Genomic DNA, 138,840 nt, shown 5'->3' on the forward strand with positions numbered 1-138,840 from the left:
AGATCCCCTATTGACCACTGTGAGAGTGAGGAGATGATTTTCAGTTTTTCTCTCCTCTGTAGTTAGTTTAGAAGGTAGTGGAGTGGGGCCTGTTTGCAGAGGATATTTATTCCCACAAGCAGAAACATTTTAGTCAGGAATGTTATTCTTGTTCACAGTATTTTGGTCTAAAGAAGTACTAATTGTGGTGCATTATTTGTGAGCATTCCCAAATTGATACCATCTGCAGATTTCATATGAGGATGAGTTTCCTATCCTTAGATGTGCCCTGTCTTCCCAGTGGGATTGAGAAAGTGAGTGTCATCCACAGGTCGGTGTTCCCTTGTTTGGAATCACCAGCCCACATAGTCTGATCTGCTTAGAAGATCCTTCTCTGAACAGCTGATTGCAGTGACCGAAGGCTGTGTCCCTTCATTCTGATGCTCCTTTATATCAAGTATCACTTGAGTACAATTAGGCTGTAATCCAGATCGAAATTTCATGCCTACAGGTTTTTTTCTATAATAATGGGAACCTGTATCCTGTTTTACTCAACTTTCTGGAGAAGCTCCACTCAGATTTTAGTTGTGTACCATTTTTGTGGGTGTTCAGTATTAAACATGACATTTGACATGAAGTTGAAAATTAAATTCATACTCGAGCTCATAAAATAATTTATTGGTTTTACCGTAGCTATTTTTGTTGCATGTTTTAGTAACTAATTGTCCCAGTGAATGCTCATCTAATGAAGATGTGCAGGGTATTTGGCCAGTGTAAGTAATTAATTGCTGAAAACCCCCTGAAGATTGGTAGTAATTGGCTCTTCTTAATTAAACCAAATGAGGAGACTGATGATGGAACTGCTCTGTTCAAAGCAGGAGTTTTTTTTGGATGGTGTAAAGTTACAAACCACTAAAGGAAGATTGTTCTGCTGCAGGTACAAACCAGAATCATGCCCAGTGCTTGCAAAATGCCTTTTTTGCTCAAAGGACGTGGAACTAAAGAGAGGATTTAAGTCACTGGACCCTGAACCTACATCTTTAGCTGATGTTGAATTCCTCTACCATTTCCTGTTAAACCAAACAGCTTCATCTGTACTTCATCCTAAAATACCGTGTGGTAATTTTTGACAGGAATACGATGAGGAATGGGCTAAAAAAATCCAGACTGAGAAATTCCGATGGCACAACTCTCAGTGGCTGGAGATGGTGGAGAGTCGGCAGATGGATGACAGTGAGCAGTATCTGTATGGTGACGATCCTATCGAGCCCTACATCCATGAAGGGGATATTCTGGAAAGACCTGACCTCTATTATAATGCAGGTAAGGCAGCAGCTGGTGGTGTTCAGCCTCTTCTGTGTTTGGAGTAGGAGCTTGTCCTGGGGCTGACTGAAAGGACTCAGCCCAGCAGGACAGTTCCCTTTCGTGTCACTGGAGCAGTGCTGATGCCAGCCAGGGATGGGCTTGCCCTTGTTAGGATGTCAGTGATGGACTGAGGACTGTATATCCATGATCTTAAGAAATATGAGTAGCCCTGTCTCAGGGAGCTGGTGGACCATGATGATTGATTTGAGTAAAGGTGGCCCAGCCCTGTTCTTCACACCTATTTCTAGTGTCTGTGGCTTGTTTGCAAACACAACCTTCTCTCATCCCTGTTAAATTCACAGCCACGGGATTTATGCTGAATTTTGTTCTGCCTAATGTGTTAGTTCTGTAATGGAATTTTTATTACAGATACTGGTGAAAGACTTGAGTTAAACCACATCAGACTGGTAGACTCCTTAGCAGGTGGCATCATTCTGTGACTTTAATCTGTATGATTTTTGCTCTTGTATCTCTGGGATCTAGGGAAGGGTGTGAATCTCTTATGTAAATACCTGCATTTTGCTATTTTTTTTAGTTCCTTGTATGAAAAACTTTTATTACTTGACAATATAAAGAAGCTTTAAAAAATACCCAAGTTATTGTCAGGAAGAGTCATGTTTTTATTTGAGATGAACCCTAATAGGTTTTCTAAAGAAAAGAAAAAGACCTTTCTTACCATTTGGCTTAATCCTATTAGTAGTGCTCAGTGGCACAGTTCTGGGCACCTCAAGTGGAATCTGCTCTGTCTTCTTTCCTCATGTGAAGATTTTGTGGTTACTAAGAAAATAGAAATTGTCCCACTGGATTAAAATACTGCTTCATCTACTCCAGTGTTGCCAGCTGTTTCAGAGAAAGGTTTGAAAAACTTTGCAGGGGACAATCATGAAATAATTTACCCACTGGATAAATGCCTTCAAACCTTTTCATAACTAGGAGCTGGCTTATCCTCTCGAGCTTGTGGCTTTAGATCCTGTTTAGACTCCTGGATGACTGTGTGTGTGCATGGATTTTTTTTTTTTAACTGCTGGGTTTTGAGACTGTGTTTTTGTTTTTCACAGAAGTGTCCAGTCCTTTGCCATGAAGCATGAGTCACAAAAGTCACAAAGCTCTGTGACTCGGGATGATTTTGCAGGAAGAGTAATTAGAAAAACAAAACCACTAAACCCCATAATCTTCACTTGTCGCTGCTGCAAGAAAATAGTTGTGCAAGATCTCAGTAGCATCTCAAAAATTGTTCTCGAAGGATATGTCATCAAAAGTAGAACAGAAACCTTAAGTTCTGACATCCTTTTTTTACATCAAGTCTCCACTGGGCTTCCTAAGGCAGAGGTGTGCCAGCCTGCCAGTTGTAGTCTTCCCTTTACAGATCTTAATTGCTTATTTCATAGGGACTTTTCCCAATAGTGGGAGCTAGAAATGGAGTGGCACCAGTAACACTGAATTTACTGGCTTTTAATCATTTGTTACAGGTTTAATGTTATTTTTTTGTGTGTTGGAATTGGTATTTGACCGGGAAGGAGAGGCAGATTGCCAGTGATACGTTCTGCAGATGTTTGAAAAGTGCCTTGTTTTTAAAGATTGCCCTTTTTAAAAGAGTAGGTGATTATATTCAAAAATACAGGTTCACTTCTCAGATTCATTCCAGCAAGTGTCAGTAATGGTGTGCTTCTGAAATCTGCTGGACTTAGAGTTTTGAGATGTGGCATCTTGAAAGGGACCCAATGTTGCTGTGAAAAGGCTACGGATTATTCTACCGAAGTTAAAAAACCCAACAAAACTACAAATCTTCATACAGTAAGAAACGAAGTCCTTGCATTTCAATTTGATAATTTTAGAAGTGACCTGCACTGATGGCTGACACTCAGTTACAGTCCCACTCGAACCATGAGTAGTTTGGAGCTCAGTCGTGGCGAGCTGAGTTCCGTATTGCACCGACAGACCCATCGCTCTCCCGCACGGTAATTTAAACCTACAGGGAGAACGTGGCACAATCTCTGGAGCTGCCTTCTTGAGCTCAGTGTCTCTCTTGCTCTGAAAGTACATAACCTAATTTATGTTGAAATGTACATAACAACAGATGTCCTTTAACTGTGTAATCACATTATATGCAGCTGATGCTCTCCATGTGCTTTCGTTTTCCTATAAATTCATGTGAGCCATAACTCTGAGTGTTATGGTTTGACTGTTAACACTCTTGATTGAAGACACTTTAAGTAGTGGTAGCTCTAGCCTCAGAGTTAAAACGTACTGCTTGCTTTACCAATACAAAGACAGATGTTATTTTAAAGTCTCTCTGCTCTCAAATAAGTTTTAACTGAACCTGACTATTTAAAATTCATAGTCATTTAAATTGATTGGGTTTGATCTGAAGTGCTGCAGGTATAAAAGCCATAATGTTCCTCTTCATTTCTCAGTAAAAAATACAGAACAGGTGGTGAGATAGGCAAACTTGGTATGAGTAAAAGCCATGTCAACTGTCCTTTCTCTCGTTTGGACATGTTCTGTTTGTATGATAGCACAGAGCACCAGTGTCTCACTGACCATGCTGAGAGGCAGCAATATCAGTCTGTGCCAGATCACTGGCCTGTCAAGTAATACTCCTTGCCATACTATGTACACATGTCTGCAATTAGAACATAGCCCTGTACAGCAATCTTATGCTGCTCAAACGTGGTCTGATCATGGCTGGCAGTTTTCATTTGTGATCTGCTGTGTGGTGTTCACTCACTTTCCCATGAGGTATTATCTTCTAAATGAATCTCTGCAGCACCTCATCAAATGTCTGTTGGAAATCTAGATGTGTCAATTCGATTCCTTTTATCACTTGTCACTATATTATCTTCAAAAAAACATCAGGTGAATTCATAAAGCACAGGGAGATTTGTTTGATTGCCAGAGTCGTCATCTCTAAGCCCTCGTGTCTATAAGTAACTTTCCACCCCTTCCTGTGCAGGCAGTTTTAGGAGTTTCGAAACCACAGAGGTTAAGCTGAGTGGCCTGTGACTCCCTGGATCTTATCTCTCCTTCTTTAAAGTGGAATGGCATTTGTAACTTCCTAGTCATTAGAAATCTCTCTCTTCCCTCTTCTTAAACTGTTAATGTATCAGTCTGAATGTACCTGTTTCTGCCCTGTTTTTAGGGGGGTGCTTTCTGCAGTCCAGCTCTGGAGTTTCACACAGTAATGGAGACAAACTGATGTAGAGTCTGTTTTAATTAAATAGTTCGGTTTTTATCTGATTAGAGCCTAATACTAATTACCAAGTAAGAACTGTGCCCTTAATATTAACAAGGAATGTGTTTTGTGAATGGGAACAGGAAAGAGTTAAGCTGGGCTCTTATTCAGCTGGGGTCAGTTCACTGACTTTACTTCAAAGACACTCTGGATTTACACTGATGTAACAGAAGGAAGATGTTAGCTCCTGATTTTCTTCTTTTCCTCATAAAGCAAGCAGAGACTCAAGCCTTTAAGGAGCGCTGCTGGCTTTACAAGTGTCTGTATCTTCATATGCCCGTGTTATAATGTAAAGGAAGCACAAGGAAACTGTAACTTGTGTTTTGAGAGGATATGTGAAAAGCTTGCCCTTTTAAAAAAGAGCTCTGAGACATTAAAAGATGGGCAAGATAAAAGAAATAGGTTGGAAGTTGCTTTCCTGTTTTTCTTAACGAGCTTGAGGGGATACAGTGGTGCAGGACAGTCTGAACTGCTGCTGCTTTTTTACTTTCATGCTGGTGGCCCAGATTAATGTTTGGCTCTTTTAATTACTTTTTCTCTGGGCTTACTTTGATGATGGGGAAGACAAGATCTGTCTTGAAATAACTTTCACAGGCTTAAGGAAGAAGTGCTGAGGGAACATTTCTTTGGTATAGCATTTCTCAGGGCAGTAGTCTGAGCTCCTTGGAGTCCCAGTGAGGATTTCTGGTGCTTGAAGCTGCTGGTTTTCTGTATTATTGTTGATTGATGATCCTCACAGAAATACTGTAAGTTGCTAATGAATCCCTAAGACAAACCAGGACAGGTTGTGTTGCCCGCTTGCCCTGAAGTTGTGGCCCTTCCCACAGCCACTGTGTCTCTCCTCTTTTCACAGATGGCCTGATGGCCCCTGATGGGGCGGTGAGTCCGGATGTCTTTGGGGATTACCATCTCCAGAATGGAGACCTGGTCGGGCAGCATCCCTTCTCTGGCACGTAAGTTGCTCTTTGTGAAGAACGTGTATCGTCCAACAACCTCTGTTCAAGTTTCTTTATAGGGCTTCATTTGGGGTAGTCAGTAACTTTTGCCCTCGTAGCAGTAGGAATGGTTTACACTGAAAAACCAGTTCTACTCTGTTGTCTGGATCACATGTTTATTTTAATATATTAACATTTGTGTTGTAATGCATCATAGCTTTCCAAAAGCTGTAGAATAGAGCAGTAACACCAAAACACACAACTGACTGTCATAATGACCCGTTAGGACAATTAGTCAGATACTCTTCAGAAAGAACTGAGATGCCGAATATCTAGAAGGTGCTTGTTTCCAGTATTCCTAAATTTAAAATAAGTTTCTCAGCTGCCAAAACAACTTCTGTGGGTTTCAGTTTTTTTGGTTTTTCCCTTAACCTGTGTCTCCTGCTGAGGGCACTTGGAAAATTTGCTAGGAGAGCAAAAGACATTGGCTTGGCTTTCAGGAGATATTTCTCTGAATTCCCCCTCTGGCCAATGACTTCTCCTTCTCTGAATGTAGGCAAGCTGTTCCAGTTGGAATTTCTGAGCAGACTTCTCCCATGACTTCGAAATAGAAAAGACTCACTTCCACAAATGAAATCTTCATGGATCCTGTAACATTTAGGAAAAGCCTTTTGTAGAGCGTGAATTATGGGCATTCATTAGCAGCAAATATTTCAAACACTTGCTAGTCAAGATGCAGAATTCACTTTAACAGGATGGTCTCTGGGCACACCCAGCCCTGTGGCTGAAACTGTTCCTTTCCAAAGGAAGAATGTTATTTTCACCATTAACAACGTTAGTCACCGTTTGTAAAATGTAACTAATTTACGTGAGCAGCTGAAGCAAAAGAGATTTTTCTCCCTTACTTTGGCTTCTTGTAATTGTTCAAGGGCAATGGACAGTTACTGTTGTTGGTTTATTCTACCTGTGATGCACCAGAAAGCCGAACATAGAGCAAGGGTGGAATTAATTTTTAAGGACAAATTAAAATAAATAACATACTCAGGAAAAAAAGCAGGACTTGGGATGGATCCTCTAGAAAAAAGTAAGTATTTCTATTCAGTAAGCAGAAAGTTGAGACTAGTGTGCAACCCTTTGCATGGAACCTGTTTTTGGAAAGAGGATGCTGGCACTCACTGATTCCAAATACACAACCAGAGCATGCAGGTGACAGAGAAACTGAGGGAAGCATGAGCTGTGTGCTCCTCCTGCAGTCTCAGTATGTGACTTAACCATTTTCAACTTCAGAATAGACACCTAAACCAGGAGGTGACAGATTGTTGTTAACCAGAACATTGTGGGGTACCTGCTCCCAGCAGGCTTGATGCCCCTCTGTGAGTGTGGAGCTTGCAGACCCCTTTGTCTCCAGTAAACTTAGATAAAACCCCAGTCAAGATACTCTTGTTTTGCCAGAAAGCTTTCAGCTGGGTCAAAGAAAATCTTGAGTGTCCTTGGTTAAAAGTTAAGGTACATCACAGCCTCAAATTCCAGTCCCTTATCAGAGAGCTACATTAAAAAGCTGCTTTTAATTGGATTGTGTTCCAACTAAAACGAGTAACAAAATACATCTGGTATACCCAGTTACATTAAGTATTTGTAGAATTTTCTTGTGTGTTTTGAGGCATTTTGCAGGCTCACCTCAAGGAAACAGAAAAACTGCACTTTGGCTCAGAGCAGACTTAGTAATTGCCCATTGATGGTTGCCTCTGGAAATACTCGTATTTCTCACTAGAATTCTGTTTTCTAGGAAGGCTTCTTTCAATATGATTGCTCCGTGGATTTATCTGCAGTCCAGACACACAGTCTAATTGGAAACAGTGTGGACTGCTGCAAATGTTCTGTCCTATTTGTAGCAAAGCAGGAGTGAATTGTTTGATAGAATAGATACTGGCAGTTGAAGGGCGAATCCTCGTTTTCAGATGTGTGTCATTATCTTTCCCAACTGCTTGGCGCCAGAAGCCAGGATTTCCTGATGCTTAGACCTAATGTAAAATGCATTAGTGCTCCAAGGCATGAGCCTTTGGAATTGCCAGTCCCATGAGTTTGGAGAGTAAGACCCTCCCTTTTCCCAAATTTGAACTGGTGTTGGAAGGTAAAACCATACGTGCTGGAGAGCCTAATTAAAAATAATAGCAGCAAGTCAAGGCGCTTTTTATGTGTTATATAGTGTACATTTCAGCCATACCAAAACATAATTCTAGGGTATTTTTATGCTTACAGTTTAAAGCTAACAAGAACCTTATGTCAGGGATTTATTTTTAACCAGTTCCAGCTTTTAATAAATCAAGATTTTTGTTATAAAAATGGGCCATTTTTCTGTTATTAATATTTGAATATGTTTTCAGAAACTTGTCAAGGAAAGTGAGTTACAGTTTTCATAGACAATTAGCAAGTCAGTTAACAATTATGTGTTTGAGAGTTCAAAGAGAGATGGCCTAATAATGAGTAGATACAACTTTTGTTCTTTTCATTTGATGTACTTTTTTTATTTGTTATACATTTATTTGTTGTGCCTGTGTCTTCTGGTCTTTGCCTTTTATATTAGGCTTTTTAATTCTGTAACAGAAACAGTTGTTTGCTAAATTCTGAAATCTCTTTCTCATGTAAGACCACCCTGTGAATTTTGAGGTAGGTGACAACCGTGAGCTGAGTTCTTGCTACTCGACCTTGAATAATCTAATCCTTTCTTCTCCTTTCTGCATTCCTCTGAGGAAGAACAAGGATATGTTACCTCTTTAATTTTTCTGAGGCCGTTTCCTGTCCCTGCAATGTGCTCAGACTGGATCAGGACTTCCTCTTGCCTCCAGGAGAGCCGAACAAGTCAGCCAGGAAAGTCCCACCTTTTTAATGCTGAGAAGCTGAGTTAGTGTTGAGCTGGTGCCCCCAGTGCATTTCCAGGGCTTAACTGTGTGTGTTCTGATCACTGACTCCACTTCTTGGAGCCAAAGAAATGGTTCTATAAGAAGAGGTTGTCAAGGACCACAACCAAACTGCAGTTGTCCTGAAGGGTTTTCAGTGTAGGTGATGTTTGGTAACGCTGTGCGAGGAGCTCAGCCCACCCCACCTGCCCTCCATCCTATTGTTACTGTGCACTGACAGCCAGTGAGAACCACGGCCTTCCTTGGCTGGGGGTGCTGGTTGATCTTAGGTGGAGTACCTTAAAAACTGCTTTTCAAAGACACTGCCTTCCCTTCACAGGGTTTCTTGGACTTTGAAACCTGGAGTACTGTTACTCTCAGGAGTTGGGAATGCCACCTCACAGGATCAGTTCCTGCACTGTGAAGTACAGAACAGCTTCGAAGGGAATAATAAAAATATCTAGCTCTGAATTAATTTTGTAGATTTGCTGGCATGCTTGTTATTCTGGACATGTCCACATCCTGATAATTGTTGTTTCTGTTACTTGTCCTCATGAAGGAGAAGCAGCACATAAGTGAAGACCTGGAAAGTTGCCATTTTTTAATACTACCACCCTAATTTTAGCAACCCAAGGCACTGTCAGAAATAGAAATGCCTTGTTTCTGATAGTTTAGCTTGTGTGTTTTACGAAGGACTTTAGTTTACAGCTCTTATTTCTGACCTATATTCTTATTGTACTGTTATGTTCGATGCCTATAAATAGAATTATTTCAGAATCTTAACATCCACAGAAGCAGTGATAAAATCCATAAACAGCATCTCTTCTTTTCCTCAAAGGTTTGGAGCAGAATGCAAACAGATCGTAAGGTATGTTTTCCATTCAGCAGAAAATACGTGGCTGAGGAGGTTGTTTTGACAGCTTGTATCCAGGTTTTTTTCATTGGCTTGGAAAAGACTTTTGTGATTAGATTACCAGCTTTGAATCATCTTACTGTCTCTCAGAAGCAGATGGGCATTAGGCATATACTTGAAATTTTCATCTGTTATTAAAATCTGAATTCAAGGCTCCTGGTTCTGATAACTCTTAATATTGAGTGAAAGTTTTATGATTGTGGCAAACAAAAAGTCCCTCACCTTTGGCTGATGTGATGACAGCTTAGTGTCTGAGCTGGAGGGGATAAAGACCAGCTGAAAGAAGCCTTCAAGAATCCATGGTCATTTATCAAAGTTTAATCACCTTCTGGAGACTAATTACTCTCTAAAGACACAAACATAGTAGTGATGGCTAAATATCTTATAATAGAGATAACCACAGTATTTTTCATGCCCTTTGGGGAAGACACCACTATTTAACCTTTCCCATCTATAACTGGTACAAACTTTGAGTGCAAAACCCAGTTTTTGGTTAAGATCTTCATCAGAGTTCTCAAACGTTCTCAGTCTATAGCTTTGAAAAGGTTAATAGTTAGGAATGCTACAGCCAGCCAGAACTTTTTTTTCTTCCCCAGGAAGTTTTTCTCCAGTACAGGATCCTTTAACCTCGTTATAAAACGCAGCAGAGCTGCCATTGCACAATCCCAGTTTTCACTGAGACAAGGCATTTCTGTGTGTGCTCACATCTCTTCTCAACAGACATGTGACTGGAGCTTCTTCCCAGGAAGCAGTGAGGTTTGGCATGTCAAACACAACCAGTTTTATGGGGTGACTGTCTGTCTCTCTCCTTGGTGGAACATCTTTCCTTCTGCCTGGATTTACAGCCCGAAACTGTAACTGCATTTTTCTTTCTGCCATGGCAGGTCATTGTGATACTCTGTGAGCTCAGTGTCTGGAACCAGGCCCTTGCAGGCTGCTCTGCACTGGCTTCAGTGGAGCTGTGGCTGGTGTTGGCAAGTGCCAACGTGCACAGCCGAGCTGTGGTGTCTTGGGTTGATGGAAACCACAGTGATGTGGATGCAGTAACTTAATACCTGGCCTCAGGTCCTGGTGGGAGCACAGGGAAGATGTTACTGAGACTTAACTTGTCTCTAGCTGAGCTAACCACATGTAATGTCTGCATGTGCTAAAAGTCCACACTGAATGGCAGGAATGGTCATATCCACAGGCTTTTTTTTGTTTGGATACCCTGATGAAAATCAAATGGGAATAGTCATGGAGGAACAACTGAGGCCTGTAGCCTTCCATTCCTGTTGACTCCTGTGGTGTGGTGATAACTCTCAGTCGTGAGTCACAGCTGAACAGGTCAGGTACAGGAACTGCATCAGCTGCTGGCAAATGTGCACTTTGTGAATGATTAGCAGAATGTTTTTTAGTGGTGTTACATATAGCTTATGTCCTACAGTGACATTTATAGCTGTATTGCATATAGATCCTCATCTTCAATTAGATTTGCTGAAGGAAAGGACTGGAGGAGTTGGTGACCCTGCTAGGGAGTGTCTCATCCATCTTGTATTTTCAGTAACATTCAGCACAGTTTATTTAGAAGTTGGAACAATCCCTTCCCAGCCATTCAGGATGTGAGTGCCATCTTACAGGCTGTCTCTGAGGGTGAAAACTAGTCCATTAGCAGACAGTAGCAGTGAGCTGCCTCAGGCCACCCTTCACAGCCATCAGTGGCAGAAGAAACTGTTTCGTGGTCCTCAGGAAAGTCAGTGTAGATGTTCTCATGTGGAGTCCACGCTGCAGTAGGATTGAGACTACCCACATCTCTCTGTCCTCCTCATTTGAACAGAGGCAGTTGTACTTTCCTGTCTTAGAGGTGACATGTAGTGAGTATAAAATCTTTTAATGGACAGAAAAGCTAGTAGAGTGCACATTAATGTTACAATATGATTCTACTTTCGACTATTTTACCACAGTGATGTTTCTGCCAGCTCGGTGCATTGCTTTTTCTTTTCCATAATTAAACTTTATTTTAAAAACAATACCCAACTTGTTTGCCTTTGCAATATGTTTGGCAGGGTTGTACTCAGCTTCTGCCATTTGGACACTATTTAATTTGCATTTCCCAGGAGAATCGAATTAGGTTTTATTAGTAAATTGGGCCTATAACCTTGTAGGCAGGTTTTATTAGTTTATCACACATCAGTATTAGCAAATTGTAAATCCCACTGAAACGAATTCAAAAGGGCCTTAAAGAAAAGCTCAGAACCAATGAAGTTCCTGGACACAAATGAGGGAGTTTATTTTGGTTGTTTTGTGTCTTTTTTTATTTTTTCAATCCCACAAATCACCTTTCTTATCATACTCTTTTGTCCTAACTGCCTCCATGTTTAGTTTTATAGAAGTTAAACTGAACATGGTCAGGAAAGCGTCACTAATTGTATAGAAAGGATCTATATGGCTTGAAATAAAGCACCCTGGGAACCAGGAAGGGAAGCCTCCTGTTGTGGTACCTACACTGGAGTTGAGATCTTGCAACTAAAAGACAGTAATAAGAGAGTGGGAACTGCTGCCTTTTGGAGTGTTTTGGTCACAGTCTGGGGTGAGCTCATTCAAAGCCTTCACTTGAGTCCAGGTCCTGCCTGCGTCATGGCTTAAGTCAAAATTCACTGTGTAGTTGTTCTTCTTTATGCTTACATTTGGGAGAGGTGCTTCCAGAACAGGAGTACTTCATCAGTAAGAGCTTCTGCATGGGAGCTTAAATTTCTTTGTATCTTGCAATAATTTGTTTTTCTTTGCCCTTTTCCCATATTTTGGGGATAGTGGTCTTATTCCTTCTAGCTGCTAATTGATTAGTTTTTTCATACTGTCTTCTCAAAGCCTTGTTTATAGAAATACTGCAGCCTGGTCATACTGTAATCCAGTTTAGGTGTCTCTGGTGTGTATCTGACCCAATTCTGCTGTTACTGTGTGGAGTGTCACTGTAGCATTTTTGAAGACCAGGAGCCTGATTATTCCAGAGGGTGAAGATTTTGCTCTGTGCCCCTTATTGATCAATGAGTTCTGTGCACACTGCACCAGCGAAGGATTAGGGCCCAGCACTGTCCATAATTGGGGAGTATCCCTATGAGGAACATACTGTGCACATCCAATGTTCAATGTACAGCAACTTTTTAATCTGCTTGGGCACTTCTTTGTTGTCATTGTTCTTAGCCAGTATCAGGAGGAGCTCCCAAGCAGCTCTGTGTGTATGCCCCCCACAGTGCACCACACAGTCCTTGCCCCAAGGAGCTGATATCAAGGCAGGCAGGGATCCAAAGGTGGGGAGAAGGGAAGTTGCCCATCCCAAGTCAGGTGGCAGAGCAGAGCAGGGCTCTCCGAGTGCTCCCGCAGTGCCCCGGTGACCAGACCACACCACCTCACCAAGGTGTGTGGTCTGGAGTCAGGAAGGATCGTGTTGCACTTGTTTCATTTACTGTAAGAGTAGTTTAATTGCTCCCAACAATTGCACCAGTATGCTGAGAGATGAAATAGCTTGCTGGGGAATATTTTAAAGGTGCAGTTTTTTCAGTGAGCTGCAGATGCCGTTTGGGAAGAGAGTTAGCGTTGAGGTTTTAATGCACTTCAGCTCTTTTGGAATACAGGATACTTGGGCCTCTTTCACTTGCAGTCACTTCTTTTACATTTTTTTTTTAGTTGCTTTTTATTTTACTCTATTCCACCTGCAGTTGGCCTCATTTAACCGTCATGGTTTAGGTGACTATTAAGATCTTTAAAAGAATACCAAAATGCTGTGGCAGTTAGCTCAAGTCCTTTGGAATGTCTTACCAAAAAATCCCCCAAACCTGGCTCTGTCTCTTCTGAAATGTAACATTAATTAATTCCCACGTTCTGTCTGCTGCTCTTAGTCCCTCCAGATGTGCTACTAGGAATAGACTGGCTCCCTGGTTACAAGCCATCTGGGCTCTGTAAACTGATTTGCACTTATATTAAACAATAAGTGAACAGAATGCGGAAGAGTTATTAAAGCAAATGTACATTGCTTATAAATCTCAAAGTAAAATATTAAAATGTAGTAAAGGGGAATGGAATGTGCAAATGAAGACCTGCTTGTTTTTAATGAGTTTAGCTGTGACCTTCTCGATTTCAACCAAAAGAAAAGAATTTTATTTTTCTCTTTAAAAAAAATAAAAAAAAAAGAAAAGAAAAAGAAACTATAAAACTGCTTACAGAAGTATCTGAGACAAAAACAAGGAAATATAATGTTCTAAACTTGACTGGTCCAAACCACTCAAGCTGCTGTGACAGCTCATAAAACTGAGAGTAGTTTTTAACTGGACTCTGTTTTACATTGCCAGAGTGAATTTTCCTTGCAGGAAGTAGCCAGAAGGTTTATTTAGTTTCCAGACTGCTGCTTTGATCTTTCCATTCTGTCACTTCTCAGGTTACATAGCCCTTTTTCACTGCAGTAAATCTGCAACAGTTAATGAGAATAAAATTTCCTCCTTCTCACTGATCGCATGCTGTTAAATGCCAAACCGCAGCCAGCAGCATATTTGCAGAATTCGGCCACACTGTACAAAAACAGCACAATCAGTTTAATCTTGTTGGTTTTGTAATTCATTTTATTGAGCTTTTCTTTTTCAAGTGACCTATTTTATCAAGACAAGTGGTTGCAAGGCCAGATCTGGAAGAAAGATTTAAAACTGTAATAAAGCGAAGGGTGTTTTGTATGCTGGGTATAAGCATGGTCACAGGATTCAAAATTTAACCTACAGTGAGGAGTTTTAAAAAGTCCCATATATCAGTGGGATATTTCTTGTGGTCATTATCTGAACTGAACACGTGCTGCGAACAAGTCTCTAGCATAAAAATTAATATAGCAAATTAATTTCTTTGCCAAATACTTTAAATTGTTTTGGTTCTAAAATCTTATTCTGATTCTGCATTTATCAGTTTCAGCCATCCAGCTCCAGTGACCGAACCACCTTTTATCTTCCCTCTGGTAAACAAGGTGATGTTTTTATAATCATAAGATTTAATGAAAATAATAAATAAGTTTATAGAGTTTATTTCCTTATGGGCTTTGAGCTTTGTAAGTTTTGTTGGTTTTTTGTAAGTTTTGTAAGTTGTTTTGTTTTTTGTAAGTTTTGGTTTTTTGTTGTTGGGGATTTTTTTAAGACTCCCTGGCCAACCTTATCATCTTGAAACATTTTATTATTCATTTAATTAAAATTGATTTTTTTTTATAATAATGCCTACTCCAAGGTATAGATCTCCCCAAAAAATGTTCCTTCGCTGTATTTGTATCTGCCTTGTTTATCCAGCGTTATCCCTAAGAAAAAAAGCCAGTATGAGACAGGCATTTACTTCCATCTTTGCTTACACTAAAATCATTGCTGATTTGGGATAAATTTTGACCAAATTTCACTAGGGGCCCTGTGTTGATAAACAGAAGTGGTTGAAATCTGGATGATCATCCGTGGGGGTAAAAGCTATTTCAAGTTTATTCATCAGTAATAACGCTCTGACTGCGTTTGCCGTGCGCGCTCGAGCGAGCGCTGCAAATCCCCCAGCCATGTTAACTTCCAGAGAAGGCTTTGAAAGCTTTTATTGGCTGCAGCTGGAAGGCAGAGCAGAACAGATTTTTTGACTCTGCCTCCCTCCCTTCATTCCTCCCTCCAGCATCTGGATTATCATCCCCACTGAGTTGCCCAGTTCTTAGTGCTGAGCCCCACAGGCAGCGTGGCTGTTGCTGTGGCTTCTCTGGGCATTTGTGCACAAGAGGGAACTTTTGTCCCCATTTGTGTCGCAGCACAGAGCTGAGTGGCAGTGCTTGGGCTCGAGGAGTTTGTATAAATATTTAAAGGGATTCATTCTCCAACTAAGAGCCCTTCACTGCAGGGCACCAAAAAGTTGCGTTTTTGCTTCAACTGCTTTTCCCAGAGTACGTTTTCACAGTGACCTGCTCTGTAATGTGGCGCAGACACCAAGAAACACTTCCCATATGGAAATGGGAAGGATTGTGGAATGCATGGACCAGATCCCGAGCTCAGCTTGCCAGTGGCACCAGTCACCTCTAGGAAATTGCCACTTCAGGATCGTGTTCTGCTCAGGCTGTTGCCTGAAGCTTCTTAGTACCCAACCTAACACTGAGCTTGCTGGAGAGGCATCAAACCTTCCCAAGCCAGACCTATTGCTAGTTTAGATTAAGGCAGTGTACTCTTCAATTTATGGAGTTGACAGATATACTTTGGACCGTGCAAGGAGAGAGGGGGAGGAAAGGACATCTTACTTTTCATTGCCTGCTCCTCGGGGCTTTTTTAGTTGTTTTAGTTCTTAATTAATTTTTAAGAAATGGATGTATCTAATCAGTGGGTTTGGCCAGTTGTTGAGCCAAGAGCACAGAAGATGTTTCTGTCAGGTTTATAGTGGAAAGCCAGAGCCCTTGGTTTCTGTTCCAGCTCTGACTGTGCACTTGACCTTTTAACAAATGCTGTAGAGAATGGCTGATAAACTCACTGTCCGTGTGGCAGGGCTGTGAGCCTGGCTGAAGGGACGCTACAGGAGCTATCCCAATGCCCTGCAAAGAGACAAGATGGCTCTGTGAGCAACTGGAGTCTTTAAGCTGCTGTTTTGCCCCCAGCTGTATTGTGGATTGGTTGCTTTTCAAACAGAGCACAAATACCCTTTTTTTTTTCCTAAGGAGTTTTACAGAATAAGCAAAAGTCTTTTCTGTCTATGTCAGTCTAATTAGAGCCTTCTTGTTACTGTAGTTTGTCATTTGGCTGTCTTTAATGTCTGGGGTGTTTTCTCTTCCAATACTCCAATGGGAAGCTGAGGTCATGGAGAAAAGGCACAGCTTGTGCAGGATCACACAGCAGGTAACTGCCAGAGCAAGAGCCCCAGCCCAGGTCCCAGGCTGTGTTCAGAGAGCAGGGATGGCCAGGGCTGCAGCTCCCAAGCAAGGCTCCACTGCGTTTGGCTGAGCAAGGTCATTTGGCTTTGCTTCGGTGCTTTCTTACTATTCAGTTTGGAAACTTTTTTTTTTTTTTTTTTTTGTAATGTTTCCTTCCCCCAGTGGATTTTGGCGTGGTTGTTGCTTGGTGCATAGCTGGAGCCTGACACAGAAGGCACAGTGCTCATTTCTCCACCATTGTCAGCTTTGCATTTGTTTATAATTAAATGGGAAAAACAGCAGTATTGTGCTGAGCTACAACTGGGCACCAAGTCCAGAAGCAATTGGAAACTTTAAGTCATTAAGTGCACTGAAGAAAGCTGGATCACATGGAAGGAGAGACATGATCAAAGCTGTATCATGATGCACAAGGGAGCTAGAGTATTGCACAGGTTAATTTGGACACTTTCTGTCTTGCGAGCAATTACATCAGTAATGGTTAAGGAACATTAATTTCAATGCTAATGTAGAGATGGACTTAGTACTTGATGCAGTGTGCACAGACACTGTCCCTGCCTCAAAACTCCTCTCGTGCTTGAGGGCTAGAAAGCATGGAAAAAAGGCTTCACAGATATGGGAGAAAATGTTGGGGCCATAAGAGGCAGAATTTAAGAGACTTGTGGTTTATAGTTTAACGTCATTACCAGTAGTGGGAGAATCTACAGTTACAGGACATTATATAAAGAAACATTGTTTTTTTCCTAAGGCTTCCTCAGTTGTATGCTTTCTCCATAACCCATGGCTTGTGCTCTTACTCTGAAACACAGAAAATTTATGGTCAGTGAAGGAAAACCAGAGGTAGCTGGCACGTAGGAGTAAATAGGATCATCTTCTTAGCTGCTAGATTCTAAGGAAGGGAGAAAGCAATGGGCCTTGTGCCCCTTTGTGATGCCCTCTGCTCTTTCATGATGGGTGGTAGGAGAAGGGGGTCCCATCCCCAACTTAGCTGATGGGGAATATCAGCAGAAAGGCCACAGAGTCCGTGGGCTTCACAGGCTCTGAGCCTTGGCTTAGGTGTGGTGGTTCACTGGTAGCTGCAAAGGATTAACTAAATGTTTCTTACCTAAAGATAACAGTAGGAGCTGGAGGTGTGTGTGTGTTCTGTGGAATCCAAACCCATTTCCTGCCTCCTGTGCTTGGATGCACATTGAATCCTCACTGTCCCATGGGTCGAGGCCTGGATGCCCCCAGCTCCCCTGCTTCTCCATACCCTGGTCTCTGTGCAGAGGAAACCTGTGGATGGAGGGAGGGAGCTGCAGCCTTCACTACCCAGCTCATTGGGCTGGCAGGACTCTGTCACATCCCATCCATGATTACACTGCCCTGCACTGCAGTCCTTGTCTCAGACCTGCACTCCAGCACCTCTCATCAAGACTTCAAATGAACAAGCAAACAAAAACACCCACTGAGATGAGACAAAAAATATGGACTCTGCTGCTGGCAAACTCCTGTGTCTCTTGTTGACAAGTATTATAATCAGTAAACTGCATCTCATTTGTACAGATTATAATGCTATGCTTGTCTGGAGATCAGAGACTAGCCTGCCATTCCTATGGCTCAGGCACCTCCTGAGGGAAAAATACAGGCTTTGGTATTCATCTGGATAGAATGTGTTTTTGTGGAATAGGGGGGTTTATGGCATGGGAGTTTATAAGGGAGTGCAGGATGGTAACTGTGCTGTGTGGTACCAACAGTGCTGTCACACACGAGTAGATTCACAGACGGGAAACTTTAGGACTTCAAGGATGCACTGCATGGAGTTCTGAATGGCTGCCTGGGATGAGGGGAGGGATGACTTGAGAGTGAAGAAAGTGCTTTTTAGAAACAACAATAGGTGGTGTTGGGGAAGGTAGAGAGGAAACAGAGAGGTTGCTATGAACTGCACTTGTATCATGTTTCTGAAAGATGCTCAGAAACCTTCTGGTTCAACCCCCATTCTCTGATACTCAAGGAGGAGTTTTGAAAAGCTGCAGGTATGATCAGTGGCAGGAAGGAGAGTGCTATGTGTGTCAGCAGGGGCTGCCTGTTCACACCTGCACATAAACCCTCTCAGCACCTCATTGGAGCACAAGAACTTGGGGTGGGATTCCTTCATTTGGACTTGGTAGACTTGCTGAGGAGTCGAGAGCTGCAAGTAATGTTTGGTTGGTCTTGGCAAGGTCAGAAGATCTAGGGAATTATAAATTTACAGATAGTTTTAAAATTGTAATAGATTTTATTTTTACTAAAATTATAAAGCTTATATCACTGTTGAGTTGCTGAGAGCCTCTGAGCCATGAGTTATTGTTGATGCAGACTAAGGAGGGAGGATTGACAGGGTTTTATAACAGGTTTAAGATGAAAAAAATGTAGCTGGAAGCACTATATGTGTTTAGCTTGAAGTTCATTTTCAGTGGGCAGTGATTCCAGGGTGCTTTTATTTGGGGCAGAAACGGATGAAACTTTGGCCCTAAAGTGTGAGCTCCTAAATTGGTACTTCACCCTTGAAGGCTTTTCCTGGGCTGCCTTCACCTGCATGGGCAGTCCCAGCCTTTCACTGCACGCTCTGGTACAATCATTGCTGTGGTTGTTTGTGCCTCTGACTGTGCAGGCCTGTTTCCCAAACAGTGTTTTTTTTGCTGGGATCGCTCCAAGATCCACAGATCCTACTGGGGATGGGGGGGGGGGTGTGTGTGTGTGGTTTCAGTTGGACTTTAAGGGGTTACTCATGATCAAGAATTTCCTCAGTGGCGCTGGACTTGCCTTTGTGAGGCCCTGCTTGTGGCAGAGGAATTAGTACCTTGGAATTAGGATCCAGTTTTAGAGCACCCTGTCAGCAGCAGCCCAGGCACAGTGTGAACACTGGTGTGGACAGGCCCAGGTGTCTGTGGCTCGGGAGAGCTCACGGGGAGCCCTGCGGTCACTCTGCACCCGGGTGCTAATGACCCAGTGAGAGCTCTGGGGAGCAGCACAGGGACCTGCAGGGAAACCCCAGCACAGGATTCCTAGTGGAGTGCTCCCTGTCGGAGCCTGCCAGGTCTTCCAGACGTTCCACAAAGCCTGTCTTGTCCCTGGGGCTCTGGGGGCAGGAGGGAGTTAAGGAAAGGAAGGATGTTGTGTGTACAGTGGGACACTGGCTGGCATTTCCTGTGTGAAATGCGTGAGGGGCACACAATTGTTCCTTACATCTTAAATGATGTGCGAGCACCCAGGATCCTACATGGGCATGTTAATTTGGATGTTATGAATCAGAGCAAGCATCAATAAGCAGAGCTGTTAAGAAATCTCTCCTCACTCATGCACATCAGGAACATTTTCCTCTTAGGCATGTGTTCTTCAGTTCCCCAGCAGTACAAGCAAATTGGAAAGTTCAGCTGTCATTTGGGGAAGGTCATAGATCACACTAGCAGCCTGAGTAATCCAAGAGGTTTTAAGTATCATAGCATTTAGTTTAAAGTGAAATTTGCTCTGACAGGGGCTGGCAGACCAATAGGAAAAAGAAATATTTGTGCTTGGAGAAGTGCATGTGTAGAGACCTCGAGTATAACTGATGGCTGGAAGTGATTTCAGTCTAAAAAAAACAAATCATTAAGAGAGTGCATAGGGGTAAAATACACAGTTCATATTTTAAAGGGTCTCAAAATGAACCAGCAACTGAGGTTAGCAGTAATTAGCCGGGCTGTTCACTGTTTAACTCCATCAGCCCCAGGCGTGGGGTGAGGTTTGCACAAGCACAGGCTGGGCTGTGCCCGTGGGTTGCAGGCGCGGATCTCTGTGCGCAGGCGCGCGATGCTGCGAGACAGAACTGCCTGAAATCACTCGCAGAGTGAGCCATTTATCTGAGGGGTTTGGTGTGCTGTTGTATGATTCATATCCATTCTGCATGCACCCCTGCTAGGTACCTAAGTGAATACGGGTGAGTATTGGGAGGAAAAAATACCAGTTCTGGGATGAGTATTGTTGCCCTAAATGGCATAATTACATGTCCCTAGCTTTTTGGGAAGACAGGCTGATGCTTGCTCTGCTGAGCACCGAGTTTCCCGGTAGATGCTGTATCATAAGGCCAACAACACATTTTTTCTAGGAGCAAGTTTTAAACTTGATTGCTGGTATAAATCTGAGCACACATGGCACAAATCATGATCTCAGGCCAGTCGTTACCCAACAAGTGTTTACAGCCACACAACTACCATCTCTCCTGGCTCTCCCCTTCTGCTGTTCTTGGCAGAAGGGACAAGGATTCATCAGGACTTGGTTTTTAAACCCTTTCTCCACCTCGGTGGGTTGTGCCCTTGGCCTGCCAGCCTCCTGAGCCAGCCAGACTCTGCTCTCAGTCTCCAGGTGTGTGTTGGCTGTTTGGTTGTCCTTCCCCTCCGTTACCTCCTGGGCTTGGTAGCCTTCCCTTCAGCTGCCACAGGCTCTGTGCTGCAGGCTCTGCCAGGGCACTCAGTCCCACAGGCAGAGCTGGTGTGCTTCAAGGGCACTAACGTGTAAAAATAATGCCATTTTTTTTTCAAGCATGGCCAAGCCTTCATTTACTTAAGAGAAATATTTAGATAGGAGAGAGTAGTGATTTGATCAAGGTGTTTTAATGTGATTTTCTGTTCCTTTTTTTTTTTTTTTTTTTTTAGCTGTCCAAAGCAGTTATCAGCTGATCCATCTCTTCCAGTTTTCTTCAGGACACTAACACATGTCTGAACCATTTGGAAATAACTGATACTCCTCAAAGTTTAAACTCTAGGGATCTTTACCTAATTACTTACACGTTTATAAAAAAAAAAAAAAATTAAAAAATTATTTGCTGAGAATGTGATTGAAACCATATTTTCCCTGCTCTCGTTATCAATTTAAATACATTTAGAAGTTCTTTGAATAAGGATTACAGAGCTGGAAGTGGCTGGAAGAGCTCAGCCTGCAGGGATAGAGGCCCATTGCCACCACGTGGCTCAGGGCGTTATTACACCTCACCCGAGAAAGTCAGTGCTGGTTTAGTTTGGGGTGTATAATGGAGGGACTAAAAGAAGCTCAGGACGGGTCTCCATCTCCTGTGTTTGTTGTGTGCCTCTCTGCCACGGTAAACCCCAGGGTGGCTCCTTCTGTCTCTCCTGTGAGCCAAGGCATTGTCCCCTGTGAGCTTGACTTGCAGTCAGCAGCCTCAGGCACCCTCAGTCTCCTCACTCACTTAACTATTCCAGAATGACCTTTTCAGCAGGGAGCAGAAATGCAAAATGCCCCTATTCTACCACGCTAGCAATGAAAACAACTTACCACAACTAACGTTGTTATAGTCAAAAAAAACCCAACATTGAAAGATAAACCCAGAAAAACATTTAAGGATCTGTGGAAGACAACAATGGAGTTCCTGAGTTTGAAGGTAGCCTTAAAGGGTCCTGCTTCTCTACAGTGTTACACATGTAACTGGGCACTTGTAGAAACAGAACAGAACCCGACCCTGCACTTCCAGCTTAAGAAGAACTCTTAAAGAACTGATGTTTTATAGTAGTTCTTCAATTGGTTTGTTTTTTGAACTGCCAAACTGCAGTGCTTGTCCTTGATGGCTTGTTTGGAAGAGCTTTGGGGTCTGTGTTGACACACAGGCCCCCACGGGCAGCCCATGCCGGGTCTATCTTCCATCCTTTGCGTGCTGGAAATCAGGAACAGGGAGGAGCAGGGACCATTCTCTGGCTAAGGTGAGTGCACGGTTTGGGGTTTCTGTAGATGAGAGTTAAACACAAAGTAACAGGATTTCTCTTAATCCCCTCTTTCAAAGCTTCAAGCTTCATAATGAGAAAGCTGTTGTTTGCCAGGTACAAAGGAGGCAGCTGGGGAAGGTGCCTCAGAGGTCAGCAGCTCATTTCCTAATGAGCTTGAAAAAGAGTAACAGGACTTAAGAGTGGATACAAGAAAGAACTGGTGGCCAGAGGCAGGTGTGGAGCCAGAGGAGTGCATTCACAGAGCTTTGCACCATTACAGGATACACCACAGCCACTCTGCTGCTCTCTGCTCTGATGAAGGGCCTGCTCAGACTGATGGCTCTGTGAAGGAGTTGGGGAGAGGGGCATTGCCCATTCACAGAAACACAGGCAGACATGGAAATGCAAAGCACTTCCAGGACACAGCATTTCTCAAGATATTTTCAGGTAAACCAGAATGATTTTCTCTGCAGCTTGACTGTTGATTGTGTCCCTTCCCTCTTAGAGGACAAATCTCAGCCTCAGACTTTCCACCTTCACCTGACTATGAGAACATCCCATGAATGAACTGGTTTGCTGAGAAACCAGGCACCAAGGATCCTTTTCTAGGACCTCACTGAGACACAACCCAGGGAAAGTGCCTTTGTGAGGACAGTGATGGACGTGGTCCCCCACCACTGCAGCTGAGCCCTTTCAGTCCAACTGATTCAGCAGTGCCAGCTTCTTGCTGAGCCAGGGCCTGGGGCCCACCCATTGTACATCTTCTGGAGGGGTCATTCTTTCCCAGCCTTGACTGTTGCATAACCCATGTTCCATATGGATAATTGGCAGTAATGAGGTTCAGCTTTTCCCCACTCCAAAGGCACTTTGGTTCTTTGTGTTTTGACAGTCTTCAGAGGGGAAGTTCAGCTCCTTTCAATGCATCTTTAGTCAGAAAATAAATCAGGATCCTTTTTCATTTGTCCCTCTACTGAAGTGGAAGTTAAGAAGTGACATAACTATGAACAGGCAGAACTCCAGTGTCTTAAGCAATGTTCGTTTTTCCTCTACCTCCTCCATGAGAGTTATTGTGGAGCATGAAAAAATGTGCCACTTTTCCTTACGCAGTTCTTGTGTTTTAATATCTAATTCATGGCTGTGGTACTCTGTAGGTGTAAGGGATTTCTCTTAAGGGAGACTGTAGGTGCTATTTGATATGAAAAATTAATTATTCTGTCTCATTAGTACATAGCCTTTCAGTATATGATGAATGCTTTCTGCCCTTTGGCTGCCAACCTTGTATCCCACCTGAAACACCATCCTTGCTGAACTGTGTTGCTGTGCCAGATCTTCTCACTTTCTCCCTTCTCACTGGTGTTTTCCCAGGCACTTGAGAAATGTTCTGAGGGCAGGGACTGAGACTGTTCAGAGGTGCTGTGTAGGGCAGGGTTAGAGTGGGCTTTGCCAGAAGCCTTCACGAAGCCTTTTCTGGATGACATGTTAACTCCCATGCACAGAGGGAGAAATCCAGTCACAGGAGTGTTCTTGGCCAGTAAGTCCATACAAGGATGGAAGAGAAGATTCCCGTCTCTTCTAGGATCTCTCTTGGACCAGAAAGCCTTTCCTCACCAGGAGTTGTGTTGATTTCTCTCCAGCATTTCTTTTCCCACCGGGGAAGAGGAGACAGAGCAGTGCTGGCCAGAAGGGGAACATGAACATGGCTTGCAAAGTTGCCTCACAAAACTTTCTCTGGTAGGAGGAGTTGGAGACACCAGCCTTAGCGTGCCTTCTGTGCCATGCAAAACCTGCAGTTTCTCTCTCCTTGTTATTTTGTAGCATCGGAGTTGATGGATTCGGTCAGACCCCGGGGGTTCCGGGCCGCCCAGCCACTGCCTACGGATACCGCCCGGACGAACCCTATTACTACGGCTACGGAGCACGGTGAGCCCGCCCATCCTGGAGGAAGCGGGGCGTGCCTGGCCAGCACACGCCTGTCCCTTGGTAATGCATGACTGTACCTCGGTGGGGCCGTCACTCTGTATCCTTTGGCATGTGTAGCTCCAGATAAATGTAGCCTTTCTGGGTCCAGTGTGTTAGTGACAGTGTTTATTCTTCGGTTGCTCTTTGTTATTATTTTTGTACAGTATTCATTCGGTGACTTGAAAGCAGGAGTTGGAAACTACTGGACTGGAAAGTGTCACATTATGTATATCAAGCTACTAATTTAATTTCTATTAAACATAAAAACCTGTGTGGTCAGCAGTGGTGAATGTGTTTCTAAGCAATGTTTCGTGTGTTTTACAAGACATTTAAGACGAGTGCTCCATGTGCAGTGTGTTTAACATGGACTGTTTCCCTCTCACACTTCAGTCACAGGAACATTGTTAAGCCCCAGCATCTCCTGGCACTGCCCTGACACATAGTTTGGACCAAAGTCCAGCCCTGGGTCTGAACACTTCAATAATGGAAAGATGGCACAGATTCGTTCCCTGGAGCTTCAGACATTTACAATCTGGTTTAAGTGCTTGAGAACACTTAAAATTAGTAACTACACTACGACAGAATACCTTCACCATAGTGTTTAAGCAGAGCTCTGAGGGCTGAGAGAAGACAGGCACATCCTGAGGGCCAGCAAGAGAAAAACACTCTACCTTGGTTCAGAATGCAGAGCCTTTCCCCCAGCTTCCATCTCCGGAAATACAAATCCATCCTGTCCTGCTTGTTCACGGGGCTTAAACTGGATTTCAGCACGGATCACTGAGCAGCACAGACAGGCCAAGACATCTTCACGTTGGGCTCACGGATGAGGATTGCTTAAAGCCGGGTTTAAAATACACAACGTGCAAATGGAGTTTAGGCTGAAGCTGCTCTTTAGCTGTGAACCCCCAGCCAACAGACACAAGCGAGGGAAATGCCCTGTTCTGCCACAGCCATTGAGGCAGTTCAAATTCTCACTTTTTAAAAGAAAAGCTACCTCTACCTCATCTTTTTTTCTTTTGTTAATGGCTTTTGATTTGCAGAATTGTTCCTCTGCTCTTTTCTCCCTCATCTGTGGCTTAAACGGTGCTGGCTTGCACTTGGGGGCTGATCCTACTGAACCTGTTGCCATAATCCCGTAAGACTGGGGTCTGTGCTGGGAAGGTGATCTTCAAAGGCACGAGCTTGTTTAGGAAGCTGACAGACTATTAGTCATATACTTCAAAAATACCTTTGAAATCAAGAGTGTTTTGAAACCTTGTTTTATCTTTAAAAGGTGTGCAGATACTTTTGAAAGCAGCATTACTCCCTGTGTTTCATGCTGCATGACTGGAAACAAGGCTAAAATTAGCCATGGTATTTCTTACCAGTTTTCAGCCTCTTCCCTGTGCTGGCTTCGTGTTCATTGCTTCACTCACTGGAGGTAGGTGGAAGAGCATTGCCAAGATTAACTAGTATTTTTTTTTAATTATTTTCTCTACCATTTTAAAGTAATTTTTACGCAATTTGTTAGAACACTTAAGATCTCACTAGAAACATGGCAGAAAACTTGAATTAAACTAATGGGTTTCCAGTGCTGTACCTTTCTAGATCCTTTCCTTTGTTCTGAGGCCACACTGGATTTGCCCAGTGGTTGTGCCACATTTAGTCAAAAGCTTTCAGATACTTTTATGGTTATAGCTGTGAGAGAAATTCCCCAAACTGCACACTCAGACTCAGGCTTTTCTTCTGAGCCTGGCGCTCGCTCCTCGGGCTTTTCCAGAAAATCAGTGTGAAGTTATTTAAAGCAGTTGCCCTTCTCGTGGAATGTGTTTTGGGGGAAAAACAAAATGAAGTGGGTCCTTGGAGTATATGCAAACTATCAATGAAACTGAAGGAGCCTTTAATTGGAAGCTTCAGGTTAACGAGGAGCTGCAGTCGAGCTCCAGCGAAGGGGTGGGTGTCTGTAATTGTATTACAGTTGTGACCATGCTGAGAATAAATGGCAGTGGAAAAATCCCTGGCTGCATTTTTAGTATTCAGTGTTAGGAGTTTATGAGAAAAGAATAAAAGATCAAGTATTTGTAGCTTTGCCTGGCAGCAGCTAAGAGAAGAACATCATTTATCTGCAAGCAGAGCTTGGTAAAAATTACTCAGCACTTAGTAGCCTGAGGACAGAGCCTGCTAGCCAAGATGAAAAACAGCTGTGCCACTGCACTCTTAAGGCAGGAGAGAGGCTGATTTTTCCCTTTAATTACAGTTCCTGAGCCAGAAAGGGAGAAAAAAAGATAGGAGTACATAGACTTTTCAATCTATATCACATTTCCTGTGGGTGTTGGAGGGAGCCTGGAGAGTCTGACCTGTTTAATTATATGTATTTATGGATTCGGTCCCTGGGTACTGTATCCTGTATAAAATGGGGCGAGGAGGGATCTGCTTTCTTTTAGCAACTTCTACAACTTTTGTTCTTTCCTCTTTTTCCTGGTTTCTCTCCCTAACTTTGTAAGGCTCCTCTTTTCTTTCTCTACAGGAGCAATCCCGAACCATCCCAGGAGTATCCTCTTTCCCAGCCTGCTGCTAATTAATTAATGAGTTTGGTTAGGCAAGTGTTTTAGATATAATTAGGCTGTAAAGTTAAATAGCACAATGAAACAAGCATGGGCTGAGAAGCTCGAAGGTCTGGTAACGATTACAGAGGCTTTGTGCAGATGCACGGGCTCATTTCCGTGAGCAGCGGGCTCAAAGCAGCCGCCTCACATCGTGTGCTAAATTATTAGTTGTACTACACCAGTGTCTGGGAGCTTACCAGGGCAACAGGGTGGGGAAAGCAAAAGTAAACAAATATCCTCATCCCTGAGAGCTCATGGAGGACCTGATTCAAGGTCTTTTAAATATCCAGGGGGGTGTGGAGCCGTCTGCTGACAGTTTAACATGTGCATTTCATTCTGAAATCAGACTGCCGTGATTCTGTTTAGTTTAGTCCATTCTGGATTAAATGAAACAGGAACAAGATGTATCTTCTTCTGGAATAAGCAGGACCAGCTCTGTTTAGATACAACAGATTTCAGGCCTCTCTTGCAGGTTCTGTGGTGGAATTCCTGTAATAAGGGCCCTGGTAAGCTCAGATGTCCTGTTGTCATGCCAGGAGGCTGAGAACAGCAACAACCTCCATCCCTGCTGTGACCATCCTCAAAAAAACATGGAAAACTGAAGCTGACTTACTGGTGCAGCTCATGGGGCAGCTGTCAGCCCCTGAAGTTGTGATGTGCTCAGTTTTTCCTCAAGGTTAAGGTTTGGAGGTTTTCTCTTTAGGGAGGTCTGAGGCTCCTGGGTGGTTCTCTGGAGGAGCCCAGCATTGGCTGGCTTTAGGAAAGGCAAAGGCAGTTGGTGGACAAAGCCCAGCTGGGTGTTTGTGCAGTACCTGGTGTAGCAGGGTCCTAAATAGGACACACACCTTGGTGCCTTCAGTCTGTGTGGAACAATCGACTCGCACGGGAAAAGCAGGTAAAGGCAAGGACTGCTTCTCCACAGAGGCTGTCCAGCAAAGGAAATACACCATAAATGATGTAAAAGTTTGCCTTTTCTTCCCGACAGCCACATGAATCACACCACAGCCTGGGTGTGGAGCCAAGTGCTGGGAGTAGAAGTCAGATGTTGTTATTAATTTTTTATCTTTAAGTTGTTCAGATCTTCTGACCTTCTGCCTTTGCCCTGCCACAAACACACACACAGAGGACATACAAATCCTCACTTAGGCCTTGAATAAACTGTGGTGAGGAATGTCCAGAGTTTCCCCTTATTTTTCACTTTGGGTCCAGGGTCTTTTGGCATGACTGTCCCATTTGAGCCAAAGACTGGATCTTCCCTGCCTGTAAAGAGGGAGGTGATGTACCTGAATTTTACTTAGTTTCTGTTCCTGTATACATTATATTACCCCTTAACATGTGATGTATTGTACGTCATACTGTGTATGACCCATTTTACTTTCCTGCACCCTCCTCCACCCATCATCTTCCTGCTTTATTTAAAGACCCAGATCATCCATCTGCCAGCATATGCCTGTGCCAGAGAAGTGGACTCGTCCTAGCACTGTGTCCCCATGTTAACCTTGACATGCCAGCTTATAGCCCTCCCCATGCACAGGCATAGGAGAAATCCATCCTCCTCGCTCGTCTGGACAGATGGTGAGGCCCTACTGAGTGGAGTTTGGGTGGGGATCTGAGGGAATCCCTTTTCCTGTCCAGGTGCTGTGGCTTTGTTGTTGCTGAAGGGACTCTGGCATAGAGGAGCCACTGGGCAGCAGCCCCATGTCTTGGATCATCCAGGCTGTCCGTGGACAGGAAGGCTTCACCAGAAATGGTGAGTGGGGAAAATGTACTGCTGAAGAATACAGCCTAGAAAGTTCACGCTGGATTTGACAGCACAGAACTTAGTGCAGGTTAAACCGTGGAGTTGAGTTACTAAAGAAAGCCAAGGTGTTCCCTCAGCCCAGACCACCTGTGTTAAACACGCTGCCCTGGCCATTAACTGTGTGTCTAGACGAGGCCATGGGTATGGGCTGTGTCACCGCTGGTTCAGATTGACTGAGCAAACCACATCCTCGCGTCCTGGCGCTGCAGGAAACTGGAATAACACCAGCGATACGAAAATAGCGTGTGAAAAGCCCAGACCTCCCACCACTCTGGAGTAATTTCTTTCAACCTTCACTCCGCTGTCCAAAACACTCACGTGAAATCTCTCCCCGGAGTCACTTTACGCTCCAGTGCGGAGAGCAATTAGTTTTAATGGCATTAAATGGATCTCCTCATGCAGGAGGTGCATTGCCGACTGTGTCAGACAGACCACCTGCCTCGCTCCCGCCCTGCCGGCCCCGGTGCTTGGGCTGAAGGAGGGAGGCTCTGGGTGCCCTGTGGGAGCCACGTGGAGCTGTGGTGGGAGATCAGCCCAGGACACGGCCGGGCAGGGCACGGGGACATTTAAAACTGTCCTTTGAAAAGGACATTGTAGTGCTGCAGCGTGTCCAGCGAAGGGCAATAAGGCTCCTGAAAGTTCTAGAAAACACGTCTGGTAAGGAACATCCGAGGGAGCCGGGGATGTGTTAGTCTTATGGATCCTCAGTGCTCTCTACATGGAGAGAGGGGAGGGCCGGGCTCTTCTACTGGGCCTGCAGTGAGAGGACAAGAGGAAATGGCATTAAGCTGAGATTCGGATTAGATATTAGAAAAAGTTTTTTCCCTGCTCGGGTGGCCAGACACTGGAATGGGCTGCCCAAGGGGGGGTGGAGTCACCATCCCTGGCGCTGTTTAAGAGGCGTCTGGATCTAGCGCTGGGCGATGTGGTTCAGTGCTTTAGGGGCTACAGTGGCAGTGCCGGGTGAACGGCTGGACTGAGCGATCAGAAAGGCCCGTCCCAACCCGAGACCTCCATAATTCCGTAACTCCGGGACTCCAAGGTCTCCCGGGGCAGCCCCGCCCTCACCCCAAATGGCCGCCGCGGCTTCGCGGGCCCCGCCCCGCGCGGGCTGGCGGCGCTTGGCCCTCCGGCCGTGAGGGGGCGCGCGGGGGCCGCTGCCGGCAGGGACGGGCGGAGCGGCCGCGGCCCGGCGGTACCGGCACCGCGGGCCGGCCCGGCAGGTGCGGGGAGCGGGCACGGCGGGCATGGCGGGGCATGGCTGGGCTGCGGCGGGGCTGACGGGCCGGGGGCGGGGGGCGGGGGGGGGAGCGGGGCAGGGCCGGGCCCGGCCGGAGCGCTGTGCGAGCCGCGGGCAGGGCGGGCGGCGGGGCTGAAGGTCGCGGCGCTGGGAGGGAGCACATCCCGCGGTGGCGGCTCTGGCTGTTCCCGCACCGGCGGGACCCGATGTTCCCGGGTGTCTAACGCGTGCTCTTCCCGGTTCCTGGGTACAGCCGTCCTTCGGGAGGTGCGGTAAAGCCGGGCTCCCTCCCCGCGGGCTGCTGAGCGCCCGCCTGCCCGTGTTGGTGCTCTGCGTGTGCGGGGTCCGGGTGGGCACTGCCAGGTGTCACGTTGGGAAACCTCTGCCTCTGGGAGCAAAGCCCCCAGCACCTCCGAGAGCACTGCCGGGAGGCTCTGCTAGCCTGGGAGGCGGCGGAAAAGGCGTGTGGAAAACCAGGAACTGCCTCCCTCTGAAGGCTCCTGTGTGTTTCAGGTGAATACCCTGCACATCACCCCATGAAGAAGCTTTATTGCAAACCCATATGGTCCTTAACTCCCCAGCTTTCCCTGCTGGGCTCATCTCCGTTCCAGGGTGCGCTGTGTGCTACATCTAATGGTCCTGTTTACAATTTATTGAAGATAAGATGTGAAAGGGTTATCATGTGGGCAGTGCTCTTAACTCACACAGCAAATGTGGGTCCTTGCACAGTGTGGTTGTGTGAGTGATGTTTCACTTCAGCATTCAAGAGTTCAGTTTTAGCCACACCTGGGCATAGATCTTGGCAGATGTTTTTGCCTAATGGAGTTTCAGTAGCCAGAAAAACGCTAGGAAACACGGGTTGTGGTTCACCAGGCTGCTGTTGTCACTTGGCTGTGTGAAGGTGCTTGGTGTTTGATCCTGAGCTTCCAGGTTCTGACTGGAGAGGAAACCCTTCTGTCCAGGGGCAGCAGGAATATTTTTATGCCAAGGAGTTCGCAAAAAAATTCTATTAAAGGAATTGCTGCTGAAAAGGTGCAGATCCACTCCTGACAAAATGCTTGGGAATGGGCAGTTTTCCCCTCACTTTTCCCGAATGCTCAGGTGCTGCTCTCTCCTGACTCCTGATGCAGGTTTGCTGACTCCTGTGTGCACACCAGTCCAGGGTCTCGCCCATGGCCCGTGATCACAAGCCTGATGACAGAGCATGTGCTTGGTCAGTGTTTTGCAAAAGAGCCTCTGCAATCAGCGTGTTTGTTTTACTGGTTTTGTGTGTGAGGAAGCAGCACAAAAATCTGTGTCAGCCTCTTCCTGACAGGCTGTGGGAGGAAGGAAGGGTTGGCAGGCAGATGAAATATTTGTCAGATGGAGAGAAGATAATCAGGGAGAAAAGTGTGCTGCTAGAAGAGGTTACCTGGCTGTAGGTAACCTCCTGAAATCCCTCCTCCTTCTCTGGAATCCCCCCCTGGCTTGGAGAATTAAAGAATGGTGTTTTTAAGAGTGCCAGGGGCTCCTTGTGCCCCGAGGCGGTGGCAGTCACAGTTCCTAACTGCTGACTGTGCTTAATCTGAATTAAGCACCTGCAGTGGGTCTCCATGACTGGGAGTGTTGTGGATCCTGCTGTTGGTGGGTTCTCAGCGTGGCAGCCAAGTCAGGGATCAGTTGTGGATGCTGCACTGAGTGTCAGAGCTGGTGGTGATGCTGGCACAGGTGCCAGCACAGTCCAAGCCCCAGAGCCGAGAGCTGCTCACCTGCTGATCTGAACCCTTCTGTGGACATTTGGTTTCCTTTTCAGAATAAACACTGGTGATTTTATTCTTGTCCTTAAGCTGAAGGACAGGATACTGGCAGGAGGAGGCTCTTCATGGTTCTTTCATGTGTTGCAGAAAATGCTCTGAAGGTGAACTGAACAGCGCCCACTGGAACCGAATCTGTCTGACAAAGGTCCTCCTTCCCCCAAAGGCCTGTTGGTGGCCAGGAGGGACCCTGTGCAAGGGATGGGCTCGGAGAACAGCGCTCTGAAGAGCTACAGTCTGGAGGAGCCGCCGTTCACGCTGCCCACGGGACACACGGTGTACCCGGCCGTGCTCCAGGATGGCAGACGTGCCTCCGTGTTCGTGTACAAGCGGGAGAACGAAGATAAGGTTAATAAAGCTGCCAAGGTACTGCCACCTGCCCGGGACAGACTCGTCACAGCTGTCCCTGCCTTTTATTGGGAGGGTGGGAATTGATGCACAAGGGTCAGACCTTGGGGAGGGAGGGCAGGAGAAGAGGTGGGAGCTGACCGTGGCTGTGCAGGGGGGCAGGAGGGGTTGGCAGCTGCAGAGCCTTGGCAGAGAGCTGGTCTCTTCCTGCAGGTGTAAGTCAGAGGGTCTTTCCTGGGTAGATCCACCCAAAATACTATGTCTGTTATGTCTGAGACTTTCTTTTATTCTGTGTAAGACTTTTTCCTTCATATAACTGAAGGGAACTGACAAGAAAGATGCAGAGAAACTGTTTACGAGGGCCTGTAGTGACAGGACAAGGGAATGGCTTTAAACTGATAGAGGGCAGGGTTAGATTAGATATTGTGAAGAAATTCTTCCCTGTGAGGGTGGTGAGGCCCTGGTGCAGGTTGCCCAGAGAAGCTGTGGCTGCCCCATCCCTGGAAGTGTCCAAGGCCAGGTTGGACAGGGCTTGGAGCAACCTGGGATAGTGGAAGGTGTCCCTGCCCATGGCAGGGAGTGGAATGAGGTGATCTTTAAGGTCCCTTCCAACCCAAGCTTTTCTATGACTCCATTCCAATGTGTTATAATAAGGTGTGCAGTGAGTGAGTGTGCTGGGTGCCTGGGGAGGAGCAGGGCTGTGTTGTCTGAATTCACTGAGAAAACGTGGCTAAGAGTGCAGGACTGAGCTCTGCAGACAGAGGAGCTGCCCCAGGTGAGATCTAACAGATGCCTTTGTTTCTGGAAGCACCTGAAAACCTTGCGCCATCCTTGCCTTCTGCGCTTCCTCTCTTGCACTGTGGAAGCAAATGGGATCCACCTGGTTACGGAGCGGGTGAAGCCTCTGGAGCTGGTCCTGGAGACACTTTCCTCTGCCGAGATCTGCGCAGGGATCTACGACGTGCTGCTGGCACTCATCTTCCTCCATGACAGGGTAGGTACCCCTGGCAGCAGCCAGCAGGCTTTGGAGGGAGACAGATGAAACGGGACAGGAGAGCACCTGGGCTTGTCTGGGTGAGTCATTTCTGATTCCTCCCAAAAAGCAGCCACATGCCCCACAGTTCTTTTAGGCTGAAACTGCTAAAATGATTGGCTGCTTTGTGGGAGGAAGGGTAGCTGAAAATGCTGTGGGGTTTGGAAGTAAGGGAGCAAGCAGTTCTCAGTTCATGAATCTGCTTGCAGTGCTTCTTGCTTTAGGGAGATGGGATTGCTCAGCCTTGGCATTTGTTTACAGCTGTCACCCCATGTCAGAGATTGGTGTCACTGCTCCCCTGACTGTGTGTTTGTCCAGGACTGCAGTTAAATCCCAGCTCAGACTGTAGCTCTGGGGCTTTGTGTTCACAGTTGGAGAACTTCCCTGGATTTACAGTTGTGTTGCAGGGGCTGTGACAATCAGGCCTTTGTCTGCTCCAAAACCCTGGCCCTCCTGCCTGGCACCTGCTAGTCACCTACCAAATCCCAGAGGGTCTTTGGAACTGTGCTTTTTGGCAGCTTTCCCTCACAGCACCTACTAAGTGCTGGTTAAGATTTTACATCTCCATCTATCCCCTGAGTCTGCTATTCTTTTTCTTTTCTCTGTTCTAGGGAAACCTGACACATAACAATGTCTGTTTATCATCCGTGTTTGTGAGTGAGGATGGGCACTGGAAGCTGGGAGGAATGGAAACAGTTTGTAACTTCAGTGAAGCCACCCCAGAGGTAAGAGCCAAGCCAAGTGCACCCTCAGATGACCAGGAGAGGATTCATGGCCTGTGGAAACCGGCCATCTAAGGACATGAAGGCCCAAGTCCTTCCACTTAGCTGGATTTACTATTAAGTGTGTTGGTTCACTTCCAGCTCTGCCCCGAATCTTTCCTCTAAGGACAGCACAACTATAAACTACAGTGTCTACACAAATTAATTCCCCATTAGCCAAAAAGCACATGCTTTTCTAAGGGACACTGCTAGCTGGAGAGTGAGAAGTCTCTGCTTCTCTGGACTTATTTAAAAACAAATTAAAAAAAAAAAAACAAAACTTTAGTGTGAAGCTGGAAGATCCAGGTTGAAATTAATCAATAAGGAAAATAATTTAAATGCCTCCTCAGCTTTTGCTGCTGGCATCCTATCTGCATGCTAGCAGAACAATTCCTGGTTTATTCCTGCTGTGCAGAGTCCCTGCTGCAGCCTGGCACTGTGTCACAGATGCACACTGCCTTTTCTCCCAGAGGATCTGCAAACCCTTCCCGATGAGCTGTCTGTGAGGCCCTGAAGCTGCTTCCTGTCACTTGGTGCTTCCCACCTGCTGCACTGGGGTCTCCCCTGGGGCAGAGCCCAGCACAGCCTGCCCTGGGTGCCAGCAGAAGGGGCAGGGGCAGAGCTCCTTCCACCCCTGAGCCCTGGCCCGTGGGGACAGCCTGCTCTGCTGCTTGGCACAGGTGAGTGGGGGAGGCAGCTCATGTCCCTTTTCTTCTCCTTCCAGTTCCTCTGTCAGGTCAGGTCCGTGCGAGACCAGTCGTGCATCCCTGGCGAGGAGATGGTGAGTAACAGAGTAACAGCACCTGCTCCAGGAAGGTCCTGCTGGCAACAAATCAAAGTGTGATGTTCAGGATACATATTTTCATTCCTGTGTTTTAGTTTCTTATGCCTGAATGGCGTGGAAGTGGCTCTTGGATAATATCCGAGGTTTCCTTTTTCCCCTCTTCTGTCCCATCCCTGGTTTGGGAATGGTGTTGGGCACAGGCAGTGATATTTTCCCAACACTTTGTTTTGCAGCTTTAAATGCTTCTAAGTCACCAAAGCCTTGCAAAAATGACAGAGTAGTTGCTGAGATTGCCCAGATCACTGTGGTCCCACGGCTGTGGAGCTCTTGTAACAGCCTTTTTTCCACCCATTAGTCACTTCCTACCCAGTGAGAATCCTTGGAGTTGCTTATGCTGAAGGAGCACTCTTTCACTCTCTAATTATCACCTGTTTCCATAGAAATGCTGAAAGCTGTTGCCTGCCAGCATCCACTGGGGAGTTGTTCCATTGTGATGTAGTTGCTCCTTTGGGTTATAAATTCACCAGTGGAGGTTTTTTTAGCATAATATTCTACTTACAGGGTATGCTTTGGTGCTATAAAAAGAACTGGAGACTTTATATGGCAGGGGGTGGGAATAGAGACTCTTGGAAATTACCAAGTACTTCCTAAGTTCCTGCTTTGCTGATTTTTTTTTTTTGTTTGTTTGTTTTATTTTCAGTCTGCAGATTTCAAGATCCTGCCCAGCAGCTACGGGCACGCGAGGGATGCCTATGCCTTTGGAACAACAGTTGAAAATCTCCTGACAGTCCTCAATGACCAGGGTGAGGAATGACACCTGTCCATTTTGCTGTGGCCAGGCCCCTGTGGCTCATTCCTTGTGTGTGCTGAGCCACTCCCCTTCTGTGGCAGCTGCAGGAGTGCCGTGGCTTTGGTGGCCAGTGTTGTTCTTTGTGTTTGCTGGGCTAAATGCAGGCCTTGGCTCCTCCTGCATTCCCCTCTTCCTGCGTTTGGACGTGGTCAGGGGTGGCTGGAGGTCATCAGCCCATGTGCCACAAGCATTCCCAAACCTCCAGTTCTGCCCCACCAGCCGCCTTTCCAGGGGCTGTGGATGTGGCACGTGGGTCTCGTGTGCCACAGCTGAGCAGGGGCTGCCACCTTCCAGCAGAGAGGGAGCTTCTTGGGAGGACAGTAGCACCCCTTGGAGCCCCAATGGCCAGGCAGCTTAGGAAGAGAAATGCAAGTGCTGTTTTGCAATTTTGCTATAAATTAGAGTGAAAAATAAGTTTTGGGGAAGGTGGGGGGACTCCTTAATGTATCTAGTTCAGTGTTGAGAGAGAAATCTAACTGTAGGTGCTCTGGATTTCAGTTTCAGCAGATATCCTCTCCAGCTTCCAGCAAACCTTGCACTGCACACTGCTCAACCCAGACCCAAAGTGTCGTCCACCCCTGTCCAGCTTATTGTCTCACGAGTTCTTCAGGTAAGGACAGGAACAGGAGGCCTGTCTTGGTCTTGCCACTGCCTGTTTCTGTCTTGCAGAGTGTTAGCTGGGGTGAAGGTGTGGAATGGAAGTGCAGATTTAATCCCTGTCTCGTACAGGGATCTTTGACAAAGAGATTCCTTTAAATTAAGAAATTGTTACCAGCCTCTCCAGTGAGGTGCTGGGCAGCAGCTTTCAGGTCTCACCTCCATGCTGGCATTCTTAATCCAGCAGATCAAGACTTGCATCCCTCTGTGTAGTTCCCTCTGCTGAATGAATGGTGGGGGTTTGCAGTCACTTCATTGTGGATGGCTTAAGCGTCACTTGACATGTCTTTGTGTTTAGGAATGATTTTCTGGAAGTTGTGAATTTTCTGAAGACCTTAACACTGAAGTCTGAGGAGGAAAAAACCGAATTTTTCAAGTAAGTGAACGAACTGTAATCTGGAAGCTTCTTATTTCAGACACACTTTTGCCAAATGGACTGGGGGGGACCTGGGGGGGCTTGTTCCCAGAGGTACTTCCTCAGCTGGCAGATTCTGGTTGCTTTGGCAGAAGGTTGTTTGCTCTGTAACATTTTGGGTCCTCCAGGCAAAGTAACAATTGCACCAAAGAGGAAGCTCTTCAGCTCTTCCTTTCCCAGTTCTTTGTGCATGGTTTGGTGTTTGGGAGGAGTCCCTGCTGGGCAATGTCTGCCAGGGAGAGCGATTGCAGCAAGACTTGTTGGATGAATTAATGCTGTGGTGCCAGCCCTGCCTGGCACAAATAAATAAACCCATTCCACGCTCTTCTGGCCACCTCTAAAACGCATCAGATGGAAGTGTTTTCAAAATGGGATTCCTTTGTGCAGGGGCAGCTTCCCTTGGGTGGGGGATGGAACAGCCTTTCCCAAAGCAGTAGGACAATTCTTGTGATGCACCAGGCTGTGGGGTGAGAGGAAAGCTCCCTGCTGCAGTTTTGACTGTAGCTCCTCATGGGAGATGCCAGCTCTGAGGCAGTTTGATGCCCCAGCAGCTTCCTGTGCCAGTTGGATGTGCCTGTGCCAGGCTGTGATCCGGGTGTGGGGTTTGACAGGATGTGGCTCCAGCTCCTGGTCTGTGTTATCTTTGCCTGAAGCCCCAGGCAGGAGCAGAGCCTTGTCCGTGTAGGTCAGAGCACAGGCCAGGGAGAGGCTGCCCTGGGACACAAAAAGGGCAAAGTGATATTAAAGGAATCAGGCATAAATGCATGGAAAGCTGCCTTGATACTAATTGCTGTCTCATGGAATGCAGATTCCTGCTGGACCGGGTGGCTGGCTTGTCAGAGGAGCTGATAGCATCACGGCTGGTGCCTCTTCTACTCAATCAGCTCGTGTTTGCAGAACCTGTAGCTGTCAAGAGTTTTCTTCCTCATCTGCTGGGCCCAAAGAAAGGTGACCTTTAACTACTTTGTTGTCACAATCATTACTGACAAGTTTGGAATGGATTCAGAGTGGTTGTTTCATTGAATCAAGGGAACAGTGGTGTTTCTTTACCCAGACCAAATACTGTAACATACAGAACTGGAAAGGACAGTTATTTGTGCTTCCTCCTTTGCAGTACTTCCCACTGCTCTGCTGATGATGGGAGGAGAGTTAGGAAAGACCTGGACTCTCTCCCAGGCTTATGTGTCACCCCACCCTGCCACCCCAGGGTCTCACTGCATATCCCTCTTCTCACTTTTCCCCTGCCTGCCCTTTTTCCTTCTCTCCCTGCACTCATTCACCTCTAAGGGCACTCAGTGTCCTCTCCTTTGCCCTGTGAGAGGTGTTCATTGTGTCTTGTCCCCAGCTCTCTCTGTCCTTACTCTTTGCCTGCCCTCTCTAAAGTTGCTTAAAAGTTATTTAAAGTCTTAAAATAGTTACCGGTGTTTCAGCCAAGCGAAGCCTCTCTCAAGAGTGTTTGACCTTCCATGTTCAGAGCCAGGGCCATGGAGCAATGAACAGTGGCACTGTTGCCTCCCCTCCCTCCCATCTCTGACATCCCAGGCAAGCTGTGTTGGCAGCTGACACAGCCTCAGACCTGGCAGTGAGGTGACACTGTCACCCTCACCTGTGATGTTTTCTCAGTCAGGAGCTTTTGGGTGAGCTGTCTCTCCTTGTTGAAGCAGCTTCTTCACATCTCCACCTTTCCTCCCTAGAGCAAACTGGGGAGAGCCAGACCAGCTGCCTGCTGTCCCCAGCCTTGTTCCAGGCCCACGTCATCCCTGTGCTGCTGAAGCTGTTTGAGGTTCACGAGGAGCACGTCCGGATGGTGCTGCTGTCCCACATCCACGCCTACGCCGAGCTCTTCTCCCGGGAGGAGTTGAAAAACATCATATTGCCACAGGTTAAGCACGGCAAACCAATAGGTGGTATATCCTGGAGTGTGGATTTCATAGAATCACAGAGTGGTTTGGGCTGGAAGGGACATCACAAATCATCTGGTCCAGCCCCATCCTCTGATCAGCCACCCTCTTCAGCATGAAGTAGAAGGCTGATCTTATGCTATATGTATAACATCCATCTCCTGACAGCTGTGGGGGGGATATCAGGAATTAAATATGCTACGTTTAATGTGTAACATTTAAAGGGGAAGGCGGTGGAAAAGCAGGATTTCTGTAGTTGGTGACATCACTGTGTTGTTGGTGCAGGTGTTGCTGGGCCTTCGAGACACCAGCGACTCCATCGTGGCCATAACGCTGCACAGCCTGGCAGTGCTCGTGTCCCTGCTCGGGCCTGAAGTGGTTGTAGGTGGAGAAAGAACCAAGATTTTCAAAAGCTCTGCACCAAGTTTCATGAAAACTGCTGATCTCTCCCCAGAAGGTAAAAGACACGGTCAGAGTGCCCTTGGGATTCTTGCCCGTTCTGTCCAAGCAGCGTAGGCAGAATTTCTTGGATGATGAATCCATTGCTGGTGACAGGTTAATTGCAAAAAAAAAAAAGCTAATTTGCAGCCAAAATTCAGTTTTAAGTTAGGTGCTATTTGTAGATACAGAATTGATATCAGAAGAAGGGTTACATAAAAGTATTTCAAATATAGAAAATATATGGGGGAAAATTAAAATCTCTTCTTCATTTAAGAATCCCTGTGAGTAAAGGAGCTACAGTGTTTGAGTGTGTGTCTTTGGTGGAAAAACTACAGAGCCCTTCTAAAGGACTTATACAGACAGTTGTTTTAATATTCCCTTTGTCTTTCCTGTTTTTAAAAATAGTAAATCTCACCTTCTTCCCCCAATTTCTATTCATAGATTGGAAAAGGAATACCAACTTCCCTATTTTATCAGCTCTCTGGAGGCTTTTCAGCTAATCCAAGTGAAGACAGTAGCCCCTGCACCTGCTAGATAACTTGGAACAAGTGTACTAAGGGAAAGCTTTTCTGGATATTGAAACACTAAAGATGTTTGTAACTGGAGGGAAGAATCAGCACTTGTGCTACTTTAGACATACAGATACCAAATGAAATGCATGACAGAGACCAGTTTAAGTATAAATGTTTGTTTCCTGTTTGTGTATGTACTGACAGCTACCACCCTTTATTAAAGTCTGTGGATGGCTCATTGCATTAGTTTCTTTACATCATTTTAGTAGACAATGGTAGTAAATAAACCCCTTTGGATTGCATGTGGAAACCAGGTTTATTTTTCAGGATATATTTAAAATTAGACCTGTTTTAACTATTGATAAACAACAAAAAACCCACCTTTGTCCTCAGCAGTGAGTGATGACCTGCAAAAAGCAGCACTAGAAGCTGAACACACGAGGCTCAACAAGCTGTGTGCTTAAGCCCCTCAAAGGATGTGCCCTTTATCAAGGGCGCTGTGGGGAGGGGGAGTTGTTCTGTTTGTTCCTTTGCAGTCCTTTCTAGTGCCATTGCCACGTGTCCCTGGTGGCACTGGTTATCCCCAGCCTAGGCAGGCTCAGCTGGCTGGGAACACAGGTGAGCCCCGTGGGATAGGTGAGGGCTGGCCCGAGCTGTGCCACTCTGAGGTGGAGGCAGCAGGGCCCCACACGGCTGAGGTGACACCACCAGACCCTGCAGCTCCCCAGGACAAACTGCAGCTGGATGCTTGCCAAGCTGTCACTGAAACACATGCCTTGGGCAGCTCCAAAGCGTGGCCTTGACTGCCCACCCCCACCTCACCTCAGGTGTGACAGGAAGGAGCCTTCAGGGTAGAGATTCTCGTTCCTGGGAGCTGCTGTGCCTGTGCCCAGGCAGGGAAGAGGCTTTGTGTAGACTCAGGAGTTTGGTTATGCTTGGAGTTGTCGGGACTGAGTGCAGTGCTTTTGTTAAGAGGCAGGTACCAGGGGATTTGCGATGCCATGCAGTGCAGCAGTTGGAATTTTGGATCCAGCCAGGTGGCAGACAGCATTTCTGAAGCATCTGCTCTGATCATAATCACTTTGTTCATTGTGTATTTCTTGAAAGAACATCTCAGCAAAAACTGGCCATGTACAGTTGCCATAACTTTGTACTGGCAAGAGTGGCAGGCAGCAGGAACAGAGGAGTATTGTGTTATCCATGGATCAGGAGGTGCAGCTGTCGGATTGCTGTGCCAGGCTTCAGTGTAAATAAGAACATTCCAATGCTGGGAGCAGTTTCAGCTGTGACTGACAACACATCTTGTGGATTTGTGTCCTTTCTTTTCTTTTCTCCTGGCAGGTTCCCCCCGTCACATTGTGAGCAATCAGAGAAATCAAACCTCCCGGCCCTTGAAGAGCAGTTCCAGCTCGTTCCCCATCTCTGGAAATGTACCTGCCAAGAAGCTTTCTGGGCGACAAGACAATCCCCTGGCTTTAAAGACAGGTAAAACGCACTCCCAGTGCTTCCTTCTTGGAAATCAAGTGTTTCACAAATGAAGTGTTGCTTGAAAAATGTTAGTTTTCCCCATGTACTGATCTGAAAGTTTCAATGAACCACAGAAGGCAACAGTGATGGAAGGCGAGTGTGACCCTTGATATCCTAGGGAATAGCTGTCTGGGAAGCAGAGATGCACAGACTGGCTGTGTGGCCTTGTGTTTCCTTGTGGCAGGCTCTGTGATGTGCTTTCACCCCTCTCACAGCTCGGCAGATACCCTGGATTTACAGGTCAGCTCGTTCTGACAGTCAAAGCCAACTCTGTTTCCTTCCATGGCCTTGCCTCAGTCACCTGTTGCTCATCAGCTGTCAGTGTATTGCCCCAGGGCCTGGAGGTGAATTCCCTCCTTTACAAGCAGGAAGGTGTCCAGGCTTTCTTCCCAACCAGTTACTGGCTGGTTCCCATGCCAGGTGCTGCCTGTGGCGTCAAGGAGCTTTAGGGACAACTCTGTTTCTGCACTTGCTCTCTTGAAGTGAGGATGTAACATCTTTGTCTTCCACAGGTGAGCAAGGCCCTCAGCCCTCCCTGAATGGAATCCCTGGAAGCATGGCTACACTGAATAGCAGGAGCTCTCTGACTACCTCTGAAAAGCCAGCAGAGGAGTGGCCAGACTGGAGTGAGCCAGAGGAGACAGACACTGAGAAAACTGTGAACATTCAAATTCAGCCCCGAGAGCTGCAGGGCAGTGTGGAACCTTATTTTGCTGATCATGATGTAGATGAGAAGCCCTGGGATGACTTTGAGCCCAGGAGCCCCAGTCCTAAACTGCCCTCAGGGAACTGCCTCACTGTGACACAAGCTGATGCAGCTGGAAGGCCTCTGCCAGGTACCCATCGACTGAGCAAGGAATTCAAAAGCCTCGGACTGAGTCCCCCCACAAAGTCCTGCCCTGGAAACAGCTGGAGCAATGACAAGTGGGACCACCAGGACCAACTGGAACAAACTGTGCTGCCAAAACCAACCTTTCAGGAGAGGTTGAAGTCTTCATCAGAGAATGGCCTGGGAGAAGAGTTCACAATAAAAGTGAAGAAGAAACCCGTGCCAGACCCTGAGCTGGACTGGTTTGCTGACATGATCCCAGACATTAAACCTTCTTCTGCTGTCCTCATTTTACCCGAGGCCGGGACAGAAGCAGCTGATCCCACTCCCTCGGGGGGCGTGTCCAGCAGAGATGGTGCCTCCCAGAATGTGCTGTTTTCATCCAAATTTGCAGCAGCTGATGCCATTGAGGTAAGAGGCTCCAGGCAGGGGGTGTCAGTGACTGCACCCTCGAGAGGATCCCAGAGCACACACAGCACCAGCCAGCCCCTTAGCGGGGTGGTGGACACCTGAGCAGGGATGAGGGGCACAGGCCCCACAGATGAGTCCTTCCCTGGGAATGCAGGATGCTGAGCTCTGCCTCAGCAGGGAAGTCAGTGGGCCATTCATACAGCAGCAAGAGGGCTATGTTGAGTAAGAGTGAGGGCAGAGACTCAACTTGTACACTACTAAAAGTACTGACTAAGGAGTTTTAACTCCAGCTTTTACTCTGTGTTGCTGGATCCTGGATGCAGGAATCCTACACTTCACTAGGGAGAGTCTGACCAAGGCTGGATCCTGGCTGCTGAGCAGGCACGGTCCCAGCACCAGCAGAAGGGGCTTTCAAGCACAGAGGGTGCTCAGGACTTACTGTTGTTCTTGGTTCTTCTAGGAAAACCTAAAAGCATTGCCAATTAAAACCCAGGAAAGCAGAACGTCTGGATTCCAGAGTAAAATTTTCTAAAAGCGCTCTATTTTCATGAAAGAATAGCTGAAACATTTCTCTATTTCAGAGAATCAGTGGGGTTATAATTTTTGGTTTTTTTTAAGAAAGCAGGTAAATCCCTGTAGCCCCTTCATGGAGACTCCAGAGACTGCTGCTGTTTCCCAGCAGGGGAGGCAACACTCCCACCACTGCCACCTGACTGTGTGCCCTTCCTTAGGGAGCAGGTGTTGACTTGAGTTGTTTTGCTCATTCAGCCTCAAGAGAGGTAACCAGGGGTGGAGCAGGGAGCAGGAGAGCAGCCTGGGATGTAAACTGAAGTTGTTTACAACATTTGAAAATGGCACAATGTCCTGAGACAGAAGCACTGTCATGATCTCAGCCACATTTTAGGGGGCAGAGAGGAAAGTCACTCACTAGTGCTGTGTCAGTGGGGGGGGGTGAGATCCAACTTACAGTGTCAGAATACAGCAGGAAAACGGCTGTTTCCTAGGGGGAAAGAAATAACCTAATTTATAGCATTCTTCTTTTTAAGGGGAAGTGGTTTTGGAAAAAAACAGTTCTTGCTTTAATTTTAGGGAAAAAATTTAAGACTCTCCCCCTTAAATTTGTTTTTGTCTCTAAAGAGTTTCCTGTTGTAGTTTAAAGTTCTTTAAGACCAAAACCTACAACTACTGGCACTTTATTTTTGACATTTTGGCATGTGTGCCACACAGGCTCCTGGAGCTGTGCTAAGCACACAGGTACAGTGCATGTGCCTTGATGTGTGATGATTTAATGTGATTCTAGGCTGAAGCTACAGGCTGGGGCGAAGAAGAGGAGTTGAACTGGGAAGATGATACAAACTGGTAATGGGACGGAAGGAGACCAAGGCGATCTGTGGTGTGTTGGACCCTGTGCGAGGAGTCGCTGCTTCCCCAGTCCAAAGGATAAGTACCTCAGTGCTGCTTTTGCCAGAAGGCAGGCACTGGCTGCACAGCCAGAGAGATCCCAGGGGACCTGAGCTCCTGCCACGGCTGCTCCTCCCCAGTCTGTGCCAAATCCTGCAGGGGTGAGGCCTGCACTCGAGCAATATGCCCAGCTGTGGTGGTGCCGCTGCTCCCGGAGACAGGAACGGCGGGATGGTGGTGAAGGGTGGGATGGGGCTGACGTGCTACTGGAGGCCAAAAGTGGTGTAAGAGATTGTTCCAGAACTCATCCCTGCCCTGACAAACTGCTGACAATAAATGACAGTCACACTCAGTTCCTTGGTTAATGTGCCTTTTTCCTTTGTTTTTTTATTTCCCCCCCCCCAGCCCTACCCCCTGAAAAGCCAAGGCCTTAGAAATGGCTCCTTTTAACTTTTTAGCTAAGAGATGATTTTAAGATGAATGTACAGTTTACTCAACTTATTTATTTCTGTTTATGTAGCTCTGTCAGTGGATGGCACAAGTGGTGCCAGGAACCGTGCAGTGAATGACCATGAACTGCTAAAGCACCGTGTTCTTTCTGCTCTTAACTGTGACCAATAAAGATTGTTTTTAAAAGATGAGCCTAGCCTGGAGTGGAACCAGCAGCAGAGGTATGTTCAGAGAACAGTATAGAGCCTTAAGCTGTTATTCTCGAGTGCATTTTAAAATTAAGATAAAAACACCTACTGCCTGGTCACCTGGAGGTGACAGGAACGAAGTAACTGTTACTTTTACAACAGATTCCAACCTCTTAGTATTCAGAATACAGTATCATGGAATGTTTATCTCCACACAGTAAAAAAACAAACAATATACAAACAACTATACAAAATTGGCAGCGTACAAACTGACAGCTGAGATGCACAGTAGTGTCCATTAAAATACAGCAACTCCTTCCAGCCACTTACTGTGACACACGGGCCGACATCTCACCCCTCAGTCCATTTTGGCACAGGTGCAGTGGAGACAGTGCTTCCTTCTCCAGCTCTCGTGGTACAAAGGCACCTCTTCCCTCCCTGCAGGGAGCTGAGCTGGCTCCGAGGAGCGCTCAGCGTGCGCTGTCCCTGAGGGTGGCTATGGCTGCGTGCAGGGCCTCCAGCCTCCCTGCCAGCCAGGCTGGGGGGGACCCTTTCTGCAGCAGCAGCTTCACAGCCTCCACTGCCCCCTCCATGGAGCCCACTGCCGACTTGTACTGCTCCTCGGAGGGCGGGTGACAGGCTCTTTTGGCCAGGGGCTGCGGATTTCAGTAAACATGAAACATTATTTTAGTGCTCTGTGTAAGTGCTCAGTCCTCACCCAAGTGCAAGAAAACCCTTGGATAGAACAGAGCTGCAAGATGCCCTTGTCCTGGGGGAGCTCTTGCTGCCCTGCAGGCACTACAGACCACTCAGGTCTTTTTAAGGGCCAGGAGTGCTCGTGATCTTTTTTCTTGGAAGATGAAGGGCAGCAAGGCCATCCTGAGCCTCTTCAGAGACTTCCCAGAACTGACAGAAATCGACAGCAGGGCCCAGATAGTTTAAGGAAGCACACGTACCTCTCCTGTTGACTCCAGTTCTCGGTCCCCTCTCAAAACCTGTGCACTCCAGGTAATCCTTTCTTGCTTTGTGCGTTCTGCTCGTGCTTCTCTGGTCTCTTCTATCTGCCTTGTCTTGGGAGAAAACCACAGGAGAGGTAACTAAACCAAGGCAGCCTTACCAGCCTTCATAGGCTCAATTTATATGCCAGAACAAAAGGAAGGGAAGGAGACATTTTAACATGCAGCAGCTCGAAGCGAATATTTCTCACACACTTTTCTGATCGGGAGATTAAAGTTACCTACAGCTCTGGTTTAGCATTACTGGCAGTTATCAGTTCTTTTGCAAATTATCTGCTTGTCAAAAGCTGCTCAGCAGAGAGCCCTGCCTTAGGTTACAGCACAACAGCCACCCCCTTCCACAGTGTCTGTGTTCTGCAGCAAAAACCACCTACTCTGGAGAGGATTTCTTCTAATATGCAAAAAGGACTAAGATGTTTCATTTGTGTTCATTTAGATTTCAGAAGCTCATCCAAGAGAAATGGGGAAGGAAGTCATACCAACCAAATGATGAAATCTCTGTGTGCAATTCATTAACTTTTTGTTTAGGGAGGAAAAAGCAAAGCATTTAAATCAAAGTTGGGAAGTACTGAAAGAGCATTGTTCATAGGAATGGCAGTTGTTAATTCTGCTAATTAAAGAAAGTAGAAAAGTTCAACCAGATCCCATTGACAAGACCTTATTTTAAACTTATTTTTAATCACCATGCAGACGATGCAGGTATAGACACAGGCTGTTTACTGCTTGTGATGGGTGTACAATATCAACTGAGAAAGCAGTGAAGTGGTTCAGCAACTTACGTACCTTAGCCAGAAAATTAACAACTTTGTTCTTAGCTTCTTCAGAATTAAGGCACAGAGGAACAATATCTTCATGGCTTGTTTCCTGCCAGAAATGTTAGTAGTTGATCAGTACATTGATGTTAGCAAGGGAAGGGACAAAGTAAAAAATCTTTCTATGACAGTCCCTGTCCTCTTACAACCAAGCTAAGCAACCAGTGCTTCATCTTCCTTCACTTCAGCTCCTGAAATCACTTCCAGCTGCATGAGCTCTCATTACTTTCGAGGTGCAATAGCACCTGTAACACTAAAGCCCAAACTGCACAGGGAAGAGCAGCAAATATTTAAGACAGGAGAATTTTTGTAGAAGAGAAGTTAAGAGAGCCAGACACCCAGAGCTGTGCTCTGCTCACCTCTGCAAAACGTGTGAACGCCTCCAACGCATGCTGGTGAATCAGCCAGGTCTGGTCAGCCAGCAGAGAGGCAAAGAGACTCGACAGCTGGGGCACAACCTGCCTCTGCAGGAGGAACAAACACCCTTCAGTTCCAAAGAGTTAGCTGGGCACGTCTTACCATCGGGATTTATTACTGAAGAATTGCTCTAAGGTCAAGGGACATGTTTGGGAAATGCAGGAGTGCTACTGCCCTGTCTGGCAGAAAAACCCACTGTGAGTGAGGTGACATGTTGTTTCTTCCTAGAGGTTGAAATGTCAGTCTGGTGAGAGGCAAAAACAGTGAATAAACCAAGCATCTTACATGCACTCAGCATGTCTTCATGAAAAATAAACGTGACACAGACCATTAATAAGTCTCCAAGATGATCATGTCCTGGCACTCCTATACGGATTTGATGAACTGTATATTTAAATAAAAGGTGTATCTTTTCATCAAAAGACTGAAGATGATTTCACTAACACCACAGTTACACTTACCTGTGCTTCTTGTGGTATAAACACCTTTCCCATGGAAGACAGAAAATCCACCATCGCTAGACGAACATGATCCGGGGGATCCAGCTGGAAAACGGAAGACTGCAGTGCAAATACCTGTGGAAAACAAACCCCAGGGAAGCTCCATCAACAGACTGCGGGTTAAAATGGTGCTGTCTCATCTTTACATCCACAGACACTGAGAAAACTGGACTTGAGCCAAAAGGAGGCGTTGCTGCACCTCAAATAAAACTGGATAGGATAAAGGTGCAGTTTAGAAAGGAATGAGCAGGCTCCACACATGAGCATATCCACATATCTCAATATCTTACAGAGTAACCCGAGATTCTCAAAAGCACTGATAACCAAAATGCCATATGCTTGGTTTAAAACCCAGGAAAGCTATCAAGCAAGAGGTAAAACTAGAAACCTTCATGTGTTAAAAGGTAGCCAGACCATGAAATAACTCATTTCAGATTTCAGCAAATCACAGAGAATTTGGTTTTCATGAAGTAAATTACTCATAAGAAGGTGTTTACAGTTTTGTGGATTTTTTTTTTTTACCTGAGTAATCAGTTGAGCATCTAATGCTTGGATGAAAAATTCCAAAAGGTGAAGTAATAGACACAGTATCTGCTGGAGACATGGCTCATCTGAGACCTTCAAGAGATCACAGCATTGCATTTTAACTTACGGAATAACTACTCAAGAAAGAATTTCAAGTTACAGTAGTGTTCCAAAACTCTGAGTCTGACCTCACACACGTGAAACACTGCATTGTAAGCAGAAGAAAACAGTACAATAGTCATTCAATACTTCTAGGTAGTCATATTTTACAAGACCCATTTCTTTGATTTTTATTACAATATTTCTTAGCCCTCGTCTCCTCTTATAGCTCACTAAAATAAGCAGCTGAAGGTTATCTGAACTATTTCTTTTCACTTCTCAGTTGCCAACTGTCCTCACAGAATGGCTGAGGTTGGAAGAGACCTCTGAAGGGGCACATTGTTGGCTCCTCTTCACCCTCACTCTCAAACTTCCTTTTTTTTAATCAGAAGCATGAACCACGGGAATCCTTTTTTCTTTTCTTTATGCAGCTGCAGCCACAAACAGGTAACATGGTTGCAAGGGCATTGCCTGACCCCCTCACATCTGAGAGGGGGGGTGTGGGTTTCCATGTGCCCAGGCTGTGCAGCAAGCAAACCACTGTGAGTTTCGTTCACATTCCAATGACCATTTAAAACAGCCCAAATTTGTCACTGGTGCAAATCAGAATGAGGAATTTCAGATTTCTCCTTGAGGGAGTCTGAATCTGACACTGAGTAACAGATGGAGTCACGAGGAGCCACACATGTAACATTCAGCAAAAGTCAAACTGGGCTTCCCAGAGCACAGGCCGGCCCAAAACATAAACCAGCTGAGAGCAGATGGGCAGCACAGTTACACTGTGCTTTACAGAAACAGTCCAAGGAAAACAAATTAGTAACAACAATGTGATGAAATAGCACTGGCCTCTCAAAGACATCATGTTTTCACCACTGGAGCAGCAAATTCTCTTACCTGCTTAGCCTGGAGAAAAGTCCAGAACTGACTGAGCACTCCCAAGACAGATGCCTTAAGTTCTGCCTCCAGAGTGTCATCAGCAAAACTGCAGGCAGCCAACAGGACAGAAAGGGCAGCGTTCTAGGAGGAAAAAATGTATAAGGCAGACCAGAAAAATCTACACGTAGAACAACCCAAAACCCCAGGCTGCTGATAAACATCTAAAATGATGCAAGATGGCAAGAAACCCAGTGTGCTGTGTCAGCTGTACAGCACAGTTAATCCACCAGCCAATCAAGCTTCCAAAGCAGGGAAACCATCCGTCACTCCTGCGAGTCTCACACGTGCTCCAGTCATTCGCTGCACTGGCAGGAGGAATCTGGCAGCACACACTTCATGGGGAAGCCTCTGCTTTCTCACACTCCCTCACCAAGGAGACCAGTGAGCATCTTTCAGATTTGATGCTGCCTAAAACCAGCCAGGACTTTAAAACTTCAAAAATAACTGTATCCCAAGGTATAGCACAAATCAGAAACTCTAAACAAAAACACATGTGCACACCCAGATAGCAAACAACTAGAATAACCTGGGAACCACAAGAGCTCCACTGTCGCAGTAGAGGCTCTAAAGTGCTGTGTGCTGGAAGAAAACGTTAACACGAAGAGTTCTTGCTCGTGCCGATGCCAGTTAGGCATGGAGAAAACACACTGAAAAACTGAGGTGACAGCAACAGAACGCTTATAGCTTGGCAACCCAGAGCTCCCACATTCTGACAAAGAGAACCAAAGCCCTTTACCACAGGTGGGAGCTCCCCCAGGGCGCGCCTGCCGTGGAGCCATCGCCGGCACTGCGCGAGCCCGGCCACGCACAGCTGAGCCGCCACTTGCTGCCTCAGGTCAGGGTTCAGGGCCCTGAGCGACGTGTGCTGCCACACAGCCAGGTTCTCCACCTCCTCTGGGGGAAACTTGTGAGCGAATTCTACCTGGAAACAAACGGTAACAGAAACTTAGCAGGCCAGAAGACAACTTGATAACCTCTCAGAAAGCTGAGAAACCACTGCTGGTTTGCTTTAGATATACTACATGAAAGAGTGTAAAACATTTCGGCTAAATAAAATTAATCTTTTTATATAAAAAAGTTGTAGAACTGCCACCTCCCTTGTCATGTATAGGACATCAGAATGATTAAATGACTTAATTCTTTCAGCTGCTTGAAGCAGCGGCCCCAGTGAGAAGAATAAAGGGCTTTGGCCTCTCACTGACAGGACAGGACACTGCTCTTTACTCCTGATGTCACGGGAACACTCATGAACACCAGTCACAGATGCAATGACAGGACACACAGTTTTCAGCAAATCTGGGAGATGTGCTGTTTTCATCCTCAGTCAGGAAAAGGACTCCACTGCTGGCCAGCCAAACACCGGGAAAGGTGTGCAGTCTGCACAAAGTGGGATCCACTGTGACTCAGTAATGACAACCACAAGAACAAGGACAATGAGCGAGCACTGATCTTGGCACTTCTGAAGAACTGAAAGAGGATATTGTAACACAGGTCACTGGTTCAAATCTCTCCCAGTAAAGGCAGAAGATGCTGGTGCTGGACTTGCCTGATGATCCGGAGCCATCATGAACAGCAGACGCCTCAGCAGGACACCCAGGGCAGAGACCTGGTAACAGTCACTGGGCCAAGCCTTCAGCTGCATTAGCATAAAAGGGTAATGCATCCAATTAAATTAAGGACAAAAATCGCCACTAAGCAAATGAATTCTATACACAGCGTTCTGCGAGTTGCTGTGTGGGATCATGTTGGAAATACCAGGCATGTTGTTTTATATTTTTACTGTACTGCTTTTGCTAATTTTTAATCCAATTTGAAGAACTGAAACAATCTCAATGTGGACTTAAAAAAATATAAATGCCTGTCTTTGGTCATTTATAAAGTTTGCCAGTATAACTTGGATTAAAAGTGGTGCCAAGCTGCAAACACACAGTGGTTCTTACCAAGTGGGCGATCACATGAACGTGGTGAGCACACAGTTCAGCTGTTCCATACCTGGAACATGAGAGACAGAAGCTGGTGAGCCTGTACTTCCTAGGCTTTTACAGAATATACACTGTAAACCTTGTCTGAGAAATGGCCATTTCCTCTAACATATTTCAGCTTGATTAGCAGACCCAATTTACTTGAGATAACCATTCCAAAAAACAATTATCAACTAATAAAGTATATTCCTCTTGCTTGCATGAATGAAAAAACGGCTAAGCCATTTCTGCTCCTAATTCTCAAAATGTGCTCCAAATCTGAAAAGAATCCCATTCTGGGAAAATTTTGTCTTTAAAATAAAAAAAAAAATCTCTGAAGGAATTAACAACAACAACAGAATAAACCGGATCTGTGGAAAACCTGCTTGACCCGTAATAAGAGCATCTTACCGGGCAAGGAAGCACCAGGAGTCCATTGCCAGCAGAGATGTGATCATGCTGGAGCCCAGCACTGCATCCAGCAGGGCATATTCCTGAGCAGAAAATAGACATATGAATGTTATGTAGGAACTGATTGCAGGCCTGCTACTCCTTTTACTTCACTAATTAGTACAAAGCCTAGGAAGAGTTTCAAGCTTATCCAATTTAAAATGTTTGAAGAAGTCATTTTTGTACTCCATACTCAGCTACACCATCAAATGAGCAGCTACACCTTTAGATTTGCACACTTTGAATGCCCATGTGCATTCACCTCCATGGCCTGAGGATCCTTCACTTGGAGACATTTCATCGTGTCATCCCTTCTTTGCAAGGCAACTCCTACCAAAAAAATATTTAATTCTAACCAATGTATTGCCAGTTTTCTTTCCTGCTTTACTGGCAACCTACTGAAAACCAAATAAATAAGTTTCCTCTTTTCTGAACACAAATTTTACCTGAAAGAGGAACACAGCATTCAGAAAAAACCAAACAAACAAACTCCTAAATTAGGGCTGTAATTTTTTGTGACAGCTCCCAACTTTATCAAGGTTTACATTCATCTGGAGGTACTTCTGTCTATGTGCAGTAAAAGTGAAAAACTTTGGAAACATGTAATGTTAATCAAAATACTCCTCTGAAGTAGAAAATGTTGCTCGTTACCATTTTACGGTATGTTTTTAGCTGGAATCCCAACAATATAAACTACTCCAAACTTAGTATAGACTAATAAAACCAGGTGAAATTAATGCAATTTGAATACTGCATAAAAGAAAGCAAAAACCAATCTTACCAACTGAGGGAAGTGTGATGGGAGTGTGGAGGCAATGAAGGAGCACAGGTGGACACAGACATAGTGATAGAGGGTGATGGGAACTGCTGGCTGGCCACTACTGATCACCTCTGGCAAACAGACAGGGAGAGAAAGCTCACCAGGACATTGCTGGAAACTGAAGAAGAGAGCTGAAAACAAAGACAGGCTGCAAGGGGAAAAGAAAAAAAATAAATAGATAAATAGTTGGGTTACAGAGACGTAAATCCAAAATCCCCCAAGAAACATCTGTACTATAAAACCTTTGTACTACAAAAATCTTTGACAAGGAACAATAGCAGTAACTTCAGTGGTTTTACACTGACTGCCTTCCTCTTTTACAAATCCAGGTGGTTATTTGGAGGTTCAGGCATAAAAGTGTGAGATTTTAACTCAGTGAAGCATCAGCAAATTCAAAACTTCTCTCTCTTCTTGTCCTGGAAGTACTCTAAATACCATTCCTTTCCTGAAAAAACAATGACATCTCTGGCTCTGTATCCTTCCCTCCTGAGGCACTGGACATCAGATCCTGTTTGTCTCGGCAGAAGGATGTAAATCCACAGAGTCTGACAAATTTTACTGCTCAGTTGCACGGGGAACTCCAGCAGCTGAGCCCCTCTGTTTGCCTGCACGGAACGATTGCTGTGGGGAAGAACTGCAACAAAAACCTCTTTAGTACCTTTTTCCTGTGTTCCAGAGAGTCTGCACTTCTTCAGGCTGAGAGGGCAGCTTGTCCATGATGGTAACCAGGAGGAGGAGCTGGGGCAGCTGCTGCTCAGGAGGGAGACCTGCAGAAGTTTGGTTTTAAAGTGTGATGCAGGTTGCCCTGGTAAATACATCACACGTGTAAACTGGCTTTTAAAGCAAGTGTAGAGGCAAACTGATGAACTCTCTCAGCTATTCCAGAATTATGACTTCTTGGTCGGGGCAGAAATCAGGGAGCAGGGAGTGTAGGAACAAAAAGGTAGTAATTATTCAGTTTGAAGGCATTCTGCTTTTCACAGAAAATATTTAATTTAGGAAAAAAATGTTTGTCTTCCCCCACCAACAGAACAGCAGAAAAATTTCAGCTTACTCTGAAAGTATGTGACAAAAGTAGATTGAAATTATGCAAAAGAGCAGAATTGACAGGATTTCTGTTAACCAGATTAATACTGAAGTTACTGGGAATCTTTTGGAAAAGATGAATTCAGCAACAACATGAACTCTCTGCTACAAAATTCATCCAAGTCAGATGGAGCTGCCTCTATCACAGTGCTTACACAAGAACTACAGACAAGCAAACAGGTACAGAATATTGTCATAATACAGTCCCAATCCCTTGCAGACATTTACACAGTACCACAGCATGGCAGCTGCATCTTCAACCCACCTAACTTCTCACTTAACACTTGCTCCATGAAAGGACTAAAGGGAAGAAGCTGGTTGATGAGAGGATCCAGAGCCACGAGAAAGACCCGGGATATTTCCTCTCGATGAACTTCCAAGATCTCTGGAGCATAGAGACTGGGAGGAAATTTGCTGAGGGGGAATGGAAAAAAAAAAAAAAAAAGTTAAATATTCTCAGTAGCATTTTCAGCAATATTACTTTTTTCCAAAAGAACTACAAAGAAGTTTCTTATTTCCTTGTTCCTGTGAAATAAAAGGCTCCCTATTTTAGAATATCAGAGCTACAGCTCTGCATTCAGCTTTTAAATTTAGCATCACAATCCAGTATTTTACTAAACACTGAAAGAAAACCTTACACACAGAAAATGCATGTAAAATACACCTATCAGAAGAAACATATCAAATCACAAAAGTCAAGTAAAAAAGAAAAGCCAGCAAAATATCTGTATAGACAATTTGACAGTCATACATGTGACAGCACTGATTTAACAAGTGACACTAAAAGGGTACCAGTTTCTTTGGAGGGAAAACCTTGGGCAATAAAAGAAAAAAAAGAACCAAGAGGAGAATAATTCAAAAGAGATCGTGAAATGAAAACCTTCCACTCTTGGAGCTGATAAAGTGACTGTAAAAATGCTACCTTGCTACTAGAAAATCCTGTCCGGTTTCCCTGAGCAAATAAAAGTTTACAACCTTGCACTTGAGAAAGATCTACGAGGTAAGTAAAGTTGAAAGAGGAGACTCATAAAAAAATATCCCCCCAGTCTTGCAGTGAAACATGCAGTGAACTCAGGTGCACATGTCACCACAGAACGTGGTTTGAATTCCAAAAGAATGGCTGGAATCAGCCCTCGGATTTCAGAGGGCAAACTGTGATCAGTAGAAAGCCCACATTCCCCTATCCCTCACCACCACTGCAGCAAATAGAACAAAACCTGTGAAAGAAGAGTGATAAATGGCTTGCAGACCATTGGTTTATGAACAAAACATTAAAAGAGCATTTGCTTCCAAGAGAAGCAGAGTCCCTCTTGTGAGATTTCACAGGATTGGTAACACACAGTAAAGCTAACAAAAAATGTCAGGATACTTTGTTTCTGATCCTCTCTTTCTCCAGGGTGAATGTTTCCATACTTTGTCTTAAAGTAGAGACAATCTGTCACATGTCATTACTGACACCTGTATTTAGTGCTGGATTTTTACTTTCTGCATGTTCTGCACGTACTTTGTTAAGAAATGTTGACAGAAGAAGTTTCAACGAAGTGAATGGTTTGTCAATATGGGACATGCACAGCAATGATCAAGAATGGGGTTTGGGTAACTCCATCCCACAAAAATGCCGAATTTATTAAAAAATATTTTTGTTTTCTATCCATGAAAAAAAAAAAAAAGATGACAACAGTTTTGGAACAAGAACTGTATTTCTATGTCTCAAAATACTTGTAACTTTAGGAATGCAGTAAAGAGATGTCATTAAGATACTATCAGTGATCAATTATTTGTACTTCACATACCTGTATATCTGAAGAAAGAGCTGATGTAACTGAGAACAGGAGTCAGAGAAGTAAGCAAGAAATTCCTGCAAAAGCCATTAATTTTAAATGGTGGTTTCAATATAAAATACACCATTAATTACACTTTTTGTTCTCCTATACTGGTGTGTAAAGTACTAAACTGCAAAAATGGTTCAAGTTCTAACAATCCACAGCAGAAAGCAAGAGCAAACAATAAACAACAGTATCCATTTCTTCTTCTTAATGCTACATCCAATTCAATGGTTCAAACCACCAACAATTCTGGAAACTTGGCCACTCTGGCCACAAAAATGGACATCTCCTACCAACTCCATGGTGATACTGCATGAAACAGTTTATTGTACTTGTTTTTCTGGGAAATCCCTGCTTAGGGTTGTGTGTGTATAAAGGTGAAAGAACTACAAGCAGGTTACTAGATGTTAATTATGGATGTTAATTATACTGCCCATATGGGATAGTCACAAATTGTTAAGATATTATGCAGTACAAAATTATTCCATCTGCAGACCAGAGGCTTGAATTTAATACTAACACAGACTTGAAGGACAGAACCTACCTTGGTGTAGTGAACTAGGGAATTAGCAAAGAACCTGCACAATTTGACTGTCTTCTGAAACAGCCTTAAATCAGTGCCCTCCTGTGCAAAAGAAGCAGTTCTAAAAGTTAATATACAGAGTAATACAATAAAAAAGAAAGTTAAGATTGCTAACAATGTTCAAAATCTATTTCACATTTGATTCTCTACAGACTCTGCAGCCAAGGGGGGAAACCTTTAAAAATATTCATTATGCCTCAACGTTTTTAGAGCAATATTCAGAATTGGGAGGTTATCTTTTGATTGATCTTGGGATATTGCCAGTTCAGGAAATAAATTCTCACAGAGTATGGTGAAAAGTTAATTGTCTCACAAAACATCCTCAATCTAAATAAAGCAATGGGCCTCACTTTCATGTGGTTTCAAAAGAATAAGGTATTCTGCCTGCCACGTGAAATAAAGAAAACCCAAAAAACCAAACCCAAACTACTCCAAGCACAAAGAATTTCTCCTCCTCAAGGTCACTGTCAGCTCTGGGAGCTTTTGAGCTCACCTGTATCTCTGACACCTTCATTTGCTCAGCCAGTTGCAAACAGGAGTCGAAAGACTCAAGAGTGTCCTTGCAGAGGCCACCCAGGATGTCACTGTGCTTCAGATGGCACTGCAGCAGGGAGTGATGCTTCAGGCTTTGCCTGCAAGGCGGGAATATTTAATGGCCAGAAGTGATCATGCAATGAGTTCTCACAAATCCAAATAACTTCTTCAGGCTTTTGTACAACACTGATTGGTGCAATATCTGTGTACACCGAAAACAGAAGCTCAGAGAGAACCTTCTCCACAGCCAGGGATCAGAGCAGAGGCAGGATGAAAGCACAAGGCAGTCAATCAAGCCAAAAATGTCTACAAAATTGCAGGTGAGACCTCTTAATATTATTTGTTCAGACAACAGTGCTACAAATTTTCTTCTTTGTTGCAGTACGAAAAGTCAAGTTTCTACTACTTTTCACACCCGTTCCTACCTCCTTTCATTGGCAGTGCTTTAATACCACTCCTGGCTAAATTTCTAAATTGAACTTCTAAATTTACTTCCCAAACAGCTAAAGTGAATTCTCTAATTTCAATTTTATTTGAAACTCCGAACACAAAGCAATCGAAACCTTCATTATTCAAAATTACAGTTCAGTGACATACTTGATGATGAACTTCCACGTGTTGGCATGAAGAGCATGGTCCATATTGGAAATGACAGAGCAGATCTCCAGCACAGTGTGGATCACTAAGGAAATAATAACAACTAGAGTTAAATCAGATTTATGTGTTCACAGCAATCCCAAGCACTAAGAGAATACCAGCACACTGACACTGAACTAGGAAAATAGCTCAGTGTTTATGTGCTGCCCCTTCCCTACAAACCTACACAACATGCCCCATCCCACAGAGGAAGTTTCAGGAGAACAACAGAAATATTTTGAGCTTCAAAATTCTGCTTTTTGAAAGGCTGGTCAGGACAGCAGGAACTGAGCACTCTCACACACCTGTTTTAAGAATTCAAATACACTCTATAGAAAAAAAATGACTAAGCAAGCCTGAAAAAGTGTTAATTAAATCCACATATACTTGACACTATGTCTGCGATGTTATCTTCAGTGGATGCAGAGCCCATGGAAATCATATCAACTAGTTCCATCAGCTGCTTCTGAAGGGAGTAAGTTTCCTTGAACACAGCTTGTAGGAGGTCAGAAATCAAGTGCAGGTGGCCACAGTACACTGATTCACTGTCCTGCAAAAAACAGGAAACAAGAGGTTTAAAAAGAAGGTTCTAGATTAGGCCTCCACAGGTGAACTTCCATGGATCATATGATCCTATTTTACAATAGACTACAATGTTAGCAACAAAGGAAGTAGCATTCCAAATACTTCCCAATACTTTTAAATTAAAATTATTAGATAAAGGTGTGGCACCTGAGTTTACATCCTGACATGGAAAACTGATGTAAAAATAGACAGACAGACTGAAAGTGAAAATGAAAGGCAACCAAAGTCTCCCGTGTCCTTATAATAACATGGTTTTATTTTCACTGCTTAGAGGGAATTCCTGTTGCATCTGAAAATCCAGATCTGAAATTGAGAGATGTTCCTTGTAGCCAGCATAAAGATGCCAATCTCAGTTTTCAGTCCCCTTTGGAACTTGCATGGAAATAAGGTAAGTCACACCATGTTGGTAACCACTGATAGCTCTGAAAATCCTGCAGCCATTAGGAGTGCACAGATCTCACTGAGTACTCCATTCACGAGCAAAATGTTCAGTGAACACTGGTGCAAAATATGGAAATAGCACAGTCTGAGCCTCCCACCACCAGGTCATTATTTGCTGGGCACACAGCTGCAAAATCACCTCTGTACTCGTAACAACAAGTAAACTGTTTAACAGCTAAATCTGAATTAAAAGAATTCGACAACAATATTATTTCAGAATAGGATCTCCTTACAAAGTGGGCGTTTCCCAAACCCCAAGGAGCACAAGGATGTTTCTCCTCCCGCCAGAGACTTACCCTGCAGTGAGTAAAGGTGTTCTTTATGACACAGAGCACGGAGGCCGGCAGGGAGCGGATGCTCTCCAGGGGCACACACTCCTGCCCGGAGCACACGCAGCGCACGCAGCCCCTCAGGGTTTCCAGCAGTTGCACCACAGTCTTCAAGCAAGAATAAACAACAGCAATCAATGGTTTTCGCTCCTGCAATAACCTCCAAAGTGTCTTTTTTCCCTGCTGGATTGCACCTAGATTTTAAGTTTACTATTGGCATAAATAAGCAGTTTGTTAGAAATGAGTGAAGCTCCATAAAATAATACCGAGCAATTCCGTATGTACTGTGAAAACTCTGTATTTCTTTGACTGCTGTTCTCCATTGCCAAAAATTTTAAAACTGAGAATTAAGTGACTGTATAAACAAGTGTCAGACTCACTCTTTAAATACAGCGAATCACATGCCACTTGTGTTAGTAACTTCAGCAGAATTAGAGATGATTTTTTAAAATTATGATTAGCATCACTTGATAGAATGCAATCAAATTATTCACTTCAGCTACAAAGGAAGATTAAATTACATTTTAACCACCAGTAGCCGGCAAAAGTATTCTGGAAACCTCTCAGTAGTTTAGGTAAAGGCACAGAATGATGTAAACATTCCTGTGACAGCTCTTGTGATAGGACTTGCCTGCAGCAGATTCCTTACAGTACTGCATAACTCTGTGCTGTGGCTGGTTAATCCCTTGGCCTCGCTGGATAACTCATACATCAAGTTATCAAAGAACTGTAGAGTCTGTCAAAAGGAAACAAAACTTAAATATTTTGTAAAGGCACACATGCAAATAGCAACACTGTTCTGTATCTGCTGGTTTCCTTGGTATGGAAGCACAGACCACAGAGAGAAGTCCCAGGAGAATTTAGGGCTTTCCCGCATTTCAGTCACAAAACACGATGTACCAAAAAGCTCAATAAAGAAAGAATATTGTATATTTAATTCTCTCCCTACTGTAAAAGATGAGAAGAATCATCGAAACAATCCAACACAAAACCGTGAAAACTCTTAAAGGGTAAAATTTTAATTTTGAATTTCGTATCCTATACAGTAATTATATTGTGCAACCTCAAAAAAGAATCACTGCATTCTAAGCAGGTTTTAGCACTGGGCCAACTGACAATTCCACAGTTAATTCAAGCTGTCCTACCTTAGGCAATACTTTTGAGAAAAAAGTTTGTTCCAAATCTTCAAGGCTGATATGGGGCAAAAACATTTCAGTCAGGATCCTCAAAACCCCTGCAAAGAAAAGCATCTAAACATTACAGGAAAAACAATGTGTGATTCTCAGAACTACGTAGCAACCTACCAGAGGAAATACAGAACTGCATCAAGCAAAAACAGATCAGGTACTTGATTTTGAGAGAGGTTTGCCTTATTTGAAATGCACGAAAACACACATACATCATCTGAAAAAACAAGTAACAGTAACAGCCCCAACACGCACAAAACCATGAAAAAGAGCATCACGCCTGACTCAGTTTAGTTGAAGGCTGAGCACAACTGTTTGCCTACGGATCTAGCATTTTCCACCTTCCAAACTGCAAATACCTGCACATTTAACGTGCTGGTCGGGACTGATACACAAAGTAACCGTGAGTTTTAGCAAGACTCCTAAACAGTTACAAATAAGCCTCGTTTTCTTTTCACTATAAGCTATTACAAGAGCTTTGTCACCTGTAAGATAACAGCCAAAAAGACAACAAAATGCAAGATAAAATGCACCCTTCTTTCACTTATTGAAAAATCAGAAGTAACAGGAAGGAAAGAGCAGCCTTACAGGCAGAGCTTCTTTATGGGCTTTAATAAAGTTTATTCAACATGCAGTTTGTGGAACACGCAAGGACCAGCAGGATTGCTGAAGACTCTGAAAGGCACTAGTTGTAGTTTAAGCGATTTTAAGTAGTGCAGAGCTTATAAGGCAATTGCAACACAACGATCTGTAGGAAGAGGCACTTCTTAGCCACTACTTACGAATGTGCTCAGTCCAGTCTTCACACTCTTGGTACACTGAGTAAAAACGTTAAAGAAAATCAAACTTGTTCTGCTATAGAGGTTATCCTTGAAGCACTTGCAGAAGTCGCAGTGACTTCTCACCCTGTCTCATGTTCACAGGGAGGGGATGCAGGCTGATATCGCCGAGTCCGCATACAAAAAAAAGTGTTTCTAAAACGTGACTCTGGAGGGGTTTCTCGTTTGTTTGGTTGTGGTTTTGGTTTTTTGTGGTGGTGTGTGGTTTTTGAATTTTTTTTTTTTTGGGGGGGGGGAGGTGGGAGAAAGGGAATTGTTAATTAATTGTGAATAGCGCTAGATGAACCCCACGCTATTTCCTACCCCCAATCTTTTATTCCAGGGAAGGGCTGTTGGCAGCGAAAGCCCCGGCACTCAGCGTTTCTCTCCCGTGCCAGTCCTTCACAAGGTCCCACCGCTTCCCCCCCCTCCCTGGGTTTACTCGCCCGGAGCGCGGGAGGCTGAAGGCTGAGACCCCCGGCGGGAAGGATATGAGGAGCCGGGGCAGGACGGCGGGCAGCTCCCGGCGGCACAGCTCCCAGTCCCAGCCGCCCAGCTCCCGCAGGAGCGGCTCGGGGTCCGTCTGGGACATGCCGGGCTCGCTCCCCTCAGGACCCGGCACGGCGGGAAAGTTCTCCCGCCATCCCAGGAGCCTCCGCGCGCCAGGAAGCGGAAGCGGCTCCACGTGGGAGAAGCGGAGGGGGATCCCGGCCGGCACACCGGTGGGTACGGGGGCTGCTGCCTCAGCCGGGCTCCGGGGAGGGGCAGGGGGATTCTGCACTGTGGGCTCTACCGGAGTTACCAGCTGTGCTCATTCTGTGATTCTGTCATTTCCTTGCCTGTATTTGTATTGTGTGACAGATGTGGTGCCCCGTAACGCTGCCTTTTCTCAAATTTAAATGGTTAGAGGGTGGGGTTTTTTTTAATCACAGAATTATTGTCCAACTCTCCTCCTGCCAAGGCAGGGTCACCTGGAGCAGAGGACACAGGAACGTGTCCAGGGCGTTTGGGAACGTCTCCAGAGAGGGAGACTCCACTACCCCCCTGGGCAGCCTTTTAATGAAAATCAGGATGCTACAAATTAGACTGTTTGTGCTGATATTAATGATATGTAAAACTATTTACTCTATTTCCAGCACGGCTGTTGGCAAAACATCTGATACTCTACCTCTAAAGCACAAAGTACTCTTTCCCACAGCAGTACCGACATAAAAGTATCCTCTACAAAAAACAAAAGCCAGAAGAAAAAAGAAAGACCACCTTTTTATCAGTCTTGCTCTTAAATGAGTGTTTCTGGCTGTAATAAATTAAGCTGACATTTTTAAACTGTTATTCCCAAAAATGGATTTTCGTTTTAATTTTGCTATTGATGAAAACGAGAACAGTGAAGCAGACACTCACTACTTACTGCTGGGCTCTCCAAAACACAAGCAGGACCCCACGGAAGAGAGCAGGAAAAGTGCTGATGCTGGAGCAGACTCCAGCCCCAGGCCAGGTGCTGCAGAGCACCAGGATGAGGCACCAAAGACAAAGCACTGTGTGAAAGCTGCCAAGGAGCACATTATACCTGGAGATCTCAACAAAATATTGGAAAACAAAGTAATGGAAACAGTACTGGACCTGTATCATGTAAAGGTGTCTGTACTGGAAATGACATGTTCGGGTGATGCCGACAGCGAAGGCATCGTGTCCAAAAGCGTCTCTTCCCACTCTGATCTCATCCCAGGAGTCTATGAGGGAGGACTGAAAATCTGGGAATGCACCTTTGATCTCATGGACTACTTTTCTGAGGCTGAAATACAGTTTACCAACAAGACTGTATTGGATCTTGGCTGCGGGGCTGGACTGCTGGGAATAGTTGCCCTGAAGTGTCAAGCTGAAAGAGTTCATTTTCAGGACTACAACAGCACGGTGATTGAGGAAATAACCTTGCCTAACGTGGTGGCCAACTGTGTAAATGAAAGCAGTAGTGGAGAGAACAGAAAAGCCAGCAAACCTCCTGCCAAGAGGCCCAAGAAAGCAGAGGGCTTACCTGATGTGCTCACCAAATGCAGGTTTTTTTCTGGAGAGTGGTCTGAAGTCAGCCAGCTCCTGTTATGCAGCAACAAACCCTTTTCAAAGTATGATATAATTCTGACATCTGAGACCATCTATAATCCTGATTATTACAGTGCTTTGCATGATACGCTGGCTCAGCTCTTAGATAAAAATGGCCGTGTGTATTTGGCAAGCAAAGTGCATTATTTTGGGGTTGGTGGTGGTATCTACCTCTTTCAGAAATTCATTGAAGAGAGAAATGTGTTTAGAAGCAGTATAATTAAAACCATTGATCAGGGACTGCAGCGATGCATTATGGAAATGGCCTTTAAAGATTCCACTTAAAATTCAACCACTAGTTTTTAAAAAATAATTTAAAAAGGTTTTAATCTTCTTATATCTTTGCTTTTTCCTCTGTTATTCTGGTTGACAAATTAAGGATGGGGGTTATTGAAATGTTTGAGAAATTTTGTCTGACTAGAAGTAAAGGACTTTTCTGACACTGATTTTGCACAGACAAATGGAGTTCTGCTGCTTTGCCACCAGAGGGGGGTGTGATTGTGTTTATCACTTGTGTTCTACCCTGCCAGTGATCTCAGAAATCCTGGCAATGTTTACCGGTGTAAATGCACACATGATTTACTCAAGCCTTTGAAAAAGTGTACCAGAGAATATTTACTACTGTGGGCTGGGAATATTCACATTCAGATTCTGACATACCACTCTAAGAAAATTTCAGCAAGTAATTGGGAAAAGTGATGCTGTTTTAGAATTGAATGAAACAATTCTGTTTCAGAAGCTGACTTGAGAGTCCTGGCACAAGAGAAGCTCCTTACAACAACCAACCAACAAGCCTCTGAGTACAACACTGGGGGATGACAGAACTGAGCTGTAGGTGACAGCTGGGAAAGGAGACAAACTGTTGTGATAGCACAGTTCAACTACATTGCTGCCCTTTTTTTTAACTGCCCCATTTTCAAACCTTGCTGGGGTTCTACTGAACCACCCAGCACTTGTTTCATCTCTTCAGCAGTTTGGCAGGACAGAAAACATTGAGAAAAGCCCGTGTGCAAGGCACTCCTGTTTCCTAGGCTGAAGACAGTGATGGTGCTGAAGAAATTGCCTTACCAAAAACGCAAACAAACCCAAAGAAATAACAAAGCCTCATCCTGAGTGCTCAGTGTCACCAGCAATTAAAAAAAAAAAAATCCATTGCATTTTTTGTCTTAACAAAAAACAGACAAAAAAGCCATTCCACAGCTCTAACATGTAGATCAAGGCTACTGCTTCTCATCATGCACTGTTTTATTGGGAGTCCTTCAAGAAATATAAAAAAAAAAAGAGACAGGAAAATAGAGACAGTCAAGCAGTGCAGTAAACTGGATGCAGAGATACTCAATGTAGGGGAGAAGAGACAGCAGTCTGAGGGGATGGAAAAACTTATTACAGCAGCAACCTAAATCACTTTAATTATTGCGTAAAAGTTCCCATCACTGAAGGCTGTGAACATCAGCCTCAAGATTCCTATTTTGACCCTGTTGCTATTAAGACAGAGTGATAGAGGATTTCCTGTACTTTAGAGAAGAACCTTAACTGCGGTTGTGTCAGACTATTTTAAAGCAGTCCTTTGGAAACTACTGACTCTGGCCTTTCAGAGGAGAGGAGAGGGAGGGAAAATGCAGTCAGTTGTACCATGACTGTCATTGTGCTTTGGAATTTTTCTGCATTGACTCTGAAACTTATTGACAACAGATAACTGCTGACCACAGACTGAGGAACAAAAGCTTTAGCTTTGGCAGATCAAGAAATTACTGTTAAGACCTTTTTTTCTTTTTTGGTAAAACAGGGAAGCTGGAAACAAACTAATTTGCTATTTTTCAAACCTCAGTTTTGACAAAGACAAATCATGGCTTGCACACAGGGACTGAATAGGTTGTTCTACACGTGCTAGGTCTGGTGCTGTGTCAGAGAACCAGACCTGAAATAATAAGAAATGCTGACCACCATGACAAAGAATATGGTTAAGAACAAGAACCTCAGGTATTTTTTGATGAATAAAGGAAGAAGGTACTCACAATCTTCTACTACAATGTTTCTTCTTGACAATATCCCATGATCAAACTTGCTGTCTTAAGTTTAAATACTGCTTACTCAGTATCTTGCTCAAACATAACTCTGTGTTTGTGCAAACACAGCATCAGATGTTTAAGGGCTGCAGCAGAAGACTGCTAGAGCCATAACCTCAGTGACTGCACACCTGCAAAACAGGTAACCCCACACAGGATCATTAAGTTCCTATTTCAGAATTACAGATGGGAAATAATGAAGGATGTTTTTCTCGGGTGAGGTCAGCAAAATTAGCATTGGGATTTCTGTGATTCCAAATGAATTCTGGTCTTTAAATTCAGTAGATACATGCTGAGAAGAAGCAGGATTCAACACTTAGTTCTGTAAGCTGGTTGTTCTGTTGGTGTTTCAACATAAAGCACCAGCTTTTTTTCCCCCTCACGTTTTGAACAAGCCATTACAATAAGAAATCCGGTCTAAATTAGGTCTTTCCCGTAAGTGTTGTGGAGAGAAAGATTAAAATCACTCATTAAATACCTCAGGAAACTAAATTAAAAAGCTTGTTTATTTTAACAGGTACTATCCTTAACTGATGATTTCCCTTTAAAGACTATTTGCTGGTTTTGGGAAACGAGGCTATTTAAAAACCAGGTTTGTATACTGGCAATTAGTTATTTTACTAGAGCCTGGTGGGGGAAAAAACCCCATGAGAATGGAAGCGGGAAGTGCCCAATTTGCAAATTACTGACCCATATGCTATTCTTGATTAGGAGGCACACAGACATTTAATCATGTTCTGAAATCAGAATCTGAAGTCAAATCAAGCCTGCAGTCATTATGGCATTTGAAGTGGTGCAGCACCAGGTTTAAGAGATCCTGCTCCACGTGATTATTGGGATGGAGATACCTGGAACTCTTCTAATGAGGAATGGACTGAAAGGTTTGAGGGTGAGAACTGGAAATTCCTCTCTGCCCAACCAAAAGAGAAAGGCGACATGAGATGGATAACTAGTGTAACAAGGCAGTAACAGCAGGATTTTATTTTGATAGAAACTGGACTAAAGCCCCTCAAATTTCATAGTTTTTACTCCAAGTCACATGCACATTGAAAAGAAAAAGCTACTCTATACCACCAGATACTGGTGGATAAGTGCAGTAGAAACCACAGCAAAGAGAAGAACTAGAATTTATACACAAATACCTCTTGCAAGTCAACAATTAAACCATGAAATCCACAAAGGAATTAAAGGAAAACTGGCAGGAAACAACAAAGAAGTGAAATTTGTAGCAAGTCATTTCAAAACAAATAAAGGGCAACATCCTGCCACAACGGGAAGCAGGTGAGTTAATTCACACACTGTTTAGGAGCATGACTATTCTAATGGGGAATAAGAGTGATACAGGGAAGTCAATGAAAGGAGCACTGGCAGAATCTGACATTGCCATCAGTCTGTTATAGGGAAGGATCTTACAGGAACACCAGAGACGTTGATCATGACTTTTATGGAACACAAATAGTGGATTTTCAAAACCATGGAGTAAATCAAAGGTTTAGATCATTGGTGAAGAACCATAACAGCCAAACCCCACCCTCCACACCAATTTTTGTAAATGTGGATGTGATGAAAAGCCTAAGAAGTAATAAAAAACTAAAGGAAACTGAAAAAAAACCTGTGCTCAAAAGCCCAGAGAACAGGTTTGGTCCTGTGGTGTTTTAAGCTGATGGCAAAATCCTGATGTATCCTACAATTTATCAGTGAGACAGGACTGGATGAAAACAAACTGGAGGTCAGATGATGTGGAAGTGTTTAATTAGACAGCACATCAAAAGGAGAGGAAAAAGGCTTAGAACTACATATCCTGCACAAAGGCTTGAAAAACAAAGTATCTCTGGGGATTACTGACAGTATTATAAATTACAGCAGAGTCCAGTTACTCCAGATTTATGCCTACATATATAGACACATTGAACTTTTATTTATAATCAAAGTACAGCTCACAGTTACCCGTTTTGAACTGCTGATTGTGTTCACAGTTTATTTCTTGTCATCTGACCACGTAATTTCATAGTCTGTATAGACTTTCTTCAGTATCTCTACAGTCACTGAGTGATCTGCTTTCCCATAGCCCTGCAAGACAGAACAAATGCTTATTGGACATGTACAGTAAGTCTTCAGAACCATCCAGTTCTTGTCTTCACAAATAATCCGGTTGTGATTTGATAACTTCAGGTTATTCACATACCAATCAAATGCAGGTTCTAAAAGAATTATTCTTGCATTATTCTATTTTTCTATTGTACTCTCCAACTCCCCCCCCTCCCCTAATTCAAGTTCTAGAAAATAAATGAGATGGGGTCAAGCAATCCTGAAGTGAGAGGATACGTTTTTCACATAATTTCTCCTTTGGAAAGCTTATTTTAAACTGTTCCAAACCCCTCAGCCACCATATTTACTGAATGCTCTTCTAAACCACAGAGATTGCACTGACCCACTTTAACGTATGGGCACACAAACATCTGTTTTGGCTCAGCTGAAGGAAAAGGGAATAAGCCACCACATGTGCAAACATTTGAGTATTCTTCTAGCCACTAAAGAAGCCAGTCTTCATGTTTTATTTATTTGCAATCTTGCCTCAGCTCATAATGGCTTAGTTTTAAGTATCTGTGCTCTTATGCCACTGCGACTCCAAACTAAGGCAAGGTCAGATAACCCATGTGATTTTTAACCCTCATTTAAATCACTGCTCAGTGTTGCTTCCACTGAAATTTGAAACAGTTGTGGTAGAATTTGCCTTTCCATTACTTTCTTACATGACTGAACGTGTTATCTTGATTTCTTATAACAGAACTGCAGTTTTTCCCCCTGTGAGAAAGCCTTTACTGCACAACAGTGCAATGTACTGATTAAAGCCTGTGATCTATGGGTTACTTTCTTTTTCCAGTAATATTTCATACAACACTTGAGCTATTTTTTTTCCATTCTTCTAAGTTAAGACTGCATTATCACACAGAACATGTACTCTTATTCATCACTGACTCAGCCCCAAGAGGAACAGCTTAAATAAACTGCATTTAAATTACACAGGTTAAAATTGATGTGTTGTAGAAGTCACACTTTAAGAAATACCAAATAATGTAGTCATGCCAGTTGTAAAGCAAGAGCTACAGATCACTCTTACATTGGCAAGCACTTTAAAGACCCCATCCAGCCTTGCAAACAGCAACGCAGCATCTACTTCAAAAGAAGTCAATGACTGTTTCTCTGATTTCCATAAAGCACCAGGCTAGTTCTGTTTTAGAATCTGACAACAAACTTCCCAGTCAAGAGAAGCATTAAACCAATGTAATTAATATATTAACTTCTGACCTGTAACTGAGGTCAACTGGCCCTCCAGGTCTCTGCCTGACAGAAGCCCTCATGGCAATAAAACTCTGCTTTTACATCACGCTCCTCTGTAAGCATCAAGGTACCCAAAGCAGACAAACAAGGTATTTTGCATAGACAACAAAGACAAGAGTTGACCACTGCCTTTAACACCAGTTTGGAGCTCAGCAATATGGATGTGAAATCTCACCTAAAAACACAGCTGTGGTGAGGGACTTAAAATTCCAGGAATTTAACAGAATAAGCACTGCCTTCCCACCCCACACAAATCCTAACGAGGTTTTTTTTTCTTATGAATTCAGGTGGCAAGAGTCATCGTGGAACAAAAGCATCGCTAACAAACACTTGATACATTCAAGGCCCAACCTTCACTGCTCATCTAAGGTAAGCGTATTCAAAGTAACCATCACTTACTACAGAAAACTAAAGGAACTTAATAGAACTGTTTTCCTTCTTGTCTAATTTAAAAGCCTAGACTCTTCACTTACAGTTATTGCTACAGAAGCAGCTATGCTTCATCACTTAGCAACACCAGAAGCATTTCCCTACATAAGAGAAATCCTCACCACTTATTGAGTCCTTCCTAAAGAAACTGAATATACAGGGAAATGTAAGAAGTAACTAAAATGCTATTTTTATTCCACAAAATGCATTAGTGCATCTTCACCTGCTGAAAATTCACACCTAAACTGGGTCTGCTCTTCTCACCCAGCACACAGACTAACAGACATGATTTAGCTGGTCACTACCAACCAACATTTTTGTTGGCAAATAAAGATCACACAGTCACTGGATCAGGTCCCTGTAGCTACAAATGGGTCATTCCTGCTCTAGCAGTAAGATGGAAAGACTGAATCAGGAGATGTCTACTTTCATTTTTGGTCTCAATTATAACTGAACCTAATGCTGAGTAACAACCAACTTTATTTTTTTTGTCTCCCACCCTAAAACTATTGTTTTTCTAATCTATCTCACAAGTGAGCCAGGCAGGTTTTCCAGTTAATGTTTACACTGTGACGAAAATTGCCAAAAGCCACCATACTATAAAAATCCCAGAATATCAGGAAACAAAAGGATTTAAAGGAATTCACAATGCACTTACTGTAGAGAGCCCAAATACCCTTATTTTCTTGTCCTTGCTATTGTGATCAATTTTCCCTCCTCCAAGGCACTTGCACTCATATCCCAGCTTTTCCATCTCAGGATTCACTTTTTCAAATATATGATCTGCACAAGAAGAACGGTGAGAGCCATTAGAATACGCACTAGGCATCAGGTACTCTATTTTCCACTCATTTTCCTCCAGCTTTCGCCACCTACAAGAGGGGGATATTTCTCTTCGCAGGTATAGAAAAGCTGTAGTTAAGTTTCGTTATTTTAGATTTTTACTTAAGTTAGCGCCGTCTCGTTCTCCTAAAGCGGGTTTGGGAATGGCACCTGACAGAGAGATCGGACCCAGTTTTCATGTCCCACGAGGGACGCAGAAAGGGGAAAACGAGCCCAGTTTTCACGTCACACGAGGGACGTAGAAAAGGGAAAACGGGCCCAGTTTTCATGTCACACGAGGGACGTAGAAAAGGGAAAACGGGGGCTTTCTGAGCTGCTCGGGACGGCGGCTCCCGCTCCGCCTCAGCCCCGCCGGGGCCGGTGAGGGGGGCCCCGCTGCCCGCCCGCCCCTCCCGCCGCGGGCTGCCACGCACTGTGGAACTCGGCCGCCCCGGTGCCGCGGACGATGTCCCGCTGGTCCCCGCCGCCCGGGCGCTGCAGCCGCACCAGGATGTACTTGAAGGTGCCCTCGGGGTCGATCTCCACGTCCCGCACGGCCGCCATGGCGGGGCCTGCGCGGGGCGGGGCGGGCGCCATGGGCGGGGGGGGCTGCGGGAGGCCCTCAGAGAGCCCAGCGAGCAAATTACGGGGCGGTGGCAGCTGAGAGGCAGCGGACCTACAGATAGATCACTCTTGGCTTAGTCACCCCTTAGAGGACCTAACACTGTCCCAGGTTGCTCCAAGCCCTTTCCAACCCGGTCTTGAACATTCCAGGGATGGGGCAGCCACGGCTTCTCTGGGCAGCCTGTTCCGGGGCCTCCCCACCCTCACAGGGAGGAGTTTCTTCCCAATATTTAATCTAAACCTACTCTCTTTCATTTAAAACCGTTCCCCTTGTCACCTGTTCACTGAGACTAAACCTATAATGTTTACTGAATGAAAAAAAATATTTCCATACAATTATTTCTATGCTGAGCATAGTCTTGTATTGTAAGGAGCTACTTTATAAGGCTTTCAGAATATCTCCACAAACGAGTTCCAACATAACTCCTTCTTTAAATACTATAGTATAGGTCACTTCTAACTGAACTATTTCATTCTTTTCATATATACAATTAGTACATTATTGTTGACGTGGATTTCTCCACCCATAATAGTTTTAAAATCTAAAACTAATAATACTTGAATGCAGACAGCATACTATATAAATTAAGGTGCAATTAATTAAAAGCATCGGTAAAACAGAGGAAGAGTATGCCTCATCTAAATACACATTTAGAGATACTATAAAGACAAATATAAATTTGGGGTTAGACTTTAGTTTGAGACTTGTTACTTTACAATTAGAGTTGTTTACTAAACTCCTGTATCGGCCAAAACAATCCCTAATAAAAACGTCCAGTATTTTGTTGTTTCAGAGACTGTTGTTAGTTACCTTGTCTGTGCACAGAGCAGCAGCACCGCTGGGAGGAAAACGAGCAGAGCCCCAGGAAGCTAAATCCTTGTTTGCTAAATTTTAGGGGATGAAGAGGTGTAAAGGCCTTAAAGTAGAAATCAACCCTCCTGTCTCAGCTGTTTGGGATTTCCAGGGTAGTCAGGGAAAGTGATAAAATCTGTGCCTGGGTGAGGTCTCCTTTAGGATCACACTTCTTAGAGAGCCTTACAGAGCTGGGGTGGCTGTTTGAGCTTGCTTTGTCCAGTAGTAAATTAGGCTGTAGAATTAATCCTTCAAGTTTTTTTCAAGTAACCTAGGAGGTCTATTTTTGTTTGGATTGTTTCTGTGTACACAGCTTATTCCTCAATTATTTTGTTTGCCAATCTTGCCTGATATCTCATGTTCCTATTTATCTTTTATTAAGAAAGCATTACGAAGGTTGCTTGTTTGAATAACTCTGCCCCTTTATTTTTAACTGGAATAGAATGCTTCATTTCCTCAAGCTTAGAAGTTTTTTGCGTGGCTGTGGAAAACTTTATTGCCCCATTTCAGTTATGAGGCACGGAAGGGGCTAGCAACAAACAACAATGGTAAGGATGGCAAAGGAAATACTTGTGACATACCTTAGACAGAAGCTAAATTGGAAAGGAATTTGCCCTCAACAAGGAGAACAGGCACTGGGCTTCACCTGACATGAGTCTGAGTAAATAAGTTGGTGACTTAACAATAGTCAAAGCAGAGCTTTGTCCTGTTTCCTTTAATGCTTTAATCTTCCCAAGTGTCCACCTTACCCAAAAGCAGTTTCCCATTCCACACTGAGGTATAGGAGTTTCCTGTTGGCTTTTAGGCGAAAATTCCCTGCGGTTAGTGGGAATTGTTAGTGCGTCACTGTGGGCCTCGAGGGTACAAAGAGGATGGTGTGGGGCAACAGGGGTCTTAAACCAGAGACAGCCTGTTTCCAACAAAGCTGCATGGAGGGACTTTCCTTTTGTCGTGGACTTACTCATACTAACTGTGAGTTTGGCACTATTTTCTGAAAAATTAAGGGGGTTTTTATTTATTTGGCCAAGAGACATCTTGTCTTTTAACAGCGGTGTCCTAAAACCCATTGTTCTGAGTAAAAGTATTGTAAACAAGTTGGGTAACAGTGAACTGATGCGATGATAAGATAAGATAGTGGATATTTTTCTTGAGTAGGCAAATCATAAGGGTCAGCATTGCCAGAATTTTTTGCTTCTTCTCTGTTACAAATAGAGATAATGGCATTATGGTTTGCAGGATTTGTGCTGGCCCAAATGACTAAAATTTCTCTGTTTATGTCCTTCCTATCAGATTGTTTTAATTCGTATGACCTTGGAAAAGTCACCTCTCTTTCCACTGGCTTGGGTCGCAACAATATGGCAATGTGTGTTGCAGTGGATTAAACTGTTGGTGGAACAAAACAGTTGTCAGGCTGAATTTGGTGAGTGTCAGCCAAGATAGTGGTTGAGCTGGTGCATCTGAACCTGGTCAGACTTTTCTACTTATTCCAGGAATCAGAGAGATAAAAAAGAAGCAGTAAAACCTGTGGCTCGCGTGGCATTGTCTGATAACTGGGTGTAACTATGGTAGCTACTCCAGTTCATTGTTGTCAAGGTACGTGATGTCCTGGTACCTACTGTAAGTACTTCCTGAGTGTCTCGAGAGGGATAAAGCAGGTTATAGCCTTGTGTTCTCCACTGTACCCCTTATGAGAGGGTGACCACGCTCTTTCTGTTTAATGATTTCTCTTGAATTTGTTAACTGAGGTCAACTCAGCTACTGTCGATGTTACAAACAGGTGTGATGAAAATAGGTGGAGGACTGAGACAGTGGGAGTGCCTGCTGAGAGAATGTGTATTGGGCAAAATGTTTGGGTGATGGAAACTGCTGATGGGGACGAAGACATTCTTGTCACACTCAACTGCATTTCGGCTGGGCTTTGTGGTGGCATTAAGGCTGTGATTTTTGTATTTCTTTTAAAGGAACTTTACAGAAACAACTTTAGGGAAAAGTTGATTGTGCAGTAACTGATGGTTATAAAGAAAACACCCATTGGCTTCCCTGCTGAGTAACCCAGTAACAGAAAAGATCCCTGCAAAAGCCTGGGTTGAAAGCCCAAATGGGGTAGCTCTTATGATGGCATTTGTAGTTCTGTAGTTCTGATCTGTAGTTAAAAGCTAATTTGGTCTTGAGTGGAATTATTGAGAAATTATAATTAATTATTGCCAGCTGTCACTTATTTTATTAATTTGCATTGAAATGAAGGATGGGGAAGAGAAGGTGAGGCTGTTCTGCTGCTGCATATGGAGATACCAAAGCCAGCTGTAATTGGGCAAGTTCAGGTCACAGAAGTCACCTTCAGAGTTCAGATCTGATGGGCTTATCCTGCCAAAATGCAGGATCAGTTTACTGTGTGGGTCTCAGATCTGCTATTTCTTGTTCGCTTTCAGTGCCCAGACACTACACCGGTGAATTTGTAGGACATCTTAAAAGAAACAAGCTGGATTGCAGTTCAAGGTCAAATGTAGCATTTCGTTTGAGAATAGGCAAATAGGAGTACCCTGATGTCAAAACATCCTGATATTTATTTTGATATTTAACCTCTGAATGGCAAGTGATTAGAAAAAGAACATTACTGTGCAAACGTGTTAAATATATGTTGTGCTGCAGTGAAGCTTAACACGGGTTTCTCTAAAACCATTCAGCCAATCCAGATTCCCAGAGTCAGGAAAAGGGAAGCAATCACACTGAACTCCAGCTGTATAAATTTTTCCCTTTATTAAGCTCCTTGACAGCAGTGCACAAGACGTAGGGATATATTTGGCTCCTGGTTGTATTACAGGAAAAAATTAAGGAAAGAATTTTGAAGTAGGGGATTTCCATCACATGTAACATTCACACGAGAGAGACAATAAAATGAGGGTCAACGTTCAGCTGTACTTTGCAAATTTTTTTTTTTTTATCCCCGAGTGGGATCACACCCTGGAGTGGAGCAGAAGAATGCCTAATACACTGGTGCAAGTGAAACACACTGTTGTAAGTTGTAACTATCATGGACATCAAAGACCACAGGTCTGCTTTGCTGCTTGGCTCACACAATTTAATAGGATTTGAATAAAGATTTTTCTTCAACAGCTGTTGATTAGCAGCTCCTCAGATTAGCGAAGAAGCCGGAACAAATGCAGGATAATAACATTATCTGCCTTAGTATTACCGTCTTTGGGATCTGTGCATGTATATAGTCAGTCCAGGAGCCAGAGGCTTGGTTTGTGCACTGAAGGTTAGGAATCCAAGCCAACCTCTGGCATGCTGGAGCATAAAGAGCCTCTTCTGGGCCTCCCATACCTTGTTTTGATGAATAATGCTCTCCTAGGATCCCTTTCAGAACCTGAACAAGATCTGATGAAAACCAAGCCTATTGTTCTGCTCCTCATAGAAGGCAGTTTTACAACCTCATTGCTCTGCTGATTAGAAACATCTGCTAATTTGTGGTCTGTATTTGCAGATGGTTCGTATCCCTTTGGGGTTTTTTGTACCAACCTTATCCCTTTACATACAGAAAACTTGTTTACTTTTTGGAGCCTGTTGCATCCTTTCTGAGCCTTCCTAGCTGCTCCCTCTTCCCTAGGTTTAAAAATGGGCACCTGGAAAAGCATTTCTCCAGAGGGCACTTCTTGGAATGTCTGCACCCTTTGAAAAGCCTGGAGTTTGCTACCAAGGGGTGTCATTCTCCTGGTTCTCCTTCCAGATAACCATGAATATCACCTGCCTGTCACAGGATTGTCAGTCTTTGAAGTACTGAAAGAGTGCTCCTGCCTTGAATCCCCCTGTTCAGTGAAACCAGCCCGCTGGGTTTGTTTCCAGGGCTCTGCTGTCCTTTGGTTGTCCTTCCCTGCTCTCCCTGTCCGTGCCTGGCACCATATGCTGGGGGCGTGATGGAAGCCGTGTGCAGGTGATGATTCCTGAGTCCCAGCTGTTACCCTGTGGTCTGCAGAGACAAACTGTGTGAATGAGTTGTTTAATTGATCAGAGTTCATTTGTGTGGGATTTGTGACATCCTGACTAGAAGGGCCTCGCAGCTGCTGTTCTGCGAGGTAAACTCACGTGTGTGCACTCATGGATTAGAGGTATGAGGGTAGTTTGGACGGTGGTTTTAGGGCTGGAGGTGCTCAGCCTGGAGGGGAGCCACGTCCTTCCTTTGTTGGGACTGCAGTTCCTAAGGAAAAAAGTCAGAATGAAGGAATACGGAATGTAATGGTGTGAAGACTCACCTGCAGAATTCTGGACATAAACTGAAGTTATGTCCTTTGACTTAACCTTTAGGTAAATCTTTGTCTGTCTTGGACTCTAGAAGGTACAGAGCAACAGCACTGCTAATTTACTTATCTTTAAGTATACACAATCTGGATCTTTCATTTTATTTTGGCAGTAGGGTAGCTTCCCCTCTGTATTTTATTTGTATTTATTTGTTGCTTAGAAGTACAAATAACCTGAACTCCTAACTGCTTTAAATAAGAAGGTTGCATGCAGGCCCAGAATTATTTTATAGATGATAAGTGGCAATTCCTTCCCTTCCTGCTGATCCCCAAACCTATTAGGAAAGTTATCTTAGCTTATTATTACTTCTGTCATCTAAAATAACCAAGCTCTGCTATTGTTTGTTATTATGTGTTGCTACAAAAGATGAGCAAATGTCTATTCGTAAATGAGAGGGGAGAAAATCCCCAACTAATATGCACCAGGAAGGATAAATACAGAATCAATCATTTAGTTTGGAAAAGGCTTTTAGGATCAGAGTCCAACCATAAACTTAACACTACCAAGTCCACCACTAAACCATGTCCCTAAGCACCTAAATATCTCCAGGGATGGTGACTGCACCAGTTCCCTGGGCAGCCAGTGCTTGACAAGCCTTTAGGTGAAGGGTTACTAATGGGGTATTAATGTAGGGTGGGGTACATGCTCAGCATTTTAGAAAACTGACTTTGTTTGTGGATTGCTTTTTAAGCTCAAATGTGGAAGTGCAGCAGTTTCAGGGCAGGTGACACTCATTCTTCCTGATGAGTCAAGAAATCTAAAAGTATTGTATTCTAAGAGCAAAATGTTCACTGGGGAAGTTAAAGTATTGTTTTCATGCCCCAGGAAATAAGGAAAGTCCTAATTATCTTTACACCAGTTAACTGGAACTTTAAAAAGCCTTATGTTGCTGTTTTTTGTTGATGGTTTTTTGTGTTTTTTTTTTTTTTTGTCTGGGAAATGATAATATTTAGCAATTTAACACCATTGCTTTCAATGTTAGTGATGATGCCTTTGTTCTTGAAACAACTATCTGCAGCAATTGAAGTACTCTCCACTAATAACCTTGTGTTAAACACGCCTGTCCTAAAAAGTAATTACATATCCAGCTGATAGAAATAAATGTCTTTCTTTTAATAATTCGTGGTTGTGGCAAACTTGTGGTGGGGTGGCTAAAAGTCCTCCTGAAAGAGTACTCAATTCAAGAGCTTCTGTTCTGTGAAAAATCAGGAGCAGTGTGAATCATGTGCCTTTGCCAGCTGTTCCTGAGTGGGGTTTTACTTCTCAGTCCTGTGCAGTTGTTCCTTGTACTTTGGTCTTCTGCCTTGAAGATTTCAGATACCAAGTCACTGAGATCTCATTCCACAGAATTCCAGTAGTTTTGGTGATGGACCTTTCTGCTGCTTGGTTTTATAGGTGGCATCAGACAGAGACGATAATCTGTGGGGCTTGGCTTGAAATACAGAGCTCAGTATCACTGAAACACCTTTTAGATACATGACCCAAAACTTTTAGGTCTTTCAAAAAAGGAGGCTCTCTAGTTTGTGATCTGCTGCAGGTAACACTTGGAGAGTTTGTTTACTACTTCTTTCCCAGTAAAAAAATTAAGGACTAATGTATCTGACTGTCCTTTGCTGAAGCTTGCTTAGTAGACATTCCCTCCTTAGAGTACAGCTCTAGGGAGTGGGCAGTTTGGGCTGAACACTTACTGAGAAATCTGACAAGTCATAATATTGAAATTAAAAATTCTGGATTTAATGACCAAAACATTGTTGTTGAATGCTGCTTTAGTTATGGACTCAAACATGTTAAATACTGTGTCCACTGATGTATAAAAATTATGTTCCTGGAGCTGACTTAATCCCAGAAGAGAACAGACCTGAAGCTTGGAATTTGTAAACTAATGGTGAGGAGTATTAGGAAAGAAGGGAAACTACTGCCTCTTCATCCTTTCTTGTAGTGTCTCCCTCATAATACTACAAATGGAGAATGGAAGGTCGTGTCAGCACTCCAGTGCTGCCCACAGTTCACATGGTCTCTAAGTCAAAACAGTGTTTTTTGGGAACAGAGCAAGGCAGAAGATATGCAGAGAATCTGCAAAACAAAAAACATATCTCATGATGACTTTTTTTACAGTACCAACCACCTACCTAATCTCCTAATCCTAATACTTGCCCATGCTCCTCTCACTTGCCAAAAGCTGTAATTGTTCTGTTCCTCAGAGCCAGCATTCCCATCAGTGCCACTTGTGGGACGTCTCACCTGCCGAGAGTGTGGGGCTGTGGAACAGAGCCGGGCACTACAATCCTCGGTGCTGGGTCAATGCTTGTGTGATATACTCATTCTTTCCTGTGTGCATGAAGGGTAGCAAGACCTTCTCTGCCATGATTTCCAACACTGGAATTAGAAATAACCAAGTTCTGCATGGGATCACCTCCACCTGCACCCGTGGACAGCCAGTGTGTGATGTTAAGGCCAGCCCTGCTTTTATCTTAACTCAAGGTGTGAGTTGTTGTTTCCTCTGCTCCTTTGCTCTCTTTCATGTTCCAGTGCTCTGAATCCCAGCTGGCTCAGTGAGAGTGATCCCTGGCCTCAGGCTGGATTCTTCAGTGGGTATTTCTGCCCGTTCAGGGGAAATTGAGCTCTATGAGTCACAGCAGAGTTCCCGAAATAAGAAGGGGAGGTGAGATTTTCTGGCTCCTGGGGTTCCAGACAGAGTGGAGACTGTCTCAGGCAGCCTTGCAAAATTCCAGCGCCTGGGTAGCAGTTGCACTGCCCACCTTATTCACACTTAATGAGACACGGAGGCTAAGAAGGGATGAGAGTGTTTTTGGAAATTATCTTTGCTTCCTATCTAGACCTCGGGGAAAACTTGTGCCTTAAACCTTTGTCTCTGAATTTTCTGATGAATTAGCGCTGAAAGCTCCTCTCCAAACAGGAAACACCCTCCCTACTGGCACCAGAACTCCTTTTCCCCTCAAGGCTGGCTAAAGCTCTTATTTTCCCTCTTCTAGTGAGCGTCACTGTGGGTGAAGCTGGAGACTTTTCCATTACTTCAAAATTTCAAGTGGCCCTACAGCTCTTGGCCATGGGATAAATGCCCATTATACAAAGCATTTTGATATAAATAGTTATCAAGTGTTTTAATTTAGGAATTTACCTTCTAGGAGAGAGATGGAACTGGATTACTCAGAGGTACTTAATGCTCTGGTTTTTGTCTGCTGACATAACAGCATCATTAACAGTTTTAAAAAGGAAGACTGTGAAATATGTAAATGCAGATGTAATCTTACCATGTAGGTGAAGAAAAAGTCTTTTCTGAAGACATAGTAAATGAATCTCTATCTTTTTTTATATGTACAAATAGACATCTACATATTCTGCTTATCTGAGATCCCACCATATTCTGTATCTGTCTTGAATTTTTGATTGATCTGCAAGTTCAACAGAAAACTTTGGATAATGTAAAATAATTTTGCACTGCATTGAATTTTCATAAGCTACTGATAAAGTTACTGAAAAATGTTTCTCGAACCAAGACTTAAAAATTTCCAACAGAAAGGTAGGCTTTACAAAACTCCTGTTTTAGCATTTCATGGTTTCTTTGGAAAATTTTCCTTTAAAACTTTGCCACTACAAATCAAGCCACCACTACTTGTTATGCACCAAGTGGACATAAAACGTTATTGATCTCATGCCTCCTAAGTACTCGGGAATAACTTCTAGGTTTTAGAAGATGGTAAAGATTTCTTTCCTCCATCACCCTTTTCTACAGTGGGGTGGCAATAAAATAGTTCCCTTGGACAGAGAGTGAAAAACTTTGAAAACCTGCCCTTTGAGTAGTGATTCCATGTCTTATATGCTCATTTTATGGTGATTTCAACTAAGCATTGTTTCACTTGTTTCCTCATAGGAATGTCTCCTGGGACATTATTAAAAGTCTTAATTATAACAGACCGTGGGGCAGTATTGTTTCTTTGTTCCTGACTCAGCCTAGGCCACAAACTTGATTGATCTGCCAGGAAGAGATCAACTCTATGAGTGTCAGCTGTTCTGAACAGCTTAGCAGCTGGCTGCTGATTTTTCAGTTGTTTTCTTTAACATTTTTTCAGTGTTATTCTGGTATTTTTCTAGGAGCTCACGTGGAAGACCCGGCTTCTAATTACCTTGATCTTCCTTTCCTAGACACAGAAAGGCAATATTTGCTTTTTGCCAGCCCTCTGACACCTTTTCCCATCCTCCCAAAGGTAATTACTGGGGTTTGGATCCTTAAACAGTATCTTGATTGCCTGGAACTAAAAGAAAGAGTCTTCACTCCAGTCTTTCCTACTCTGACCTGTTCTCTTTTCCCGGCGCAAAACATTTTGCAGTGAGGATCTGTCAGCTTTTCTCTGTATAAAAGAAATGCCATTTGACGTGTCCTCTGTCCATTGCTGTCCTTTATACAGCAGGCCCCACTGGGGTTTGTTGTTTTTACTCCTAATATGTTTATGTAGCTTTTTCTTACCCTCTCTATCTCATAGTGGCCTGATAAGTAAACCCTCCAACTAGAAAATCAGTTGCTGTTAGATAATCCTTGTGAAGCACCTCTGTTTTTAAGGGAAAAGAGGTGATATGGAATATTCCCATTCACTTGTCAAAAGCTGGGCTTTTACTTGTTAAAATGAAAGCCCGGAGTGTATAAGAAAAAGAAGTGTACAACATTTCTAAAAATTTACCTGAAGCTTAGAGTCTCCTATTTTTTCTGTATTAAGAAACTGTGTCCTTGCCCATGTAGTATAAGAGGAGAGTGGGCAACTTCACCCAGCTCTGTGCAGCACCAGAAATGAGGCTCTTATGTTCCCAAATCAATTGGCAAAAGAGGAAAAAAGCATGAATGTGAAATAACTGTGAGAAGAGAATAAATCAGTGACATGGAAAGCAGCTAAGGGGCAGGCTGCATGGCATTGCTAGCTCGATTATCTACAGTTCAACCTAAGGAACTGTACCACAGGTATTTTTCCTGAAATACATATGTAACTTATGCCATATTTCCAATATGAGGTTTAGCTTGGAGGAATCCGTCTTCCTGAACAACAGGGTTGAAATTTTAAGTGCTTTTGCCCTTTATTAAAGAGGTTTTAACCTTTGTTGTGCTTTGGAAAATGCTTTTCAGGCTTTTTTGGGGTTTTTTTCCCCTTTGAAAATTTTGGATGTGTTCATCTTCCATGATATTACAAGGAAATAAAAATGCAATCGGTGAATGGCAGAATTCCCTGGGAAAAACCAGAAAGAGCCCCATGTCAGTGTACGAGGGAATACTGCCAACAAAAAGAGTCAGTCTTTTTTTAGCCTGGAATTTTTACAAGCATATTGCTTTTAGGCTTTGGTGTTTTGTTATTTTTTTTTGGGGGGGGGGGGGTGTCTTTATCTGCTGCAGACAGGAGGTCTCAGACAGCCCACGTGAAGGAAGACTATTGTAAATTCTGAAATACTCTCTTCCTTCCTCCGGAGATTCCACTGACAAAGCAATTCTGCAAAAGTTTTCCCGCTCGGCTTCAGAGCTTCTGCCATGACAAGGATGAGCACTTACCAGTAGGAAGCTCATTAAATGATTTGGGAAAGGGAATATCCAGGGAAAAAAGTGTAGGGTTTTCTGGCTCCTGAGAGGGTAAGAACCGTTCTGGAGTTGTCTGTAATTTTTTTTCTATAATGTCTATAGTGATAACAGCTGATCAGTGTTTTAGAAAATAAAAAAAGCCTGCCCTATCAACTCATTAACATTGGTCTGTGTTACAGTAATGTTTACAGAACCCCTGGGAAATTATGGCCTGCTGCACAAGGTACTGTACAGGTGCTTTAAAAGCCCCAGCTCCTGTCTGTGTTCTTCAGGTGGTAAACCATCCTAACAGAGAAAGGTTGGCAAACAGGGAGTGTTTTCATTCCCAATTTACAGCAGAGGCTAAAGATAGATCAGCCCTAACCTGATCTTACCTGGAAGCCTCTGGAAGTCTGATTCTTCTAAGCAAGGCTGGCCCAGGCCAGCCAAGAGCTAACCTCGACTTTCCTGGGTTTCTGATGGCCAGTTTGTGTTTCTAGCTTTGCTAGTTCACACCTGCTAGGAAGTGTTCCTCTCCCTACAAATACGCAGTATGTTGGTTTTAATCCTCACACTCTTCAGTAACAAGCTTTGACTTGCTTTCTAGATCTTTTTTGGTTTTTTTTGCAATTTCCAGTTAACTGTCATATTTTGTTAGTAACTGAGGCTGTTTTGGAATATACTCTTTATTCTATGCTCTCTTTTAGAGGTGGATTCCTTTGATGGGCAGAGATCTATTAAGATGTGGTAAGGTGACAATTTTTTTTTTTTTTGGGGGGGGTGGAAAAACTGGGAATTGGTCCCAGTTGAGATGTTAGCAAGGAATTCATGAGTCACTGTTGTTTATTTTGTAAGAAGAGGCTGAGGCTCCAAAATAAAAGCTCCAGCATGCACTGTATAAACTATAACTATTCTTTACAGATGTGAAGTGGGTGCTGCCCTGTGCCCTCCTAGAGCTGACAACCCTTGTTGAGTCCTTTGCCTGTTGAACCTCATTAAACCTCATCCATAACGGTGAAGCTTTATGCAGCAGTGTAATTAATCAGTGTAAACACAATAAATGTGCATGAATTCAGTGTCTTGCCTTGTCCACCTGAAATATTACGTGCACCTGTTCAGGAATTGGAACTCTACTGAGATCTGGAGCACACAGCCCAAGTGAAATCCACATTCCAAGCTTGGCTGCTACAAGTGACTGATGAACCTGTACTGTGAGCAGGACTGTAGAAGAGGATTAACAGTCCTGGGGCTGGCAAACCTCCCCACAGATGGGAGCTCTGCACAGCGAGCTGTCCACAAGGAAGGGCTTGCCCAGTGCTGCAGCTCACCTTTTACTCAAACTCAGTTAACCGGCTTTGAGCGTCGGTGCCTTTCCTACTGAGATACCGGAAGAACTGGCACCTCCTTGGTGCAAAACATTGTGCCAGGGGAAAGACTGGAATCTGCTCATTCATGCAGCCAACTCGAATTGTCTTCCTCCTCCTTGATATCCTGGAATTGTGTGTTTCTGTCAGTAAGAGCATGTAACGCGTGGCGCTTGGCAGTTTGTCAGCGCGGGGTGTCTTTCCTGGAGGGTTGATTTGTCAGGAGAAAAGACATCCGTTCTAGTGGGAGGGAGGGCCAGATCCTGGGATTTTCCAAGTTTTTTTTTTCCCCAAACGTCTTTCCTGTCTCGTGGAGGAGCGGCTACTGGAGAGAATAAAAGGCATGGGATTACAGAGTCCAGGCACTTGGAGCTGAACTTGATCTTCGAGTCTGAGTTCATCAGCTGAGCCACAGAAAGAAGCCACTGAGAAATATTACAGAGGAACTTCTGCCCCGGGGACACTGCAGCTACAGCCTGTGAGTAGAAATGCACTGTGCTGTTCTGTTTGCCTGCTCAGCTAAAAGACAGCTGGACAGCTGCAATTCTGTGTTCTTTAAAGCTGTTCACTTTTTAAAGATATCTTGATGCTAAGAACTGTTTTAAAATGAATAATTTCCTAAAAATTGGAAATTTTATTTAAGTTTTTTAGAATAATTGTTTCAAAGCATGTAGAAAAAACTGCTTAGGCAGATTTTATACTGAATTGTAACAGGTCAGTGTTTGTTCTTTACAAATGTGTTTCTTTGATCTCTCAGAGCCACCTGCTTTAAAAGATAGAGAAGAGAAAACGCTCAAACATGGTTTGCTTGTGGTTCCTATCTCTTCTTACTTATGGTGAGTGTGCATTTCCCTGTGTAGAAAACTATTTGGATGGTAATAATAATGTGACTGTTCTGTTTGAGCTCAGCGTTAAACAGAATTTTTGAACCTGCCCTAACTAACCTGAGCCTGGGTTCCCACAGAAGCACCTCTAGCTGCAATGGCACGTTTCCCTGCTTGCCTGGCAAATCCATACTTGGCTCCTCCAGCCTGCTGTGAAGTCCCAAAGCTTTGTGTGGCCAGGCATAGTTTCACAGGCTGAAGTCCCTATACTTGGAGCTGACTTGCTGGGTTTGAAACTTGCCAGTTGATTATTTATAAAGTAACTGCGGTAAAAGTCAGACACCAACTTTTGGACCTCTTTTCATTCTAGGACTTACAGTGCTGCAGGGGGTGAATGGTTGGACATACCATTATTCAGACAGAAACATGACCTACAGGGAAGCAGAGGAGTGGTGCAAAAAGAGGTATACTAACATGGTTGCTATTCAGAATAAGGAGGAAATCAACCATCTCAATAAATTCTTGCCCTATAACCCGGGTTACTACTGGATTGGAATCAGAAAAATTAATGATGTGTGGACCTGGGTTGGAACTAACAAAGAACTGACAGAAGAAGCAAGAAACTGGGCTTCAGGTGAGCCAAATGGCAAAGGGAACAACGAGGACTGCGTGGAAATCTACATCAAAAGAGGGAAGGATGATGGCAAATGGAATGATGAACAGTGTGAGAAAAAGAAGGTCGCCTTGTGCTACACAGGTATGTTGTGATAAAGGTCGTTCTAGTGTGTCCCTGTGGAGATGAGATGGTGGGTGGGATGAGTTGTTTAATCTGACATGTTAGCCACCCGACCCTGTAAGCACCTGTACACTTATGCTTGCTCACAGGGTGGAGATTGTCCTTTTTCTAATACTTAGATTCATTTTTCCTTTTGCATTTTTAATATTGCTAATATCTACCTGAGAACAAGTGGTCTGGGGAGTTTCCAGCCAGTAGAGTCCTTTCACTGTGAACTAATCTGTCTAAAGTGTGGATTTCAGAATCCCTTCTGTGAAAAGACAGGATAATCTTAAGTACCAAACCCTCTGATTTTCTTTTGCTATACAGAGGGCTTGTTTAGTGTCAGAAAGATAAACAAATTGCCAGCCATGTTTCCTTAGTGGCCATTGTTGATTCTTTTATAATTTGCTGTATATTTTTTTCAGCTTCTTGCAACCCATCTCTCTGCAGTGGCCGTGGAGAATGTATAGAGACCATTAACAGCCACACCTGCCATTGTAACCCTGGGTTCTATGGCCCCGAATGCGAGTTTGGTAAGATTATTTCATCCTGCTGCTTGACCAGCTCATGCTGGCTGGTGTTCATTTTGGCTTGTTGATTTAGCTGCTCGTGACCCTGACTGTGCACCTTCCTGTGCTTCTTTGAAGTTGAGAGTTGTGACCCACTAAAGGAACCTGATCACGGGAGCCTCGAGTGCAACCATCCTTTGGGCAACTTCAGCTACAACTCGTCCTGCACAGTTCAGTGTGAGGAAGGCTACGAACTGACTGCACTGCAATCTGTACACTGCACCTCCTCTGGGGTCTGGTCTGCCCCCCTTGCAGCATGCAAAGGTGAGCTCTCTGCATTTTACACAGCTCTGTAAACTCCTTGCTCTGTCAGTAGGTACAAATTGAAGACTGGCCAATTCCTTTGTAACTAATTACATGGTGTGGGTGCTCTTTTGTTCAGTACACGGGTCTGTTCCTGAAGAGATGAAATGGGCAAGATGAATGTTTTGGCCCTGGCTTAGGTTTGCTTGTAGGAAAAGACTTTTCTACTCTTAGGTGGGAACAGGGAATGGAGATGACCTACCTGTGAGACTGCTCATAACAGGCTAGTTGCTCCTGACTGTAGGAATTGTTTTTTGAGGTGCTTAGCTTAGAATAAGCTACAGTTTGAAGCAAATAAAAGCATCAAACAAGAATCAAAACAGGAATTAAAATGGATTTTGGATTGTAAATAGATTACTGTTATGAGCTGCAAATGAATTTACAGTCTTGCCTTAAAAATCAGTTTTCCATTTTGAGACCTTGCCCCTCCTATCTGTTCTCTGAAATGGCAGCATAGTTGATCCCTTTTCTAAAGTTGCTCATGTTTAGTGGGTATGTTGCTAAGTTTCAGAAAAGAAAAAAAAATTATGATTTGTTTCAAGCTAAGCTCTGTGCTGTCTCTTGTGCTCTTCAGCTGTGACCTGTCCTGCCTTGGAAATGCCTGCCCACGGTGCTGTGAACTGCTCCCTTCCCTCTGAGGAGCTCACCTGGGGCACTGTCTGCGAGTTCAGCTGTGAGGAAGGCTTCACCCTGACAGGACCAGCCACCCTGCAGTGTGGGTCTTCTGGGGCCTGGGACAGGCAGCAGCCATCCTGTGCAGGTACCTTTCCTCACCCCTGCTCCCCTGAGCACTCAGGGCTCTCAGCACTGGCAGGTGGTTTTCCTGAGGCCTCTGTGCTGATTTCTGTTGATATCCTTGTGTTGCAGCTGTGAGGTGTGAGGCTGTACCGTGGCCAGAAGAAGGCTCTGTGACCTGTGATCGTGCAGATCTCACCTATGGCTCACGCTGTGAGTTCCACTGCCATGAGGGCTACGTTCTGGAAGGGCCGTCCAGCACTGAGTGCACGGCACAGGGACAGTGGTCAGAGCCAGCGCCAAAATGCAAAGGTAAGACTTACTGGATTGGAAACCATCAGTTAAGGCTTAGAGTAGATCAAGGAATCTGAAGAGACCTCCTCATTCAAGTGTAGGCAAGGAGTAACATTCATCCCAGCATGTCTAGAGCACTTTTCATAAGCAGGTCTAAAGGCAGGGTGACTTCCCCTCTTGAATTAATGAGGAAACAGCAGTGCAGGGAGACAAACAGCACTTGGGAGCGGTGTCCCCAGTACACAGGATAACAGTCTTTTGGAGTGGAGTGTTCTGGCAGGAGCTCTTTCTTCCCTAAACCCCAAGTGGGAGCCAGTGTCTGTTTATGCAATCCACTGTAGAGTATAATCTGGAGCCATTCCCAGGATAGCTTGTGTGCTTTAGGTGCATGTCTGGGGGCTCTGGCTGCACTGTGTAACATGCTGAAATCACTGAGACACCACCAGGTGTGAAGGGGAGGTACTGTGGCTCTGTAGGGGACAGCTCCAAGCAGGGCATGTGCTCTTGCCAGCTCTCAGGAGAGTGTTTATCTTTACCTACTCCAAATTAAGCTCTGTGCTGTCTGTTGTGCCTTTCAGCTGTGACCTGTCCTGCCTTGGAAATGCCTGCCCATGGTGCTGTGAACTGCTCCCTTCCCTCTGAGGAGCTCACCTGGGGCACTGTCTGCGAGTTCAGCTGTGAGGAAGGCTTCACCCTGACAGGACCAGCCACCCTGCAGTGTGGGTCTTCTGGGGCCTGGGACAGGCAGCAGCCATCCTGTGCAGGTACCTTTCCTCACCCCTGCTCTCCTGAGCACTCAGGGCTCTCAGCACTGGCAGGTGGTCTTCCTGAGGCCTCTGTGCTGATTTCTGTTGATATCCTTGTGTTGCAGCTGTGAGGTGTGAGGCTGTAAGGTGGCCAGAAGAAGGCTCTGTGACCTGTGATCGTGCAGATCTCACCTATGGCTCACGCTGTGAGTTCCACTGCCATGAGGGCTACATTCTGGAAGGGCCATCCAGCACTGAGTGCACAGCACAGGGACAGTGGTCAGAGCCAGCGCCAAAATGCAAAGGTAAGACTTACTGGGTTGGCAAATGGCATTTTTCTGGTCATTTGGGGAACACATTGAAATCCATATTCCTTTGTGGTCCTCGCTCCAGACCAAATTATGCTCCCATGTGAGTTGCCCTGCCTTGGAAATACCTGCTCCTGGCTCTGTGAGCTGCTCCCATCCCAAACTCAAATGAATTTAAAAATAAACTGTACATCTGCTAGTGCGAACAACAGTGCCAAAGACAGGAAATTCCTTAATGACTCTTAACCATTTGTTTCTGTGTTTCAGTTGTACAGTGTGAACCACTGAGCGCTCCTGAGAAAGGCTTTATGGATTGCTCACACGGCGCTGGGCTGTTCACCTACAACACCTCCTGCCACTTCAGCTGTCTTGAAGGATGGAGTCTCAATGGCTCTCATGTTCTGGAGTGTGGTCACTCAGGAACCTGGAGTGCCAGCCTGCCCACATGTGAAGGTATTTTACCTGACTAACCACGGAGAGGTTTCTAGTCAGATGAGGTGGGGAGGGCTGGTGGTGGTAATACCAACCAGTGAGCTAGAACATCTGGTGAAGTTTATGAATAGAAAAAAATAGAGGAGGAGAAAAATACTAAAAGATCTTGGTGAAAAATGTTGATTTCTTATTCAGAAAACAAAAGCTGCAACCTGATTTCAGGTTATTTTGTTTGTTTCTTCATTAAAATATTTCTCGCGTTGAGCTTTTTTCATATGAATAAAGGCAGAAGCTTTTCTAGAGAAACAGAACCTTGTGGGAAACTCTGCATTCATCTGTTTCTCCGTGGAAAAGTTTATAGGTTTTTTAATTTGGTGTGATAGTTTCTTGGATGAACTCCTCACAGAGCTTTTCTGTCAGGCTGCAGTTTCAAAGGACAGGAGGCTCAGCCTTGCCTTCTCATTCAAGGAAGTGAGAGCTCTGTACTGTCCTCAGTGAGAACACCTTGAGCCTGCCTGAAATGCTTTTGCTTGAGGTCCTAAAACCTCAACTCCACTTATATTGAGCAGAATTTAGGTCCTTGAATAATTTCATTATCTCAACACTATTGGTCAAAGAAGAAGACAGCACACAGAGAGTTAAAATATGAACTGAAACATGAAAAATAAAACATGAACACAAATTGCCACCTGAAGCTGGAGGTTAGACAGACCCTGGTGAAGGCAGCTTGTCGCCTTGCCGTTGCTTTGTCAATGGGTGGGTTAATTTTCAGTGTGCAGCTTTTTGCTTCATGCAGAGGATATGTCTGTTTCTGGTTCCTCTCGGAGAGCACAGGGAAAGGGAAGAAGTAGAGAGGGCTTCAAATACCACGCTGGCCTCTTGATCTCACTGAAACCTTTCCATCCCTTCAGCTCCTGAACTGGTCAGCTACGTCTCTGTGGGCATAGCAGCCACCTCTGCCTCCCTGCTGTCCACCGCGTCCTTCCTCCTTTGGCTGGCAAAACGCTTCCGGAGAAAAGGTGGGCACTTGATCTGGGGCCACTGGTTCTATTTACCTTCCTGTGAAGTTTTCAGTGGAGAAAAAGAAATAAAAAAAAAAAAAAAAAACCCAAACCTCCAAAGCCCCATACCTTGCTTTTTGGAAAAGTGTTAATTCCCGTGCTTCGACAAGTTCCAAATTTATTTTCAAGGACCCAAATGTGCCATGTCTGGCTTTTGGATGAACATCTAAAAAAGTGGAAAAAATAGTCAAAACCAAATGTTTAGAAAAGAAGAATTAGATGAAAAAAAAGCAGCACTTTATTTATTGGTAACTGCTTCCAGGGAAAGTGAATGAGAATTTGAGATGGGGCTAATGACACATTAATAACTGCCTGTGAGATTTATTGATAGATAATGACATTTTTTGAGATACTCAGAATTCTTTAGTAGAAGAAAATGTTTGCATGAGGGGCTTTTGTCTTGAAATCTAATACCTTTTCTTGTTCTTCTTGCAGCAAAGAAATTTATTCCTTTCAGGTAAGTTGTGTCTCAAAAAGCTGCATGAAAAACAGTGCCATCACTTTGCTAAAATCCACTTGATATAAATCTGTTGTCATTAAAGTACTTTTCATTCTCTATTTCACAGTAACCAGCATGAAACAGCCACTGAGGGTATTTTCCAAAGTGCTGGCCAGAATGTCTAACTCAGGAGTTTCAGGTAAGTGCATGAAGAGGCTGCACTCCCAAATTCTCTTCCTGTTTATCACACTAGCAATCAGAGCTGCTAATTGCTATACCATTGCTGAAACAGCAGTATGTGCTTTGGGGTACCTAACATGCATCTTGGCATTGCATGCACGTTCCTAACAAGACTGACTGATAGATTTATTGCATTAGAAATAGTTATTCAGCTCCTTAAGGATGATTGTGCTTGGGGTTCTGTCCAGCTGCATATAGTATTAGGAACATTTTTGTGCAGTTTTTTTGCTACCTGCTGCATACAAAATTCCTCTGAAATGAGAGCAAATACAAATCTATGCCAGTTTTCTGATTTATGGAGGAATTTTATTCTCTCCGCAGGAATTGAAGCCACCTTTGTCTCAGATTTCTGGAAAATGAAGCTGCATGCAAATCAGCAGCTGTCCAGATGTTTTTACCTCTTGCAATACAAAAGACCTTGTGTGTTTGCTCAGAAATTCTGAGCTCAAGCTGTCGGGTATTTCCACTGAAGACAAGCAGAGAGTAAAACTCTGGCCTTCTGGCAAAATACTGTCTACATTCAGTCATGTTAGTTATGATAACTGGGAGTTTGCCATCTCCTGTCCAGATGGTGAGCAAAGAGTGCACTGCTGCCTAAAGAGGAGGCTGGTTCCTCCTCTGCTCTACTCAAAGGTACCGAGGTGAAGTGAAGACATGCATTATTTCACATCACTTACTACACTGCTGGAGGTGTCTTCTCTGGAGTCATATGGGTTATGCTGGCAGAAACAGAATAATCAGGATGAAAAATTGAATGGCTTTGAAACTACTGATCCTGGTTTGTGGAAGTCAGTTTAAGGAGATGTCCGAGTCAATAAATGTGCCTGTACTGATATGGGCAATTATTTGGGTTCCTGCTGCGTATCCCAAAAAACTGGGGGACTTTAAACCCTCTGTTTTTTATTTCTGGTTCTTTTTGTAATAGCACTAGGAACCATAGTGCTTATAATACAAGGTACTCTGGTTTCTAAAGGCAGCTGGTAGATCTGAAATTATCTCATCCCTGTGGGATTATGCACTGTAATACATGTATATACATATGTATTTAATTCTTAACTTTTACTGAGGATATTTCTGTGCTGTTAACTGTAATGTAAAATACTTGTTCTTGAGTAAGTCAGTCTGTGGCCATTGATCTTGGCCCAAGTAATTTCAAAATAATTTGTAGGTGTTTGTATGGATTTCCTGCCTGTGTACTATTTACAAATAAAATGGAAGCCTGAGATTTGTATGTCTAGAAAGTCTTTCTTAAATTATGTTTAAGTTATGATTATAAATTAAAAATCTCTGATTTAATTCTGGTATGTATTGTCCTGTTTGTAACATTATTTAATAAAATATTTTCAATGTAATGTTCCCTTTTTGGAAATGTGCATCATATAAGTGATTTGGGTGAGCGGCGTGACTGTGGCTTCAACAGCAGAATGTGAGGGTTGGGAGAAGACTGGATAAAGGTGGGGCTGTTCCTTATGGAGCTTTCCGTGTTTCCATAGTGGTCAAGGACAGAGCAGCCAGCAGATGGAGCTGAATGCCTGGAACTAGCACAGCCAGAGCTTGGATCCCAAACCAGCATCCTCAGCCCTGAAAGGAAGAAAGGCCAGCAGTGTGTGCCATGAAGCTGTTGTCTGGACCAGCAGTGAGCTCTGAGAGGCATGTTCAGGAGGCAGAGGAGAGCAGGAGAAACAAGTAGGTGATCTCATAGAGGTAACAGTACAATCCCTCAGCCCACGCAGGTTTTTGCAGCCCTTTCTGCTGGGAAGTTGGCTGAGTGTGGGGGTCATGGGCTGACAGGGGAAAGCACAGCTCTGGGGATTAGTGCTGACCTGCACTCCCACCCTGGCTGGGGCTGTAGCCAAAGACTCTGCCATGGGCTAATGCTGAGTAGGTATCAGTGATGGCCAGACCCTCCTGTGTGAGGTAGCCAAGGAAGCTGCACTGTGGCTCTCTGTAGCTGCTGCCAGGAGTCAGCCCTTGATGACAAGCCATGAGGTGCATTCCTGCCTTAGGCAAGGCTCAAGAGAAGCCAGTCGGGGCTGTGAGCAAGGGATTCAAGGGACTTGTTGAGAGGTGCTGCATCACAGTGGACAGGGCCCATCGCTGCTTATCCCAAACAGATTACAGAACTGAGAGTGACTGTCAGCACCTCCCCTGCCTTGACAAGGTGGGGCCCAACCCTGTGAGCAGATGTAGGGCAGTAATCCTGAGGTTCCCTGAGGGGACGCAGAGATTAGCCCCGAACGCCCTGCTCTGAATCCCTGCAGGAGCTGTTTTGAGAGCTAAACCACCACATGGATCCCCCAGCCTGTCCTTGTTGTTGTCCTCTACATACATTGACTGCATGTAGCATCCTCTGCAGAGAGCTGCTGTTTAGGCCAGCATGGCTCCCACACTGATGCCCAAAACAGTCCAGCTTCTCCTTTCCTGACCAGAGCTGGTGCTTCTAGCGGTTTTCACTGGGATTTACAGGGCCTTCATTGCCAGAAAAGAGACCATAAAATTATCCCCTCTCTTTCTCCAAGCCTACATCCCTTATGACTTCTAGAGGCAACAAGAGTGAGACCACAACTGGGTGGGATTAGTCCTCTAGTTCTCCCATATATCCCCTAGGCCAGACAAAGACTCTCTCAAGGGGGTCTCCTTCCTTGCAGTGACTTTCAGGTTACAACTATCCTCAGCCTGTGCCTGTCCAGAATGCTTGACTCTTTATACCCTCCTGGCACAGTTTTTCCTGCTTCAGGATATGAATTACCAGTTAGGATGGCACGGTATGTCCAGGCCTTGAGGAGCTTCAGGAAGTAATTTTATTGGAGTGGATGTGTCTCTGCCGCAGTGCCTGGGAACTCAGCTCTTGTTTGCTCTCTGTGTAGTTCCCGTGCTGGCAACAATGGCCACGGGAATGCTGGCTGCCAGGCAGTCCTTTAGTCACTCCATTGTGTCACTGCTCTGTGTGATGCAGTGCTGAGCGACCACCGATGGGCCACAGGGTCTTTGCTGGAGGGACTTTCCTTATTTCCTGTTGTTCCACTTCCCTTAAATTCCTCATCTCTCTGTGGGCCCACTGCATTGTTCAGAAGGGGATCCGTGCTTTGCCTGGCATCTTATTTTGGAGCGGATGTGCTTGTGCTGTGACCTATGGAAGCTGTGAAGGTGACATTAACTGGGAGGCACGCATGTCCTTTCACAGCTCTGTGTGTTTGCTGCTTGGCAGCAAAGGGATGGTTTTTGTGGCGTAACTTAACACATTCCTGGTGAACTGAGCTACACCGGGTGGCTTTAGCTTTTCATTTCTGCAGTCTGACAGAAGGGGAGTTGGAAACAAAATTTTACTGAAGGTCTCTCAGACAGGTAGTTTTTGATTTGAGGTGGATGTTTCTGCGGGCTTTGGTGATGTAAGACCTGCACAGATCGAGTTTGTGCCTTCTGTTTTCGTAAGCAATTAGCCATCAAACAAGCAGTCACTTACCAGGGCCTGGCTGAAGTTGCCTTCCAAAACTCCAATTTTCAAGGACTGGACTGGACCCAGCATTTGGCCAGCACTTCTGTCGCGAAGAGAAGTCACTGCTCCAAGCCCCAGGGGCTGCCCATCCTTGCAGCTCCTTGCGTGCTGTGCCGGGGCCTGGCAGTGGGGATCCTGGAGCAGCAGGTCCCACAGGAGTTGGTGTCGTGATCGAGTCACTAACCTGCTCGTCTCCTGCTCTGGGAGCTGCCAGAGGATATTAGGGCCAGGAGGCCAGACTGTGTGCAATGCAACACACTCAAGCCTCTATGAGTCTGGTTTCTGTCCTGAGTCTTGCTCCTGTATGGATTCCTCTGGTTCTTGCAGGGGGCTGGCTCCCTCCTCTTGGCTTAAGCATGCTGCTCATGTGGGGCTGGTGGTGGGTGTTTGGTGAGGGGTCTTCAGTGCATAGACTTAGAAGAGTAAATTCTTTTTGTGAGCTCTTGGTCAGGACAGAAGAGTCCACAAGATCACTTCTCACATCAAATGAGAAATACAACCTGGGCTTGCCCATGGGTAAGCAGGCCAGGCTCCTGTTGGTAGTGGGCAGCAGGAGATTAGTGGAGGGCAGAAGAGCAGGTACCAGAGCCCAGCCTGTCCCCACACTTGCAAAGTTGTACTATGGAGTTCCCTGGCCTGGTTTATGGCCTCTCTTCTGCATACCTGTAGGGAGAAACAATCCAAACTGCAGGTTAGGTTTGACTAGTGGAGTCAAAACCTGCGGGATGGTTTTTGCTGCTCACCTGGCTCTATTAAATCTCACCTAGAAGGGAGGCAGACTTGGCCGACACAGTTCAGCTGTGACTCCTCAGAAAGAAATCCACAGCCCAGAAAGTGTTTCCACAGCTGATGATGGCTAATGCTTTTTCCAGCTCAGGAAAGCTGCTGCCAAGAACAGGACAGTGTGCAAAAAGCACAAATGCCTCCTCAGCCAGGCAGCAGATGCCCCCGGGCAGCTGCCAGCAGGTTTTCTACCTGCCTTCCTACTTCAGGAAAGGACATTCCCTGAAAAGCACAACAGTTGCTTTGACTTTCAGCCTGGGCCAAGTGGGACCTTCATCAACTTCTCGCCTCGCCAGCTGCCACAAAAGCAGCGATGGCAGGTGTGAAATTGCAGGTGACTTGCTTGCTTCTGGCACTCCAGTGCTGTCATTTTTGGCTTTTGACAGTCTCTGAGTGGGCAGGACGAGGGAATTGCACTGAATTTGTGCCTTCTGGAGCAGGCCTTGGGTCACAGAGCATTTGGGTGGAAGGAAAAGGGTTAAAGGGGATACAGGAAACGGTTTGTTCAGGGCTTATTCCATAGGATGATTTCTGGGAAAGGAAGGGCTGCAATTGGGCAGGATGTATTCACTTTGGGATCTTGGAAAATCAAGCCCAGCCTGGCCCAAACTGAGAGGGAAGTACAGCACAGCCCACAGAGAATGAAACAGTGATGTCCTCCCTTTACCTCATCCTGAGTCAGTGCAAGCACTCCAGATAGCGTAAAGATCAGACGTGGTGCAGTGCTGAGCTCACAAGAACAACCCAAATATCCCATAGGGAAATGATACAGTTTGAGAAGAAAGACAGTAGGAACAGTTCTGAAAAGTCATAGACAGCCCGTGTTCCCCACTGCTCTCCCTCCTTTCCCGCATCTCCATCTCCGTTTTGCAAGACCCTTCTTGCTTGCCACTTGTGCTTTTCTCTCTGTCCTTTCTGGTGGGTACAGCACTTGGGGTGGGGGTGAAAGACCCTTGCCACAGGCCCTTGGAGGGAAGAGTGGCAGTTTGCACTGTGGGAGCGATTGGTGAATTTTGCATGCACTGCTCAGGCACGCAGAGTTTGCTCAGGCTGCTGGTTTATTTGCACTCAAGGCAGGCCAGCCATTCACCTGAATGCATTTGTCACTCTGCTCTTTTGAACTGGGACAGCTGAATATTGCTGCTGAGGGCAGGACAGTTCAAGCTGTTTCATTTCCCTTTCCCTCTGTTAGCTCTTTCTTCAGGAATATTCAGCATCCTGTTTGATTTGCCCTGCCTCTAGAAGGTTTTGCCTACCTTTAGAAGGTTTTGCTTCTGGTGTAAAATCCCAGCTGACATGCCAGGAGGAGGGCATTGAGAATGTTAAAAAATCTATGCCTTTCTTACAACTGAGTTTAAAGTCTGCATTTTAAATGCATACTGGACATAAAAAGTTTCTGGTAAAGTAACTGTAATTACTTATAAACAAACATCTAGCTCACTGAAGTCATGTAAGTGCTGACAAGAAGTCAGACACAGATCCCCATTTTCTCCAGGCTGCAATTCATTCTGTTTGGATGCATTAAATTCAGAATTGGTTCCTTTAGGTGCTGACAAAAGTGTTTCAAGTGCTGCCAGACAAAGCTAATAACACACACGTGCACCCACACACTCACAATGGATTAGTCAATGCTTTTGTAACCTTTCCTTCCTGTTTCCTTGTACACACACAGGGCAGATTTTGGTTCTCAGCCCATTAAATGGTGAATTATGCCTCACAACATCCTTCCCTGTTTCCTAAGTGGGAGAAGGTCTTACGGATGAGCCTTTTGGTGATAGAAACAGGCGATGGAGATTCCACGGACTTTAAAAGGACTTTATTCATGTTCCTGCATAAGCAGGAGAAATGGAGATGGCTGCACACAGCTGATACTCTGCTTCCATGCCAACACTGAAGTGTAACTCCAGAAAGTCATTCTGCCTCAGAGAAATGCACTGTGCAACTCATGCCTCTGCCTCGTGTCTAAAAGCGAATCATAGAATCATAGCACCTTTTAGGTTGGGAAAGACCCTTGTGATCTTTGAGTCCAGCCATAAACTCAACCCTGCCAAGTCCCACTAAACCATATCCCTAAGTGTCACATCTACACATCCTGTAAATACCTCCAGGAATGGTGTCAGATTGATACTGGACTCCTTAGAGAACAGCTTTGGGACCTTCCTGGGGAGAGCAGAGCACCTGTACCAGGGGAATGACATGACACAGAGAAGCCAGAGGTCTGGCTTCTCTATCTGCTGCTGGGTATGAGGCCAAGCAGGCCTTGCTCTGATCTGGGACAGACGTCCTTCTGTTCTCATGTCTGGAGTGGGAAAATCTAAGCCTTAGGGGTGCTTGGATGCTGTGGGAACAGGTGCAATAGGGGACCTAAAAAACAACAGATCAGAAAACATATGGGCCTACCCCAGCTCTTAATTAACCTAATTGCTGTAGCTTCCACGAGGGTCTGTGTGCTTTCCTAGAGTGTTGTTTCCGGTGCAGGCAAGCCCCAGTCCCTGTGACAGAGAGCAGACACAGTAATGCTATCAGCACCTCCTTCCTTCCCAGAAGGGGCCCAGCAGGACAGACCACCTTCGTAAAATCCATCTGGTGGGCCCAGGGTGCAGGTCCCTCTGCCTAGATGTGCAGCTCACCCTGCTGCAGAGGTGCTGTGGGCTTCTCTGGAGAGAGAGTGGGGGCAAGGAATGGGTTTGGAAAGCTTAAAAGGGTTATTACAGCCCAGTGGTTTGGCTTATCTGACTGTCCTGTCAGAGGAGGTTACTGCTCCTTGCTGCTCCGGGGGCAATGAGTCACTCAGGCTGCTTTGGTGGGCTGAGAAATGTATGCAGCCAGCTCACCTGTGTGTTCAGTGGCACAGGAAAACCACTGGATATTTATAGAAAGGAATTGTGTCCTGACTGGTGCAAAGAGAACACAAAAAATGCTCCTTGGTTAAAGAGCACAACTGGGCTGTAGTCCTTTCTTCAGGGCTCCAGACCAAGAGAAAGGGTGGTCAAGAATCTTTACTAACCTCTTTTGATGCTCAGACAACAGCAAGTTTTTTTCACTTCAGAGTCACTCTTCCTCACTGGAATGATTTGGAGAACAGAGTCACTCCCAGTTTAGTTAAACATTTGTCTTCTCGTGGCACTGAATTGTAAATAAAGCTGCTGCCCTAAAAATACTGCAGATAACAAAGTTTTCTTTTTGAGGTTCAAAGATGTCCTCTAACGACAATCCTTGTGCTGTGCTGCAAACTGAAATGTGAAGTCAGTTGTCCAGATGTCTGGTACAGAGCAGCCCAGCCAGCCTGCTCTTTGCAAGGGAGCAGCAATTCCCACTGATGTGTTTCACTCTAGCAGAGCCTCGGTCTCTCTGAAGCTCAGGGGCTGGAGATGTGAAGCACAGCAGAAGGAGCTGCCTTGAGAGGCACAGAGATGCCAGTGAGAGAGGAGGGAGTGTGTGCAGCGTCTGATGTGGGCACATCTTGTCTCTGGCCAGCCAAGCCAAATGTTTATCACCTTTGGATTCACCATCCTTCCGAAAAAGCAAAACAGACGTGTAGTAGTGTTGGCAATCTCTGTAGGAACCTCCTGTCTGCCAGATTCTCTCTCCCTGCCCTCCCAGCAGGTGCCAGCTGGGTTTTTGCTTTCTTTCATCCTATGATCGTGTTTCATCAAAGCAAACACGGTCAGGGGACATAAAGCCCAAAGGCTTACTAAAATTAGACCTGATCTTTGGTCCTGTTTGCATTCATTTCTAGGCACAGTGATGCCTGACATACAAACTGGCTAAAATCAGGGTTTGCAAGTCCTAAGTGCAGCTATGTTTGCATTACTGTTTGGAAAGTCCTTCAGAACAGCTGTGTGCCTGCTAGAACAGACCAGCGGCACACAGGCTCAGATCAAAGAGCCCCAGTGAAATAAATTTCAACAGACAAGCAGCCTACACTCTCCAAGTACCTGGGAAAGGAGGATCCTGGGAGAAGCACGGTGGCTACGATTTTGACACAATCAAACCGTGTTCCCACAGTCCCCATGACTCAGTGCTGGAGTCACACATGTTCACTGTGGAGATCTCTGGGTCTTCTGCAAGAACAAGGAATGAACAAGATGTTAAGTCCCAATTAAGTTAATGGGGCTTAAACAAATCTTTCAAGTTGAACATAGTGGTTTGTGTTGTAGTGGATCTGGATCTTGCTTAAGCTCCCCTTCCCCCTTCTTCCCATAGAGCTTCTTAAATTAAGGAGGAATTACGAATAGCAGTTCAAACCCCGAAGTGCAACCAGAATAGGTGTTTGGCATTCCTGTTCAAAATACCTTCAAAGAGGTGAAGAATAAGAAACAGAGGTGAGGAGAGAGAACAAAAAGTATGGTTTGTGCCTGTTTTTGCACTTATCTCAGGGTGGTTTTCGAATGCAGAGGAAGTGTGGATGTTGGGTCTCTGTTTTGGCTGATTGCCTAACATGCCACGGAAATCAGTGCTGTTGGTAGTGCTGCCCTGGGCTAGAAGAGCATTCCATTGGGGCCAGATCTGAAATAACAAATTATCCCAACTCAGGTCTGCTCTCTGGGCAACATATTTGGTCCAGATCAGGTCTTCATGAAGACCTGGATGGCCAGCAGCACTCTGCCAGGCCTTGTGCTCACCTTCCTGCTGCAAAATGGCCTGAGCCAAGGTGAAGCCAATCTCATTTTGCAGCAGCCTGGGTAGCCCCATGATAATCCTCTGGTGCAGAGCTCTCTGTTTTCCTTTTCATTGGTCCAGGGTGTCCCCATATCCTGCAGCTTGTGAGAAGGAAAGGGGTGTATGGGGTGTGTCATGCCCCAGGACAGGGAGGGAGCACTGGTTTAAGCACTTACTCAAGGGAGCTGAAGGGACGCAAGTTTAAAATAAATAAAAAGAAGTGAATCTCCACTCTTCATTCCCTTGTCCTGGAGATCGATGTCCCAGCAGCTCCCTCTGTGCTCCAGGGAGAGACAGGGAGATATCTTTGTGTCAGTTGTGGCTTGGGGCAAGGGACAGCTTCTGAAAATGGGCTGCTCCCAGGCTGTTAGAGCCTTTACAGGGCAAACTCAACATCTTAAACTTCTCCTGAAAACAAATGGGCAATCAGGCCTGATGAACACCCTTCCAGGAAGGTTTGCAAGGCGGGCTTTTGTTAAGACTCTGACTATAAAGGTCTACAGCCTCCCATTTGACAAACAGACAACAGCATTTTTTTCCCCTCCTAATAAGGTTTCCTTAGAAATGGATCCACTGCTGAATCCTGAGTCTGCCTGGCATATTCCGGGGGACATCTGGCGTAAATTCTTCATTATTAGATTACATTAGTTGCAGCAATAATCATTCACATGGGATTATTACATCCAAGCTTGTCTCATTGCCTTTATCCTTTCACACATTGTCTTTCCTGGTTCCCCTTCAAAGGGCTGTTGTGAGTCTGTGTCGAAGCAAGAAATTAACTTGTTAGTAATTTATGCATCATTTCCTCCAGCCACATGTATTTAGGGCAAGATCAATAAAATATAATAAGGAAGCGGGTGGGTATTGTCACCATGGGGCTGAAATAATTCCTTTGGTATCACTGTAAATCCTTCCCTCACATATGAAAACCTGCAGTGCTGTCCATCATTAGTTTATTTTGCTAGACTGTATCAACAGGGCATTTGATTTGGCTCTTTTATGTGCTTGGAGAGCTCATGTCCTGCTACTTCTGCTCACAGCCACACACAAAGCGCCTCAAGTGGAGGTTTAAGTTTTTGAGAGAGCAGTGTTTCACAGCCTTTCTTCTGGCTCCTGTTGTGTAATTAAAGCCGTGCCGTTTCACGCTGGAGATTCATTTCTGGAGTGGCTCCACGCTCTGGCAGCTGCTGAGATACGTTAGGTCTGAGAAAGGGAAAGGGATAGGAAGAGGGATCCAAGCACCGCAGCTCAGGGCACAGAAATCTTGCTGTTTGTGGGAACTGGGGAGGCAAACCTGAGCGTGTCTGAAAGGTCACTGGAGATTCGAGGGAGTCTGGAGTCCCTGAGTAGTGATCTGATTGCTGGGCAGCCCTTCCTGGGTAAAAATAAAAGAAAAGAAGGAGTTTGGATCCATCTTACACACAGCAGGGGCAGTGCCTGTGGAGAGAGGAGACAGCAGACAGAGCACACTGGATTTCTATGTCTCCTAAAGAGGAGTTTCTTTTCTCACCTCCTGGCTCCAATCCAGACTACCCTGCAGGGTTTCAGCTGCATGAGAACTTGAATTTGAGGAATTTGTTGCAGTTTCAGATTAAGAATCTTCTAAAAGTGCAAGCAAAACCAAACCAGCAATTTGGCAGCCTTGCTAGCTCTGCCTGCCTGGACTCCCTGTGGCTGCTTCTCCTGAGGGAAATGTCCCAAAAATTGGCACTGATGAGGAAAGGGCTGTGTGTCCCACCTTGGCTTTGGCAATGCTCTGTCTGCTGATCTCAGCAGAGCAGAGGCTCCAGTTCCTGAAAGTCTCTGGAAGGTGAAGTTTTGAGATCACTCTGCACTTTGGGACCTGCGTGTTTTGTTGCTGTAAATGTGAAGAAATCTAGGAGAGGGAGGTGGTTAAAACCCCCTAGTAGGTCTGACTCACATGGCAGAGGAACAGTCTATGTGGGGTTGTTCAGGGCTGAGCAGCACACAATGTACAGGATGGGGCAGTGGAGGCAGAGCAGTCCTGCCCTCCACAACCCCAGCCGTGTTGACACAGCCTGAAGGGGAGAGCAGAGGAGATGAGATCTTGAGATTATCAGTGCAGACTGGGGAGAGGAATGTTGTTTGCTTGTAGCTCTTCTCCACCAAGACTGGCAAAATCCAAACACGAGGGAGGATGGAGGCAGACGCCTATGCATGGTTTGAGAATGTATCAGAGATAAGCAAGCATAGGAACAAAGCCAGGGGCTTTAACTTCAGCACAAGAAAAACCGGTCACAGCACAGGCTGGTCTTCTGAAAGCCTTCTGGAGACAGAGGTCTGTCCAGGTCACCTGCAAGCGACCTGTGGCACTGCCCAGGAATGTGTACAGAACATTGCTGCCTTCACACCTGCCCCCACCATCCTCCGACAGCTCGGTGAGGCAAAAGCCAGTTATGCCTAATCTCCACTGGAGTCCAGTGGTGCCGTGGCCAACACTGCCACCCTCTCACTGGCAAGGGTTGTTACCAGATAGAGTGGGTGCAGATGAGAGAGAAAAAAAAGACAACTGGCAGAGGGAAGCAGGAAAGCAGAACTGAGGCAGATGCTCGGACCGGATGGCAGTTGTTTGCTTGGTTTTGTTCCTTTAGGAGCTGGGATTAGAAAAGAAATCGTTTCCAGGAGACACTTTCTCAGCAGAGCCGCTTTGGACCAACTCCTTTGCGTCTCCGGGCCTTTCCCAGGCAGGCTGTGCAGCCAGCCCTCCCCCCGGCATTGCAACATCTCCTGCTTTCCAAAGAGACAGGAGCAAACACAGGAAACCCCAGCCCGGTCAAGGTCTGGGAGGTAAATTTGTAACTTAGGACAGACTGCGAGGATGCTGCTCTGTAATATGTAAACACTCCTGTCTTTCTCCTACAGCCCAGCGCCTCCGAGAGAGCTGATCACAAACGTCCCTTCATGGTTGAGTCTGCTGAAGAGACAGGACACAGGTTGGAAATGCAGCCAGGCACGCAGGTTCCTTATTCCTTGGAGACAGGCTCCTTCCCTCATTTCTGTAAGTCCTCGTCCTGACCCTGTGCAGATCAGCTGTGTGGGCTCCGCTCTGGGTTGGGAGGCTGTGCAGGACACCACTGAGTGCCGTGGGGTTTGCCCAGGCTCCTGGGCTCCGCTCCTGTAGCCATCTGAACAGAGCCTTTACAGGACTTTAATTTGGCTGCACTCTCCACTGAAGGAATTTAGACATTGGGAAAATATAATTTAACAGGAGTGGTGGAGGTGTGATGGGACAGATGGGCTGGGGAAGGAGGTGGCAGCTTTGTCCCCGAAGATGTCTGGTCTGATCTGGGGCAGGAAGATGGGTCAGATGAGCTTGTGTTCCTCTGTGTTTCTTCCAGATCTGTGAGTCTATACTTTCCTCCTGCAATGGAGGGAAAGAAAAGTGTTCAGGGTGTGGAAAGGGATACTGTATTTGCAGGTGGGGGCTGTGATGGCTTATACTAAAGGAGTTTTGGGCATCAGCTCATAAAGGTTAAAAAAGAACAGGTGAGAGCTACATGTAAAGCTAGTCAAGATTTTTCCAGGAGGATACTTTTAAAAAAGTGATGCTTCTCTGAAAAATGAAGCTCTTCCTGGATAAATATTTATTTTGTCAAATATATTAAATATATGTGTATATGTACACAGAGAGAGAGAATTCCACTGGGAAAAAGTCTTAATGGCCTAATTAATTTCAGATCCCTTTGAACCTGGTTTGGGTTTTGAGCTGACTCAATGTGTTCCGCTAACTCTGCTGCATGTGAGCTCTTTGCAATACATATGCAACAATATTCTGACCAAAAGGAATATATTTACTTGCCTTTATGTATTTCCAAGTCACATAAAATTTAAACCAGCAACTTCTCTTGCTGCTTTACTAGTAAATATGTCAAATATCCATATCAATATTAAGTTTAATTAGCATCAACAGGTACACTATTTGTCTGATTCCTGTATATCAGGTAAACCAGTTGTACAGTGCTGGAATTGATTTGGTAGGATGCAAAGTAACCTTTGCACCAATTCTGAACTCTGGGAATCAAAACCAACCTGTGTTGGGCAGATGTGCACGTAAGTAAAGGACAGAGAGAAAATTTTTTTTCTAGTCTCTGAGCTTTAAAAACTGCCATGAGAGTCAGAAAGGCGTCCATCCCAACAGCCTGCTCTCAACCCTGAGCATAAAGGGGGGCTGCACAAGATCCCTGCTTGGTGCTCAGCCCCAGTCTCAGTTTCAGGCTTTGTCCCAGACTCTTGTCTGGGAGTGATCCACAAAGGATTTGTCACCAGCTGCAGCCAACAGAGCCCAGAGCTGAAGTCTAGCGTGTGCTGCCAAAACCAGCTTGCAGGTACCCACAGGTTGGCCCCTTCCACTCTGCATCTGTCAATAAAGCGAGCATCCTTCCCATCCTGACTTTGCCCAGCTGACCTTTTTAAACACGGTTGCAGGTTCTGCCTGATCTTGCCTGTGACAGCTCTGAAGATTCATTCTGAGCGTTGCAGAGGCAGTTGGTTTAGGGGACAGATCAGCAACCTTTCATGGGTGGAGGGCTGGCCTGCCTCTCCCTTCCTCGAACACCGGCTCACGCACACCTGGAACACTCACGGGGAGCTGGGAGATGCTGCCTTTACGAGGGACCAGATGGTCCCCTTCAGACAGCTTGGAGCTGGTTTTGCAGGAGAAAGAAATGTCTGTATGAAGTCAGGGAGCTGGGAATCACGGGTCACCGGACAACAGGAACAAATCCTACCTCAACTTTCATGAAACACCAGTGACCTCCTAGGGAGAAGAGTTTTATTACTGGGCTACTCCTTGCAGCAGAGTGGGGACAGTAGAAGCCCTTTAATTAGCTGATGAGAAGGAGGTTTCTCCTAGGCTAGACCTAGAGTGTTGTATTATATGTATGATGTTGAGTAGCATTATAATATCACTGATTTTATAATATCACTGATGATATCACTGCAGGCATGATTGCAGTGATAGCAGTAGAGGAAAGGGTGGGTATGTGTTTGTTGCAGATGTTTTGAGTCTCCTCTTGATCTGATTCAGCTGAAGAATCTAAATGGGCTGCCCAAGGGGTTTTTTACCCAGAGGATGAAGCTAGAGGGTGGTTTGGAGATAGATTTTTCTTGCTGTGATCTTGCTCCTGCTGCAGTAGCTTGCTGGGTCGATTCGGAAGCTGAGCTAAAAGTTCTCATCGTGTGCCTTGTGTGCCCTCTGGCTCTGCTCTTCCTGTAAGTCCCTTGTTTGGGGTAAGCACTATCCTACTGCCCAGGAGGCACTGCCTCACTGGAGGGGGGTGTTGGGCTGCCCTTGGGAAAGGGAGAGAAATAAGCTGCCTAGAGTACTCTCCTCTGTGGCCAAGGAGAAGTGCAGTAGCTCTGAAGTCCTAAGATGCCAATGCCTGCTCTGTCCTTGCAGTTGGTGGCTGCTGAGAAAAGCTCTCTCCTCAGATGGGCCCTGCTGCCCTGTGGGTTTTCTGCAATGCTCTTGTTTGCTGCTTTCTTGTTACAGCTTTTAATGGGAAGCCTTTAACGTGGTTCTGGCAGAAATTGCTCTCGCCTTGGCCTGCCACTTCTGACTTTTTTTCCAGAAACATTGCTGGATCCTGAACAAGACAGTTTGGGGCCAGGTTTTGGATGGTTACCTACCTGTGAGGGGTGGTGGACATGGTAGCTGTGTTGTGGGGAGGCCAGGCAGCCTCCACTCCCAACTGGCAGAGGTCCTATGCTGTCTGGAGTTTTACAAGGGCTTTATCTGTACTTTTTGGTATAGCTTTTATTACTGTGGTTATTTATGTGTTTATTGCTGGAGTAAAGCCTCTGTTCTCAGTGTTTTTGAGGAAGAAAAGCATTACACTGCAAATCCAGCTGAAGAAGTTGCATTCACAGACTGAAACAGACTTGGGGGTGGATTCTTCTGTTGGCACCAGCCCTGCTGGGCTTGAGGGCACAAAGTCGAAGTGCACAAGGAATCTTGGTCTCCTTCTAAAAACAAACAAAATCTGAGTTTGCCGTCCCTCAGCACCCTGGGGAGGAGGTGGTGTGTCTGCTGCAAACCCAGAGCAGATGAAATTGGCTGGGCAGTTTGGCTTTTTCGAGGTGGAGGCTCACTCCTTTCCACTTGGGTCCATCTCTTTGAGAACCCAGCTGAAAGGAAGGCATGAGAGCAAAGATGTCTGGACTGGGTGCTGAGGGCTGTGCTTGCTGGTCCTCGGCATAGGGTCCAGCAGGGTTACAGGAGGATACACAGTGTTTTGGGGAAGAAAGCTGCCTTGCTGTCTGAGTGGCCCCGGGGGCAGCGAAGGGGTTAAAGCTCAGCCGTTCTGCCCAATCAGTCTGGCTTGCCTGTAATAACCAATTAACGAAGTGTAATTGTGCAAATCCATATGTGGCAGTAATTACCAGAGAGATTAATGGATTCCTTCCTTTCTAAGCGGACCCCACCGCAGCTTGCCAGCGTCCCCCCGCCACCTGAAAGGATTCGGAGAGGGGGGAAAGCGGGAGCTGCTCTACCCTGGACACTCTGTGATGAAGCCAAGCGGACAGGGAGGCCCTGTGGGGACTGCCCGGTGCTTGTTTAAATAACCCTTTTCATCTCCCTGCGTTTCCTTATGTACAGCTCGCTGCTCCCTGGCTTGGACCCGGCCTCTTGAGGACAGTTCGTGCCCAGCCTGTTGGGGCCTGGGCTGCCATGTCCCTGCCCTCCCCATTGTCCATTCATTCCCCGCTCCCCGTTCCCCTGTTTAGCCCTAATTGCTGCAGAATATCGCGTCTGTTCGCCCTCTTCTTTTGTAGCTTTGTTATTTTAGTTGCAATGGGTAATCCAGCAAACTGTTAAAGGCATACACGAGGCGAGGAGGGGACACCAGGGCGCTTGGGGCAGGTTTTCAGGCCGGGCAATGGGGTTGTGTTTGGGGGATGGCAGCTTGCAGGCAGGCTGGGCCTGACACACCCTCTAGGATGGGTTTTCTTAGGGATGAGGGACCCTGGAGCGGGTGAATACTTCCCCTCTAAATGCACTGGGTTGTGAAAGGGAGCACTGAGTCCTGCTGAGGGAGAAGGGGGTGCATTTGCAGCCCCTGACAGGCCACCACCAGGGCAGCAGGGGCTCCTCCACAGTGGCACCAGCACCTTGGGCACTTGAGGTGCAAAACTGCCCGTCCCACTCGGCAGACCCGGCCAGCCTTGCCTCCACATCACACACGTGGGTCTGTCTGAGCCCTGCCGACCCGTGGTGGGGGGAGCTGGGAAGAGCTCAGCCCTGTTTCTGTGCTAGGAGGTGATCCCTGCCCCTGACAGGTATCTCGTGCAGAGAGGCGGCCCGCCGGGGAGGGCTGATGTGCCGGCCGGGGAGCCGTCCCTTGCTGGCTGCACGCACAGGGCTGCAGGTGCCCTGGGGGTGGCTGTGCCTGCTCAGCAGGGGATGGGGCAGGTGGCCGGGGAGACAAGAGCCCTTTAGAGCCTGGGATGGCAGGGAGTGGTCACATCTCATCTCGCATCAAGCGTCCTTGCATCCTCGTTGCCTTTCTCTTCAGGCTGAAAAGGGGATGCTGGGGTTTGAATCTGTGATATTTATTTATTTATTTATTTATTTACCCTCTGTGTGTAGCTGGGACTTGGACTTGGGTCAGGTCAGAGCTATGTGGGCCTGATGAGAGCATCTTGTGGGTGTAAAAAGCAGTCACACACGCCAAAGGTGCATCCCTCTTGCAAATGATGGATGCTCCAAGAGAGGATAGGAGCAGAGTGTGCTCAGGTGTCCTTCCTCAGGGCTGAACTGCCCTGAGCTGTTCAGCTTCTTCCATCACTGATTACTCTTTGGGTCCAGGACTGGCTGCCCCCAAAATCTACAGTGATATCTGTACAGACAACCCTGCAGAGCACTGACTGGCCCTTGCCTGGCCGTTCTCTGGCAGCCCTGGCCCCATTCACTGCCACATACATGGGGATGGATCTAAATGACCTTCTCTTATTGCTAACTTGGTACAAGGGCCAGAAATGGGGCTGCTCCAAGGGAGTGGCTGTGCAAGGTGCTCAGCAAGCACAAGCAAGGCTCTTCTCCAACTATGGTTACAGACAATGGGGGAGGTTTTGGGAGATTCTTGCCCAGAGGTAGTAGGAATGCACAGAAAATTGCATCTACCTACAAGACCATGAGATGTGCAGAGTGCTGACAGAGATTCTGCTTTTGGGTTTGCTTGCTCGGGGTCCTGGGAGCCAGCCCACACCAGTAGCTCGGTTTCCAGCCAGGAAGAGGCACCAGGGCAGCCCTTGGGGATTGCAAATGGGATAGTTTTGTTTGTCAGAGAGGTGTGTCCGTTGGTGTCAGCTGAGGCCCTCAACTGTTTCAGCTCTTCCCTTTCACCTGACCAAGGGTTCATCAATATCCATCTTCCCTTGTTGCTGGGTCAGCCTAGGTTAGAGGCTGTGTGCCAAAGCATGGCATGTAAACATGTTTCCTGGGTCTGCTTCGCCTGTGGGATCTTGAAGTAGCCTGTGTCTTGGGGGAGCAGCTTTTCTGGAAAGCTTCCCACCTGGCACAGGTGCCCAGGGGGATTCAGAGAAGTACTTGGGACACTGAGGGATGTGTCTTGCACAATTTCTGGGGTGCTTGAAGTGTTGAGTCTTTGTTGCCCTGGGTTTTAGGCTCTAGGACTGCAAGATTAAGTGGATAGGTATGATTTGAAAGCCTCATTAATTAAATGAACCATGGAGGCTGGGATGTGTGAGTATGGCTGGGCTCTTAAATGACCTGTGGGAAGATCCCTGACTGACTCACAAAATGTGCTTGGGAACTGACTGATGGGAAATGTCGATCTTTGCAACTATCAGGACAGACCCTGGGACTGGTGAATTTACCAGCCTTTGGGGCTGTGCTGCTGGTCTGGAAAGCTTAAGGCCTTATAAGGAACTGGGTTCCATATTTTTCAGCTAGGGTATGTCTGGCTGGCAGAGGAGACAGCTCTGTGGAGAAGCTGCTCTGGGATCTTCAGGGCTTGCTTTAATAAGCTGACTTAAGCCAGTGCACTTCAGTGCAGTGCCAGTACTTGAGCATGTTTTACTGTGCCCACATCATCCCAGGTGCTTCCTCTTCTGCTCAAAGGCTCGAAAGGAAAGGCCCAAAACATGTGGCCGGAGCTCTTTTCTCTCTCTTTCTATTGGGAAGAGGTTGAGGGGCAGAGAACAGATATTTGACAGTGACAGCATGTCATTCCACATCCCTGCAAATTCTTCTCGTGCTTGTTCCTCCCTGCTGGGCTGTCTGGGCTCTGTGAGGTGTGGTCTGTCCTTGTCTTGTTCCAGAGCTATTCCTTTCTTTAGGGCATAGGGAATTTTGTCATGCTCCCATGGCTTTAAATACCACTGGATTTTTCCATTTGGTACAGGGGAACATGAGGCTTTTGAGAGAAGAATATGTTTGAAAGGCAATGGAACTCATGGATGAGGAGAGGGATGCTCACTGTAGCTGGCTCCTTACTCACCCCTCGGCTGCACAGGGAGGTGAAGGGTTTTAAACATTTTCTGCAGGGAAACATTGAGGAACTGATCTTGTGGGAGAACATTTTGGCTGAGTTTCATGTTGTGTTTGTCTCCCTTTGGCTGCCACTGGAAGGTGAGTCCCAGGGGAAGGACAGCTGCTAGAACAAAGATGAGAGATGTGTGGCTGTGTGGGCAAGGCAAAGAGGTGGCTCAGTCCTCTGAATGTCAAACAGACTGGGCTGGCAGATTCTTGAACTGAAATTGGTTGTACCTGTAAGGAGATGATCTCAAAATGAACCTGTTGCTTTCCTGTGAATTGGAAATGCCTTCATGGCTTAGGGGTCAGATACAAACTATCAAGAGTGGGGTGGTTTGAGCCACCAGTGGAGGCGAAGACAGTGAGGGCTAAGGTGAGGTCTTCATATCCCCCTCTCCTGTCTTGTTTTACTGCCAGTTAATGAAGGGTTTCTTTGGGCTTCAGCTCACCTTAAATGCATTTTAAGCCTCACGTGTTTGGGCAACAAGAATTGATTGTGCTTCATTTCTTCCAGCTGCCGTCCTTCTGGATCTGGTGTTTGGGAATATACTGCACAGGCATGCTTGCAGCAGAGTATGGACATACGTGTGTCTTCAGGCAAAGACAGGGAGTGGTTTATTGATTGGAGATGTGCTGGGGATAGGTTTTTTTCCCCTGGTGACTCAGAGACATTCTTAGGTGTGAGCTGGGGGCTTGCAGTGTGCAAGATTGCTGTGCTAGTAGTGCTAGGCCAGGTTTGCTGTATCAGAGTATTTGGAGAAATGAAAACTTGTTCCAAGACTGGCTTGACACTCAGTGGAGCTCAGGAGAGCCATCCCCAGGAAGATCACGTCATTACAGGCACTGGTGATTTTTGTGCTTTAGGGAAGAAAGCAGAGCATTGAGAAACCTGCCTCTCCCTCTTTCATGCAGACACACTTGGGATTTTGTGGTATTTGATTTCCTGCTCTGCTCTCAGAGGACCCAACGGACAGGCTGAAATCTCCTGAAAAAGGGGTTAATGAGCCAGTGGCATCTGCAGAAATGAAGAGGAAGTGGGATCCAAGTGAGCTGCCTGGTTCCTCAGGAGCTACAAGCATCCTATGAGAGGGGCAGCAGCCCCACCATCCCACTGTGGCTTATAAAAAACATCCCTTTGACTGGAGCAAGGACTAAACTCTAAGGCAGGTGGCTGAGGAGTGCTGAGAGGAGCTGCACCTTGGTGACATGGTGAATGTGGCTTTTGGGCCCTTGGTCCAGATCAAAAGCTCTGTGGCCACGTGACTCACAGTGCTAATCTGGTGTAATGCTGCCTCCTCGCACAGATCTTTTCAAATGATAGTAATGGGCCAATTTGATAAGGCAGGCTTTATTCTGGCTCAGATACTCTGGCTGCCAGAGGTCAGGCTGTGTGGGAGACATAAAAGGAGAGACAGGAGTGGTTCAGAGAAAGCTGGAGCCCTCACTATAGCATTGATGTGACAGTGTGAAGTCAGATGCTCACACCTGATCCAGGCAGTGCTCAGTGGTGAAACCAAGTGTGTGCGAGCTTGAAGCTGTGGCCTTTCTAGCTTGGAAAGACCTGAATTAGAAATCCAAAAGCACATGCTGTATCTCCCCTCTCCCATGGCAGAATACAGAGGGTCCCGGGACAAGATGTCTTATGGCAGTTATCAACTCTGTGGGCTTTTGGAGCCTGGCTTGGACCTTGAGACCCGTGGCTGTGCCCTCAGCTGTGAAGGTATTGGTGCTAACCCTTGAGGTGAAGCTGTTCCTCTTGGATACCTTCAAGCCTTCCTCCCCCGAGAGAGGAGCTACTCAGTGCAGAAATAACCCTTGTTACCTTGAACTCCAAGATAGCCACGTTTGCCTGTCTGGTATAAATAGACCATCTGAGGCAGCTGGATGTGATGGAGATTGACAGGTTGTCTCTGGAGTTTTGCACTTGCTGAAGCAGGAGGAAATGTAAAAGCATGAACGTGGGGATGCACAGCGTGAGAGTAGCAAGCAAAGCCCCCAGGTGCACAGCAGGCTGTGGCACCTGCTGGGGGGATGCAGGTGGGAGCCCTCTGTGGCCTTGTGCAGGGCAATGCTGTGACAAGACCTTTCCCACCCTGTGTTGAGCTCTTGTGGCCATCAGCACATGCCAGGTCCAGCAGATGAGATCTCCTCTCAATCTCCTCTTCTCCAGACTGAACAGAACAAATACCCTCAGCTGCTCCTCATGCAGCTTCCCCTTAAGGGCCTTCACCATCTTTTTTGCCTTCCTTTGGACGCTCTCTAATGGCTTGATATCTTTCTTATACTGTGCTGCCCAAAACTGCCACAATATTCCAGGTGAGGCTGCACCAGTGCAGAGCAGGACAATCCCCTCCCTCGCCTGGCTGGAGATGCTGTGCCTGATGCCCCCCAGGACAGGGTTGGCCCTCCTGGCTGCCAGGGCACTGCTGACTCGTGGCAAACTGGCCACTGACCAGGGCCCCCAGGTCCCTTTCCTGGCACTGCTTTCCAGCATCTCATTCCCCAGTACATCCAGAGTTGGCCCATCCCAGGGGCAGAATCCGGCACTTTCCCTTGTGGAACTTCCTCTGCTTGGTGATTGCCCAACCCTCTGATTTGTCAAGGTCTCTCTGCAGGGCCTCCCTGACTTTGAGGGAGTCAACAGCTCCCCCCAGTTTTTTGTCATCTGCAAACTTGCTCAGTATCCCAGCCAGTCCTGCCTCCAAGTCATTTATGAAGATATTGGAGAGCACTGGGCCTAAGATGGAGGAGCCCTGTGGAATCCCACTGGTGACAGGCGGCCAGTCTGATGTTACCCCATTCAGTGTTACGCTCTGTGTTCAACCTGTGAACCAATTGCTCACCCGCTGCCTTATGTGTTTATCCAGCTGTGGACTGGGCATTTTGTTCAGAAGTACACTGGGAGAGACAGTATCAAAAACTTTACTGAAATCCAAAAAGATGACACAACTGCAAACCCAACCCAAAGCGATGGATGCTTTTGACCAAAAAAAAAAAAAAAACACCAATTTTTCAGACGGTCCAAATGGCTACTCTTTTGGATCCACCTTCCCAGGAATACTTTGTTGCATGCTTTTCCATGACGCTACCACTGCTGACCTTTCTGCTCCGTCAAGGGGGAGTCTCTGGGAAGCACATAGGCAGTGATTCTTCGCCGTTACAAAGGCTGGGATTGTTGGCAGCTTGACGCCCCAGAAAGTGTCTAATTGACTTGACTCTCTCTCTAGCTGGGCTCCAAATGGATTTTCTGCCTCGGGATATCTCGGCGTTATAGTGGACCTGTTGTTTTTGCTCCCCGCATGATATTAAAAAGTGCATTGTTGGAGCAGAAAGCGTGAGTCAGAGCGGATGTGCGGAGGGAGCTGCCTGTCGCCCCGTGAGCAAGTGCCAGCGCAGGGGAGCGGAGCGAGACGGGGTCACCTGCCATCCGCAGTTAGGAGAGAACCGAGAACTCTCTTGGAGCATCTCAGGGAAGGAGCTTGGCTTGATGGTACGGACGTAAATCTGCCTTTTGCATCCCAAATAGGGAGCAGTAATATTAAAATATCTTCTCTACTAGTTTAGTAATGTTTATCTAACTCCAGTGCATCTCCAGTGTGGGCTTGGTCCCAGGTGCCCTCTGGGCTGGGCAGAGGCCTTTCTCAGGTATCTCTGTCATGCTGGCACCAATGTCTGGGAGTGTCTTGCCTGCACCTGTGTCAAAATGTGCATGTGCCACCCCTGGTGCCTGCCTGGGGAGGTAATTCCCTGCAGGAGTGGGCAGCTGGGCTCTGCAACCAGCAAAGCTGCTGGAGGTGCTTAGGCAGGCATAAGAGGATTCGGTGACACCGCTGATTAGTGTCCAGGGCCTCATTATGGTGCTGGTAATTGAAGGTCTCCCAAGGTTTAAACACGCTGCGAATTACTTGCCCTCAGAGGCTGCGCTTGGCTGCGTGGGACGGTGCTTTCTGCAAGGTAGGCAGTGCCCTCCCTGGAGCAGCCTGGCACTGGGAGTAGAGGCCCCTGCCCTCCAGACCTCGGGGAGAGGACCCACATTGGGTGGCAACTGTAGGGCTCAGGGAGAGACAGGGAAGGCCTGGGGAGAAGGAGAGGGCATGCTGTGTTACTGCAGGTGTGTTTGTGGTGCTGCTGTTTGAATGTGCTGCTGCTGGTAATTGCATTAGCCCGGTGGGGCTCTGGGAGTAATTTCATTAGCTTGGTGTCTGTGGTTATTGCTGGACATGAGACAGTGGTGAGAAAGGGCAGGGCTGAGTGGAGAAGGGCTGATGCAGCAGTCCCTTCCTCTCCATCTCCAGGGAATCACGGGAGGCACCTTGCCTTTTGGTGACTTTTGCCTGTGCCAGGCCAATGCCAACCAGTACAACAGACGGATAAGGTTGGCTCAGTCCATTGGTTAGCCTGGAGAAACCCATCTTCAAGTCCCTGCTCTGCTGCTGACTTCCTGTTTGGCCCTGAGCGTGTCACTTGATGTCTTTGTGTCTGCCTTTGGAGGCCAGCAGGGAGGAAAATGGGCATTTTGGCTCCTGGGGCCCTCAGCCTGGTAGCCCCTTTTGCTTCTCACTAGCCCTGTGAAGGGAGGCCCAGCTCTAACAGCAACACCCCATGGGCAGTGGGTTTTCTCTGGGAGTCTCATTCCAGAGCAGTGTCAGGAGGAAGATACATGTGCAGCTGTAGGATTGTGAGAGCTGCCACCTTTTTATTCGGTCATACATGTGGCACCAGCATATACATAGAACGCCTTTGTCTTTAAACAGAGATGGGAAGGGGAGCTGATGGAATTCTTGGTCATGTTTGGCATTTTCCTGCTTTAAGGAAAAGGGACCATATTTAATTTCTAGCTTTCCTGGTTCTGGGGCAGGGTGGAATAAATGGTAAGCCTTCCATGTTTAGGGTCTGGCGTCAGAGACCAGCATCCTAAAAGACTTGGTGGAGTAGTACCAAGATGAGATGGTATTCCAACCCACTGCTGAAGTACTGTGTGCAGCACAGTGGCCTTGGAAAGCTAACTGGGAGGTGAGTTGGGGGTCCCAACACAACGTTAGCTTCTCAGCTGGCTTGAACAGCGCTGCTCTGCTGGGAGTCCTGCTCTGACTGATGCCCTCAGGTGTGGCTGCTGGATGCCCATCAGCAGCACTGAGTCCCATCTGGGTGCAGCAGGGCAATAGTTTGCCTTCCTAAATTGACAGTGGCAGTCATAATGTCTTCTTTTACATAATGGGAGGTGGTGGAATAAAAAAACATTCAATAACTTGAAGCAGTGCATTGTGCTATTCTAGTAGAAACTGAGGGACTGCCTCCTGTATGGTCCTGAAGCACTGCTTAAGAGAGACTGGACTGGCCCCTGGAATCTGTCTGTCACAGATTGATTTGGGTACAGGGGCTGGAGCTTCTCCACACTCAGAAATCCATGGTGGTCTCCTAAATTAATTGCCTGATGTTCGATTTGCCTGAGGAAAGGGCCTTGAAGGGCTTTCCTTGAAGTTGCTCAGTGTGTGCATGTGTTCTGCAGCGCTAAGCACTCACTAACCCAGATCTGCTAAAAATCAATAAAGTAATCCACTTACTGCTTGGGACTGCCAACCTTTTTAAGGAGCTCAGAGATGTTTTGTCTTCTTTCCTCTCCCCTTTCTTTTAAGCTGAAAGAAAAGAGCTATGGGGAAGGGTGTGCTGACAGAGCTGGACTAAAATCAGGCTCTTTGCTCTGGGCAGATCAATAAAAATAATTCCCTACTAAAACTTCATTAGCATGGAGTTAAAGCTGCTGAGATCCCGCGTGGTGGGTGAGCATTAATGGTACTAGTAAATCTCGGCACGGTTGGTGCTTAGAACGCAAAGCCGCTTCACTGCTCACACCTCCCCGTGCCCAGAGCTGCTGGGGCTGAACTGAACATGCAGCTTGGCTCTGCCCTGCTCTGTCCCACGGATCTTGGCGAGGGCACAACCCTCTCGTTTGGCCTGAGGGCAAGGGATGAGCCAGCCTGGGAAGGTAGGGAGGTGTGACTCGAGCAGGTGGAAGCAAAACCGTTGTGCAAGAGCAGATTTGACTCAAAACAGTATCTCGGTTCTGAGTGCTGGTGGGCACTCAGGGACTGGGGGTGGATGGCCCCGATGCAACTCTGCAGGGTGATGGACAGATGATAGGAAAGGTCTCTTAGGGGCTGCTGGACAGGCAGGCTTCCCATCATGCCAGAGCTTTCCTGTGACAGCAGATCAGAGAGGCATCCCCCTGGCAGGTTTTTGTGTGGGGCTGCACAAAGTCCCTCTCTTATGTGGCAATCTTGGATCTTATTGAGGGTATAGGTGTGAAAATCACTTCTTTTGGAAGCAGATTGTTTGCTGGGATTCTTGATTGAAAAATGTTTCTTTCAGTCTTGTCACAGAGAAAAAGAAAAAAAAACCCACTTGCTCTGCTGAGAAATCCAATTTTCTAGCTGGAGATTGAAACAAGCCACCTTGCAGCCTGTTCCTCAGCAGTGCCCTGGGTCCATGCCTGTGGGGCATTGAAGCTTGTGCCTGGCTCTTGTCTCCTGCCCCCAGTAAGGATCCCCAGCGTGGCTGTTAAAGGACAGCACCAGATGCAAAGCCAGTGCTATCCTGAAATAGCAAACTTTGCCTACATGTTAGAAATCCTGTGGTTTCTGGGATTGATGTCACTTGTATTAGACAGGGTGGAATGTGGGGCAGCATCCACGGAAACAGGAGCTGTGCCTACATCTTCTGCACCCAGATGTGTCTGTGAACACTGGCAGGATGACTGGCCCTTGCTGAGGGTGTTTGCTGGGGATGTCCTTGTTGTGTATTGCAGTGGTGGCAGGGGAGGACACAAGCTCAGCTGAACAGGGAGAGGGACAGGACATAGCACCACAGTCAGATGCTGCTGTGGTGGTTATCAAACCCTCTGGTCTCCCTTCCCTGGAACTCAAACCTTGGGATGTGTAAGCATGGTGCTCGGCTGCCTGTTCTCCCCTGAAACAGTTCTGCAGTGCCATTAATGTTTGGGCAATAAAACAAATGAGATGTGAAAGGTGGCCAGATAGAAGATACAAAAGTGATCTCTGCTGTTTGTATTCCCCCTGTGAGACTGCAGTTGCTTGGGTTTTTTTGCCTCAGTAGAACCTACTCTGAATACTGATCTCTCTCTCTTTTTTTTTTTTTTTTTTTTTTAGCTGTGAGAAAAGCCAATGTGTGTAAACCTATACTAGAGCTAATGGGCTATACAGAATGCTGATACTACTGCCTGCAAACCTCCTAACTCTTGACAGCAGGCAGATTATCCATTTGTTCTGCTCCGTGGAGATGCACTCCCAAATGTTAGCTTCCCATTCCCAGGTAAACTCCAAAGTCGTGGTGTTGATATGATGTAAGTGCTGTCCATAAAGAGCTGTACATCCATGTCACGGTATCCTCCTGGTACTGCACGTAACCAAGTCATCACACACAGATGCAGAGCAGAAATGGGAGGAAACCAAATCACCTTTTAAAAATAATTAAAAAGTTGTTAATATGAGGGAGGGAAAAGCCCTTTCCCTTCCTTAAACTCCAACTAGAGATAAAGGGATATGGCAATGTCTGAGAGCAAAGGAAGACACAGAGCTAACAGGGGTAACCTTTCCCTCTCCTGCACACGTGGTATCTCAGGGTTGACAGCACCTCAGTCAGCATCTGCCTGAGCTGCTGCTGGGCTGGCATATTCCAAGCCTTTCTTCCAGCATGTTTAGTGCCAAAGGGCAGCATGAGTCCGTGGGTGCCCTGAAGAGAGCCAAGTGCCAGAAGGCCCTCGAAGGATGCCAAACATCCTAATCTGCTCTTCCCTCACTTTGTCTTGCTGTTAGCATGGCATGCTCCCCATCCTGTATGTGGGGATGGTTTGTGCTCTCCCTGGGAAGGCAAAGCCCCTTTCTAGCCCCGTGCCCCCTTTCTCTGCCACGTGGCTTGTGCCAACGGTAGGGCTGCAACCCACCTTCTCTTCCAGCACACATGTGGTCTTGGTCTCTGTTTACTTTACAACCTTTAGAAAAATTCTTCTCTCCTCCATTCCTTTGAGGTGACTTCATTTGTAGTCTCTCAGATCAGAAACAGAAGGTTGTGCTGTTTCCTGCACCCCTGCCTTTCCCCAGAATTTCGTGGGTTTGGTAGAGGGCTTGTGAGGCACAGAACCGCTCCTGCTTCAGAGTACCAGGAGGAGGCAGTGCTGGAGATTGCATGTGACTTTGCCCCAGTCTGGCAACTGGCTACTTATTTCTGCTTATTTCTACTCCTTTCCTGCAGAACTTCGTTGTCAGGATGGGTGGACATTAAATTGAAGTTGTAGATGTAAGCATGGGACCGTGAAGCCTGCTGCACTCTGCTGCCACGGCTGTGAACACTTTACTGACTGTGTGGCACAGAGTGAGCCCCCAGGGCTCTGTCCTGTGTCCCACTTCTTCTCATCCCACGCAGCTTTAGCAACTGGTTCATGAGGCTTTTTTGTGTGTGATTTGGGTGTTTTTTGGACTCCTTTGGGTAGAGTAGGGAATGGGAGTTGAGCTTCCAGCTCCACTAGCCCCAGGAAGGTCCTGATCCTCCTCAGCCCATCAGGGCTGCATTTCCTGGGGGTGACTGCAATCCAGCACCACAGGGTGCTGGAGATGATGTTGGGAGCACAGCTGAGGCATGGTTTGGTGTGGGATGGGAATGTGAAGCTCTGTTCCCACACAGCCTTAGCCCCAAAGTGCAGGGTTGGTTGCACATGAGCTGTTGGCCAGCCCATCATCATCATCATCATCTGGGTCAGGGTTGGTCCTTCGCCTGGCCAGAGAACCCTCCACATGGCTGGGGCTGGTGTAACTAACACACTGCAGCGAGTCTCCACTGGTGGAAAAGCAAAGCCCCCCCGCCGCCTCCTTCCCCACGATGCTCCTCCCCTAAACGACTTAACCTCTCCCCCTCCTCCCAATTTCTGATCTATACCGGAGCCGTCATGCATTGATTGGCATCTTATCCGGGCGATTATGCTCCCTGGACGGTCCGCCGTGAATTTGCAGGGAGCCGAGACAGCTGAGCGCGGGAGCCAGCCCTGAGCGGCGGAGAACAAGAGCATGTCTCATCCCGGCGAGCAGCTGCTGCCGGCGTGAAGCAAGGATGAGGCCACGGGAGGAGGCAGCTGCCCTGGCACCCTCCGAGAGCCCCTGCTCCTGCACAGCCATGTCCCGACCCCGGCGGGCTGCGCTGCGCTCCGGGCAGCTTTGAAGTTAGAGCAGGCAGTTGTGTTTAGAAAGGCAAGCGATGAACTGAAGATTAAACATGTATGGGAATTATCCTCACTTCATTAAGTTTCCTGCAGGCTTTGGCAGTAAGTATTTTACTTGCGTTTGCAATCTGTGCCTTCTGGGTTAGGTGGAGGAACTGATCCCACAGTAGGACTGTGAGGGGGGGGGTAAAGGGAATTTAAAAACGTGTTTAACCTAGCTCGTATGTGGCTGTAACCTGCGGTGCCTGTGTGCTTATGATTGAAGCTGTCCTGTGGTTATGTGTGCTGTGAACTTCTGCACAGCCAAACCAGGCTGCCTGAAATTATGCGGGCTTGAGTCAAACCACTGCACCCTGCTTTGAAGTTTAGTATGTAATTTGGGTGATGCATGCATGTGTCCACGTGCAATGGACTGAATCTATTCGCTGAAAGAGCAGGATTAAACCCAGTAAGCACCTTTTGGATTTCATTTTTATTAAGTTGTTGGAGTTAAAAAAAAATTACTTTTAGAACGTAAAACACCCCCCGCCCCCAAGACAATCTTAAGCGGGCTCTTTCCTTGCCTGGTGGCTGTGTCCTGCTCTTGTGACACAGATACCACCATAATCGCGTGAAGCTGTGTCAGATTAGCCAAGCGAGGCTGCCCAGGGAGCCAGCGAAAGGCTGGGGCTGCAGGGCTGTGATACCCCCGTGCACAGCAGTATGAGCGAGTCCTGGTCGTAGAAACCACAGCTGCTCTTGGGAAAAGGACTTTGGAATTACCAGGGCTCGCTCATTACTTTTGTCTGAAGTTATTCCTCTTGTTCTCTTGTTGAGGATCTGTCGGGTGCTCCCCAGCCGAGGCAGGCAGTGGGCAGGCTGGAGTGCTGTGCTGGGAGCACCCGTGTATTGACTGCCGACAGAAGTACTGGTGCTGCTCCAGGAAATTTAGATGCATTGTTGTTCATGGATGTGGAAAGTCTTACTGTGTCTGGAAAAGTTGTTCCTAGCCCTTGAAGGTGGGTAAATGCCTCCAGGTCTCCCGCTCTGGAGGCCCCCAGGCTGTGTACATTAGTTATTTCTGTTATTTCTCTGCTAGAGAAGAGGTTCGTGCAGATATGGGATTGCACATGGGATGTTCCCACTATGTGTATGTTTTTTCCCCCCTCCCTCTTGCACCAGATGCTCACCTCTGGTAATTCTCCAACTCCAGAAAAGTCACTGGTATTGCATCAAGTCATCTGCAAGTTTCACAAGCTCTTGACTTTCCAAAATACCTTTTTAGGCTGTTTCTGCAGAAAAGAAATGACTCGTTGGAAGAATCTATTGCTCACTGGTGTTTTTAAGGAACAAGCAAAGACAAGCTGAACTCTCTCCTATTGCTGCAATAAGACCAAAACAATGAAAGTGTTATTTGTGTTTAATTTATTGAGTATTACAGATTTGCAAGAAACTGAAAGAAAAGTGACATTCAAACTGATCTTCGTAGAAACCAGGCACAGATCCCTGTAGGGACAGGGGTCACGGTGCTCAGAAGAGCCTTTGGGAGATTTCTAGGAGAGGAAAATGGTAATAGGAACAGAGGGATTTATGTCCCAGCGACGAAGATGAAGGGACTATTCTCCAGCCCACCAGCAGCTCAATATATTGGGACTTCAGCTTTCATTTAAAGCATGTTAAACTGGTGTTTTACCCTACTTGTAGCTTGGTGTTAGAAACACAGGTGATTTCTGCAGGTGAACTGACAGAGGTGCAAAAGCATGGGCCAAGTTTTGTTAGGGCTGCTTTAAAGCAGTCACTGTGGGCTGTCCTGTGGTCCCTGGATACAGGTTACCCCTCACACCCAAACTCCCCTCAAAGCCTTCCATGACTCTGAGGCATCTTGGTGATGTGGGAACCGCCTTTCCTTGGGCTGTTGGGTCTGCAAGAGAGGGATTTTTGTCTGGTTGAGAAAGCAATAGCTGCTCTGGCCAGAAAACTTTTTAGGCTATGTGAGAGGGCACTCAGGCTTTGGGAGGGATGAAGCAGGAGAGAGCAAGGTGATCACGGAGGGAGGGGATGTGTGGCAGCTTGGGATCCTTGGGATCCTCACCACAAAGCCTGTGCAGGCAACCTGCATCTCCATCAGGCCTGAAATATGTTTGTGGTCCTTGTTACTCCATCCTCCTTTAAAATAGCTTTGAAACTCTTCCTGAGCCTGCATGAAGTGGGACATCAGGGTGGTGGAAAAGGGTAGTGTCCAGCTGGGCTGTCAGCTTGTAACATTCATTGTTCTTGCACTGTGTTGCTGGAGGGCAGACTTAAGGTGAAGTGGCTGCTGCTGTTTGGCATGTCTAGATCTTAGTGCATTTCAGATTACCTGAAATTCTGGGCTTGATTTTGAGCGTAACGGGAAGAAAAAAGCAAAAAACCGCAAAACACGTACTCGCTTCCTTTTTCTTTGCAGTCAAGTGGCTGTTACATATGCTTTACCTTAATTTAATCTGCATTTAAGTTAGAAATAAAGTACATGTTTTCAATGGCGTGTGTATAACACTTTGACTTTAGCTGCCTGAGTAATGCCACCAAATTTGTCTGAGAAAGTACATATACAGATTGGTCATAAGCACATGATTTGTGATGTGAAAAGGACACTCAGACTCTAAGATGTTGCAGATGAGTTTGTAGCAGGGAAGGTGTTCGGATGAGTCACCCTTAAACATCTAAAGCAGGAGATGTGCTCTAGGCTGAGCTATAGGAGCAAAGAAAGGGCTTCAAAATGTGTTTTTATTCTCCAGAAGGATGCATTTCACCCAAAGCCCAGCTCCCAGGGCAAGGAAAGATGCTGTGCTGGCTGTCCTCTCTCTCTGAGCACTCTCTGGCACAGTTGGTTGGGGACAAGAACTAACTTGGCTCCTCCACAAAGTCTCTTTTATTAGTACTCATGTAACTTGGCCTGTGGCCACACCACCTCCGGCTGCGATCTTGTCAGCTCTCCCAAGCAAAGCGGGGTTAGGCCGGGTCGTTTGGGGGATAGGGAGAGGAAAACCCAGATTGTGCCTGGAGTGGGGCTGCTGCCTGGCTGGCTGGCACCTTTTTCACGTGTGATGGTCCCAGGTTTTGTGAGCTGCAGGATGCTTTTTTCCTGCACGTCATAGCTTGCTGTGTCCGTTCCTATAACCGTGGATGCAGAGATGGAAGAGGGCTCTTTGACTCAGCGAAGGTGTGAGAAAATCCAGTGACTGGGCAACTCCTGCAGCTAGGAGAATGCAGATTTTGTTTTGATTTTTTTTTTTATTTATTTTTTAAAGCAGGAGACACTTGTTTTCAGTTGCCTGGGGCAGCCACAGAGCCTGCAGCCAGTGGGACTCTTTCTGATGGGGACCTGTAGCCTTTCCAGGAGTTTAAAGACAACTGTAGGGATTTGTGCATTTTTTTTTTTCCTGGTGGCTGCTGGCCAAGTGGGAAATCTTACCAAGCAATCATGAAAAACCCTTTAGGCCTTAAATTCCACAACTTTCTCTTTTTTTGGAGATAAGAAACTTTATCCAACTCTTGTGTGTTACTGTGGTCACCAAGGGGTTGTGATACCTTGTTAGAGTGAGTAAATCTGGCCTGCAGTTCTTTTTTAATTACCTGATGTGCAGTTGCTAAAGGAGTCTTTGCCCTGGTGCAGGCTCAGCAGCAGATGCTATTTTGAGGTCTTGGCCTGATTTGACTGAAATTGGACAGTGGGTCAATAGCTTAATATGTCCAAGGACATTTGGACAGGACAGAGGGCTTCTTGTGGCCGTGGTTTGGATGGTCCCTGTTTGCAAGGGAAGCACAGGAGCATTATCAAAGAGGTGCAGGAGCACCTCTTTCCACCACCCAGGGAGCTGAAAGAAACTTTCTGCTGCCCTGTGCAGGTCCCTGTTGGAGAAGCCCCTGCTCACATAGGTGCCAGCAAACCTCCAGAAAGTTTTTCTCCTTGATGTTGGGGTAGGCTGCATTATTTATTGATTCAGAGTTGAATGGGAAGATGGAAGTACAGAGGTTACTGGACCTTAAAAGCAAGGCATTACCACCAACCTTTCTGTAGGATATTAGCATGGCAATCTGTGCTGTCTGTGGGAATCTGCTTGGACAGTTAAAAATATCACCAGAAAGGGAATAGTTTTTCAGTTTGTCTTTGTGTATTAAACAAAATCTACTTCTGCAGTCACAGCAGCAAAACTTTGCCTGATTGCAGTTAATGTGGGTACCCTGCTACGTAACTGCATCATCTCAGGAGTGTTTCTCACAGGTATTTCCCCTTGAAGGTCATGCCCAAGGACGACTTGCCTGCCAAGCTGTACCTCCCACATACCCCTATGTTCCTATACTGAAATCAGCCCTTCTCTGCATGTCTCTTCCCACTTCTTGGTGCTTTCTGATCTGCGGAGGATGAAGTATCTGCAAAGTCATGTGTCAGGCAGGGCGACTCACACCTTTAAATGTTTGTGCCAGTGAAATGAACCTTTTCTGCCTGTATCTGAGGCCCCAGGAGCATAACTGGGGTTTTTTTCATTATTTAAAGGCTTCCAGCTTTCGATTCTCTCTGATGCAAAAAACAAAGCTGTGAATGTTTAAAGTATCCTCATCATCTCTAGGCTTACCAGGGAGCTCCAAGGATTGCTTTGGGCCTTAGTTGAAGGAAGACCCCAGTGTTTAACATGGGTATTTCTTCTCTCAAGGCTTTGCTGGAGAGCTGAAGGGGCATTAACCAAAACAAACTTATTACCTGTGTTGGTTAAATAGACAGTGTATGAAGTGCTTGGGCATTTCTGGTCTCTGCACTGTCATTCCACGTTCCATGTAGTTGCTGAGACTGGGGTTTCCTGCCATTATTTGTTTAAAAATCAAGACAGCTTTGTTGGTTGCATCTTGGATGCTTCTCTTCCTCCTTCCTTTGCCAAGGTATTTGTGCACTCTTGCAGTAGAGGAGTCTCTGCTTCCATGCCTGTCCCAACATTACCTGTGAAGTGCTTGCTGCACAGAGGTGTCTGAGGTGGCTTTATCTATTGAACACGGAGCTACTGAACACTGGTTCAGTTTAGCTGTGTTAGCCCAGACCTGTCTGTTTAGCACTCATGTGGTGGACCTGGAGTTTTGTGCTCTGCATGTGCATCTGTTGGACACCCACACATCAGCTGTGATGTAGATGGTGTTTGAGGCTATTCATGCACGTTTACTATCTCTGGACTAGGAGTTTGCTAAGCTGGAGATGAAACGCAGCTGGAAGTGCAGTATCAAATCTTTGTGTCCTTGCTCCTCTTCAGTGGCCGGTGGGTGAGTGTAACGCTGTTGCTTATGTCTTCAAGGGCACTGTTTTCAAAAAGCAGAGAACTGATTGCTTTTTGGGGTCTTTCTTCTTTATATCTTCTAATGTCAGCGGAGTTGTCTATGCTGACATGGGATGTGATCCTTATTCTGAATACTGAAGCAACAGGGTGAATGTTGTGTCTGTGTGAGTGCCCACTTCCAGCTGCTCTCTGCCACAAGTGATGCGATAATTTGCAATTTGAAAGAGTGAAGCACCCGGAAGCAAGTTCCTTCTTTTTAGGCTTTACTTCCTACAAGGAGAAGGCTGGAGTGTGTGTGTGTTTCTGTATGAGAGAGCTTGCAGACAGCTGATTGAGGCACCAGGTTCTCTGGACACTCGGTGTGTTTGCAGCGGATGCACTGGAGAACCCACACAATCCTCCTGTCCTCTCTTCCCCTGCTCCTCCAACAGAGAAATAAACAGTATCCGTCTTCCCTGAACCTGTCTTCAACTACCTGTCCAAGCATTAATATGGAAGAGGAAAACAGAGGAGAAAGACACAAACAGCCCCACTTGTGGATCAGAAATAAGCTGATCTTGAATCTGGAGTAGGTGGTTAAAAGCAGCAGCAATCCCTGATGCTTGATGCAGGCTCTCAGCTGGCCTTGCCCAGCTGGCGTGGGGGCCCTGGCCAGTCTGGGAGGTGCATTTGGTGCCCGTGGGCAGGGGCTGTGCAGCCACGGAGCCCTGGCCCCCCGACGCAGGGCTGGCTGCCCTGTGCTCCGCGGGGCCCCGCCGCAGTCGTGGCTGCCCGGCACCGCCTGTCACCTCACATTACCTGACAGACGGACCGCGGCCTGTGTAAATGTCACCTGTGCCCAATGCTGCTGGAGAGGCAGAGCCCGCCGTAGCTGGTGTGCAGGACTGAGTCCTGTCTCCCCAGTCCACCCTGCTCTGTCCCTCTGCTTCCCTCTGGCAGCTCCTCTCTGGCCCAGCTCTACTGCCGTCTGTCTGTCTCCCAAGTGATGGGAGAAAATACCTTGAGAAAAGCCATTCCATCCCGGTGAACCCAAGACCTTTCTGGGTGCTTTTTGTTGGGAGATGTGGGACACAGACCATCATGTTTTCCTGCAGATGATTTAGTTGAATTATTTTCTTTCAAAATGAATCAGACTTGCAATCTCAGCTGCCTGCATTGTCCAACCCTCCCTGGCTTCTTTGAACTGAAACGAGTTTGGTGGTGCTCAGCTCAGGGAGTAAGTAATCCCAGTGTCAAGGATGCTTTGGCATGACTTTTCCTGCACACCTTCTTTCAGCCATACAAATTGTTCCTCTCATGGTAACAGTCACTTCTTTTATCCCTCTTGGAACATTCCAGCCTGAAAATGGGAAGTTGAGAGGACAGTTTTCCCCAGGTGCAGGAGAATGTATTTTTTGCTTCCCTCGGGACTGACTTGGCAAATTTATCCCAGGAAGGGACCAGAAAGTGAAAGTTTTTTGTTGTTTGTGGCCTTTTGTTGTTGTTGTTGTTGTTGTTCTCCTTTTCTAACTGGGGTTTGTATTACAATTTATAACAGAAGGATAAAGTTGTTCATTGGTAAGTGGAAAGTTAATACTGATGGCTTTGACCAATGGGTTTGTCAGAGCCTTGTCAGGACAGTGAGGTGAGGCACTCTGGAAGCAAACATTTTAACTCTGGTTTGTGTCATCGGGCCCTGGCAGAGCCTGGCTTTTACACCTCTATGCTCTCTAGGAGATATTTTCGTATTTTCATTTATCTGTTTATCATCACCAGCAAACACTCCTTCATGCGTTCACGCTTCCTCTTTGATGTCTCATTGCTGGGGCAAGAGAGGCAGACAAGCCCTCCAGGCTTCCTGGCTTTGACCTTTGATCCCATCTTGGGGACTAGGGAATCCCCCTGGACATAGCCCTTGAACAGTTGCCCCGTGGCACTGGCACAAGCACACAGTGGGGCTTGCCCTGGCCAGCAGTGTCCTTGGATGAAAGCCTTGCTCTTGGTCCTTATGAGACTTGAAGCTGCTCCAATGCAGAAACTTCGGAGTGACAGCAATTCTGTAAAGTCTGGCATAAATGCAAACAGTTGAATAACTCTCCTGGGAGTCTTTTCTTATTGGTTCAAATCTTCTGCGTGATACTTTCAAAATATGCCCTTTTCTGTGTTAATGGAAAAGGATGAAGAATCATTCTTCTCCTTAGCTGTCCCGGTATGATAGACTTCTGCCCAATCTCCCCTTCAATGACTTATTTTCCAAGCTGGAGAATCCTCAAAGGCAATGTTGTTTATCTAGTGATTTAAAGAGGCATAAAAACAAATTCTTTCTAAGCCTGTGCTGCAGATGTTGGGGAGGACTGCGTGTTATGGTACCAGACTACTCACAGGTGATGAAAAATGCATTCGCTTTTCTCTGAAGCTGATAATGGCACAAGTCAGGATGGTCCTTTTAAGCCCCAGGAAACGTCTGAGGTGCCTCTGTGAGCTGAGTGCTTGTTTAGGTAAAGGGGGGGCAGGCAAACAGCACATCTTCTGCCCATTCCTAAAAACACCCTGGCAGCTGTCTCTGGAGTGAAAGGCTTTTGCGCTTGGAAGCCATTCCAAGGTTGGGATTTTGCTGTCTACCAACAGAAAACAGGCTGCATGTCTCCATGATGGTGGCAGGGGGATGTGGGGTGACTCTGTGGCAGCAGGCAGGAGCCCTGGCCCTGCCTCCAGACCGCCTTGCTGCCTCCAAGGCTTCTGCTTTTGTCATTAAGCCGACTTCCTCTTGCTGCACATCGCTTTCCCACTGGGAGAATTGATCCAAAAAGCCAAAGCAAGAATTGACAAAGACCTTTTCTCCCCCTCCCTCTGCAGAATTAAGTCTGAAGTGGGTTGATAACGGTGGATCGAGTCCTCCTTGACTCTGACAAATGTCTTTAATGTTATTCAGCAAGCTGACCTTTTCCCGTCTTTATTGTGCATCTTCCCTTTGAATCAGATTTGATTGTTACTTCAGGTAGAATAACAAACACTGTCACGTAAATAACTTTGCAGTAATGTTAAAAGGAGGGGAAAAACCACAAACAAACAAAACACCAAAGTGCTGCCTTACTTGCAAATGCGATGGGAGCAAACATCTTCTGTGCCAGCCGTGGAAAACCAACGGTGTGACCTTCCCACACAACATCTTTGCCTTGCTACTCCAGGGAATGAACTCCTGTGTTGAAAAACCATCAGAGAAATAATGGTTCATGGAAATGTTAATGACAGCTAATGCTAAGTGGGGTTGGTAAATTCTAGGGGAGGGAGAAAAGGTCATGTAAATCCTTAAAATGCAGCCACATACATAACCCATCAGGACTAGTGGGCATTTGATGCCCAGATATCCTCTGAATATTTGAGACTGACCTTATAGAAGACAGTATTTAGGCCTCAGGTGAGGTGTCTGGCCTAGAGAGAAGTGTCAGTGGCCGAGATTATGTTGCTTTTCTATGCCACTTCTTCCTTGGAGGGGCTCAGGGGCACATTGATCTCATGAACCTCATGTGAGGCTCAGCTTGGTGATATGAATTGCAGCTCTTTAGTGTGGAAGGAGGAAACTGTCTCTCCTCGTGCCTGTGAGACTGTTTGCCCACCCATGTGTGTGTGGCCAGAGCCTCTGCTCTGTCTTGTATAACTGAGGAAAGATAATGGACAAAATATTTGGTGGGTGCCTTGTCCTGTAAATCCACATTTCTACTATATCACGGGCAGTTTCTGTCCTGTGTTGCTCCAGCTCCGATTGGAGATGCTGACATCAAGCTTTGGGAGCGGGAGGAACATTTTGAATAGCGCAGTGGTGATGTAAGTGTGTGGGAAGGGGAAGAGCTGAGCCATGGGAAGAGCCTGCTGAGTGCGATGCCAGAGCCATTGCAGGGAGCAAAGGTGCTTCACAAGACGTAGGAGCATTTGGAGTTTCCAGCCTGGTCGGTGGGGATTTCATGGTTTCAGATGTGTGCTGTCTCTAGAGCTGGCTTGGACAAAGGAAATGGGACCTCAGAGAATAGTTTAGAGAAAAGTTCAGAGAAACTCAGCCTGAGGCGGGCAGGCGGTGCCTTCTTCCAAGTCTGCTGAGGCAACAAAGCAGGGAAGGAATATTTGGCTATTAAGCACTGCCTGAAAATTAGGTTTTGTTGCTGTGTGTAACACTATTTCCCCTACTATAACCAACTTTCTTTTCTTTTCCCTTTATAGCATAAGGCATGTTTGCATGGCTTTGAGCCTTGGCCAGCATATAAGCTGACACGACGACGGCTGGGCAGCTGATACTCTCTGGTCAGCTGCACTCATCCTGTGTTTAATCTTTCTGCTTCTCCCTGTAGATTCCCCTGTGCATGCCAGCTCCACATCTGTGAGCCTGTCATCAAGCCTTTCCACGGGAAGTTCAGTGGACGGGCACCACAGCTACCTCGAGGCCCCTGCGAACGCCGCCCGGGCGCTGCCGTCGCCCATGAACGCAATCAGCTCTCCGGTGAACGCGCTGGGCTCTCCCTACAGGGTCATCGCGTCCTCCATCGGCTCACACCCCGTCGCTCTGTCCTCAGCCCCGGGCATGAACTTTGTGACACACGCCAGTCCACAGGTGGGCAGATGTACACCCTTGCTTCCTGCAGTTCGGTGTTCAGGGCGGGTAAAGTCCCAAAACCTGAGAGCAGGTGGCTGGTGGGGAGTCCAGAGTGTTTTGGCCACTCAGGGAGATCGGCTGTAAAGAACAATTTCCAGCACGTGAATCTTTCTGCATAAATCCCCCGGCACAGACACAGGGAGGACACCTGTATATGTGTCAAAATACTCTACATGGTAAGGACAGAAAGCTGATTTTCAGGTCTGTCCTCACTGTGGGTGCATCTGTGGCAGGGTGCATCATTACTGCGTGTGGAAATAGGATAGCCAAGGGCTGCAGCATGTGAAGCATTCCCTCCCTTTCTTCCTGCAAAAGGATATCTGCTTCATTTCATTATTTGGAAAGGAGACAGAATTTTTTAGTAAGAGAAAAATGTTAGTGCTAAATGCCAGCCACCTACTCTGTGTTGCATATAAACTTGGCCTGAAGGAAAATGAAGCGCTTCCATCCTTACTGCCTGTGCTCACGTGGGTGCTGAGGTTTCCCCTCCAGAGAGGAGCAGAACCAGAAATTAGGGCTGGTGCCTCCCCAGAGCCATGGATAGGCTGGGAACCTCCCAAGGTGGCTCTGTGGGGCAGAGATGTGCTTCTCCAAGAGCCTGGCATTACCTCCAGCATGACTGGGACCAGGGTGGTACTGTGGAATTTTAATGGAGTGCTGAAATGTTCTGGGAGTCCAGATCTGAGGGAAAATTCTGCCTTTGAATTTGTGTTTTATCAGTGGGACCTGAAGGTAGGAAGTGCTCAAGAGCCTCATGGCTCCTGCTGAAGAAGCAGCAAGGTGACATCCCTCATCCCTTTCTGCCCCATATTTGCTGCTGTTCCTCAGTCTGTCTGAAGCTCTTCCTAGCACCTGGAAGGCTGGGAGAGGATGGTGTGGGGAGGACCTGAAGAGCTCTGAGGGAATATAAGCACAGTTTGGCATGTTTGTCTTACCTTTCCCCAGCACCCTCAACTCCTGTGTGGGTCTGGGCTATCTGCAGTGGGCATGCTGGGCATCCTTCTTCCCCTGGCGCCACCTGACTGTTCCCCATCAACCTGACAATATCTGTACCCACAGCATCCAGGGCAGGCCCTTTGTGCCTGTGGAATTGATGCCAGTATTGGCTGCTTGGAACCCTTTTCCTTGGGGTTGGAGATGCTCTGGGAAGTGGTTTCCCCAGCCTGGGCACTACGCCAGGTTCCCAGATCCGAGGAGAGGGTTTCATTTGTGTTGCCTCTAATGCAAGGAGACAGCTGGGCCTTGGGGATTCAGCAGGGAGGCAGCTAATGGATTTGGGTTCAAGCAGTTGTCCCAGATATCATACATGATTGCACTTAACCTGCAGGAGTCAAGCTCTGAGGACACTGATGGCTAAAACTGCCCTGTGTGTCCCCCTCCTACACACCCTCTCTCCCTTTTATTGTCTCAAAGTGCAGACAGAGAGGAAGATGGTACCTGAGCTCTGAGTAACATTTTAAACCATGAAAAGTTCCTCCTGGTTCAGCATCTTGCCAGGATGATGTTTACTAGATAAAAAAAGGTGGCTGGACACTTGTGGGGAGGAAAGGGATTTATTTGTCTTTTCATTGGGCCAGATTTTGAAGTGTAAGGATTTACAGCTGTCAGTGTCTGGTTTGAGTCTCTGCCGGGGAGAGTGAACCTCTGTTCCTCTGGGCAATTTTTCCCAATGCATTTTTATTTTCCTGTGAAGCAAAACAACCTGGAGCCTATTTTTTTCTGGTTAATTTGTATTTTCCATGTTACCAGATCTTTGAAGCTTTGAAAATGAAGGGACAGTGGTGAGGGAAAACGAAAACAGGCTTCACCTTTCTATTTTTCTAACGACAGGTCCAAAAATCCCAGTGGTATGAACCCCTCTTGCTCTTTACTGAAATTTCCTGTGGAATTTATTATATTTTTTTCCGTGGGAAATGAGCAATTTCTTGGAGCAAATGGAGAACTTGCAGCAACATGCATGAAATCTAGTGGTTTAGATGTTATGGAGACTGTAAGGAAGGCGGTAGCTGGCTCTTCATCCAAAGCCTTGTTTTCTCTCCCCGCCTCTGCCCTCTTGCTGGGAAGAAGAATTTTAGCTGATAAATTGGGATGAGTGTTAGAAACAAACTCAACAACGAAACTACCACCCCCAGCCCTCAGCGCTTGACAATGGGAAAGACGATTTGATAGTGGGTTTGGAGAGACATTGCCCTACCCAGACAGCTTTTGACAAGACGTGCTCAGTGGCCCTTAATCCTCCCTGCCCTGCCGGCAGCGGCTCCAAAGCAAACAGCAATAAAACGAAGCCCTGGGCAACATCAGGCTTTGGTCTCTAATCGATGTCGGTTTGTAACCTTTAACTTCAGCAGCCACGAGCAGCTCCTGGGGATCTCGCCTGGGGGCTCTGGGTCCTTTGCAACTGACTTTTAGATGCTCAGCCCAATCCCTGTTGGGTTATTTTTTGTTTGTTTGTGGGTTTGTTTGTTTGCTTGGTTTGTTTTGTTTTTTTTTTAGTCTGGCAACCCCAAATCTTCTCCCTTTGGCAAGGATTCGGGAACCCAAGGAGTGACCAAAAAGCCATGTTTTCATGTGTACATGCAGATTTGTATGTCACAAAGCAGGAAAGCTAACCCACTTAAATTTGTTACTTCTTTTTTAAACACCATTACATTTTCCCTTGAACACCAGTGCAAGTTTAATTGCAACAAACTGCCTGGCTGCAAAGCTCTTCCTTACTAAGCTGTTAGTGCCTGAGGCTGCAAGCAGCCAGTGATCAGCATCCTCTAATGCAGCAGGCAGGAGGATCCCACCAGCATTGTTGCTTGGAGGCTGTAACTGAGCAGCTGAGGCTGCTGCCTGCCCTTTTCCAGCTCTGCTTAGTCCTGGCTTTGGTTACAGCATCAGGCCATGGTGAGAGGCGATGTCTGCTACCAGGCAACTGCTCAAACCCCTCCATCTGGATTCACCAGAGGATGTCTGTCTACCCATGGCAGCCCCATGGAGCTGCTGGGGATAAGCCTGTGGGACAGGCTCAGTAGGAGCAGCAAGGGAGGGGTCAGCTCCATTTGGGGATGGCTTCATCGAGATATGAGTCTTGACCCTCTAACCTGTCTTGTGCTTTCTGCTTCTGCAGCTCAATGTCCTGAACAATGTCAGCAACTCAGAGGATGTCAAGCCCTTGCCGGGTCTCCCAGGGATTGGGAACATGAATTATCCATCTACAAGTCCAGGATCCTTAGCCAAACACATCTGTGCCATCTGTGGGGACAGGTCCTCAGGTAGGAGGTGTTCTTTCTTGGAGAAGGCTTTGTGCAGTGAGAACTCCCCTGATGCTCTGAAGCAAGGCTTGTGCAGGAATGAACAATGAGGAGGCTCACTGGGGCCAAACTGGCATTGCAGGGTTTGTAGCTGAGTCTGGCTTACCCAAGGGCAGGATGTCTGTCTTGCAGAATAGCTGCACTGTACCCAAAAGAGAGCAAACCTAAAAGCCGTGCTCTTCTCCCTTATGTGCATAATCTCATTTTACATTTTGCCCCTGTTTATGAATGGCAAATATATCAAATCTCTGTTCTCATTGCCTGTGCTTTGTGTTAGCTGGGTTTTGGCTGTGTCTGGGCTTTCTCTCCTACCCCAGTGACCTGCAGCCTGGTGTGCCTTGTAAACCCCTCCATAGCAGTGTGCCCCATTTGCTGTCTATGGCTGTTCTGCACTTGCACTGCAGCTAAATGCTCCACATCATTCCACTGGGATGCAGTCCCTCCTTACCACAGGAAAGCAGTGGTCCTATAGTTTGACTGCTGCTGGTCATTATTGCTGCTGAGAGCCAGTGAAGCCAACTCAGGCCTGTTAAGGTGATACCCTGCAGTCAGGTTTTTTTCACTTTTGGGGTTGGTTCGAGCTCCTCCACTGTGGAAGGAAAGCCAAATACCTGCTTGCCCATTGATGGCCTCTCCTTCCTTCCCCAGGGAAGCACTATGGGGTGTACAGCTGTGAGGGCTGCAAAGGCTTCTTCAAGAGGACAATCCGTAAGGACCTGATTTACACTTGCCGGGACAACAAGGACTGTCTCATAGACAAGCGCCAACGCAACCGCTGCCAGTACTGCCGCTATCAGAAGTGCCTCGCCATGGGGATGAAGAGGGAAGGTATGAGGGGACTGGTGCAAGGAATGGGCTTGTAGAAATTTTCCTTGCATTCATTAGGGTAAATCTGGCTCTTGGTGGCCCTCCAAGGCTGGTGCATTCTAAAAACCCACACTGACAGCTTTAGGGTGTTTGTTGTTGACCTTGTTACAAAAAGGAAACAAGAACCATAGAATCGTTCAGGTTGGAAAAGGTTTTTAAGATCAAGTCCAACTGTTAAACCAGCACTGCAGTGTCCACCAGTAAACCATGTCCCTAAGTGCCACATCTAAACATTTTTTTAAATACCTCCAGAGGTGGTGGCTCAGCCACTTCCCTGAGCAGCCTGTTCCAGTGTTTGACAACCTGTTCCATGAAGAAATTTTTCCTAATAAGGAAAGAGGGGCTAATAAGGGAAGAGACTGATGGAAAAGCTATTACACTGTATTTTTCTTCCTACCTAAACACACATACTGGTGACTATTGAACCTAATAACTGATGTTGACACAAGTTTTCTTTTATGGGCTTTAATGGGCTGGCTGCCTTGGCCTCTCTAAGCCTTCGCTGTGGACAGCACCTGGCAATGAGGGGTCCTGCAGCCTTCTTGTCTTCACACAGCCCACTGTGTGAAAAGCACACTCCTTTATTTGTTTTTGATTTGCTGACTTCATTTGTCACCACCTCGTTCTTGTACTGGAAGATAAGGGCGAATGATTTATTTCTACCTCTTATTTTATAGTTCTTTGTCATTTCCACTCAACCTCACCTTTGGAGATGAACTCTGGAACAGCTCACGTCGTGCAGTGTTCTTGTGCTGCAGGAGAGAGCTGCATGGAAAGCAAATTCATGGAGTCTCTCCCATATTCCACACACTCACTGCAATCCCCAAAGAACTGTTTCTGGTCCAAACCACTTAAAAGGTTTAGTTTGGAGCAAGGATCCGACCAGAGGCAATTGGACTTTGTAGGAAAAAGTCTTTTGACTTTAAGGAAACCTCCAAGAGCTGCTGAGGATGACGTGTGTCTGCAGTGGGTCCTGTAAACCCTGCCTCTCTCCCACCCAGCTCTGGAGAGTATGAAGGTCTTTGTAAAAGCCACCATGTGAGTCTCTGCTGCAGGGAAAGGCAGTCCCAACTGCATGGCTGTTTATCTGCCCACCTCTGTCCCCTGCAGCTTGCTCTCCCTCCTGGGTGGAGCAAGGACTGCTGGACTGGATTGTCTCCCAGATTATACCAACAGATACCAGGTTAGGGAGTGAAAACAAGCAGAGCATTTAAGCTCATATTTTCCAAGGTAAAATAATTGTGCTGCCTCCAGGGTTGAGTGTTAGCAGGCAGTGTAGCTGTCCATTTTGGAGGCCTTGTGTCCCCCTGTAGAACATGCAAGCTGCTCCCTGTGCAGGAGCTTAGACTGTCCAGGGCAGAGCCTGGGGAAGTACCCGTAACACTGGACATGAGCTGAGCCTCACCTTGTTCCTGTAGCAGCATCAAAGCTGTGCTGCCTCAAGCACTTAGGGCAGTGGGGGACTGTGAAATGCCAAGCTGGAATCAAAAACCTAATCCCAAGGCATAGCTCTCCCTTCCAGCTGAGTGCAAAATGGTTCAGAGAACCAGGGTGTCAACGCAGCTTCCCTTTGCTGAGAGTGAAAATTTCAACCCCAGGATCTTGATGGATACTGTGGGAGTTTGGCTGCAACAATCACAGGGGCTTTTTGGGAGCTGCAGAAACTGGGGACAGATTGCAGCCTGAGTTCAGAGGCTGAGTGATGAGACTGGTATTTCCTTGCCATGTTCTTTCTTCCACTAAGATTTGGTGATTTTAGAAGCACTTCCATGGCTTCTTCATATCTATTACCCTAAAGAGGACAAACATATCCCCCAGCTGGCTGGGACATACATGTCCTGTGTTGCCCTCCCTCCCCAAGCACCAAACTGGATGCCCCACTGATCCATCTCCTTGGGTGCTGCCAGTTCCCCAGCAGCTGGGCAGTGCTGGGAAGCATTCTCCCAGCTGGAAGGCACACAGGGAAGTGCTGAGCATTGAAAAGCTGTCACGAGTGCTGAGGAACCTCCCATGATTTGGCCCTTCCCTTAAAGCACCCTAGAGCAAGCCAGGATAAGGCAAGGCTGATGCAAGGCACTTTGGGCTCCTACTCACACAGGGGAGTGATGATAGCAGGACTAGTTTTGGGACATTTCTCCCCAGCAATGAGCTAAACCAATATGATTCCTGCTGGTCACTTCTTTTTTTTTTTTTTTTAAGCAGGATTTTCTTATTTCCCTTTGATATTTCTCCAATGAAAATGTACATCCAAGACTTCTGTTGCACCCAAGACTTGGCATAAAACAGACACATGTTCTGTACTGACCTGTCTTACACACACACAACAGCCCTGGGAGTTCACAGCTGAGATCTGGAGACAATTTCATGATTCTGTGCCTTCAGTCAGTAGATATTTTGGAAAATGTATGGAGATGAGAGGAGAGAGAGAAGGTGCTGGGACACTGAGGTGCTTAGGAACTTTCTAGTGGGGAGCATTAGCAGGAGAGGTGGTAGATGGAGAGGTGACACCAGGGCTGGGTCAGGCTGTGTAGGATTTCACTCAGGAGAGAAACAAGCAGTGTGTGTGGATCCAGCTGGGGGTGAGGGACTGTCTAGCCCTGTTGCTGGATGCTCTGACTTTTGTGGGACTGTTTGAAGCACGCTGGGAGCACAGCAAAGCCGTGTGTGAGTGCTGGGTCCCTCCTGCCTCCTGCAGCACTCAGTGACAGCTGAGTCCAGGCCGCCACCTGGAGGTATCAGTTCCTCTCTATTCTGGAGCTTCATGCCTTGGAAACCACAACCTTTGTGAATTGACCTTTGTCAAACCTGGAGGCTTAATGGTCTACAGCAACCTCAAAGTTATTGGTGTGGGAACGGCCATTTTAATGGTTGTACGTCTGAAATATCCATTTATTTTCTGTTCTCCCCCTCCTGTGGGGTTTTCTCATCCCTTCTGCCAGAGGAAAGGGGACCCACTGTGAGCAGGTAAGTGTTGCTGTGTATTTAGAGCCGTGTTTCTGTCCCACAGCTGTGCAGGAGGAGAGGCAGAGGAGCAGGGAGCGGAGCGAGAATGAGGCCGAGTCCACGAGCAACGGCAGCGAGGACATGCCTGTGGAGAGGATCCTGGAAGCTGAGCTGGCAGTGGAACCCAAGACGGAGGCGTACAGTGACATGACCACAGAGAGCTCGGTAAGGGGCACTAACATCACTTGCAGTGTGAGATGAGAGACTTTGAGGTGGGATTTGCACAGACGAGCCCCATGTGAACAGCCCGCATTTTGCAAGGGGGTTTTGCTTCACACCACCTTAAAATCACCAACAATTTTTCTTTTGAAGCTACTCTGAATGACAACTAGAAAACAGCCTATACATTATTTTCTGAGCATTTTTTCCCGATTCCCTTTAATTTCAGTGAGTAGATAGGGCAGTGGCTGGATGCTGGAGAGTCTGAGCCCTGTGCTGGTTTCCACAGTTGCATGCCCCTGGACACCGTTTGCCCAAGATTGGAGTGGAGCTGGACACAGCAGGTTTACTGCTGTGGTTTTACTGGTTTTGATAAAACTGCTGCTCATGCCTGTTCAGAGGCTGCTTGATGGCTTTTATGTATGCCCTGGGGAGCGGGACTGCAGCCTGCCATGCAGGACTTGCTGTGCAAAGAGCAGCAAGCAAACGGAAAAGTCCGGCAACCAGCTGATTTGGCTGGCTGTAGAGGGGATAGTAGTAACAAATATCTCCTCCTCCCAACAGCACACAGCTGAGATTATTGGCAGTTTGATCCTTTTACTTGTGGCTTTGAGTATCGTTAACTCAATCCGATACAGTGTGCAGCACAGATAGTGATTAGCAGAGATTTTTCATTGACAAATTCTCCTCTTTCCCTCTGTTCTTTTCCTTTTGATATTGCTCTTAATTAGACAAATGACCCTGTCACAAACATCTGCCACGCAGCTGACAAGCAGCTCTTCACACTCGTCGAGTGGGCCAAGCGAATCCCCCACTTCTCTGACCTGACACTGGAAGACCAAGTCATTCTCCTCCGGGCAGGTAGGGTCTCCACCTGTGGCCTCTGGGGCTATTCCTGGCACCCCTGTCCTTTCTCTGGGCTCTGTGCCATCCAGCCAGGCTGGGTGGCAAATGTGAAATCCTGAGCTGATCCATTCCTGCCATCACAGGCCAAGCAACCCATCCTGAGCCACAGTGAGTGGTTGGCAGAAGTTGTCGATGGGGCAGTGGGAGCTGTTGCTTGTTCCCCTCTTCATGTACACATGGAGCACTGGGGGAGAGCAAAAAATGTGTCTGGTTGATGCAGTTCTTGTAACTGCAGATCTTACCATGAGTGAGGCATGTTAACATGCAATGTGCAAAATGATGTAAAACTAGGAATAGGTTTTTAGAAGGAAAACCTAAGATCTTTTCTGGTTTTATTATTTTTCCCCTCCCTTTGAGCCTATTTCTGAATCTTCCCTGCTGCTGGTAAGTAAGGGTCATAGAATCCTAGAGAATCCTGAGTGGGAAGAGATCCACAGGGATCATCCTTGTCCTACACAGGCCCACGTCCCACCACGTGCCTGAGAGCATTGTCCAAATGCTTCCAAGGGGTTTGCCACCCCTTGCAGTGTTGGCAAGGGCGCAACTGATACCTGGGATTCCATCTCTCTGTGAGGCGAATCTGAAGGCAGCAGGGAGAAACCAGCTCTCCTGCTCCACGTGGAGCACGATTTTTGGCTGAACTGCCTCATGTGTCCTGCACACCTCCTCTTGCAGGCTGGAATGAGCTGCTCATTGCCTCTTTCTCCCATCGCTCCGTGTCGGTGCAGGACGGCATCCTCCTGGCCACGGGCTTGCACGTGCACCGCAGCAGTGCCCACAGTGCCGGGGTGGGCTCCATCTTTGACAGGTATGTGGCCTGTTTGTCATTCCCTGGCAGTGGTGGCAAGGCTGGCTCTGTCCTCCCCTCTGAAAGGGAAACATCCTTAGTGAGAACTAGAGCAAACTGGCGTGATTAGGGGCAGAAGTGGCTTAGAATGAAGAGGGGATGCTTCACGGACTGAAAAAGCAATGATGGGATGAAGGCGCATTGGGAAGGGATTTGCAGCTGCAGAAGCAGATCTCTGGTTGGGTGTGCAGGGGGAGGAATGCTCCTCTCTCAAGAGTTGGCTGTAGCTGTATCTAGATCTAATATTGATCACAAAGAGCTTTTGCTGGCAAAGCCTTAAACCCCAACTTGGCCATGTAACAACTGCACCTGTACTGTCCCTGCCACGCCTGCTCCCCATCTGGCAGGACACTGACTTACCACTCTTACACAAAGAGCACATGTAAGGACAGTGCCCATGTTTTGCACAGTAAAAAGTGGAGAAAACCCATGTGGTTTTCCTCAAGTGAGTGCAAATTGTTCTCCATAGTCCAAACAGAGCATAGAGGCCACACGCTGAGCAAAGTGAGGACAGGAGTGAATTTGATGCTCAGGTCCCTGGATGCTGCTTGCACATGTAGAACAGCAGTGTGGGACATGACTGTCCCTCAGAGCTGCCTCTTCCTACAGAGAGGAATTTGGGGGGTATTCCCAGTGCCTGTCCCAGATGCTGTTCAGCCCCCAGCCTTGCTGTCTGTACCCCTCCCTGATCGTGTGCCCACCCGTGTCCCCCACATGCAGGGTTTTGACAGAGCTGGTGTCCAAAATGAAAGACATGCAGATGGATAAGTCGGAGCTGGGCTGCCTGCGAGCCATTGTCCTGTTTAACCCAGGTAAGCCTGAGGCCAGGCCCGTGCCAGGTGACGTGCACTCCCTCTGGGCCATGGCAAGTCACAAGCAGGAGGGCCATGACAGTGACATCAGGACTGCAGATAAATTTCATAGAATCCTAGAATGGTTTGGCTTGGAAGGGACATTAAAATCTTCTCATTCCAATCCCCTCCCCTAGAGGGACACCTTCCACTTGACCAGGATTTATCCTACCCCCTGGGTACATGATAAAGAGAGCCCAAGTCCTCTCCTGCCTGTCCACACAGTCACTCTGCTGGCAGTGGGAAGGTCCTCTCTGCAGGGATTTCTTCCCCTCTTGTATTTTCTCCCTTGTCCAGATGCCAAGGGTTTGTCCAGCCCCTCAGAAGTGGAGTCACTGAGGGAGAAGGTCTATGCCACGCTGGAAGCCTACACGAAGCAGAAGTACCCCGAGCAGCCAGGGCGGTGAGTGCCCCCGGGCAAGGCAGGCAGTACCAGACCCACCCTGGAAAGAGCAGGCCTGAGGCAGGGTGTCTGTGCTAGCTCTGCCTGAGCCACAGTGCCCTAATCCCGAGCCTTGAGGGTGCTGGCGACATGGAATATTCTTGCTTTCCAATCCAATCCTACCCTCTGCTGGCCGAGTTCTCAAAGCGCAGGCAGCTGGGTCTGTCCCCACCGCCGCCAGTCAATGATGCGGCCGCAGCATCTTCTGCGATTTTTGGCTCTCGCTGTCACCACAGAGCGCTGAGAGCGGTGGGGAGAGGGAACGGGCTGCCAGCTGCACCCCCTTCCAGCTGCGCCTCCAAATGGGAGGCAATGACTGGCAGCAGCACTGCTGAGGGGCTGCGCTCCCTCTCGGAGTCTGGGGATATTTGAAGACAGATTTAAATGGCACCATGGAGGTGTAAGTCTTGCAAGATGTTAAGATGTTCAAGTCTTGGAGGGAGGATCTGGATGTATCTAATTTTTTTTTTTTCCTTTTAAGTTCTAAAAGCGCTATTCTGTTTTGGAAAGATGCATATTCCCTCCACGTGTATGGAATCAAACGCTTACCTTGAAATCACAGGAGAATCTAAGACTGAGAACGCCCCAAAGCATTTTTTTGGGAGAACTTGGGCTGGCTCAGGCCTGGAAACAGGTGGGAGAGGGTGGCCAGTGCCTCCATCATGCCTCTGACTCTGTTATCTTACAGGTTTGCCAAACTCCTCCTGCGTCTGCCGGCGCTGCGGTCCATTGGACTGAAGTGCCTGGAGCACCTCTTCTTCTTCAAGCTGATTGGGGACACCCCCATTGACACCTTTCTCATGGAGATGCTGGAGACACCCCTCCAAGTCACTTGATGGTCTGGCCCCTCTCTGGCCAGCCCTGGCCCCCTGTGTCCCTGCACAACTTCCTCCCCTTCTTCTCTGAGACTGCGAGAGCTCCAGAGATGTCCTTCACCCTCCCCTCCTCCTCGGTGGGATTGTCGTGGTTTTGTACAGCTGTAAATCACCCCCTCTAACCCCTACCCTGGCCTCTCCAGGGGTGGGTCACAGGTCCTCTCCCCAGCTAACCATCCCCTTGCCCCACTGTACAGATAATTGCTTTAAATTATTTTTTCATTCTCAATAAAAGTCAACAAAACAAATAAAATAATGTGAGCAAGGCACTGATTGGAGCTGGCAGAGCAGTGCCCTGGTCAAAGGTCCAGTTGGGATGGGGCTGAGAGACCAAATCAGGGCAGGGATGTCACTTGGGATATAACTGCTTGTGCTGATGGGCACAGTCCTCTGGCCAAGAGAGGACAGGTGTTGATTCTTCTTAATTCTGCTAAGGGAAGATGTGGAGAAACTTACATCTTCTAATGAAAATGTTTCATTTCACCATATTATAAAGAAACTTTTTGAATTATTTGGATTTTTAAAATAATTGTAAAAGTAGTTTTTTTAATGGTCTTTTGTTGTTGGGGTTTTTTTGTTTGTTTGTTTTGTTTTCTGAGCTCATCCAGCCACTGACAAAAGTACCAAGGTGTTTCATTTTGGTCCTGGTGAAGTACTTTGGCTTGACCTAAACCTTGTACTCATGGATAACTTACATTTTCCTGAAGCTTCATGGATCCTGTTCTCAGGCTTTTTTGTTTTTTTTCTTCCATATTTTTGCAATGGAAACAGGTTCCTAAACCCCACATTTATAATTCCGCAGTTTCAGAATTGAAACCTGTGGGGAAGGAAAGCTCAACACCCTCTAACAAACGATCTTCAAAGGTCTCCCTGGCCTTTCCCCTGCTCCGATGGCACCACTGGAGCTTCCCGTTGCAGCCGAGCTAACCCGAGTCAAACGAGTTAAAGACATTAATTTGTTCAATATGCGGAGCTTATCCTGGTGGGAAAATGTCCTCCCAGGAACCCAGCGAAACTGTCTGTATTATTATTCATAAAACAGGTGTAGTGTTAAGTGATCTGCCCCTCCTGACCCTCTCAGCAGACAGAGCGGGGAGATGCAGCCGCGCTTCGTCTGCCCGCGTGACAGATTGCAGCGCTGCCGCCCGGCGACTCGGGCAACTTCCAGGGAAGGCAGGAGGGACAACGGGAAAGGAAGAGGGATGAAAATGAAACATTTTGTTAAAACTCCCCCCACGGGGACATCATTCATTCTCCAGTATTTCGCTGTGAGAAGGAAAAAGAGGATTAAAAGAGCAGGAGGGGGAAAGAAAAAAAGAAGGAGGAAACCCCAAAATTACAAAAGCTCTTTAATTTTTTTCTTTTCCTGGTGACTCTGAAAAAAAATCCAGGGAGGATTTAGAAAGAAGGGAAGAGCGTTGGCCAAAGGGCTATTTTGAATTGAAATGGTATTTTTCCATCAACAGGGAAGTATTTAAAGACAGCAAATACACAACCTGCTCATTGTAAAACTACTACTAGAGTTTGAGATGCTACACAGAGGCTGTGCTGGGATGGTACCACCCCACACTGCTGGTGAGACAAAGTGAGAGGGTCACCTCCAGCCTGGGCTGCTGTGAGCTTCTCAGAGCTGGTCTCCAGCTGGCTGGGTTAGGTTTCTTTTCTGATTATAAAGCCCTGAGGTTTTCCTGACCTCCCTGCTCTCTGGTTTGATGGTTTAAATCAAGGAAGTTTGATTGACATCAGCAGACTTTAGTGTTAGAAGGGCTGCAGGAGCTGATGCCACTGTCTGGAGATAAAACCTGAGGCATTCATGGGGTTTTTTTTTTGAAATATGCAGAGGAAAACCTCAGGGTCTCTGTGCCTGCAGCAGATACCTTGCTAAGGTGGTGTCTGAGTGCTATTTTGGAGCCCCGCAGGCCTCAGTGGTAATTCAGAGTGTGCTTTGGCCCTGGGGTGAGCCAGCTGGAGGGGACAGGATGCTTCCACCCCAATAGTGCTGCCTCTTTCAGGAGCTCACAGGGTTCTCAGCACCCAAGCACTATGGCTGTGATCACAAGCATTTACATGGAGCTGCAAGGGTGGAGCTTCATTTGGCCAAAACATCCATTAGTGATTTGAGCCAACCTCAACCCTCTCTGATGGAGGTTTAACGTAGTGTGATGCCTCCTGGTGGCTTAATTTGAGTCTGTGATGAGGGATTCAGAGCTCCTGATATTCCATGTCAGCAGAACAGCTCAGTGCATGAGAAACAGAGAAAAATAAACTGGACAGAGTAGTGGGATCAGCACATATCCCAGATGGCACTGCACATGGCCCTGCAGTGAGTGCAAGGAGGGCTTGCTAAGCCTCATGAGCCATTCCCCTCACATATCTTGATGCTGATCTCAGTCCACTGCCTACAATATCAACAGCCACTTTTTTTGAATTTGGAATTGATGGAATATGATAACCAAG

The 138,840-nt window shown here is 46.1% G+C and overlaps 7 protein-coding genes across 11 annotated transcripts in view; 5 read left to right on the forward strand and 2 right to left on the reverse strand.

Moving 5' to 3' along the window:
- KIFAP3 (kinesin associated protein 3) overlaps positions 1 to 24,156 on the forward strand; it is a 60,153-nt gene extending 35,997 nt beyond the window's left edge. Inside the window, exons 18-20 of the mRNA XM_027895891.1 lie at positions 1,113 to 1,302; positions 5,430 to 5,529; positions 23,734 to 24,156. Of these exons, the coding sequence (XP_027751692.1) occupies positions 1,113 to 1,302; positions 5,430 to 5,529; positions 23,734 to 23,842 (399 nt within the window). The 3' untranslated portion in view covers positions 23,843 to 24,156. The remainder of the gene's footprint in view (positions 1 to 1,112; positions 1,303 to 5,429; positions 5,530 to 23,733) is intronic.
- Positions 24,157 to 28,897: 4,741 nt separating this feature from the next.
- SCYL3 (SCY1 like pseudokinase 3) lies at positions 28,898 to 43,516 on the forward strand. 2 transcript variants are annotated; one of them, XM_027895898.1, is made up of 14 exons: positions 28,898 to 28,920; positions 31,387 to 31,662; positions 32,453 to 32,638; positions 33,289 to 33,402; positions 34,163 to 34,219; positions 34,923 to 35,025; positions 35,571 to 35,682; positions 36,028 to 36,105; positions 36,953 to 37,092; positions 37,839 to 38,026; positions 38,331 to 38,502; positions 40,340 to 40,483; positions 41,038 to 41,765; positions 43,066 to 43,516. In XM_027895898.1, the coding sequence occupies exons 2-14, from the start codon at positions 31,498 to 31,500 to the stop codon at positions 43,126 to 43,128; spliced, it is 2,250 nt and encodes a 749-aa protein (XP_027751699.1). In that variant the 5' UTR covers positions 28,898 to 28,920; positions 31,387 to 31,497; the 3' UTR covers positions 43,129 to 43,516. The 2 variants fall into 2 exon arrangements, with proteins under 2 accessions (XP_027751699.1, XP_027751698.1); XM_027895897.1 differs by lacking the exon at positions 28,898 to 28,920 and adding an exon at positions 29,435 to 29,486.
- Positions 43,517 to 43,655: 139 nt separating this feature from the next.
- CUNH1orf112 (chromosome unknown C1orf112 homolog) lies at positions 43,656 to 59,999 on the reverse strand. Its single transcript, XM_027895896.1, has 24 exons — positions 59,859 to 59,999; positions 59,330 to 59,369; positions 58,506 to 58,594; positions 57,992 to 58,096; positions 57,328 to 57,468; positions 56,393 to 56,555; positions 55,967 to 56,051; positions 55,329 to 55,467; positions 54,797 to 54,877; positions 54,220 to 54,284; positions 52,692 to 52,840; positions 51,999 to 52,107; positions 51,302 to 51,488; positions 50,482 to 50,564; positions 50,050 to 50,101; positions 49,656 to 49,745; positions 48,846 to 49,031; positions 48,068 to 48,190; positions 47,072 to 47,167; positions 46,511 to 46,624; positions 45,992 to 46,096; positions 45,604 to 45,684; positions 44,761 to 44,874; positions 43,656 to 44,460 (listed from the first exon to the last, which is right to left on the reverse strand). The coding sequence occupies exons 1-24, from the start codon at positions 59,955 to 59,957 to the stop codon at positions 44,275 to 44,277; spliced, it is 2,682 nt and encodes an 893-aa protein (XP_027751697.1). The 5' UTR covers positions 59,958 to 59,999; the 3' UTR covers positions 43,656 to 44,274.
- Positions 51,617 to 61,929, forward strand: METTL18 (methyltransferase like 18). Its single transcript, XM_027895905.1, has 2 exons — positions 51,617 to 51,629; positions 60,502 to 61,929. The coding sequence occupies exon 2, from the start codon at positions 60,707 to 60,709 to the stop codon at positions 61,745 to 61,747; it is 1,041 nt and encodes a 346-aa protein (XP_027751706.1). The 5' UTR covers positions 51,617 to 51,629; positions 60,502 to 60,706; the 3' UTR covers positions 61,748 to 61,929.
- A 1,441-nt stretch (positions 61,930 to 63,370) lies between these two features.
- SELE (selectin E) lies at positions 63,371 to 88,880 on the forward strand. Of its 3 annotated transcripts, XM_027895899.1 has the most exons (18): positions 63,910 to 64,809; positions 67,158 to 67,239; positions 70,041 to 70,146; positions 78,008 to 78,120; positions 81,132 to 81,293; positions 81,573 to 81,651; positions 82,010 to 82,396; positions 82,843 to 82,950; positions 83,065 to 83,250; positions 83,864 to 84,049; positions 84,157 to 84,336; positions 84,897 to 85,082; positions 85,190 to 85,369; positions 85,640 to 85,825; positions 86,716 to 86,823; positions 87,301 to 87,322; positions 87,432 to 87,503; positions 87,866 to 88,880. In XM_027895899.1, the coding sequence occupies exons 6-17, from the start codon at positions 81,615 to 81,617 to the stop codon at positions 87,487 to 87,489; spliced, it is 1,824 nt and encodes a 607-aa protein (XP_027751700.1). In that variant the 5' UTR covers positions 63,910 to 64,809; positions 67,158 to 67,239; positions 70,041 to 70,146; positions 78,008 to 78,120; positions 81,132 to 81,293; positions 81,573 to 81,614; the 3' UTR covers positions 87,490 to 87,503; positions 87,866 to 88,880. The 3 variants fall into 3 exon arrangements, with proteins under 3 accessions (XP_027751701.1, XP_027751700.1, XP_027751702.1); XM_027895900.1 differs by lacking the exons at positions 63,910 to 64,809; positions 70,041 to 70,146; positions 78,008 to 78,120 and adding an exon at positions 63,371 to 63,469; XM_027895901.1 differs by lacking the exons at positions 63,910 to 64,809; positions 67,158 to 67,239; positions 78,008 to 78,120 and having other exon boundaries at positions 70,120 to 70,146.
- LOC114063561 (14 kDa phosphohistidine phosphatase-like) lies at positions 65,259 to 68,729 on the reverse strand. The gene is made up of 3 exons (XM_027895906.1): positions 68,556 to 68,729; positions 67,958 to 68,082; positions 65,259 to 65,598 (listed from the first exon to the last, which is right to left on the reverse strand). The coding sequence occupies exons 1-3, from the start codon at positions 68,716 to 68,718 to the stop codon at positions 65,506 to 65,508; spliced, it is 381 nt and encodes a 126-aa protein (XP_027751707.1). The 5' UTR covers positions 68,719 to 68,729; the 3' UTR covers positions 65,259 to 65,505.
- A 10,441-nt stretch (positions 88,881 to 99,321) lies between the features above and the next one.
- On the forward strand, positions 99,322 to 136,861 carry RXRG (retinoid X receptor gamma). 2 transcript variants are annotated; one of them, XM_027895902.1, is made up of 10 exons: positions 99,322 to 99,504; positions 124,836 to 125,095; positions 128,250 to 128,394; positions 129,082 to 129,261; positions 132,308 to 132,468; positions 133,194 to 133,323; positions 134,044 to 134,176; positions 134,936 to 135,027; positions 135,364 to 135,469; positions 136,197 to 136,861. In XM_027895902.1, exons 1-10 carry the CDS (start codon positions 99,408 to 99,410, stop codon positions 136,342 to 136,344), a joined length of 1,452 nt encoding a protein of 483 aa, XP_027751703.1. In that variant the 5' UTR covers positions 99,322 to 99,407; the 3' UTR covers positions 136,345 to 136,861. The 2 variants fall into 2 exon arrangements, with proteins under 2 accessions (XP_027751703.1, XP_027751704.1); XM_027895903.1 differs by lacking the exon at positions 99,322 to 99,504 and adding an exon at positions 115,144 to 115,333.
- The last annotated feature ends 1,979 nt before the right edge of the window (positions 136,862 to 138,840 follow it).

Source organism: Empidonax traillii, unplaced genomic scaffold, assembly GCF_003031625.1.
Source record: "Empidonax traillii isolate 1590-97213 ecotype Southwest subspecies unplaced genomic scaffold, ASM303162v1 scaffold474:size1423191, whole genome shotgun sequence".
NCBI classification, from domain to species: domain Eukaryota; kingdom Metazoa; phylum Chordata; class Aves; order Passeriformes; family Tyrannidae; genus Empidonax; species Empidonax traillii.

Bases quoted from the DNA above. Each gene is read 5' to 3' on its own strand.
- SCYL3 (XM_027895898.1), top strand. From the start codon at position 31,498: ATGGGCTCGGAGAACAGCGCTCTGAAGAGCTACAGTCTGGAGGAGCCG. The intron at 33,403-34,162 runs GTAAGAGCCAAG...TTCTCCTTCCAG, and splicing joins TCAGTGAAGCCACCCCAGAG to TTCCTCTGTCAGGTCAGGTC. The intron at 35,026-35,570 runs GTGAGGAATGAC...TCTGGATTTCAG, and splicing joins GACAGTCCTCAATGACCAGG to TTTCAGCAGATATCCTCTCC.
- CUNH1orf112 (XM_027895896.1), bottom strand. From the start codon at position 59,957: ATGTCCCAGACGGACCCCGAGCCGCTCCTGCGGGAGCTGGGCGGCTGG. The intron at 59,370-59,858 runs ATATCCTTCCCG...TAACGTTTTTAC, and splicing joins CCGTCCTGCCCCGGCTCCTC to TCAGTGTACCAAGAGTGTGA. The intron at 56,556-57,327 runs GTAAGTCTCTGG...TGTTTTTTGCAG, and splicing joins ACACCTTTACTCACTGCAGG to GACAGTGAATCAGTGTACTG.
- METTL18 (XM_027895905.1), top strand. From the start codon at position 60,707: ATGGATTTTCGTTTTAATTTTGCTATTGATGAAAACGAGAACAGTGAA.
- LOC114063561 (XM_027895906.1), bottom strand. From the start codon at position 68,718: ATGGCGCCCGCCCCGCCCCGCGCAGGCCCCGCCATGGCGGCCGTGCGG. The intron at 68,083-68,555 runs GTGCGTGGCAGC...CTTCTTGTGCAG, and splicing joins CGGGGCGGCCGAGTTCCACA to ATCATATATTTGAAAAAGTG. The intron at 65,599-67,957 runs GTAAGTGCATTG...TCTGTCTTGCAG, and splicing joins GGGTATTTGGGCTCTCTACA to GGCTATGGGAAAGCAGATCA.
- SELE (XM_027895900.1), top strand. From the start codon at position 81,615: ATGGTTTGCTTGTGGTTCCTATCTCTTCTTACTTATG. The intron at 81,652-82,009 runs GTGAGTGTGCAT...TTTTCATTCTAG, and splicing joins CCTATCTCTTCTTACTTATG to GACTTACAGTGCTGCAGGGG. The intron at 84,050-84,156 runs GTACCTTTCCTC...CTTGTGTTGCAG, and splicing joins GCAGCAGCCATCCTGTGCAG to CTGTGAGGTGTGAGGCTGTA.
- RXRG (XM_027895902.1), top strand. From the start codon at position 99,408: ATGGTTGAGTCTGCTGAAGAGACAGGACACAGGTTGGAAATGCAGCCA. The intron at 128,395-129,081 runs GTAGGAGGTGTT...TTCCTTCCCCAG, and splicing joins CTGTGGGGACAGGTCCTCAG to GGAAGCACTATGGGGTGTAC. The intron at 133,324-134,043 runs GTAGGGTCTCCA...CTCCTCTTGCAG, and splicing joins AGTCATTCTCCTCCGGGCAG to GCTGGAATGAGCTGCTCATT.